General features: G+C 35.7%; 2 protein-coding genes across 10 annotated transcripts; one reads left to right on the forward strand and one right to left on the reverse strand.

Annotated features, from left to right (window-relative positions):
* Positions 1-22776: 22776 nt before the first annotated feature.
* LOC145660738 (uncharacterized) lies at positions 22777-59777 on the forward strand. Of its 9 annotated transcripts, none has more exons than XM_081726147.1 (5): positions 22777-23128; positions 28586-28706; positions 29787-29881; positions 32461-32647; positions 57020-59777. In XM_081726147.1, exons 1-5 carry the CDS (start codon positions 23120-23122, stop codon positions 57112-57114), a joined length of 507 nt encoding a protein of 168 aa, XP_081582273.1. In that variant the 5' UTR covers positions 22777-23119; the 3' UTR covers positions 57115-59777. The 9 variants fall into 9 exon arrangements, 4 of the variants coding, with proteins under 4 accessions (XP_081582273.1, XP_081582275.1, XP_081582272.1 ...); XM_081726149.1 differs by lacking the exon at positions 57020-59777 and adding an exon at positions 37936-38069; XR_014126871.1 differs by lacking the exons at positions 32461-32647; positions 57020-59777 and adding exons at positions 27702-27895; positions 30453-30608 and having other exon boundaries at positions 22788-23128.
* Positions 59778-59806: 29 nt separating this feature from the next.
* LOC145660740 (uncharacterized) lies at positions 59807-111536 on the reverse strand. Its single transcript, XM_081726150.1, has 2 exons — positions 105956-111536; positions 59807-62791 (listed from the first exon to the last, which is right to left on the reverse strand). The coding sequence occupies exon 1, from the start codon at positions 111343-111345 to the stop codon at positions 110326-110328; it is 1020 nt and encodes a 339-aa protein (XP_081582276.1). The 5' UTR covers positions 111346-111536; the 3' UTR covers positions 59807-62791; positions 105956-110325.
* Between the last annotated feature and the right edge of the window lie 32643 nt (positions 111537-144179).

Here is a 144179-nt window from a genome sequence, read left to right on the forward strand (position 1 = left end):
TCGAAAGACAAATTTAATATGAGGAAGAAGATATTCAATACGTAAAAAGACTGTTTTACAATTCTTTGGATCCTTCAGAGTATTTAGAAAATACCCTCGACGTCCTCCCAAAAAGAGGGAAGCCGCCGAAAAACATCGCCCTCACAGAAGAGAAGGGAAAAGACGATTGCTAGCCGACTACGATGCTGGGATCCCGACTCCTTATTGGTCACCGCAATGGATTGAACTTCTAGCAATTTTGATGTCCAATGAATTAGAGGACTTTCCATTCATCTTTATGGACTAAACAAGTGCCACCGAACAATTTCTACAAACTATGTAGTAGTAAAGTTTTTGTGTGAGTGTTGGTGCCAATTACGGCGAACTGGAATGGAAAACTTTAAGTCCGTAAGTAGTAAGCATTCATTGAAATAAATCTGAATCTATTGCGGTTTCTTTACAAATGCCTATAACTCTGCTCTCCCGTCTGAATATCTGATTTAGGCTAGGTGTTGTTTTCAGTCCGTCACTAATCAAAATTTTTCTAGAAACTAAATTCCAAATTAGATTCATTTTAGTAAACAAAGGTACTCGCATTGAGCCTCACACATTACCTTTGCTATTAATGAATGTTTCCTTTGGCTCACAATTTCCTCCACGAAATTTGTGTACCTTTCATTTACTCTAATAATCTGCCTCTTAAAATAAACATGAGGATACGTTCTAGATTTGTAGGTATGGAAACCTCATCTGGAAAAGAGCGTTTAGTGTGCGCTGTGCCACTGAGCCCAGGTAAGCCTCAGTAGCATAGGCACACAACGTGGTGCCGAAACCTAGTCTCACCCTAGTGGTCCTAAGCACACACAACGTGATACCGACCCCCTCTCCCCAGGCCCACATATCACGTGGTGTCGAAAACGTCGTACCGACTCGAACCAGTGGCCCTCCACACTTGATGTTACAACCCGATTCGTTCGACAGGAATCGAACACAGACCTTTAGGCGCGGTCTCTGTGATGGTGTCCATGAATACACACTCTGTTGACGTTCTAAGCTTTTATCACACGGTACCCTTACTCCTTTTTGTAGTGTACTCAACCTTTTTATTACCGCTTCATCTGGTCACTTAATGTTTAGCTCATTGTACATATGTTTTGTAATCACATTGTGATTATAGCAGCGGCGGATCTGTTTAAGGGGCACCCGGTCACGTGCCCTGCCATTCATGATCTAAATAGAACTGCAATTATTAAATCAGTACTAATACATTAACAGAAACTTTTTTCTTTCTTTCTTTTCCTTTTTTTCTTTTGTAATGTTTGGATTTGTTCCGCCACAGCCGTGTTTGCGAGTGAAGGAGGCTGTGGTTATGCGCTCTCGTAGGATAGACGAAACTTGGCAACACAGCGACGGTTGTTTTTTGGCTGCGGACTTACAATTCTATGCTTTGACAGTAGCCCTATCATCAGAGATGGCAGGGGATCTTATGGCTATGTCCATTGAAAATGGGCACAGTAATGTTGAGACCTGTCGCATGAGGCGCTATGCTCTGTCTCATGGAACATACAGCGGTAAGAAGGTTGCGACAAGGAAACTCAACTCTGTATAGAGTGGAACGAAAGGAGGGGAAGGGGAAGGTGGGTCAAGCCATTTTCAGAATTTGGTGATGAAAAGGGGGGTGTAGCGAATGACATATTAAGGGTTGCCACCATGGTGCAGTTAATTTACAATACATTGACCTAAAATTTACACGCATAAGTTACCAATCGGCATCTGCAATCGTATTTTCAAATAGTGAGCTACACTTTACGTATATAATGTTTCCCATAAAAGTAATTAAGAAATCACTCATAATTGAAGGAAATGGACATATAGTAGTTGAAACAAATTGTTGTTGAAAACAAACAAATGATTCGTTACCCAAAATATCAATCAGGGGCGTTTTTACATATGGGGCCAACATGGGTCTGGGACGGCGAGTTTTCTGAGATCATTTTTTTTTAGTACCAGCTTTGGAAATTTCAGGTATTTATTTATTATGCTTAGTTATGGTGATATGACACGGGATTATTTCATTTGTAAATATCAAAAAAAAGTAAATAAATAAATAAATAAATCTAATTGGTAAGAAGTAAGTAATTAACATTCTAGTTATTAATTTACATAAATTATTTCCGCTCTCGTATTGTTGACACCTTATTCTTTTATCGTAATTTTAAAACACTTCCATTGTTGATAAACTTCCAGAATTACCTACAGTTTTCAAACATCAACCGAGCCGCCAACGCAAGAAATTGAATGTTTCAATGTTGTATTATTATTCTTGAACTTGCCTGATCTCATGAACTTGGTTTCATAATCAGCAACTGTCTCAGAATTTCTATACTGCAAGGGCGCCCATCAGGGGGAGCAAGGTGGGGCGCTCGCCCCCAGAGGAAATTGTACTTCAAACTATTGAAAATCGAATAGAATTTTTACATTAGTTACAGCAAAATTTGAAACTATTTTTGAAATGTCGCTTAGACTTGCCCTCCCTTGGAAACCACAACATGGGCGCCCTTGCTATACTGGTATTTAATTTATTGTTATTGACGGGGCGGCATTTTTACAATGGCTCGAAGGCGGCAAAAATGTTAAATACGTCCCTGAATATCACTCTACTGATCTTCAACGATGGCAGGATTCAAAAGAATGGTCACTCTGTTTTCTGTTAAAAATTTAGTAGTCGTTTACTGTTGCAGTAGTTTTCTTCTTTTCTTTATCCCCCATCTTAAGGGGATGTCTACCCACTTGCAAGTGTTTCAGGATCCCTATAAGATAACACGTAGATATTTCTATGTGAATATTTAACAAGATATTGCACTTACCGTCTCAAAATTTTCCATGATATTTTCCAACAGCAATACCTATATGTTCATGGTTTCTGTTTTTGATTTAATGCCCCAGATCAATTTAGATTAATTATAATGTATACTTCCGTTTACACTTGGCAACGTAGAGGATAGAATTTCTCCAGGAATTGAGAGCTCTCTGCTGAACCTCTAGCCCCAATAGTCTTCGCGTCACGTGGTAGTGATTTATGAGCGCTTCTGGCTAAAAACAAATGTTGTCTCTGTTTCTTCCTTTTTTTTTTGTCAAAAACTTGTTTTGGGCAGCTTTGTCCTCAGTTTTGTCCACTGCCTCTATCGAGATAGCAGTTATAAATGGAAATCGTTTGCAGATCTCATAGCAGATAATGTAACATTCTTTGAAGAAACTCGAAGACTGACATACGAACCGCGTGACAATTTGGGTAGGGAATCTGGAGCGTTGCAATTTTGTGTTCTGAAGTCCGCCTTATCACACAAGACGAAATGACCATAAACAAGAGACTTGTGAAGGAAGAAGGAAAATGTTCTTAGTAATTGTATCCAATTGTTTCCACATTTTTCACCTTTCCCCCCGAAAGATCCCTTCGAAAAGGGAAAGAGGGGAGGGTGATTTTGTGACCCTTGAGTTTTAGAATAGTCTTGAAACGAACTGCAAAGTGCACTTACTGGAAATTCTACTGTCGTTGTGCTATAATATCTGTGTTGCAAGAAGTGTGACAAAATGAAGGAATCAAAGAGAAAAATAATTTGGTACTCTCTCCTTCCAAAAAAGAAGTCTCGCCAAGCTAATTCATATGTGTGGTCGATCTCAGAGTATGGAGTTCAGAGACTGGATAGTTAATATTTACCATTCAGGATTACCTTACAACCAATTAAATTCCATTTTCACCTAGCTTGGGCTGGGTTTGGGCAACTCCCTCTTGTGCAGTCGCCTGGACCCAGATCAGGCTCGTATTTATGGACATGTGTCTATTTCCGGATCACTTCGGAATTGATCCTTCGTTAATAACCATTCAAGTTCATTACTCTATTTCCTGAATTATCCAGTAATCCTTTCTCCTCCAATCCTTTATCTTTCTTCATTCTTTCTCTTTTTCCTTTCTTCTCTGCCTCCCTCTGCTACTCTTCTTTCTCACTCTTCTTTTTCCTAACACTAACAAAACTTAAAAACGGTGTCGTGACGGGGAGTAGTCGCTATCAGCACGGTCAATAAGTTGTTTCGATAGGTTTTTTTTTTCTTTCTTCGGGAGTCCGATATGGAATGATTAACTCGAAAATGAACATATACAGAAAGAATAATAATAATAAAATTTATTCATGATTTCAATTATCAGATAGGAGAGTATTGTATTTCTTCCTTACTTCGGGCGACTCCTCCTTCCACCCACGAATAAAATTACCCGTATACATGACAATAGGAAGGTATTTCGTTGAAAAATATGCTTTTTGTAGGATCATTTTAATTTCAGGCATATAGTCATTCTACTCCTTTTCATAATGTAATTAATATAGATGTATGCACAGTATAAATGTAATGTGTTAGAGATGTAATAAACTATTTCGTTGATAATTGTTTTTGGTAGAATCATTTGAATTTCAAGCATAACGTCATACTAAGGGGTTCCATAGTCTTGTGGTTAGAACTTTTGACTCCTGTTCGCGTGATTCTAGGTTCGATTCCCTACTAGAATACTCAAATCATTGGCGTTTGCTCATCGTTGTGAGGCAAGCTGGGGAGCCACGTGATTAAAAGACGTGACAGTCTATAGAATTAATATAAATGTATACACAGTACAAATGTTGTTTGACAGTAGTAAGGTATTTCGTTGATATGTATATACTATTTCTAGGATGTATACATTTCTTTGTATACGACTTTTATAATGTATAATGTATTCTTATAATCAAGAACGAAATTTTAAAATTCTTCTTCTTATTATTATTATTATTAAGTATTCTGCCTTTTGGCCGGTCCTGGGACTGATGAGATTTTTTTCGTTTCTTCTTAATTTTCAGTTTGGACCTTGAAATATTTCTTCCATGTTTCTCGATTTTCAGCTTCTTCTTAATAATAATTAATTATTAATGCTTAATAATAATTAGGCATAACAATGTTAGAAAACTGAAATATTTTAACAGAGCAGTTGATTTCCACGAATGTCTAATAACAAATTTTACCACCCAAGTGAGATTTATACCACTTGACACGATGGTTCGGAACTCATGACTATCATATTTGTGTTACAAGGTTATTTTCTAAAGACAGCTGTTTATTAGTCTAAAATCTAAACTCAGCAATACAGCCCATAGGGGCCTGGACATGCCAGCTGGTAAACATTCACAACCTAGAAGATCGTGATCAGTGCAATGACATCAAACAATCCTTTCGTCTTTCTTGGCCAGAGATCGCTACCACTTTATTCGGATAGTTCTCCATTTCTTTCACGATGTTGACTCAACTTCGGAAGTTGTGAGCTTACACTGGCAATCGAATCCTATTCTACGTACAATGGAGACACAATATAACGAGATTCAGCTAAGGAAAAACTCCTAAATAGTCATTAGTAGGAAAAGAAGCTGAGTACTATTCAGGAATGAATTGTTGATCATCTCTTAGGGGGAGGATATTTTCGAGAAAATGTACGCATGGAAAATAATAATAATAATAATAATAATAATAATAATAATAATAATAATAATAATAATAATAATAATAATAATAATAATAACACAGCTACACAAAAAGAATAAAAGTTCTGTGCACCAGACCCCAGGGTATGGATTCAAAATATTTTGGTACCCAGAATCCAAATTTCGAAACCCCAGGACGATTGACCGTGATATTTTTTTAAATGGGCGATAAACATAAGCAAACGTAAAACAGCACTTACGTTCTTCTCCCATAAAACAAAGTTGACACGGTCAAATCGTCCTGGAGTTTCGAAATTTGGGTTCTGGGTACCAAAATACATCGAATCAATACCCTGGGGTCCAGTGCACAGAACTTTTATTTATTTTGTGTGGTTGTGTAATAATAATAATACTGTATAAGGAAAAGGAATGAAGACGTACTAAAGGAAGCTAATGAAGGACGACAGATCATGAAGATAATAGAAAAAAAAGAAACACATGCTTGGACATCTTATTCGGCACTCCGATTGGATCACCATGTTGATAGGGGAAAAGGCAGAAGAAAAACCAGGAAGTGGAAGATCAAGGATAGAAAAATCTATAAGTTTTACGTCCCACAGTTATGCCTGGTAGGTTAAAGGAGCTCTAGTGATGATGTGAAAAGAAGGAAATGCTGGAATGCAGAAAGTGGAAGGAAACGGGAGAACCCCGAGAAAACCTCCACACATGGTGTTTGTCCTCCACAAAGTTCACTTGGTGCGAGCTGAGATCGAACTAAGGACGCCATGCATTAGAGGTGAACGCTCTACCACTGACCCACCGCGGCCCGATCAGGGATAGATGCAGTTACGAAGAAGAGACCTTATCAAATTATAAAACAGCTCTCCCAGGGGAGAGAAAAGTTTTAAAATTTCCTTCTTGCGCATCAACCTATGATTGAAGTGAGAAAGATTATTATTATTATTATTATTATTATTATTATTATTATTATTATTATTATTATTATTATTATTATTATTATTATATCGAGAATGTACTTCTGGGTTTCCTCCTTAAAAAATACACACACTATTTCCAATTATGGTTATCCTACTTTTTACAAATTTGTCTTTTTTTTCCTCTGTCTTTCATTCCCATCATGCGATGGGTGGGCCATAGAAGGTGACGCCTTTTCTGTGGCCAGAGTGATCAAATTTGTCTAATTCAATATTGGTTTAAATAGTATTAGTTTTCAAGCTACATATATGAGTTCTTTGACTAACTGAATAGTGCACACCCCTTCTGGCTCAATCGCCACTATTTAACATTAAATTTCAGATGCCTCGATATACTTGCATAAGTTTATTATTTCTAAAATAAACATTACGTAAAAGGTTAATCAAATTGATATCAAGTTTTTCTGACATTTGTATATTACGCATATCTTTCTTAATTTGCATTACTCACATTACCCCAGAGAACGAACAAATTTTAGAGTTCTGGTTTGAACTTCTCTTACAATAATAAGCAAATATACGAGGAACAAATTTACCATTATTGACGATGCGGAGGGGAGGAGATTTTCTGGACTAGGAAGGAATGTGTGCGGGTGCAGAGCAGAGGTCTGCACGGGCCGGAATTTTCAGCCCGGGCCCGGCCTGTGAATTTACAATGTGAGGCCCGACCCGAGTCCAAAATATGTCTTAGCATTTAGGCCCTAGCCCGGATTGCAGAATCTGGCTCTGTGATAATCAAATGAGCCCGAAATAAGCCCGGATTGCAGAAACTTAATTATTAATGCAAAATTTTATTTTTATTTACAGTAATTCGAGGTTTGATTTTGCAGTTTTGTTTTAAAAGTCCTCCAGAAAGAACGATGCAATTTGTATCGTTTTACACTATATTTACAAAGTTAGGCCCGAAAACGTCCGAGAAATATGGTTGTATATTTAAAAATTCACAGCCCGAACCCAGGGGCGTCATTTAGGAGGACAGGGAGAGGCATTTGCCCCCCTCCCGAGTTTGAGATTTATATAATTTTATCAATAGCATAGTAGTAAATCAGTGAAAAACGCGAAATTTTACATATATCAAGGGGTCTTGACCCCCCAAGCCAAATCTGAAATGACGCTACTGCCCGAACCCCTCCCAGGCCCGAAGTGATACATTCTTTGTAGGCCCGAGCACGTGCAGACCTCTAGTGCAGAGGCGTTTCAAGTGGTGGGCGACTGCCCACGGCCTTGCATCTTGAGGGACCTCGCAAAGACCAACGAGCCTAAATCGATTTAGCACTCACTTTTGTCGATGCAACAATAGAAACAAATATGAATTCGGACTTAATTACAGAAAAACAATACGCTTCAAACTAACTTTTCATCTATTCGTATATATTAGATCGCTAGCATACGCGACAGGCGGCGAGTTTATTTTAAAATTGCAATAATGAATGTGTATAAATCTTTATCGTTGAGATAAATTGTTTTCGATAAATTTTATTATAATTAGCAATTTTTAAAAAAGGGGGCAGGAAGGACTCGTAAACCTTATTCGCCTTCTGTGCAGATGGTATGGTAAAAATCAATACTGGATAATGAAAGTGTAAGTGTAAAGGCTAATATGGAACAGAGAAACAAAAGAGAACTTCTTCAGAAGGGAATTGGGAGGGGAGGGGATGAGAGTACAATGCTGTGACACTTAAAATGCGTCTTGATTTGTATACTTCAACAAACTTTTCTTATTAGATTACGCAATTTCTAGTTTCTTACTCCGATTATTCAAAGTATTCAAATGTTCTCGGAGGGAGTGACCGCCCCTCCCTTTAATCCGTCCGTGGTGTCATTCAGTTTGGCTTTTCGCTACTAATTCAAAGTGCTTTCCGAAACAAGTTGTCTTCTTGTGACAGCAGGGGGTGGAAGAAACAAACAAACCGTGAAAGGAAGAAAGAAGAGGTTTTGGGCTCTTCCAGTCCAGACCATTCTAACCACTGAGAAGTGAGAATCACAACGTGATTTTTCTGGTAAGAGCGTCCTTTTAAAAGCAGCTAACAAGCAAACAGATGGTCAGCCCTCTCCCCTCTGCAGCATACTTTTTATTCTCTGTTGCCAAACTTACTGAAGAATATATTGCAATTAATCTAACGCATGTAACGTAAATTGGAGACCGTGGTTGGATTTATATGGGTCTTGTGTATTTGTATTAAAAATTTCAAGCTATTACCTGCAATACTTTGTTAGAAATTACCATATTAAATTTTACATGTTATCAAATGGAGAGTTAGAAACCTAAGCGGAGATGGTAGGAGATCCCCTTAACAATTGTTCATAACATGGCAACCCTTAACCTGCCTTGAAATGTGTTCGCGATGGCTTGCACCCGACCGAATGAAACTGCCACCCCCTTAACAATGAAATAGACAGCGCGGACACTGGCGAGCAGGCTTAAAAAAAAAGAGAAAAAGAAAAAAACTCTATGGTCTTATTAGCGCTTATTCCGGCCTAGTCAGTGTGAGTAGTGTGCTTAGTTTGTGTAGTGTCATAATTCGTGTGAGATGAATCAGGTAAGATACTTACAAACTAAAAACCTAGATTATCAAGATCGTCTTTCAGCAAAAGAATTAGGCCCATCAAGACCAGAGCTATCCATAAACCAAGTGTTCAAAGATAAAAATAGAACGTACAATAGACGTTTCAGTAAAAGCGTGTACGAAAAGTGGGAATGGATGTGTGGGTGTCCTGTAACTATTTTGCTTTCCGTGCATTTTGTTCGGTAGAGAAGATATGTGGACTAAAATTGGTGTACGGGACTTGAAACATTTGCCTGAAAAAAGCAAAAAAACATAGCTTGTCAAAATGTCATTTGGATAACGAAATGAGTTTCGCTGTGTTGGGGAAGACGGATATCAGGGTACAGCTTGATGATGGTTACAGGGTGTCTGTACGCAGACATAACGAACTTGTTAGTAAAAATAGATACATTTTGTCACGCATTATTGATGCAATTAAATTTTGTGGGGAATTTGAATTGGCTTTGCGTGGACATGATGAAACAGAGAACTCAAATAACTTATTCTGTGTTTCACCTTATCAGCGTTGCCAGACTCACAGCTCGGAATTATTCCAAAACCTGATCGAAATTATGCTAGATTCGGTCAAATTATGCTAGATCCTCATAATTACTAATTCAGAAGTTTATAAAGAAAAGAAAACCAAAGTTGAGATGCAATAACGTACCTTAAAATACGCAGAGTACAAAAATACGAGGATAGAACTCAATACTTCACGCACCAAATCTTTGTAACTCAACTAAACTAGTGCAGTCATAGCCAGACTCACAGATTTTGGCTTCTAAGAAGAATAAAGAAAGAAAAATATGTCGTATAAATGAGTGTTTATTTACATACTTTAAAAAAAATGACCTCGCAGTCAAAGGATTAGAAAACCCTCGGTGGAGCTACCAAAAAAAATGCATCTCTGGAGTGGACTGGGTCAAAAACGTGCCGAAAGGCATTTGGGTCACCTGCATTTGTGTGCTATATGTTTCATCAAGAAGCTACCGTCTGCAATAAATCTCATTTTCAGAAACACTAAATTGTTTTTATTCCCACGCCCCTTCTCCAAAGGTATCGGTAAAGGGATTACCTCCCGCCGTTTCGAACTTCCTTCGAACAATAAGGCTGCCTGTATGGTTTACCGATTGTATGAATCAATAGGACAGCATGACATCTCCATGTTTTTCGACTTTTTGATAAACTTGCTGAAATTATGCTAGATTTGGCCAGGATGCTAAAAGTAAGATGCTAGATGCTAAAGACATGAAATTATGCTAGATCTGGCATCATTATGCTAGATCTGGCAACGCTGCACCTTATGAAGAATATAAAACGGAAATACGTAAGACGCATCAAACCAGTGTAGCCAGTAGCAAAAAGTGCACTTTTCTGTCAGAAAAGGTTAAAAACATGTGCATATAGTCTCGTACAACAAGGTTACGGTTGCCTCTATTCGTGGAACAAGTGGGAAGTGAATGACACAAGTCACTTTATGTAGATATTTATAACATCGGTTTGTATTAGACCTCAATGCCAATTGAGATTATTATCATATTACTTTGATTATGACACTATACCAAGAAAAAAAGAGTATTTCACTAGCCACTCAACTTAGAAAGCTGAAATTCGCCTTTTCTTTTCTTTTTTCTTTTAATAAGCAGATAGCCTTGCAATTTTAGTTGTTTATAATTCCCTTCAGATTCAACACCCTTCTAACATTCAATTTTCTTACACCCTCCTTGATTAGGGATGGGGCTTGGGCATTTACCCACTGGGTAGGTAAATAAAAATTGGGTAAATACCCGGTAAATACCGAAATTTTATTTACCTACCCAAAAAATGGGTATTTATAACAAAATGCAAGATTACATAATAAGAAGACATAGTGAATTCTAAAATAGCAGTATAATATCTTCCAGACCAAATGTGGTTAAAGAAAGATGCAAACTTTCAACACTGGAAACTCAATTTATATCTGGTAACAGTTTCAATCAACTCCGTTGCTAATTTAGTTCAGTACTGATGTTAGCTTGAGATTTGTTGAGAGTAAACGTGCCTCTTACCTAGGGTGACCAACCGTCCCGTAAAAACGGGATTGTCTCGTTTTTTCAGTACCATTCCCAGTGTCGCGAAAAATTCTCCTGGGACGCCAAAATGTCCCGTATTTACGTACATTCGGTACAAAAAACATTTCGAATCGCTAAAACTTCCTAATTTATATTATTTTTTCTAAGCTATGTGATTATATTGGAGTATGTCGAATTACTGAGCAACTTCATTACGACGTTTGCGATATTGGATGTGGTGGCTGCACTGTTTTCCCTCCTAGGCCTCCCCAATCCGCAGACGACAATGCAAGGTGCTGAAAGTCTTATGAAGAACAATGTAACCTGTTTTTACACTCTGTTTGGGCGCATTGAGGCGCTGTCATCAGTGTTTCCGTGATTTGACTAAGATGTAACATACTACGAAAGGGTAACAAAGGTATAGAACTATAAAAGTAAAAGTAAAAAGAAAATCAATTGTAAGTGAAATAATCTTAAAAATAACAAAATGCAAATAAAATGAGTTGGAATCCGATGCTGAGAGTAATGTAAATCCTATCGGTGGCAGATTTGAGCGCTCATATATTTTTAGTAATGTTTTTCAAATATTTCACTTTTTAGTTGCTGATAGTTACTTGTTATTAAATTCATTCCAGAACATTTTAAATAGGTTTTAAAATTAAAAAGTGTAAACTTACTCTTTTTTTGTGGGGGATACAGAGAGAAAAAGAGAGATAGGGAACGGAAAGGCAAAAATATATATTTAGGGGAGCAATCCATCCAGAAATAAAAGGTGTCCCGTTTTTGCTAGTTGACGATTTGGTCACCCTACTCTTACCTGAATTTATATCTGAAAATGGGTAGAAGGAAAAGTAATGTTTGGAGCGCATACAATGTACGTAGCGACAAATCAGCAAACTGCAAGTACTGTGGTAAAAACTATAAACACGCAAACGTAAATAAAATGTCAGATCATGTGAATAAGTGTTTCAAGTGACTTGAAGGTTTGAGGAAAACAATTTCAAAAGCTTTACAAGGAAAAGGTTTGTCTGATTGTTGGCTAAATACTGGGACGAAACAAGTGAATGAAAGTGAACCACCTACGCCAAGTTGTAGTACCAATAAGAGCATTGATGACTCTTTAGTGGCGAGTGTGACTGATAAAACTTTGATGCCAGTTTTATATAAGAGGAGCTCCTCCACGAATGGATACAACGACAGCTGATGAAAACGTAAGTATATATGCATAGCGTAGTTAATGGGTTAATGAGCCACGTTATCACGTATCAAATTCCGTTTTGGGTTGAGCCAGAAGGGAGTAGTTTGGTCGCCAGAAGTGTCTATAACGTGTCTAGAAATTCAGAAAAAAATTGCAAATGGCAAAGAACACTTAACTACTTGTGTAACTAATGTAACGGCTTTACTTTAGCCATTTCAATCTTTTTTTCGATTCTGTGATTTCTTCTTTCAATTCCAATGCTCCAGCTGCGCATCGAAAGGTAAGACAGGTCAAAAGAGATTGGTCAAACACGTTCCAAATATTCTCAAACAATTTATATTTTGTAAATAATGGCCAAATGGTTAAGTCAAGTAATGGTCGAGAGTTAAGAACATTATGCAAGAAAATATTGACGTTTTACTTAAGAAATGTATGGTACTCGTAATTTAAGACATGCATCTAAATTCCCAACGATTCAAGTTAATCACTACGTAAGTAATTTTTATTAGAAATTTTCTTACTATTGTTTCCATCGAAATTAAACGAATGAATTACTTAAAAGAATAGCATTTTCTACGCGCTTCGTTCAGAATTAAAATGGAAGGACATTTTTAATGTGTGAATTGATTCGAGAACTATTCATCTTTACTTTTTTCACCTTTTATTCACTAGTTTGTTACCTGGGTTATTACCCCTAGCAGAGAAACTTTTAAACATTGATCTTTTTACTTTCATTACCTGTGTACAATGAACTTTGTTATTAACAAAAATTTGTGCAATATTCACTAACTTCTCACGTTAAAACTCATGCTTTCACTTTGGTCCAGCAAAATGTCTCATATACCGCAAATATGTGTGTATTGGGTTATTCTCCAGCGTATCAGCAATTTATGTTGGAAGCTAGGATATACCAGCAGAGTTTTCAGGGGAAACAAGTGCATATTCCTGCTAGTACGTTTTTAGAAAATGATTGTTGCGTGGGGTAAACGACAATTGTCAAATGTGACGTCATTTTCTAACACTTAAAAGAAAATCTATGAAATATAGAATTGTTAAGCACAAGGGCATAATTTCAAATATTATTTCGTTTTTAATAATATTATCTTTCAAAAACCAATTCCAACCAAACGCACAATCTACACACAAATGGTTGAATTGTACTTGGCTAAGATAAGAAACAGTTTTCTATTTCTAGATTTCTAGGTTAACAAATTTCCGTAAAGGGAACACATAGATATAGCTGTAGCTGATTTTTTCCATGTGATAAATTTGTACCCACAGTGAAAATTGAATGCATTCTGGTTATGGGTGCAAATAATCATGTATTTACTAGTGGAATAGGTTAAGATACGTGTTCAACCTAAGATGGCTTATTTCACAACATATTTTTATATTTTATGTTTTAGGCAATGTTAAACAGAATGCTAGCGAAAGCTGCCTACGTAACTGGAGCGCCATTGTCCATGGTGGAACATCCTCTCTGTATAGATTTCTTCAAGCGTCTAAGACCTTCATTCAAAATTCCAGATAGAAAGTCGTTGTCAACTTGGCAACTTGATGCCCAGTTTCATGAAATGCAAACACAGCTGCGTGTAGAGCTACAAGAATCGAAGTACCTAAATCTTCTATGTGATGGTTGGAATAATGTTCGCAATGAGGGAATAATCAATTTCATTATTACAAACCTTCATCCAATATTTGTTCACTTTATAAGCACGAATTATAACCGTCACACTGCTGAGTACATTAGAGATCAAGCATTTAAAGTCATTGAAAAATACGTCCCAAGTGAGTTCTTTATTCTCATTGCCGATAATGCAACAAATATGCACAAGGCTTTTTCTCTTAACGAAAAAAAAAGTATCCCCATTTGCAACCATTGTCATGTATAGCACATACGTTGAACCTTGTCTGCAGTGATATTTTGAAGTGTATTTCAATTTCATCATTTATGGCAAATGTTATATACATAATTGAAACAGAAATACTCAGGTCTTGAATAAACTTTTTCGTGCAATTAACAATGAGAAAAACATACACACTTCCCTTACTTTTCCATGTAAAACCCGTTGGGGAAGCTACTTAAAATCTCTTGAAAGTTTGAAAGCTACAAAAGTCACCCTACAGAACTTAGCTGTTCATGAAACCACTGCAAGATATACAGCATTTATCAAAGACCACAAAGCAAGGTTACTTGACGATGAAGGTTTCTGGGTGACAGTTGAAAAGCTAATATACGTTCTCAAACCAATAGTGTCCTGGATAAATATATTAGAATCTGATGAATGTAACATACACCGAGTTTTTCCTGCTGTCAAAGAAATCGAAGAGCAATTAAGAAGATCTGTTCCCGAATTCCCATTGTCCAAAGCAGAAGAAACAAATATTCTTCATAATTTCGAAAGCAGAAAAGTTAAAGCACTACAACCGTTTCACTATGCCGCAGCATTGCTAGATCCATCATCACAGGGGTTTGACTTGACTCCAGAACAACATGTTGATGGACTGGAGTTCATACACAAGGTTGCAGAAAACATGAAAGCAAATCTTGTAAATGTGATGAAGGATTTTGCACACTACAAGGCAAAAGAAGGTTTGTGGGGCAAGAAGTTTATTTGGCCAAGTTCTGGTGAAATGAACCCAGTAGTTCGGTGGCAAGGTTTGTGTGGAAGTACCGACTTATCTGAAGTTGCACAGCGGATATTAACAGCGCCGGTATCATCAGCCGCCACAGAAAGATCCTTTAGTGCATTCTCAAAAATTCACACTAAGTCAAGGAATAGACTGAATACTTCCAGAGCCGGAAAAATTACGTATATTGCTTTTAACTGGAAATTGCTTCACTGGAAACAGAAACCGAAAGTATCAACACACCGTAAAGAGACAGAGAAGATTGTTGAGTCAGAGCAGCAGAAGGACTTAGAAAATACGTTATCGCAAGATACAAGTTCATCACATTTGAAATGCACTATAGTACCAAGGAAAACCATTGAAGAAGACACTAACAGTGACATTTATTCCGTGTGTGAGATAGATGAAGACATCGGCAGCGATAGATAGATGAAGACAATATTTGGAGAATGTTGCTAAATCTTGAATGTTCTGTAGTTCATTTGTTATTTTATTAGGTTTATGATAGAAATGGCGTGGATGATGTTGCCAATTGAGATGTCTGAAATCAGAGTGAACTAACTGCATTTTGCCGAATTCTGAATTAAAGCATAAAATCATTTCAATTAGGCGTATGGATATAATGCCATCGTAACAGAAACTAATTAAGGAAACTGACGTAACCGTCATTTGAAGTCCATTTTCCAATGGCCCTTTATCTGCTTGTATCCAAGAATGCTAATTTCCCGCAAAATATGAAAATACAGTTACTTTATTTTGGCTTCAGACAGCTCAGTTTTTATCACAGTTTGATGTTTAGCTATACCCGGCTGCACTGTACGACCCTTCTGAATCGTGTTTCCCGCTCATCCAGCGATACAGTGTAACGTTGCCACAAGGTCATTCATTGCAGTCTCCCTCCTTACTTTTTTTTCTCGTAGCGTAACCACAACTAGCTATTGATGAAATAATAATAATAATACTAATAATAATAATAATGCTCTCAGGGTTCCACAGGGTCCGATCTCAGTCTACTTTTATTTTAAATATTGGTGTTATTGGTGACAGAGAGCAATTTAGTAGACCTAACTTCAAAATTAAGTATAACGCAAGCAAGTAAAATTAGTGTACTCACCAGTTCAGGCATCTCCAAAAACATCCATTTCAAATTCAATCGTTTCATCTGCAGTGTCCGTGTCGCTGTTACTTTCCTGATTGGCCCTGGGATTTCGCAAAGTACCTATTTCCATTTCACCAGTTTCATCTGCAGTGTCCGTTTCACTACTACTTTTCGAATTAGCAGAATAATATACTACATCGTCATTTCCATCTACCATTTCAATGTCACTGTCATTCTGAGAATCTTCCACCAGACGCACACCTAAATCGTTACTTTCATCGGTGTCACTATCGCTTTCCAAGTTGATGACAACGGGATCATGTTCATGATCAATTCATCCTTCAATCTCCCACATGCAATTTTCTAACTTAGTTCGCGACAATTAACTTAGTCCCTTAGTTCGCACACTGCATAAACCAGATTTAGAGAGTGAAGCGAGTTAATTGTAAGACCATCAGAAGCTACCTAAAAACTAGAAGCTCTCTAGTCACATAATAATAATAATAATAATAATAATAATAATAATAATAATAATAATAATAATAATAATAATAATAATAATAATACTAATAATAATAGTAATGGGTTGCCATGTAGCTCAGTCGGTAGAGTGACCGACTGTCAATCTTCATCTTTTAGTTTCATTTTCAGGGGCTATGAGCTATGCAGACACGGGACCCATAGTTTAAATTGGGATCCGAACCACTTCGGTTTTTGAATCCCAACTATTGACCTGACAGCGGGAAACGAATCCGCGACCACTCGCGCCCAAGGCGAGCGCTCTAGCGATGAGGCTACAGGGAAGCAATTAATGTGTCGAATAAGGGGTACAAGAAAGTGAAGGGAGTCGGGACACTGCAGGTCACCACGTGATATCTCAGTTCAATGGTAGGCAAATGCCCCTAAGAGCTGCTTAACCACCAATGTATTATTATTATTATTATTATTATTATTATTATTATTATTATTATTATTATTATTATTATTATTATTATTATTATTATTATTATTATGTCAGGGTAATCAAGTGAATGTATAAGTGTCATTTCCCAATAATCAATCCTATAACGCGGGTATGTTGATAAGTGCATTTGGATTAGAACGTTTCATAGATATTGGTATATACAATTACACTTCCTTATTGCAAGATTACATTAAAAAATATACTGCCCTTCAATTCGGTACTTGTGGGCATTGTCAATGCATAATAATTAAATTTCACAGACGGTGAATCGACGCGTAATAGCTTGTCAGCCGTTGCCTACATTGACAAATGTTTTATTGACAAAATTCGAAAATTCATGGTGACCGATGAAAAACCAAAGATGAAAGTGTGAAACTCGACTACACAACCATTTCCGTACATATAAGAGTATTTGGATACACTGGCTGAAAGAAGCACGCTTCCTCGGCTCATTTCGTTGTTGTTTTCCGAGAACAGCCGATCCACTATGATCAGGAACACCAAAACGGTATAGCAAGTGTAGTTAAGTGTGAAAGTCCCCGCATATATATTCCTACGGTTTCATTTCTAGTTAATAAAGCATGCATGATGCACGAGAAAAATATTTCAAATCAATATTCAATATGCGAATTTTAATAAATGTTCCCCATAGTCACTTTTATAATGTTCATCGAAAGAAAAGTACTTACCTACGTTCCACGTATTATTTTAGTTTCTTTATTTGTAGAAAAATAAATACTGTCTTTTTAGTCATCAGTTTTTAAAATATGATTTCTGGAGAAACACACTTGTTTTATCCCTTTTTGGACTACCGGGACTTTTAAGTCCCATTTTCTTTGCTCATATATTATTTCTCCTGTGTGCGTTATAGTGTCGAAGCCTATTCGCCTGACGGGACTCTTAAGTCCCCTTTCCCGCCAGCATTGTTGAGCAACAATAGAAACAAAAATTACTTTTATATACTCTAATGTACCATCAATTTACTATAATTTACCATATCAAATTATAGTAAGGAAAATATAATTCAGTCGGAAAAGGGTTATGTTACTATTATCAAAACAGGAACGACAACATAAATCATTTATATTAATGAAAATAATATATTTACTGCCTTTTAATACTTGTTCTAGTTTCTATTGGATCTACTCTTATTTTTTCATTAGTTTTACGTACTGCGAAAAAACGTCTGTTCCACATATAGTATTGAAAATGAAAAATATCCGTATATTTACCCAATTTGGGTAAATACCCGTATATTTACCCAATTTGGGTAAATACCTGGGTATTTACCCAAGGTATAGGGCCTATACCCGAAAAATATTTACCGGTAAAAACCCCATCACTATCCTTGATAGAAAAGGAATGCAATTCTATCTTCAAATCCAATTCTAAGAATCAGTATCATACAGCGCCGTAACTTAGATTTTTTCTGGGGGGAGGGGCAATCATTAATACGCGTATTTGGGCCAACTAGAAAAATTGTTTTTCTAATTCTTGGGACCCCTCTTTCCATCTTTATCTTACACTTTATGGCCCCCCCGGAGCCTGAGGGTACTCCCGCACCGCAAGGTCTGCTGGGCCGTTAGTACGCCCCTGGCTCCATTCCATACATGACAATTTAATTAAGGGGACAATATTGACAAACCTCAAAGCTATACGAATAAATATTATTTCTAGGACACCCAATAGTAGACATTTTTTTTTTTTTTTTACTGAAATGAGCCCACGACTTATCTTTTGTGTGCTGTTTTATTTATGTAATGTAGTGAACTTGTTTGATGCTTCATTTATAATTTCATGTTCATATCGTATATCTAGTAAGAGAATTTTGTCTTAAAATGGACCCCCTTCAAACGGCGGGGAGCTTCTCTGGGAGGGCAGTTGCCCCTCCTGCCCCCCTTCACAAGTTACGGCCCTGGTATCGTATGTTTATTAAAAGTGTTAGGTTCGTTGATTTGTTATTAGAAAAACGAGCCAGTTTAAAACCAAAAATGGTTTTGGCGAATTCAGTTAGTGACAGAATTTAAAATGTTTTCCAAGATTGTGGTAAAAACAAATTAAACTGTAGAGTTGACTCGCGTGGCAGTTTATAAATTGTTCGAGTGTCCAGCGTAGCTAGTACGTTCAGCTAGCACAATAATATAAGTACTTGCAACCCTAACTGTAGCCGATGACAAAATAAAAAGCATGACGCAAGTAAGATTGTCAAATTTACTCTCACTTAAATATCAGAGTATCGAAAAACTTTTTAAAATGTAGAAACTTTTGCAGCAGATAAACAAAGAAAGTAAGACTGATTGTTAGAATAACAATAGAGGTATGCAAACTCATTCTTTATCAGTTAAACTTCGTACGATAGGGTAAGTTTGGCAACATGAGCTCAGTTGTTGCCACGTCGTTGGTCGTCGAAAGCGCTACGCATGACAGTTTTCATTCAGTTTGATCTGTGCTAGTTCAGTGTATTTTTGGTGCGGGTATCTTCTGTTTTGTTTTATTTTGTATATTTTACTTGTTATAGTTACTTCCTGTGTTATCTATTTTATAATTAGTGTTGTTATTAGTTAATTTTGTGTTTAACTTTTATAGTGTTGATTTTTGAGAGAATGACTGAAAATTCCTCATATTGTTATAAGAAACAAAGAAAGAAAGGGAAACCTCTTTCTACTGGTGAGAAAACAATGTTATTAAACGTGTATTCATATTTTCGAAACCAGGCAGTGAAGGGGGATATTGAAACTGTTTCAGAAGCAATGAGGAAGACCTCTGAAGCAACATTAGTGGGAATCACAACTATATCGAAAGTACGTCAGGAATTCCATCGCACTAAAGGAAAAGTTTCTACTCCACGCAAGAAAAGACCAAGCGACAATAAAAATACAAGGCTGGAGAAATATGACTCTTTTACCCAAGCAGCAATACGCCGCAAAATTCATAAAATGTATAGGGACAATGAGCTTCCTTCTTTGCGGAAAATTCATCGTATTATTGCAGACGACGACGACCTGCCTACTTTATCATTATCGACGTTGCATCACCTTCTACTTGACATGGGATTCAGCTTTATGTCTCGTAAGCGCCGATCTCTGTTGATTGAGAGAGAGGACATTATCGCATGGAGGCATCGATATTTGAAGAATATTAAGGAACGGAGGCAAGAAGGTAAGTGCATTGTTTATACTGATGAAACCTGGGTCAACGCTGGTCACACAAAGTCAAAGGCATGGCATGATACTACTATCAAAACAGCTAACCAAACTTGGAGAGAAGGTTTGTCCTCAGGCGTCAAAGCACCTTCTGGAAACGGGGGGAGGGTGAGGGTAATAGTTATTCATGCAATGACTGAGAGTGGGTTAATTCCTGAAACTGACTTCGTTTTTCGCGGCACAAAAACAGGTGATTATCACGGAGAATTATTCAGCAAAATATGAACAATATTTCCAAGAAAAACTTCCGAATGTACCACCAAATTCCGTGATTGTAATTGACAATGCTCCCACACACTCAGTAAAGGACGAAAAAAATCCCAACGAAATCATGTGGTAAAAAAGAAATTGTGGAGTGGTTAAAAACTAAAGGTGTTGAATGTGATTCAAACTGGAACAAATTCGAAGTAATAGAAATGTTAAATAAGGTTGCTTCTAATATAGAAGTCTCCTATAGAATAGACCGTATTGCAAAGGAAGCCGGACATGAAGTACTTCGTCTGCCCCCTTATCATTGTGAACTCTCTCCTATTGAACTTGTGTGGAGTAAAGTTAAGGGCCATGTTGCTTCAGAAAATAAAACATTTAAATTGTCTGACGTTCAGATTTTGCTCGAGAAATGGATAAAAAAAATAGTTCAGAAGACTAAAAACTATTTTGAACTATTTTGAAGCTTTGGCTTTTAATGTTATCCTAGTGTGTAGCAGTAGATTATTTCAGCTTATGGAAGGGGGGCGGGAGGCAAGACTATCCACCGACATAATTAAAATTTTTAATTAGTATTTTACTATAGTAGATTATTATTATTATTAATAATATATATATATATATGACGCCCTAGTATGTAGATATTTTGGATGTGCCCCACCACTTTAAAATTCCACGAGCCGCCACTGGATTATAGGAAGAGATCTTACTGACCTACTCGCCTCATACACTGTAATCGGCCTACTTACTTCCTTGTTGTTATTGATGACACGACTACGAAGATAAACATCGTATGCCAGTCTCTTGATGGGTCATTGTCTGCATGTCGGCAGACTCCAAGCAATCCTTCGGTGGTTTACTGGATGATATCCATTTGCTAGCGATAAGAAATCGTAAGCAACTAAAGAAAAACGCCAAGGAGCTCAGAGAGGCATTTGCTCTTCGTTTGCGCACTAAAACAATTTGTAGGCAGCCTTTTTCTTCCTCATCGTCATCCGACATGACAGTCCAAAATAATGGTGTAAATACTGGGAACGTGTTGAACCAGAATGTGGTTCCCCCAAATAATCAACAAACCCCTCCAAACCCACCTTCACCCCCATCGGTCGTACTCGTACATGTTCACAATGCAGCTTTTCGCTATCCGACTTTTGATGCGGATAAAGATGATATTCAGGAATTTTTTAAAGAAATGGACGATGTTATTTTACTCAATAACATTACCCCGAACCAGGCAAAACATGTAGTAGTATCATGTTTTACAGGTAAAGGTAGACGTCAACTTCGCGTTCTCCTTAAGCGCAATTACTTGGAAAACCCTACTTATACTGAATTCAAAGATGCTGTCATAGAAGCTTTCAAACGCGCTAAGGACAAACTTTCAATCTTTGAACAACTACATGATAGAGTACAAGGTGAAACAGAATCAGTCCGTAACTATGTTTACGAGAAAATGATTCTTTTGGATAAATGCGATAATTTATCTGATGAAGAACAATGTTCATTCATTGAAAACGGCCTTTTGCCTTACTATTTGGACAGGACTGGTTTTCATGCCTTTGACGACCCAGACAAGCTTTTGGTGGTTCTCACACAAATTGAACTAGACAAAAATCGTCTAGAACGCAGACAGGCCAAAACAGTAGAAGATAAAGCCAAAGCGGCAGTGCAAAAAGAACTTGCGTCCTTAAAAACAAACTCTTTTACGGAGTCTATTGAGACTTTTGTAGACACGAACCCCGCACCCACCAATATAACTAATCCTCCACTAAACAAGAACAATCGTAAAAATAAATTTAAATACAAAGGCAAGCTACCCATGTTATTCCATCTTCAAACGCTTCACAGCACGCACCACCCTCCAATCAGGGAAAAACGGAGGACCTAACGGCCAAAATTGATGAATTGCAAAAAGACTTAGAAGGCTTAACTCTGTCAGTAGCCTCAACCACAGCTTCCAATAAAACTACACCTTCTGTGAAAAATGCAGGACAGGAAGGTCAATTTAGAGGTAAACCTAGGAAATTTGGTAAAGGTAGAGGAGACAAAGAGTATCCTTCTTATCCCATCACCCCTTTCCTTCCAGGTTATTACCCTATCCGTAGATGCCTTATCTTCCGCAATCTATGGGTATGGGATCATCATCCCAACCTATGACGATGCAACCCACCACACAACCAAGTGGTAGTGGACAATTGAATCCCGATGCTCAGGGTTTCTACCCCCACCCACCTTTGACTTACTCGCCGGCTTTAAACTAACTACGGGTAAGACAGTTGAGGGCAGTCTTACCCCGAGCTCCCCTCCCCTTCCACCTTCGAACAACGGTCCACAGGTGTACAAGGTACACCACATGCCCCTCAAGGGAATCGAACCAATACCACTTGTTCTGAAAATAGAAATCCACGTGGTCGATTCGGACGCAAACCCTTTGCTCAAACCCTTCACATACCACTTATAGCAAATGATGAGGTTATGCCCACTACAATTTGGTAGAAATGACGTTCATAGTGTAATAAATAGCGCGTCATCTATCTCTATCATTGATAAACGTCTTGTCCTCAAGTCAGCCAAGCGTTATCAAATTCAAACCACTGTAGTAGGTATCTCTCCAGCCCCGGTACAGCTTAACGAAGTTGCTGTTTTACGCCTTAGAATTCATGGTTACACCTTCCACCATCGCTTTCATCTCGTCGACCGCTTAACTGTACGTCTGTTCCTTTGTGTTGATTTTTACGACCATATATGACACAGGTAAATATGGAATCGAACACCTTCACTGAAAAAACAGGTTGGGTTGCACGTACAATAAAAATATAGTTGAAAATTGGATTGTAATAAGAACAAGAATAAAGAATCATATTTTTTTGTTGTAACTATTAGCGTATACTGAATTTTGCATTGTAACCATAATCAGAACGAGATAGTTGTGAAAAACATAAAATATAGTTAATTATTTTATTAATAATTAACTATAAGTGAATTAATTAGTGAATTAATTAGGCGGTCGTCCGCCTAGGTTTTGGCTAGAAGCCTAACAATTAATTGCACTCGAGCAGACGGTCCTACCAAATTTTGACCTCTTTCTTACATTTTCATGTCAGATTAGAGCATTCTATTTACTTTAGCAGAGCATGCACTAAATGAGGAGCTCCATTACTATTTGCAGGTTCACTTCAGGAGTGCTCAGTATAAATACAGTGAGGAAGTATGGCATAAAAACTACAGTGCGTAAAACACAAAAGCATGAATTGTATCTAAGTGAGTCAGGGCAGGGGGGCCGAGAGGTAGCGAGGTGGTTCATCCGAGTAAGCAGGCGTGTCAGCGACATAAGCTGGGACAGTGGAAGAGTACACTTACACATACAATACTTTCACAATCACTCAAAATCCATTTCAATATGCTGTGTGCTGATAGTAATTACTTGTATTCAGATTCTCATTTCTTCACGAAAAATGTTTTGCATCGTACTTTTACTATACATTTTCTATTTGGTAGAACCGTCTGCTCGAAGGTGGGTTAGAGCCCCCGAAAACCCACTGGACGACCAACTTCGAAATAAATGCCAAGTGTAGTTGCCTGAGCCACGTTAGAGCATTTATTCCGAAATTGGTCGGCCGCCTAGTTATTGGCTAAAAGCGTAATTATAGATTATACCGCATTAAAGCGGGTTAGAGCCCCGCAGGGCTCGTTGTTTTCTGTCTTTATTATAGCTAAATGGGAAGGGGGACATGTGTTCTAGAACCTTGCTGCCATGTTCCTTATGTTACCGTTACATTGAAAAGTATAACTTCCTCCAAATTTCTTTACAGTTATTTGCTTACCGCATTTTCTACATTTTATTTTAGATTTATTAAGCCATGACTTTTACTTACTTTTGATAATTTTTTCTGATTATCGCCGGCCATGTTTTCAATACAAATGCTGATTACATTCGCATAATGCTACCATGAAGTAACCATGCGCCAAGTAGTTCTCTCTGCTTGTTAAATAGTTCCATGTTTATAACCGTTTATATAAGAAAATAAATACAACTCTCCCTCTCCTTATACATTATCAAGCACACAAATTAGCATATTATTGATTTCTTCCCGGTAAACTTTCAAAATTTTGCTAGGAACGGACGACCAACTTTGGAACTTAACATCTCATTAGTTAATTCTGAGGTTAAAAAAAAAAAAAGTATTCTTCCATACAAGGCATACCTACGAAAGTTCTTCCGTGGTATGCAAGTTTTCGCAGGGTCCTTGGCCCCCATCTCCATTGAGTTGTAATGAATATAGATAACAGCGTGCCGGCACGGTTCTAGAACGTTGATCCTTTTTCCTATTGACTTGTTATAAAGCTAGAAAACAACATGTCCTGAGAGGCTATTTAACCACCTTCATTCGCTGTCGCCTGCTCGGCAACACTGTAGAATTAAACATTGAGCTGTGGTACAAAAACGGACAAACTTAGCTACTAACTATATGTGGAGGCTTCCCGTTCTAGAACCTTCCCAGGGGCTTTTCTTTCCCCCATGTCGAAAATGATATAGATCTCTAGCTTCCGGATAACTTTCAGCGGTTAAACAGAGTGAAGTAATAGGGTTGTATTGCTATTTACTCAACGTGTTGGTAAGATTTAGAATGCGGTTGTTCACGTACCTCGCTGAATGCACTATTGTTTATGTTTTCGCGTTATTACGCCTCTTGATTTTTGTAACGTTTTTCTTTTGTTTTTTTTTTACTTCACGTTTGATGGCGTTTTTGTATTGTTTCAGATGTGTGTTGCTTGACATTAATGATAAAGGAACGTTTTTTTAAATGAATGTGTCGATTGTATTAAATATAAATTTTAACGTGGAAATTTATCAAATGAAATGAAATTTCTAGTGTAACAATTCACTTTTTGTTTTACCGAAGTTAAGAGAGATGGTAATGATGAGTAACGAATGAAATGTTGAAACGAAGGAAGTAGAATTGGAAGCGTGAGTCACTACGACCTCGTGGAATGTATTGGTTATAATATTAACAATATAATGTTTGAGTGTATTTCTCGAAGTTCATGAGTGGAAATGGAAGCAGGATGCATTATGTAATTGGCTTGACACAACTTTTTTAGCTCTTTATTTTTTGACTTGCAATTCGTTTTTGGTTTTATTATATGTGTCTATTTTGCTTTTAGGTTCATAAGTATTCCTGTAGAATCAGCATTAAATAATCATAATCGTACTAAATATTTTTTTTTTTTAATTTTCATTGATTTCAGGGGTTTGTCTTCTTCGAAACTTTATCCCAAAAACTATACAGTAATAAGTACCGAGGGAAGGAAGATTAAGTTAGTTTCTTTTAGCATTACTTGTTTTGAATAACAGGAACAAAGGGGCCGCGGTGGCTCAGTGGTAGAGCGTTCACCTCTGGTGCGTGGGGTCCTTATTTCAATCACAGCCCGTGTAAAGTGGGCCGTGTATAGGATAAACCCATATGTGTGGGTTTTCTCTAGGTTATCCCGTTTCCTCCCGCTTTCTTCATTCCACCATTTAATTCATCATAATCGCTACTTTCTTTAGCCTCGGTGCATAATCGTGGAACATTAACTAAATATTTCGTTTAAAAAAAAATTGTGGCAAACAATAACGTCGGTCTAGTATACCGTTAGAACAGCATTCAATATTGTGCTACTTGTTTAAAGGAAACATTAATTCTGATGCGTAGAACGTGTAATAAAGTTTGTTGATTTTCTTTGAGTTTTCTCCTACCTACTTCAAAAGCAGTAGCTCGAAATGTAGCTCACGCTAGTGAGCTAAAAGTGTAGAACAGGGATAGCATTACTGATATTAACGTAACTTCTTATACATTAATATATCGTTTTCGTTACAAAACAATACATTACAAAGCTTTTTTTTTTTTGTTAGGTAAGGACAAGCTAGCACTAGGTTGTCCAATATTTTCATGTGACGACACTGCTGCAAGAACCACTTCCGTCCAAGTGTGCACCAATCCAATTGTTATGCACATACATTCCTTCCCATACATTTCCTAAAACGCAATAGTGATACCTGTAATAATAAAATGTATATTTTGTATTTTAAAAAGGAGTGTTTTATGCGGTTGTTGGATTGGTTTGTTGCGGTTTAACGTCGCACGCTTATACCTTGGCGGCCACAGCAGACGTAGTCCTACTGATAATAGTAGAATGCAAACAACTTTTACCGTTCAACTGCATCCCATCGGGAATCGAATTCAGGATCACGTGCCCAAAAAGGAAACGTGCTAACTACTAGACCAAGCGACCAAGCCCTGCGGTTGTTAGAATGAAGTATATCAAAATAAGAAACGGCATAACCCGAGTTTCAGAAACATAATCCATTCATTTAATTGTTAAAGAAATTGTCGGTTTTACATAGTGGTCTCCATGGACACTGGATGAAGTGAATCACATGCGAATGTTGGCAAGGAATAAATACCATACTTTAGCACTAGACTGGGTTCTGCCTGTTAAGATGAACGATTGTATTATTTAATACTGTTCACAAAGAACGAGAATGGGAGAAAATTTGTCACTTTCTGTAACGAATATCTGTTAGATTAGCCGATATACAGGATGCTCTATTTGTCTTCTTACGCCCTTGCAACTTTGAAATTAATAGACAGAAACAGCTGATTTTGCACTCTTGAAATATCGGCAGAGGGGTATTCTTTGACATATATCTAATACCACCAGTGTAGCAGTCATTATTAACATTTAAATGGTTTTTACAAACGGCATTATGATCTTTATATCTTTTGGAAAAAAATCTACTTAATTAGATGTGATACCTACCTCAACACTTTTTCGAAATAAAGCCCTTTGAAAAAAATCCAAATTTTGAATTCATTGTAACTTTGTTTGTGTTTATTAGAAATACGTTATATCCTGACCGGAGTATTCTACACTAAGGCACTTTCTATGTGCATTGCCCTATCCGCCTGACTTGCGTTGTTGCTGTTGTAGAGACCTCCAAAATTGGTTCGTATTTGGATTTTGTGAAAGTGTAGCATCCTTAGTTTGAAATTTGTAACAACCTGACGTTGTGTTACTTGAAAAATCTTAAGATTATGTGGGGTTGGCAACACTGTTATTCTGGTGGTACTAGCTAGTATGCCAAACGATATTCCCCTGCCAATGTTTGAATGGTGAAAAAGTTCAGCGGTTTTTGTCTATTAGTTTAAAAGTTACAAGGGCCTAAGAAGAGAAATGGAGCACTCTGAATATCACAATATAAGTGAAGTTCAATACAGATTTTTTAATGGATGGTATTTTAGTTCGCTTATGTGAACAATGTTCCCTTTTCCTTTCTTATCAGAGGAAGAAATAGATGATGAATCATTTGCATATTTAACTGACGACATTGTCAAGGAGATTATACCAAAAATTGGCCCTAGAGTGAATTTTTTTAAAAAATACCAAGAATATAAGGAACAGCAGGACAGAGAGTTCTCTCCAACGTTCTCATCACCTACATCGTCTGTAGCAAGTTGTAACATTAATTCACCTGAGGTAAGATACAGTTTTTTAGGATCTCCAGTCCCTTCTCACTTTGCTTTTTGAGTGATAGCGTCCGCAATTGTGATCGAAATCATGCTCTGTTTACTTCTAAATGTATTTTAATCGTAAGAACTAAAAAAAAAAAAAAAAAAACTTGTAAGTGAACGGTTTTAAAAAAAACTTTAGCAAAATATACTTTATCTAAGCTATAAAGCCATTATTTTTCCCGTTCATTCATGCAATGTCATACAACGGTAGGTGGTCCAATAGTTCCTTAAATACATGGAATTTCACATCGAAGGTTACATAATTGTATAAAATTATATAACAAATTACCAACAAAGTATAAGGACATTAACGAAAAACGGATATTCAGAAACACTCTGTTAGAATTATTGTTAGAAAAAAGCTATTACTCTGTTGAAACTTATCTTACTGATAATATATAGAGAATGTAAACCATATCTGACAACTGTAATGCTTAATTGAGGATTGTCCTCATTTGTAAGCTATGAACAGGCAAATAAATATGAATATGAATATGAATATGAATATGAATATGATGGCATACGCCACCAATATCTTCTTTACTTTTGTGTGTAATAGTTTTTTTTTTTTTTAATAGAGAGATTAATAACACATATTGAACGCTTACAATATGACTGTAAACTTCTCTCACGATCTTATACTTTTTACTTTTAGGTTGTAATGAGTGAAATTATAATCTTTGAGCCGGATACTTTAATAGACAACTTAACAGCCAGTAGTAGTAGCAGCTTAACCAGTAAAAACACTAACATTTCTAACGTTGTGGCAGAATCATGTAAGAATTATTTTCTACTTTTTTCAGCATTATTGTAGAAGTGAAGTTTTTTTTTAATGTTGAATATGATTTCATTAGGATGTAAAATGAAATGAAACGAAATATTTAGTTTAATGACCCACACATGCCGGTTAGGCTGAAGGAGACGATGATGATGAGAAATGAATGAAATGGTGGAATGAAAATGGAGGAAACTGGAGAACTCCGATAAAACTCACGAGCACGGTGTTTGTCCACCACGAAGTCCATACAGCGCAAGCTGGGACCGAACCAGGGGACCCCAAGCATCGGAGGTGAACACTCTACCACTGAGCCACCGCGCCCCCACGTTAGGATGTAATAAGTTGGTTACTTGAGTACTCAAACTGAACGTTTATCTTCCGATGTAGTTTGTAAGGCGTTCAAAAGAATTAAACAAATAGCTTATGTTCACGCCTCCAAAGTTTGAATATTTGTAAGTCCGTTAAAAAGTACAAGTTGGTAACATAGCTTTCAGAGGAAAAAGTAACCAAACATTCTAAACACTGCTCACACTTCGATGTTTGAAATATTCAATCCCTATTTGGTACTCAATGTTACATTATTTTCAGATCGAAAATGGTGCTTGAACAAAACAGAAAACTTGTGGTTGTGCTTTTAAGATAGAGTTGTAGTTTATAAACAGTTTCTCTTCGAACATGAAAATTTGAAAATAATAATGGATAATAGAGGCTTCTGCGAAGTTTAATATTTAGTGAAACTAATTTCTTCAGTTGTCTTCCCTTTTATTATTTTTTAATGATTTTGAACTTGATTCGAATCCCAGATCTCCGACTGGGTGATTTTCTTTTCTATTTCAAACGGGTTTTTACAATTCTACTATAGTGTGATCAAAAATTTGTAACCTAGAAGAAAATATTTCGTTTCGAAACACACAACGACCTTTTTCTTGAGTAGGGCCAACTCTAAGGTTATGAGTGTTTGTCTTCTTATATGTCTATATTATTCAAGTCTCAGCTGCTAAAATGTTAATTATTAAAGTATATTACATAAGTGAAATAAGTATTGTATGCATATACTTTCACTAGGAACTACTTGCAGGTGATTATGATGATGTAGTAGTACAAGGGATATCACAAGAAACATGTGATGAAGTACGCAGTAAGGAAGTGAAAACGAACTTCGTAGAGGACTTCGTAAGTATGATTTTTCGAATGTATTACTTTATTTGAAAATACGGTTAACGAAAAATGTATGATACGTTTTGTCACTTCTGTGTGCCTACTTCTCGCACATGTACAAGATGTGCTTTAATTTTTCTAAATTCCGATCGCAGTCTTCGAAACGTTTTTAGATGTGTAGGTTGTAAAGTTTGATATATTATTGCTATAAATGATTACTTTTCACTTGTGTTTTATTTTTCTGCATCTTTAGGATTAGCATAATATTTTCAGATTGACAGACTGTCATAGAGCATGCTCCTGTTTCAGAGAAACATCATACTTGATATGTTCGACTTCAAAACATTCGGAGAACTAACATGTGTGTCCGACACATTATTGTTTTTGTTCGATTTCGTGTACATATGCCATAACATGAGCACTTTGAGTGTTTTAATGTTTCTTATATAAGATAGATGTAATTTTTGGGGGGATTTCACTCTGCCCATCTCTTTATCCTACAGGGAATTGTACAATGTTATATGCGAACTGTATTCCTTAGCAGGTGTAATGCTGTTTTGGTAAACACTACATTTATTTCTTACAGAACTTGTCCTGCATATTGAACTCTTACCTAGAAGGAAGAGAAGTATTGAATATATACAAGACAAAAGGATGTTTAAATCAAAGAACACGACAGTTACTCACTGATGTTATAATTCGCCACGTTGGTCCGAATACAAGGAATATTCATTTCTCTTGCCTCTTTCGGTATATATATATATATAACTTCCAGTTGTGTACCTCTGACAATTTTCAGGTCCTGAGCTCCTTCGTGGCTAAACGGTTAGCTTACGCGCCTTTGGCGTGGCACACCCGGGTTCGATTTCCGGCTGGAACTCGTGTGGTTCGGATTCTACGTTAATCAGTAGGTCCCGTCTCATATACCCTCGTTGCTGAAAGAGACGTTAAACTCAAAATCAACTCAACTGAATTTTCAGGTCCTGTACTGTGAAAGCACTCTCTTGAATAAAAAACTCTTAATGAAATATGTTTCAATTATTTACCTTTGTAATTAATCAACTGAAGTTCTTTTCATTTACAGGGATACAATTTACTGGTGGAACACACGTAAACGTTCATAAACTTGTGTACATAAAAGTAGTTGTTTAGAGGTTCATTTGTTAGAATTACTGTTGCTGTACTCACACTGTACTTACGATTATCCATCCTGTGTTTGTAGAGAAAGCACTTGAACTCCAAGATGATATGTAAGTTATAGGTTTTAGGCTACTTCTTTCCCCGGGACTAATTTGATTCTTTTAAAGGAGTGACAGTAAGGCGTATTCCGTATCAAATAAACACAATATAAAGATTTTTTTTCTTATTACGACAAGTACATATTTGTTCCGGGAAGAGTTCTGCTTATTATAAATTTTAAATTTTACTGTTGATATTGTATTCGGTATCATTATTGTCCCTTATCAAATAGCACACCATAAAACACAAGTAAAAGTTTACACTGTGCAGCCACTGTGTGATGATAATGTTATTTCGTTATAATTGTTATAAAAGGTCTCTCATTTAATCGAATATTTGGTTACTGCTCTTGTATTTTTCAATTCTTCTTTCTTTGGGGCATGAAGTGTAATAAGTGAAGCTATTGTTGACCTTTTTCCAACAGAAAATAAGGTTTGTAAAAAAAAAAAAGTAATCATACGTGCAAGGCATAAGTCAGTTGTTTGTACTGTTACAAATGCGTATTTTCAATAAGTAAGCATTATCCTTCCTCTCTCTCTCCGCCAATTCTTCTGTATATATTGCAGCATTGAAAACTGCCTGATCTCAGTGATGAAACAATTCTTCTTACAATATAGTACAAATCGATAAACAAATTCACGCTTTCTACTGTAATTTCTCATATTACAATAGTGGTACAGTAATACTGAAAGATTAAATGTGAAAGAGGCATATATTCATCAAGCAGGGCAATGCCAGGCATTAACTTTTATGTTTGTGTATTCCTTGACGGGCTCCGCGCAGTATAAGAATTAATGATGTAACCTTCGTTGCAGGCGGTACTGGCTTTCATTTTCAGTGGGAATGTTTAATGCGTTATGCTTTTAAATAGTTTTTTTGGGGGGAGGGGGGATTTTCCTTAGTCATAGAAGGCAAGTAAGATATTTTTATCGAAACATATATGGCCATGATGTGACTTCTTTCCGCAGTCATTTGTCTCAGGTGTGACGAACTCAGGAAATAGCTCACAGAAAATGCCAGAAAAGTAAGAGAAAAGGGTGTGTCAAATTTGTTTCATTTCACATGTCCTTCCTTCACTTTTCTTTCTTTATTTGCTTGTGTTTTTAACTGAATTCTTTTTCTTTAGAGTATCAGCTGTTCGAATTTCAGATAAAACTAATTTCTTTTATTTCGTTAAATGATGGTAGGAATAGTTATCATATATTTAATAATAATATGTATATGTGGTTTCTGTCATCACAGAAAGATGTATTTCTGCATGTTTCTGGTAAATGCTTATATGTTAACTACATGTATCATTCAGTATTAAAATAAATGACTGAAATGAAGTTCCTATTTTCATTTGTGTTTTACAGCATACATATTACATTCCCTACTCTTTGGCCCAAGTGAGGAAAATTTTAGCAAAGGGGAAACTATGGGATAAATATAACAACAGGAAAAGATCACTCCGTGAAAGCGGTATTCTGAGTCGAAAAAGGCGAAGCAGTCAAGGAAATTGTAGCAATCAATTAAGTTCAGACGATATTCCAATAGTTCAAGGTAAGTTAGTATTCACTTTAAATGTTTCTATTATTCTCACTGTTTCTCAGGATTTTAATTGTTGCTTGTCGAATACATTTCTTGTTTATATCATATATAAAGGAGCATTTTTTAAATTGTAATTTTTATATAACTTTATTTTAGCCGTCCCGGATGTTGCACTTAACCGACTTTAATTCTTTTTATCGAAGAGTACTTTTTTGTTGATATAATTTTACATATTACGCATCTAATAATCATGTTTTGCTAGAAACCAATATAATGCATTGACTCAGGGACGTATCCAGCGTGAGGTAATGCAAGCTGTGCCTTTCTAAACCTCAAACACGTGTTAATAAAACTATTTTTTTTTCCTTTTGAGGTTCTTTTATATCAGATTACTTTGAGTCAGTGTCCAAACTGTGGGCAATGCGTTGTTGTTATAATTCTAACAAGTAACACTTTCCAAGTGTAACACTCTGATTTTGATCAAATTTGCCAGGTAGATACTACACATAAAATAAACAAATATTTTTTATTTTTTTTGCGAAAAAACGGCTTTAGGGGGCAAAAGCCCCATCCAAAATTTTGAAAGTTGACGCCCGAAAGGCAAAAACAAATGAACTAAAGTCAATGAAATTGTACACAGATATTGCAGACGTAAAATTAGGGAATACCTGTTTTGTATTTTGTTGGAAAGAAACGGTTAGTTAGGGCGCAGACCCTCCAAACCTTAGATCATGAAATATCAAAACTGCTAGTAACAATATGTCAGATGTGTGTAAAGGACATGAAGAACTGCAACGACACTTTGTGTATGAACAATACGCAAAAAATGAACGAATGCGGATTTTTATTTTCTGCAGAAAAACGGTTCTAGGGGGGAAAAGTCCCAACAGAATATTTTGAAAGTTGACACCTGAAAGGCAAGAAAAAGGGAACCGAAGTGAATGAAATTGTGCATAGATATTGTAGACGAAAAATGAGGGAATTCGGGCTTCGTATTTTCCTGGAAAAAACGGTTAGGTGGGGTACGGACTCCTCCAAACCTTTGATCATGAAATATCAAAAGTGCTAATAACAGTAAGTCAGAAATGCCTAAATTTACATGAAGAATTGGAACAAAACTTTGTGTTAGGACAATAAGCAAAAAATAAACAAATACGGCTTTTTTATTTCCTTCGAAAAAACGGTTTTAGGGAGCAAAAGGTCCCACCCAAAATTTTGAAATTTGACGCCCGAAAGGCAAGAAGAAATGGATCGAAGTGAATGAAATTGTTCTCAAATGTTGTAGAGGTAAGATGAGGGAATACGTGTTTCGTATTTTTCTGAAAAGAAAGAAAACTGTTGAGTGGACCAAGGCGTTGAGTGTCGGAAGGAGTGGACCGAAGCGAATGAAATTGTCTGTAGATATTGGATATGAAAATTAAGCCTCTCGTGTTTCGCAAGTGTCTCCATCAGATTTCTTCAAATTTGGCAGTTCAACAACAAGCACAAACAGTATAGCGTATTTTATAGTATTTCACGAAGCAACTTTAACCCTTACAATGTTTTCCCGCATAAACAAAAACACGTGCCGATTAATTTCCTGTTTGCTGTTGATGTGCCAAAATTGATAGGGACATCTTAAAAACACGAAAGTCCTTATTTTACATACAGTCTATACGATATCTACACACGATTTTATTTGCTTCGGTCCACTCCTTCCTGCACTTTTACGGTAATATTTACTTTTTTTCGGAGGGGTTCTAGGCCCCAACACTGATTTTCAGTACAAATTAAAACTCATTTCATTTATTGTTTTGCAAATTGTACCTATACGAAGTTTCGTTGCAATTCTCCGTACTCTTTAGGAACTTCTGACGTAAGGTCCGTGCCCCACTCAACGGCTTTTCTTTTTTCAGGAAAATACGAAACCCGTATTCCCTCATTTTATGTCTACAATACAGGGTTTGTCCGGGAAGTAATAGGACTGATTTTATTCCGCCATGACTGTACTTCGGAGCGTGCGCGCACCGACTGGATCCTGTAGAGGGCGTTCCTAGCTAACGAACGAGCGGCTGGTCATTTGTCTCCGAGCACACGGAGAGTCAGGACAGGCTTTTTCGCGCGATGTGTTTCTGTGAGTGGTGCAAGCCGAAAATGCAGCGTTCGTTAGAGCAGAGGTAAGCGATTAAATTCTGTATTAAACTCGGTAAATCTGCGACAGAGACGTTTGATATGATCAAGCAGGCTTACCCAGATGATGCTTTAGCAAGAAGTGGTGTGTTTCGGTGGCACAAGGCCTTTTCGGAGGGCCGGGAAGATGTCACCGATGAAGACCGTGCTGGAAGACCTTCGACTTCGACGAACACCGACGATGTGACTCGTGTGCGCGAAGTTTTGAACTCAGACCGTCGACTAAGTATTCGTTTAATTGCCCAGATGTTAAATTTACCAAAAACTGTGGTTCATGACATTGTGACGGAGCATTTGAACATGCGCAAGGTGTGCGCGAAGATTGTCCCAAAAGTGCTCACTGACGACCAGAAATTGTGGCGAGTGGAATTATGCCAAGAAAATTTGAACATGTGTGAAAGTGACCCCCAATTTTTGAATAACGTAATCACAGGTGACGAATCATGGATCTTTCAGTATGATCCCGAGACAAAGAGGCAATCTTCCGAGTGGCACACGTCGGCATCTCCTCGCCCAAAAAACGGAATACTGAGCAAATCCAAAGTGAAAACGATGCTCATTGTCTTTTTTGACATCAAAGGCATCGTCCACCATGAATTTGTTCCTCCTGGACAAACTGTCAACACCAAGTTTTACGTGGAAGTGCTCAAGAGACTCAAACGAAGGGTCAATCGGGTCCGACTAGACATCGGAGCCGACTGGAAGCTGCACTACGACAACGCCCCGGCTCACACCGCCTTTCTTGTGAACAGCTACCTGACCAAGGCCGGCATCCCAACGCTTCCGCAGCCGCCCTACAGCCCAGATGTGGCCCCCCGGACTTCTTTTTGTTTCCTCGCCTGAAACGCCCGATGAAAGGCAAGCATTTTGAGACGACAGAGGGGATCCAAGCAGCTTACACCGCGGCTCTCAAGGCTATTCCGGAGAATGACTTCCGTGACGCCTTCAATGCTTGGAAATCGCGCTGGCAGCGCTGCATCGACGAAGAAGGAGCCTATTTTGAAAGTTTTTAAAGAATTGTAACGATTGGCTCAATATTTTTTTTTAAAAAAAATCGACTCAGTCCTATTACTTTCCGGACAAACCCTGTATCTGTGCACAATTGCATTCATTTCAGTTCACTTCCTCTTGCCTTTCAGGCGTCAACTTTTAAAATTTTGACTAGGGGTTTTTGCCTCCTAGAACCGTTTTTCTGCAGAAAATAAAAAACCGCATTCGTTCATTTTTTGCGTATTGTTCTAACACAAAGTGTCGTTGCAATTCTTCATGTCCTTTACACACATCTGACATATTGTTACTAGTACTTTTGATGTTTCATGATCAAAGGTTTGGAGGGGTCTGTGTCCCACTTAACCGTTTTTCCAGGAAAATACAAATCACGTATTCCTTCATTTTACGTCTGCCATATCTGTGCACAATTTCGTTCACTTTGGTCCACTTGTTTTTGTCTTTCGGGCGTAAACTTTCAAAATTTTGGGTGGGGCTTTTGCCCCCTAAAACCATTTTTCCACAGAAAATAAAAACAATTGTTAGTTTATTTTATGTGTAGTGTCTACCTGTCAAATTTTATCAAAATCGGAGTGTTACACTTGGGAAATGTTACTTGTAAGAATATACCGTAATGCCATTGATACCAGGTGGAATTAAAGAACACTTTTAAATGGGATTACAATTTCGTTTCCGTTTTGTTTATAACATTACTGTATTAGAACGATACACTCATTGCCATTTGCTATTTTTGTTATGTGATATACGTAGCAGACAGTTTTCCTTACATGTCTCTAGAAAATCGTTTTTGATTTCGTTTGTGTTACAATGCAGTTTGATCTGTTCATAAATGAAAAGTAAGAAACGTTTAAGAGAAATACAGAACTGTTGCATTATTATTATTATTATTATTATTATTATTATTATTATTATTATTATTATTATTATTATTATTGATATTTTTGAAACATTAGAATTACGTGCTTACAAGGATTCGTGTGGGCCCCCTCCGAAAAAAAAAAGTTGGATACGTGCCTGCACTGAATGATAGACGTAGGAGTCATGGTATAGACGGGCGTGCTAGATTTTGTCAGTAACCATCATTGGCCGATTTCATGTTGATTGCAAACCCCCACCCCTTTGAATGCGCTTATGGGCCGATATATTTAAATTACGTGTCGCTCTTTTTCTATGTCCTCTATGTCTGTGCAATCTTATCACAATTGGCGTGTTACACCGTGGTGCCCTGCCTGGAGAGTAAAGTTATCCCGGAGAAAACATTTTCACAAGTAAAAACAATATAAATTCCGTAATGAGTGTAATAATACTCGTAGCACGCACAAACTTAAAATAACAATAGGTGCTCACCCAGAAATTTTGGTTGGAAGGTGTCCAACGTACGGCGGAAGGAGGGGGGGTCAAATACAACATCTATGTAATATTAAACCGTTGATATGATGCACCCTAAAAGACAATAAATAATGTAAATGCTGCCACTGTATTCTACTGTTGTATTATTTTCTGTGTGTTTCGGATTCCACGTTAATCAGTAGGTCCAAGTTTCATATAGCCTCGCTGCTGAACGGGACGTTAAACTGAAACTCAACTCAACTCTATATTGTTTTATAAGAAAAGAATGAAAAGAGATAAAGTAAAATTATATATATGTTCATATGATCAAGACAGTAATTCGTGTGAGGTTGTGGAAAAATCTGCTAATACTCATCCCCTTTAGCCTTGAAGAATCCTGGGCATCAGGTAATTATGGTCAAGGGCGCGGATCTTGGGGAGGCCCTTCCATGGCTGGCATTGGGGCCAGCTTTCATGAAAAAATTTTGTGGCCCCAATGCTCATGTTGGCCACAAAATTTTTTTATGAAAATATATTTTTATTCTTATATGTATTTTTTATGAATAGCTTCCCCCCAAAGTTACAGAGTAACCGGCTCCCTTGATTATGGTGAGCGGAAATACGAATCTTGCGCCTACATAATTTAAATCCACAATATCAATTGTATTTGTATTATTATCATGCCTACTTTTGAGAACTGGCGTCTAATTTGAGCACGGTTCTTGTTCATGATGCTCTTTCAGCTACCTAACCATCTGTACTAGTAGTAAGCCTCTATTTTCATTTTTTTTTAGGAATGCATTTTCTATGTGGAAATGTAGTAAAACAGTAAAGACGCTATTTAATAGATTTCCAATGGGATAAGACCCTATGACACCCCGGAGGAGTGGGAAAGGTGACATAAAAATGATGTTACACTCTCGTAGCAAGCATGAGGGCAGATTTGTTGTTACGAATTTGTTAAGCAGCGCCGTGCTGTGTAAATAAGCAGAACAATATTGAGGAGAGATTTGTTTCGAGTGAATAAGCACAACAATGCCTTGTGATTGAGGAAAATTAAGTATCACTAAAATAACAAATAAAATGAAATAAGAATAATTGTAATACATTCTAGATATTATTATTATTATTATTATTATTATTATTATTATTATTATTATTATTATTATTATTATTATTATTATTATTAACTTGTTTCGTTCTTTGTTACGGGACGTGTCATTCATGCTAATGTTTCGTGAAAGCAGAGAAGTGAACTTGTTTTTCCGATTGCCTTTGTAAATAGCTGTTGTAAAGAATTCTCCCTATTATTCCCCTACCGTCTCTTTCTTATGACAAACAACCGCACAAAAGTAATATTGTTCTTTCCACTGTATACTGCCTACTATAAAAAAAGGGAAAGAATGAAAAAGTATTCGGTTGTAGAAGGTCTAAACCTCTGTAGAGCCCTTGGACCCGTTTGGTGGTAACTTTCAATTTGCAGCACTGAACAATAAACTACACGTGTCGAATTTCTGTTGAATGTGTAAAAACGTTAGCCTACAAAGTAGATTAAAGATTATTTCCGGCCGTAAAATATATATTCAGGACCGGAAAATTAGCGACCAACTCGGTAACATCTTTCCCGACTCAGCAAGGACAGCACTTAATTTCAGAAAAATATGTTATTTAAAACTGGGAAGAAAGCGATACTTCATTGTCGTCCCATTTCTAGTATTATAAATTATGATATTTGAAATTATCAGAAGAAGGTAGACCACATTCGAACATTTTTTTTTTAAAAAATGGAAATTTATCATGGAATTTGTATTTAAATTTTTTGAGAAAGGCGATGGGACAGGTTAAGTAAGTTATAGACTAATAGGCCTATGTGATTGATCTTAACTGCAAGAATTAGGATTACATGAAAAAACTTGATAAACACACATATTATACCCTACGAATATGTCGTTGAGGTTGCAGAGTCCACCAATATTTCAGCGTCATTTTCATGTATGTATTTATACGAAACTACTTTACTGGCTTTATAAAAAAACGATACTAAGATGCGTTTCAATTTAGGGAAAGTATCTTCTTTTCTTAATTAAATAGTAAAGGACGTTGTTTCTCTATTTTATTCCATTTATTTATTTTTGTTTTTATTTTTTTGGAAAGATTTTCTTCTATTTTTCTTGTTCTTAGTTTAATTTGATTACTGATGACTATTGAGAAATGTCCACATGCTAATAAGAAAATTATAAGTACTCCATTGGTTATCGTTCAGAAAGATTATGTTCAATATTTATTATCGTCCTGGCGTTCTAGTACTCAGTAGTCTTAACAAAAGAATGACATTCAGAGGCATTGATTTCGGGGTTGCTACGGTGCATCTCCTTCCCGTAAAATTTTTGGGAGGTTATTCAACACTCACACAAAAAAGAGAGAAGAATAACAAGAAAATAGGATAGGATAGAAAAAGTAATAGAAGAGAAAGAAATAATGAAAGAATGATCACTACGAGTTATTTTTTTATGTATTCCATTGACATATGCTTCCATGAAATACTTCCAATATGAAGGAATTTATCGGGATCATTCCTACATCAACTACTTGTATCGCCAGGATAGTCTCACTCTCTCTCTCTCTTACTATTGCTGCTAGTAGATAGTGAGAGTGGCGAAGCGAGAGGGGCAAGGGGGCAAGCGCCCTCTAGTGGCTACTCTTGCCCTAATGATTGCCAACCAGACTTCCCTCCATTGACTCTACAATCTTAAAACATTCTACATATTGTATTGTATACGTAAGTATATTAAGCAATATTAATGTCTAATTGTAAAATCCATGCATTTAGTACGTATTGAAGCTATATTATTTGAGCGTATGGGTATGCACGTATATTTCTGTTTTCTATTGTAGCGCTTCTTCCGGTAAATTTTAGTTATCATTCTTTATTCTTATTATTATCTTTATCATTATTATAACAATTTTTAATTTCCAACAGTGAGAATAGGCAACATTGTAGATCCAATTCAACTGAAAATATAAATTTCATTGTGTCTAGCAAACAACAATAATAGAGTTGCTCGACTTGGAAATGCTGAGGTGGCACCTAACTTACAGGTCCCAGGTCGCTCCCTTCCTTTCACAATCCTTTCTCCCTTCCTTTTTCCCGGAGTATACTCGCCAAGGGACGTCATCCCTCAAAACATGACGGGCTAAATGGTCTTAGATGCCGAGAGCCAAAAAATCTAAATCCTAATTCTGATCCTTGTTTTCTTCACATTGGATCAATTTTGATTACAGCAAAAAAAGATAAAACCATTAATTATATTATATGCATTGAATAACTCTTGTGTATTAATTTATCTTTGAAGTTTTAATTTACACATTTCGTTTAAATGTTCTATTTTTTTTATGAAACATTATTCTCTGCATTCAATATTCATAGGCTTAAAAAAGGTTAATTTTTAGAGAAGATTTTTCCTATTCCTTATTGCAAATGATAATAATAATAAATATATGGAATTAAACTTATTACCTCTCAATAACGCGTACAGTGTTGAATTCAGACATTTTCACCCGGGGGGAAATGTGAACTCGAGGGGAGGGTTGTTTTTCTGTATTTTTACAAGAAAGCAGAATATTTAACAATTCCATTCACATGTACATAGCTAATATTGAGACTAATTGCTGATAAATATTCAATGTGAGATTATATTAAAAAAAAAAACAATCGCTTAATTTTATCTAAAACATTGAATAAAGACTGGAAAAAATATTTTAGACTAAATTTTGACTGCTATTTACAGTAGCTATTTTAGTTATTTTTTCTTATATTCAGTAGTTACTGTTTGTTACTGATGTAGAAGTTTTTAAAAAGATTTAAATGAACTCAAATATTTTTTGTCCTAAAACAAACATACATAGGAATATTTTAACAAAAAGTAATCATTTTTTCTCACACTTCTGATTCTAAATCAAGTAGGCTATATTAGCTTTGGTTTCTTCACTGCATACACATCAATATTTTAGTTTACGAAATCTTCAGTACGATTAGTGCCGTGTCGTGGAAAATCAGCGCTTGGGGTGAGAGTATACGACGGCACCCCCGAACATATGAGTGAGGTCCACAGACCAGCTGCGAAAGGTGAGAAAATTTAAAAAATAAACCCTGCTTTTCCTTGATTTTGAGCATTTTTTATTACTTTTTTCCTTTCATTTTATATATGTGTACATGCCCACATGTGCACATGTGTTTCATTCCTCTCGTTTTTCTTTCCTTCTTTTCTTTTCTTTTTCCCTCCCAATCATGTGCCCCTTACTTCGGTGTCCGGGCCGTCGCCCCGCTTGCCCCTCCTTCGTCACCTTCATTAGCAATCATTCACTTATATACTACTATTATATTGATAAATTCTTTATAAATCTCTAACCCAGGAGGGATAACTGTTCCTCCCTGATCCCTCTAAATGACGCCCTCTGAATCTCACCCTTTAACTGACTTATTTTTAGTTAAAGAAAGGTGTGTTTACTTTAACTATCGTAAAGTACATTTACGTCTGTTACTTTCGATGCGAGAAATGGGATTTAGGCGCTCTATTTCAAATAATGCAAGAACTGTACATTTTCAAGAACTGAAGTCTGCTGACATCAGAGATCATATGGAATGATCGAAAGATCTTCCCTATCTTTCCTTTCCTATCTCAATCTGTGCTAGTGCTACTTACTAATATATAATATAGGGCGAGAGTATAGTACCTACTAAAACACAAACCTTTCTTCAACAGTTGACAATTTCATGTTCTACCAAACTCGGTCATAGCGTTAAGAAATACAGGTCTTATTGACTATTTTGGTATTCTATCTTAGATGTTACATTTTTAATATTTATATAGAATAGGACCACGTCATTTATATGTATATTGAGAGATCGGATTTCGTCTGCATGTGCACGGAAAGAAAAACAAATAATTGGGTGAAGTAATTTCTACATTTTGTGACTGAAGTTTGAGAGTTTCTCCGGGGGGAAAGAATTTTCTTCGGGGGGAGATTCCCCCCGGGCTACCCCCTGAATTCATCCCTGAACGCGTATTGTCAGAATGCTGTTGTTTAGTTGGTGAGCCGCGATGGCTAAGTGGTATAGTTAATCCCAATGACATTTAAACCCGAGCATAGGCCAGAACGGTCATGCCAGGTGGCTCGGGAACTAACAGAGGCAACGCGTTTAGAGTTGGCTGTTATTATTTATTATACAATGTATTTTACTTTATGATAGGAACAACGAGGAAGGCGTTACTTGTTGTTATTTATTCTACTGAGATTCCTATGTTGTGTGTATATTTATTCTACTCATTTCTTTATTTCCTTGAGTAAAAGACTCCTAGTAACCTCTGAATGGGGTCGAGAAAAAAATCGAAAACGACACATTAACTCCTCCACCTCACCTTGTCTAAAACAGTGAGAGTGACATATTTCACTCTTTACATTCAGCTGGAAAAGAAACAGGAATCAAGTTTACAACGTTAAAACTGTAAAACAGTCTTTTCCATTCGTTTGATCTGAAATATTTTTAAGAGACTAATTTAAAAATAGATATGGGCGTTGATGGAATCGGAGAGGAGTGGACGATGAGGATTAAGCGTTCCGGACGTATTTGAGGCAAAGTTTTTCTACATGGAACCAAATGTATGGAAAAGTCACGCTAGCATAGAGCTTTTGAGTTTGATGTGGTATAGAATTCTGAGTGTGTGATGTTCGAGAACCTTAAGTTTTTGATAAAAAGGGGTAGCTGCCGAGACCTAATGGTATGGCCGTAACTAAGCACAGGTTTAAGCAGAAATACTCTAGGTTGTGCCAGTAAGTTGTTTTAATAGATTGAGTCGATTATATGCCTTTCTGTTGATGTACTGAAGATAAGTCTTCCATCTGAGGTGTGTCTTAAGTATTAACGGTTTTGGAGATTCTACAACGGTTCTCGTTAAGAGTGATGGAAGTAAGTGGGAATTACTGTGAAATCTGGAGCGTCTGTTAGTAGGTAGAAATACTGTAGTTTGGGTTTTAGCAGCAGTTGATTTCAGTTGCCCTTTATTGCACTAGAGAACAAAAGTGTGTATTATTAATTGTAAGGCGTTGTTTACTTAGTGTATAGTACGGCAAATTGCAAGAAAAGTTGTATCATCAGCGTATGGAAATAACTGAATATTTTGTGGGGGAAGAGGCATGTCAACAACATAAAGTAGATATAATAAGGGTGAAAGTAAAGAGCCTTAGATACGCCTGAGTGCATAAATATGGTTTGATATGACTGTTGATTAATGTATTCGAAAGTACGGTGGCCAAACAAGAAATTGTAAATAAAACGGATATATGCGATAAGAAGGCGAAAATATAGCAGTTTTGAAAGCAAACCCTAACACTACACGTCATTAAATGCCGTCTCTACATTAAAGAGTACCAGACAGGATGGCTTGATGGTATTATACTGCTTATGGATGCAGTTGAGGAGACGCAGAAGCTGATCGTTGATGCTAATTTTTGGGCAGGAGCCTGCTTGATGGTGTGGTAAAGATGGTAATAAGAAAGATAAAGATGAGAGGTGTGGTAAAGATGGTGATATATATGCGGTTTGAGGGATGAACTCCTCAATTGCGAGTTGAATGTTTGGTGGTAAAGATTAGAGTGGATTATCCCTTAGAGTACCAAGCCTACATTGTTAGGTAAAATACTAAGCGTGGGTTATTTTGACCAATTCCTGCTTCTTGTAAAATATATATAACAATGTATATATATAACAAGTTTCATTCAGGGAGTTATAATTTCTAACGTACAATGAAAAGGGCAATGTAACTGATCGTTCTTTATATTGCAGTGAAGTTTATACGCTGTATACACTGTCAGTGGCGGCTCGTGATCCTTTCAAACAATACTTGAATTATAGTACTGTAACATTAGAAATTTGTACATAGAAATACATTGTCTTTGTTAGGAATAAATTCTATGACACATTGTATTTTGATTACACCTGACAGTTCTTGCAGAGCGGTTTGCTGGTGCAATGCGCTTTGCAGACAAGCTTCTGACAGATTACATACTTTTGAGGAGTGAAGATTCACGTGACTTGCGAAATGGTTAATGGAGGAATACCTAAAATATTAGCCCACTACGTCTCTTTGATATTGTAGCATTTCTTTATAAAAGATCATCTGGGCCAAATTAACCCAGTCTTGGTATTCGAAGGGTTAAATTCATTTTCAGTAAAAGGAGGATAGGTCGCTTGACAGTGTATGAGTTTAGTAAGTTTAGTAGCGAAGTATTAGCCGAGTGGGTGCTGAGACGGAGGAGGAAGTAGTGGAAACTTTTTGAGTGAGTGTAATGGGCACATGTTCACAACCCAGACGATCTAGAATGTAGATGAAAATAATGTGGGCGAGAGATCATGTGATCACTATGTCAGGAGTAGTGTTAGATCAGGAACGGATTGGTTTTCGTAATGGGTGAATGAAGCCTGTAGTGGAGGCAGTGATAAAATTGTTAAAAGCTGTTTCTCTCGGTCTGAGCGGCTATGGATGTTAATATTGGAAGAGATCAGGTAATGTCGGAAATTATTAGAAATATATTGGAATGGGAGGGGAATAGGACGACCTGGTCGAACATAGATGACTGTCATTGTGACACAAAGATTTGCAATAAATAATTATGATTAAATGTTCTGGAATATTAGATGGAGAGTCAATACTATACCATGTGTAAGGATAAAATACTATTGTCACGCCACTGGTGGCTCGTCGAGCCAGAAGATTTTTATCGTGTCGAATGAGTTGAGAGCCGGTAAATTTGCAATTAAGTTTGGGAGTGAGATGCGTTTTACTGATAAGTAATGTGTGAAATTGTTCCTCGTGTAAAAGTTGTTCAAATATGAGTTTATGAGGTAAGTACAAGAGAATGTTGAGATATAGAAATAAAAGTCATAGTCAAATACCTAGGTACATGATCACTATGAAGTTAAATAGTTGTTTCGAGTGGAGATACATGAAAGTACATGTACGAACCATTGTAAGTGGTATGAAAATCGAATAATGAAATGAAATCTTTGAGCAAGCCGAGACTTACACTTCTAGCTGTATGTCGGAGGCGGGAATTGATACCAAGTGTTGTAGATTGGAACTTGTTGCAGATTCGGATAGCTTTACATAGGAAGAGGAAAAGCGTGCACCTCTTCGTAGGATAACAGCTTCATAGGATGCACCTGTTAGTAGAATGTTATTTGTATTCTTGACAGCGTTTACCTTGGAGAGGAATTGGTTGTAATGAGCAGGATTGTTCAAATCGCCGTCTCTTCTTGAAAATGAAGACTTGTTTATGCAAAAGGTCGTTGATAGTATCCTGTGATGTTCTAAGAATTAGAACTATGTAAGTTGGTCCCTGATTCTTCCGAATACGGATGCATTTTTAAAGGTGTATCCCACTTCAGACGTTTAGCTTATATATCGTCAGTGTTATAGATAGAGGGACCCGTCGTACTACTATTGACATGGTGTGTGGCTGAGGTTGCTAGTGTCGGATGTTGTTGAGAGAAGTTGCAGTTTTTCTGAACATTTCAAAACTGGATTGTCACGAATTATTTTGCGAAGTCTGCTGATTGTGATTTAATGATGAATCCATTTTTTGTTTCTACCATTTGCGAAATATCTTTGCGTTGCCGATACTGGAGAAGTTACAGAAGTAAAACCTTCGAACTAAAGTACTTTGGATTGTAGTTTTGCTGTAGCAAGCTGTAGACAGGCTGCAGAGGAGGATAAGCAGGTTGGAGTCAGAGTCGGTGCTCGAGATGCTATGTGCATTTGTATGCTTCTTAAATGGATTTGAACTCGTTGATGCTTGGTGGTAGCCACTGATTGGAGAACGAGAACTCTGAGAACTCGTTTCAGTGTATGCTCTGTCTCCTCGATTTCTCCGGATCTCGTTTATCTTCAAACGAATAAATGAAATGAAATTTTGAGTTTTACGTCCCACGGATATTCCGGCTAGGCTAAGGGAGACAGTGATGATGAGCAATGAATAAAATTGTAGAATGAAGAAAGTGGGACGAAACTGGAGAACCCTGAGGAAATCCACGCACACGGTGTTTGTCCACAATCAAGTTCACTTGGCGGGAGAAGAGTTTGAACCCGTGACCCCATCCATCAGAGGTGAACGCTTTACAACTGAGTCACCCCGGCAATTTTATCTTCAAAGGATGTATGAAAGACTTTCCCTCGTCAATTATGATATGCGATAAAATAACTGAACTGAAACAGTATCCAAAACTATGCGATGAGATCAGCATAAGAGTGAAAATGATCATAATGATGATGAAAAAGTATACTACTTGTGTACTCCAGCCTGCTTCCGCTCGTGAAATATCTCAATTTCTTGCAACCTGTTGCCTGTTAATGAATTAGCATCACTGTGCGCCCACACGAGTGCAATAAACATAGTCTAGACTTGGCACCTACGCCTCACTACATGTGCGCCAGCTGGGAAAGTATGCGAATGCACTACTTTTTACCGGCCAGCCAAAGTGGCTAGCAACCTATGAAAAGGTTACGCCCTCTGTAACGTGAGTGATGAAAATGAATTTACGTACAAAATGTAAGTGGTGGTCTGTGCTCTATCGAAATTTTACAATTATACGGTATAACAACTAACAAAAAATCAAAAAGAAAAAGAAAAAATGGTCGTATGGAACTTTGATCCTTAGCATTATGAAGTAGGTAAACATATATACACACAACTTAATATAGACAGATTGATTCAATAGAAATGCAATACAATTAGAGAAAATGAAAAATTTGTAAAGTGATAGCGAGGATGGAGAATGAGGGGAGGTGCGAAGCACAAGTTAACATATGGGTATTGTTAATCAGACAAATGAATGCGTCTTCTGGGTATGGTCATCTCTATGTGATGATAGGAACCGGGGAAGCCAAACCGAGCAGAAAGTGATTACTGTGCAGGATATGATGGATGAAAGAGTGGAAGATGCTAATGAATAACATAGTCAGATATAACCTTCAGCCCCAGATTAGCCCCAATTCGTGACTTTTTTTTAACTATTTGTAAACAACTGCAACAAGAGTTTCCTTAATTGGTATGTTAGCAACTTTGGATGAGAGACTTGTCGGTTTCCGGGGAAGATGTGGATTTCGTATGTATATGCCCAAAAGACCTCCAAAATATGGAATTAAAAATTTTAGTCTTGTTGGGGAAGCATTATACTACACAACAAATATGGAAGTATACGTGGGGACCCAACCAGAAGGTCCGTTCCAGATAGATAACAAACCTGAGGAAGTAGTAAAGAGATTGTGTCAACCGATTTATGGTTCATCTCGCAAAGTGACCTTTGACAATAATCGGTTTACAAGCTGCAGTTTGGTTAAATCAATGGAATAGGACAATAAGTTAACAATTTTAGGGACAAATCGTAAAAACAAGAAAGAGTTGCCCCCGCGTTTGCGAATGCCGAAAGGAGGAAAGATACAGTAGTGTATTTGGTTTTCGTTAGAACTGTACCATTGTCTCCTGCGCATCTAGGAAAAATCGGTGTTTAGTGCTGATCTCAAGTATGTACAATCACATCAAATTAGATGAGAATACCGGAGATAACATGAAGCCAGAGATCGTCACATTTTACAATGATACTAAAGGTGGGGTGGACACAGTAGACCAGATACGTACTGAATATGGCGAAGACAGAAACAGTACACGATGGCCAATGACGTTTTTTTATCACTTCTAAAATGTAGAACCGATCAATGGTAATGATATACATTCAGCGAACACAGCGACTAAATTCCAACAGCGAATATACGTAAAGCAACTGGGAAAAGTTGACTGAAACAGAGAGCACTGAACAAACGAAATCCCACAGAACTTCGAAAATCGGAGGCAAAGTTGTTTGGATTGACTCTAGAAGAACATGCTCCTGTACCTCCTCAAGTAGGAAAACGAGAACGATGTTACATGTATAAACAGTGGCGGCGATTGGACGTTAAAAGTGGGGGGCAAGACATGATTTGAATATTTGTATATCAATGTTAGTTTACCTTGTTGATACTAACACTTTGTTTGACGAAAGGTTGCATAACTAATAGGATATTACCTTTTTCAGTTAAAATACTGTATATTATATTTTATTAAGTAAATTGACAAGAGCAACGGAAGTAGATATTAGCTCCTTTTATTTTTAAACAACGAAAGCGTAAGAAAAGATTTGATTATTTGCTCATGAACATCTTAAAATTCTGTCTGGAAAATTGTGCTATCAGAATATTTAATAACAGACTTGCAAAACAAATAAATAGAAAGGGTAATACAGGGTTAACCTAAAAGAAATAGACAAGTTGTACTATGTATAAAATGTTTTTTTAGCAAAAAGATTTTACCTGTGGTACATGCATACATACTTGAAGTTTTGCGGCTGACAGTTTTTCCTTTGTTTCAATGATGGGTGTGTGACGTAAGCGGCCCTGCCCTCGAACTTGACATTGACGTGGCTAGGAGGAATATGGCGAGTCAAGTTGAGAAAGCTGTGTTCTGGAATATGCCAAGACAAATTCAGTTACTGTAGTGCAACGTCATTTTAGGACAAAGTATGAGAAAGAACCACCCACACGACAGTTCATTTATGACTGGGTGCATAAATGCGAAGAAACAGGTTGTCTGTGTAAGAAGAAATCCACGGGAAGACCTCCAGTGTCAAATGAAATAGTTGAACGCGTTCGTGCGAGCTACGCTCGAAGCCCAAGGAAATCAACGACACGTGCAGAAAAAGAACTTGATATCCCTCAAAAGACTGTCTGAAACATTCTATGCAAACGTCTCAAGTTCTATCCATATCGACTGCAAAGTCTCAGTGAAAGTGACAAACAACAACGTTTAGAGTTTTGCGTGTTCATGCAAAATCTTTGTGAAGAAAAAGATGACCTCATTCAACTGCTTACATGTGGAGACGAATCAACTTTTCACATTAGTGATTTCGTAAACAGAGCAGATTAGGGACTCCCCAAAGGTTGTGTTTTGTGCTGTATCGCTCAAACAGGTGTATGGCTCAAGAAGAAATTGTTACTGAAAGAACGTACCTGCACATGTTGCAACTTTGGTTGATGCCACAACTTGAAGAAGATAGTGACAATTTCTTATTTGTGCAGGATGGAAGCCCACTTCGATTCCGATGTAAAGGGTTACCATGACGAAGTTCTTCCTAGGCGGTGAATTGGCCGTTCAACTGATGAGAACATGGCTATTACTCAATGGCCACCACGAAGTCCAGACCTCATACCGTGTGATTACTTTCTGTGGTTTTTCAGAAAAGATAATGTGTATGTTATCCCCCTCCCTCAGTCTGACGCAACTGAACGAACCAGAGATGCTGTTGCATTGGTGGACAGTCAGACTTTGATGCCTGTTTGGGAAGAATTGGACTACAGACTAGATGTTTCCCGTGTAACCAAAGGATCATACATAGAACATCTGTAGTTGTACCGCAAACACTTCCAGATGTACCCTACAACTCACGTAAGTTATGTTACCATGTCATTAAAATTCTTCATTTGGGGGACCACTAAAGTTGTCTATTTCTTTTAGGCTAACCCTGTATTACTCATAGTAATGAATAATGAGGCTTGTTTTGCAAAAGTTAATGTAAACTTTAATGAATTAGGGATTAATGAACAACTTATATTTTTAATTCTACACAAAGGTATTAAATGTATGTTATTACTCTAGAAAGACAGTAAGCTTCCCGAAACATGTCGTTTCCATTAGGTGCAGTTTTCACTTTCTTGGAATACATCTAAACTCAACAATACTTACAATCAATCCACACTCCAGTTATACAAAATAATAATGAAACCTAGAATTATGTTGAATTCAGTAAATTTAATTGTATACACACTCGTACACCCCTAAACACACCACTTCACTCGTATATTACACTGCAAAGGTAGTTCTTTCCTATTACTCTCTTTTTAATCAATATTCCTTACTATTAGAAAAAAGAAAATATATTTTAGTCAATTTTTATGCAATTAAAGAATAATTTGTGTTTTTTTAAAGAGTTATCACAATTAGTTTCAAAGCGGCTGACTAACATTGTAAGAAGAAATGAAAGTACGCTGGAATTATTGCGCTCCAATACGTTAAATTTTGGACTATTTTCCGTGGCAATTGAAACGCAATTCCTGTAGTTTTCGTAACACAACGGGAAGAGAAATAACCGTACTCACGCAACGGCAAATATATGGCATCATTCTTTTCGATGAGCCAGTAATATATATACAATAATTTTACATTTCCAAATGAAACTATATACATCAATGGGTCACTTGAGAAAAGTGGGGGGGCAACTGCCCCCCTAATCGCCGCCCATGTGTATAAACACAGTAAGACCAGATATTTTGGATTTGCCTAAGTCACGCAAAAATGATGTGTGGAGACTGCTGCAGAATTGAAACGTGAATTTCCCTATGTGTAATATACGGCTATTAGGAGAAATCCTGGTTTACTTCTTTCTAGTTGATAAATATTTTGTTTTGAGTGCCGGTTTTTAACCAATAAAATAGTCACATAGGTTATAACATTAAAGGATAACTCATTTATTATTAGTTAAATATTTTTTTTAGCTTCCTAAGTAAACCTCGCACAAAGGCAGCTCTGAGAAATTTCACTTCGCCAACAGACAAAAGTGTATATGTATGTGTGCGTCTTTGCGACGCAGAAACTCCTTTCGCTTCTACAAATATGGTTATAAAATTTACTCCCTCTGCATTCTTGACCACAGTGCTACATGGTTATTTATAACTATTTCGTTAACCATTGCGTAGCGTTGGTGGCAGAGAGCATCGGAGTGAGAAGGGACTGGCAACAGTGAATGGAGTCGGAGATGGACGACGGTGAAAGAAGTTTGTAAAGATATCGTAAATGTCTCGATAAAAGAAGTTCTTAAGAATATTATTTCTAACGAACAGTGAATTCAAAGTAAAATTCATCAAATACAATGAAGGTTATTAACAGTGCAGCATTTCTTACCTGAAAACAGGTTGGACACGGACAATTGGACAGATAAGCAAAGCTTAAAGGGTTTTTTCCTCTAAGAAGATGTTTACGTAAACGTATTTCGTGTATAAAACAGGGCCTTAGATAAAAATAAAATCGTATGATTAGAATACAAATAATTACACAAGTGTTAACAATATTTAGTTGAATTATATATATCTAAATTTCTAGATATGTATGATATCTTTGCGTTTTCTTTGATTTCCTGTGTGCATTAAAATGAGGCGTTTTAAGTAAACTAGCAACTCCTAGTTCCGTTCATAAGTGTAATTAAATACATAGTGTTAACGTTGTAAATACAACTTAATATTGTGCCCTTACACGGGTTACACGAACACATTCTAGTCTCCGAATTCTGGGATAGTAGGTTGGAAGTGATGGTTGTGACAGGTTAATTTTGTGGGTGCCACTAGGTGTATCTGTGCACGGGTCCGGCATGCAATAAAGACGGTACTATTGCATTGTGGTTCCGGCGGGGTGTAGCTGGGGAACCCGCAAATTAAACAATAGTGCAAGGCTATTATGACGGTAAGGTTCCCAATTATTGAAGTTAAAATAAGTACCAAAACAAAAGCATTGCATTATCATTTACCCATCCGCCTACATTTTAATAGTAAAGTAGCAGAATGCATCAAAGTGTAATAATCGAAATACCGCCACAAAATGGCTTTCCCGAACAGGGACGAGCAAGCATTGAACCCAGGACCGCCACAAAATGGCGCCCGTTAACGGAACTGATGTAACCTTTAGTTACATATTTTGTTTATGTGTAGCTTCGTGTGGGTTAAATATTGAGTTGGTTTAGTATACACTAACGGTATTTTCAGTATTAGTATTATTTTCCCATAATTGTGTGTATTTAAATTGTCAACATGTCTGAGAGTGAAAATCTTAATTTACAAACATTCCTTCAGGCAACTAAAGAATTGTCAGTGAATGTAAATCAAAAATTTGAAAAATCAAACGCAGATTTGACAGAAAAATTTCAAAAATCAAACGCAGAATTACATGATAGGTTAGATAGAATTACAGAAGAAAATAAAGTCGGTTTTATTTCTATTAATAAGAAAGTTACGGAAGAGATAGAGAATTTACATTCCGACTTTCAGGAAAAGTTGCCAATTGAGGGAGGTAAAGTAAAACGTTCTTGCGAAGAAAGTTTTGCGAAATACACAGAACAAATACAATCCGAAATCAATAAATGTAACGTAGAATTAGAGTCTGTTGTCGAAAACTTAAACGTTACGGAAAAACAAAACGAAGAATTTTCAATATGTATAAACGCTTTGGATTACTCTTTAATTGCGTTTAATCAAAGAGAAAATAAGTGTGAAATCAGAATAGGTACATTGAATGGTCAACTAGAATCTTTAGAAAGTCAGGTAGACCGTGTGCATAGGGAACTAGTAGAAAAGACAGATAAATGTGAAAATTGGATGGCAAAACTTCAGGAGGTAGTTGAATCTAGTATTATTGCATGCGAAACTACGGTAATATCGCAAAAATCAGTGGAAGAAACACAGGCTGATATTAGTAGCAGAGTTGAGGCTATTGTTAACGATGTAGAACAAATAAAACAATCTCTTGTAGACAGTCAGGTAAAGAAAAAATCCTTTCACATTCTAATTACGTTTTTCCGAATGTTCGAGTTAAAAAAGAAAGAATAGACGTCACATTGATAAAGATAAGCGTAGAGGTACTTCAGTGTATTCAGACTCTGGTAGTAGTACTCTTGAATCTAGTAGTTCTTATGAGGAAGATAAATCACGTTCTTTCCAAAACCGCCGGAAAAAAAAATAGAATTAGATAGGAAAGTTTCTGTGAATCTTAGAGATTTAGAAAGATTTGAAAAGATTTCCGGTCATGAGAACGAACTTACCGCGACTGCATTTTTGAAAAAGTTTAAAGATCAGGCTTCAATTATGAATATTCCAAGTAGCCAATACTTAGTTTTTACTTACGGGATCCGCGTACAATTGGTATATTAACAATTGTTCCTCTTTTGATACGTTCAAAAACTTCAAGAAGAAATTTAAGGCTGAATTTGAAAACGAACAAGTGGAAGCAATTAAGTTAATGGTGCTTCAAAATAAACCGTATGATCCGAAAACAGATGGAAGTGTGTACAACTTTGTCTCTTATAGATGCAATAAAATACAGGAAATCAACCCTGATATTAGAGAACCACTTGCTATCAGTATGGTGCTGAATTTAATTCCACCTTATTTCAGACCTCAACTCACTACTCTTACCACTTTAACTTTGTCGACCGTGTTACAAGGTGTTCAGAAACTCGAAGCCATTCCTAGATCTGATGCTAGAGGGAGATCTAACTATAAGTTCGCGAAAATTAATCACGTGACATCCATTAATAATAATTTCAATGAGAATCAAAAGAAACGTAAGAATATTGGAAACGGTAATAAAATGAAATGAAATCAAATCTTTGAGTTTTACGTCCCACGGTTATGCCGGTTAGGCTAAAGGAGACGGTGATTATGAGAGATGAGTAAAATGGTGGAATGAAGAAAGTGGGAGGAAACGGGAGAACCTCGAGAAAACCCACGAGCACGGTGTTTGTCCACCACAAAGTTCACTTGGCGGGGGCTGGGATCGAACCCGGGACCCCAAGCACCAGAGGTGAACGCTCTGCCACTGAGCCACCGCGCCCCCGAAACGGTAATAAATTTTCACACGAAAATACTCAGCAAAACAAAAATAACAAGTGTGGACGTGGATTTAAGAAAAACAAACGGAACAACAGTAATAATAATAACGATGAAGTGCATTCTGATGCACATTCTTGCAGTTGTAGTCAGTAAATCCTACCTAGAGTGAATTCCCCAGTGGGTAATCAGTTTTATCAGTCCTCAAATGGAAATAATCAATCTGTAAATACGAATGGTAATGTTAGAATGCATTCTTCTAACGGCCAAATGCCTGGAAATTCACTGTTTTCCAAATTTTGTAAATCAAGGAAATTTTAGGTCTCCAAGACCTTTCTTTGTAAATTCTACTCCTTTTAATTCAAACGGACAAGTTCGTTTTTCGCACCCAAACTAAATTCTCCCTGTGTGGAGGGTGCTCATCACAGGGATGTCAGTAAAAGTTTTGGTAATAACGTAAATGCACTCACTAATGGTTATCATACTGTGTATGTTACTATTGAAAGGAAACTTTTAAATGTTGTATAATGGGACAGTGATGAAAGTTCATTCGAGGATGAAGGGGAAAGTAATAGAATTGTAAACAAATTGTTTCGTCACAGGCTACTGCAGACATAAAGGTAAAAATATTCAATGAAGAATTTTACGCTTTGTGCGACTCTGGAGCTTCTGCTAGCCTGCTCAGCTTTAAATTGTGGAAATCTATTTCTGCCATTGTTTCTAATGCTAAATTTGTAATGCCAAACCTCTTTCCGCATTGTACTTGCTGATTATTCTGGTAAAAGAATGAAATCAGTAAAAGGTGAAATTATCCTCTGTTTAGAAATAGGGCCTTTGATGTATGACGTAAGGTTTCCGGTTGTAAATGATTCAAATTGTTCTTGTTTGTTAGGCAGAGATTTTCTTACTTTAGCAAATGCAAAGATAGATTTTGCTGAGGAAATAATTTTGTTAGGCCACTGCCAGAATGTCGTTAGGGTACCTATGAAAAAGGGAATTGACAGAGTCGATTGTAATTAGCCTTCTTTTGGGAATAGCAACCAAGTTAAATTTTGACAAGGCAAAAGGAAGATGGGCAGGAGTTTGAGTTAGTAAACAATGTAAAAATCACTAATTTTGATGATTCAGAAATGTCTTGTGAAAGTGAGTCTGAAGATGTTAGCCACACCTTAGAAAGTAAATGTCCCGTAATAAAGAATTTGCTTAAGCAAAAACAACAATGTGTGACTGAATGGTTAAACGAAATTAATGAAAGAGATAAAATATATGAGCATTTACGTGAAAGATACCAAAATCCAGTTGTAAATAATGAATCTTTGAAACAGTTAAATTTCGATTTAGTACAGGAACCAAAATTTTTGTATGAGTTGTATGGAAAACATATTAGCGATATTGAAAATGAAATAAAAGAATTTCATGGTATGTACAAAATCAATTTTCTAAATCAAACCAATCCAGGAACTGTAGTAGAAAATAATAGTCCAGAAACTGAACATTTTCCTTCTGTAGGTGACATTAAAGAAAAATTAAATGAAATTGTTGATCTTGATGACCAACAAAAACAACTTTATAATTTGTTAATTAAACATAGATGTGTGTTCAGTGATGTGCCAGGTAAATGTAATCGCTTCGAATACACTATCGAAGTTGGCACTGACAAACCTATTGTTAAGAGACAATATCCCTTACCATTTAAATTTAAAGATAACATAGAAAAAAATAAAAGAATGGCTTGAAAACAGAATCGTAGAAGAGTGTGTGTCTATTCACGCTCATCCATTGTTATGCGTAGCAAAAAAGAATACATCAAAACTACGTACTGTAGTCGATCTGACTTCTTTGAATAAGCATGTAAAATAGTTAAAAGTAAATAAAATTGATGACCTATTGTTAAAATTCAAAGGTGTTCAATTTGTTAGTTGTCTTGATTTTGTTGGATCTTACTTGCAAGTCAGTTTGTCTGATGAATGTAAACCTTACACAGCCTTCTACTGGAACGTCAAAATGTATCAATTTACACGTGTTCCTTTTGGATACTTAAATGGGTCTGTAGCTTTTATGAGTTGTTTACAAACAACATTAGGTTCTGGAATGTATGATCAACTGGTCTGTTATGTCGATGACGTCTCAGTACCGACAATGTCTTTCGAAGAACAAATTTGTTTATTAGATTATATATTTACTAAAGTACATGAAGCAGGAATGACGTTGAATCTTAAAAGATGTTCATTTTGCAACACAAAATTTAATTTTTGGGTTTTAATGTAAATTCTCAAGACATAACGAAAGATTCATCGTACGTACAATGTATAAAGGATCTTCCACGACCTAGAAATCTGAAAGAATTACAACGAATACTTGGTTTGTTTCAATGGTGTTCTAAATTTGTTAGTAACTTTGCACATAAAGCTGAACCTTTGTTTGTTCTTTTAAGAAAGAAAAAAATGGATATGGGATGATGAGTAAGAAAGTAGTTTTGAACAATTGAAACATGATTTAGCTCAAGAATTGTTATTAGCTCATCCTCGTTTAGATCATGATTTTTGTATCATCACAGATTGTAGTTCAGTGGCTTCAGGGAATAATTTGTTTCAGGAAATTAATGGCGAACGCCATATTCTTGGGTTTCATAGTAAAACTTTAAAACAAGCTGAAAAAAAATACACAACGACTGAAAAAGAGGTTTTATCAATTGTGGTCGCTTTAAGAAAATGGGGTCAATTGTTGTATGGTAGACATAAAAATTTCCACCGATCACCATTCTTTTGTATACCTCCATAACATAAGAAATATGAATTCACGCTTAGCGAGATAGAGTATTGAAATTCAAGGATTCGAGGTAGAAATAATTTATATTAAGGTTAAAGATAATCAGGCGAGTGATGCTCTCTCACGGGTAATATTACAAACAAAAGTTGAACAACATGAAATTAATAAATTTGAGGTTTTGCCGTTATGTTTTGGAAATCTTACTGTTAAAGAATTAAGAATCAAACAACAAGAATATTCAGAGTATAAAAAAATATTTCAGTTTTGCGAAATCCCAATGACCCGTATGTAAAAGTGAAAAACAGAAACATTGAAAGTTTTTCTAAGTTAAGTAATGCTGTTTTGTTGAATAGAAATTATCATTTTCCAGAATCTTGGAAAATTTGTATACCTCCTTCCATGGTTCCCGAAATTAAGTACTTCCATGAACAAGGTCATTTTGGTCCTAAAAAGCAATTGCATTAATTAAAGAAGTGTGTTATTGGAAGTCATTAAGAAGACACGTTATTGATTTCATAAGCGACTGTATGGATTGTTAATTGACAAAAGCTGAAACATCACCTCCGGCTAAACCTTTGGAGACTGTAGCAGTAAAAACATACGAGATATGCTTTCTATTGATATTTTAGGGCCGTATCCAGCTTCTCAGAATGGAAATAAGTTTGCTTTGTCAGTGTTAGATGTTTTAGTAGATATTATGTAATGTTTCCTATGAGGAATGCAACTACGAGATGTGTTTTAAAATGTCTGCAACAATATTATTTTCCATTTTTGGGTTTTCCGTTGTCTATCTTACTAGATAATGGTAGTTGTTTTGTTTCTAGTAAATTCAAAGAAAAAATGAAAGAACATGGGATTAAAGTCCATTATGTTAGTCCGTATCATCCAAAGAGTTCTGTTGTGGAGAGAATTCATAGGGAAACTAATCGTTTGTTTAAATTGTTGTGCAATGATAGCCATGTAACATGGGAGAAGTATATTCCCCAAATTGTTATTTTACTAAACTATTCTGTGTATAGCAGTTTAGAAGTAAGTCCAGCAAGTCTTCGTTTCAATGCAAAACCGCAATATTCTGTATTTCGGCATTTTGGAATAGTTATAAATGATGAAAATGAACCTCTAAATTGGGAAAATACTTATAATGGCTGATTTTCGCGGAAAAGAAAACATTAGAAAAATAAATGAAAAATATAATAAAACACAAGAAGGTAAATATGTTATAAAAGAAAACGATTTTTTTTTGCTTCAAAGTCATCTTAGTTCAGCTGTAGATAAGAAAATTAGCAAGTTTTTTCATCTGTACAAGGGGCCTTTACTTTGTAAACAAAAGGTTACAGATAAGGTGTTTGAACTGATGGACCCACTTACTAGTGAATCCTTAGGAACTCATTCAATAGATCGTATGAAAGTTTGGAAACCCAGTTCAAAAACTAAACAACTTTGGTTAGAACTTGCCAAAAAACATGTACACGAAAAGGAATTAGAGTCCATAACTTCAAATTGTGTAAATGTAGAATCGTGTGAACCAGAAACAACAATTCATGTGAATTTTAATGATGTTGTGAATGTAGATTTATCTGTATTTAACCGTAGCAAGAGTCGAAACGAAAACGTCGAAAAGTTAGTGAAAAGATTGATAGAATGTGATAAATATTTGAAATATTTAAGATGAACTTAATTGTTCCAGTTATGTTTTGTCGTTTACACTAAACCATCTTGTAAATCCTAAACTTAGTAAGTTGGGATAAAAAAAGTATATACACTTCGAAATGTTTATATATCGTTTTGGCGTTAGTAGGCGTCCGTCACCTACTATGTGACTTCCGGACGGCCGAAGCCTTTTATTAAATAAGGAATAATATGCCAAGTGGCTTGCCAACGCATGAGATGAGGTTTCCTCCCATTTTGGGTAACTTTATATTTGTTTAAAGCCCGGAGTAGGCTATTTTCGTATTATACCCTTCTATATTCTTTTTAACGTTAACCTTTTATTCTATCTTTTAAACCTCGTCTCGGGGACGGGAAATAGATAACAATAACAATTATGTGGGTGGTATCTTCCAAATTTATTAGGGCAGGCACTATAAAAGTGTAATGGTATGACAAACCATCCACTGCTCAGTCCATTCCAGGTTAACGTCTAACCGGAATGTAATAAATGTAGAGTATTATAATTAATTAGTATTGTTGTAGTTGTGTGATGATGCATTTATTATTATGAAAATGTTTACTTGTTTTTTTATTGCAATTTGATTTGTATATGATATTTTCATGTTGTATTAGTACCATTCTATTGAATTTATATTGATTAAATTTAATTGCGAATATTTTGAAATATGATATTGTTTCATTGATAAAAGTTTCATTCAGTTACGAAATAGTGAAATATATACATGTAGTTATGCAATTTTATTGGTTCAAATGGTGTATTGAAGTAATTTCGTTACATGAATATTATAGACAAGTATTATTCAGTGTGTAATGAAAAAAACTAATTACAATTGACTTAGATGTTATATAAGTAATTGTGTTATGTAATGGTGTTAAGTATCTTGTAATGCATTAATAATTATTTGAAGTGTTTGAGTTAGTGCATACTAAATAATAATACTTAATCTTAAATAATACTAAATATTATTGAATAGAATTAAACAAAATTAATAGTATATTAAATTTATGATATCATGCTGTGTAGGAAATAATGTGAATGAAAATAATTAGTGAATATTGATTTGTTTACCATTACACTTAAAAAAAAAGGACATTGAGACTTTATGGCCCTCGTAAGTACCGAAAATCCTTCCAAAATGGCCCTTGTGTTTTAATCGTATTTCCGAGTGAACTTTAAAAACTTGTGTACGTCACCGGAAGTAGAAGACTATGGGTTAACCCTTTGAAAACCAATGAATAAATGATTTTTAATTGTTCAACTATTTCGTACACTAGTGCGGTGGTGATCAGTGTTGCAGGGTTTTGTTTATGTTTCAGTTTCTTCGAAACAAACGTCTTGTTATCCTATATAACATTAAATGATAACAACCCCGCGGGTTAACAACTTTTCTTATAAAACGAGTAAAAAGTTGGTAAGTCGGTATACTGAACAACTTCTGAGCACAGAATAAAGAATAAGTAAGGAATACAAAACATAAGTATGAACTTTATTTTTAACAACCCACATGCACATTCACTTTACATCATCATCCCGCGCTTCAAAAACGACTGTGAGCGAGAAGGAATAGAAGATACTATGTAACAAACTTTAGGTACAAACCCTCTTTCCGAACATACAGCACGAATTCCGGTGAAGTTATTACAACTTTGAATAAGAGTGAAATTAATGTCGCTTTGAAATCAGACGTCAACAACTGGAGTGTAATCATGTTCCCTATTATTAGTGAGTCATTTTTTGACACACCCTTAATACAATTTTAACCTAAAGTCTGTCTGATCAGTTTAGCCGATTTGGAAGGGACGAGGACTTGATTTTTTGATCGCTTCTTTTCTTCAATTTGTCCACAGTTTCTGTGAGTGAGCATGAAAGAATGTCCTGAAAACGGGTAATATAAATATATGCGGTGAAAACGGAACTCCTCAACCATGTATCGCCCAGCAAGATGCAGCCAAAACGCAGATGGTCCAGAAAGTCCTAGTGTTGGAACAGACATGGAACATGCTTTTCCACTGGATCTACACTTGTAGCTGATGAGGAAAGTGCACCCTCATTTTCGGTGTCCCTAACTCCGGTGTCCGTGTCCGGTGTAAGGATGGGGTATATTTGGAGATTTTATTTTTAAACATTCACTTGTGAAATCATGACTCGAATATTTCTCGGCGTCAGCCATCTTTTCACAATGAAACAATCCCTGTGGCGGCAAAGCAGAAGCGCCGTTCGTAGAGTACATGCGGAACCAATTCCCCGTAACATCTGCCCCCAAAACCCGGACTTAAGAACTTGTCTTCCAAAACTGACATTCCATTACAAAGAGCAGGTAGGACATTTCAAGGGCTTAATGTGGTCTGATTCCTTTAACATTCCTTTCAAAAATTGACTTAACAACTTGTGACTGCGTCAAATTCTTTTCTACATACTATGCCTAGTTACGTGTCTTACCAAAGCTGAATCGAAACTATCCTTTTGAACACCTTACGCTTGTCTTTGGTTAGTGAACTGTGTGCTTTAGCATGCGATTTGCCAAATGTGAACTGCCAGTAAATGTCTTTCTACACTCTCCGCGCGTGTGAGATTTTTGTTCTGTGTGGATTAGCATTTAATTTGCTATATGTGAACTTTGAGCAAATGCCATGCTACGCTCTTTGCATGTCTTTCGTTTTACATTGTGTACTGAAATACCTTGCAAGGTTCGAGCGTAGACTATATTCTTTGCCGCATCATTCACGAGTCAGGTTTTGGTCCTGTGTGGCTCAACACGTATTAACGTTGAATCAATTCCATTCCAGGATCTTTGCACATGTTAGATTGTGCTCCTGTGTGGATGTGTCCAAGCAAATTTGAACGTCGATTAACCGCCTAACCACAGTCTTGGCAGGTGCGATGTTTTTCACCTGTATGGATTAACATGTGTCTAGCCAAATTTGAACGTTGATTATATGCCTTACCACACTCTTAACACGTGTGAGTTTTCTCTCCTGTGTGGATTAAAATGTGTGTAGCCAAATGTGAACGGTGATTAAATGCCTTACCACACTCGTCGCAAATGTGAGCTTTTTGTCCTGTGTGGATTAACATGTGTCTAGCCAAATATGAAAGTGAACTAAATCACTTACCACACTCTTGGCACTTGTGACGTTTCACTTTTGAGTGGATTAACACGTGTCTAGTAAAACTTGAACGTCGTTAAATTTTCTAACCACACTCCTTGCATTTGTAACTTTTTTCTCCTGTGTGGATTAACATGTGTCTAGTCAAAGTTGAACGTTGATTAAATGCCTTACCACACTCTTGGCAAATGAAATAATTTTCTCTTGTATAGATTAACATGTGTGTAGGCACATGTGAACGTTGATTAAATGCCCTACCACACTCTTGGCACGTGTGAGTTCTCTCTCCTGTGTGGATTAAAATGTGTGTAGGCACATGCGAACGTTGATTAAATGCCTTACCACACCCTTGGCACGTGTGAGTTCTCTCTCCTGTGTGGATTAAAATGTGTGTACCCAAAGTTGAACGTTGATTAAATGCCTTACCACACACGTGGCAAATGTGAGCTTTTTCTCCTATGGATTAACATGTGTAGCCAAATTTGAACGTTGAATAAATGCCTTACCACACTCTTGACACGTGTGAGTTTTCTGTCCTGTGTGGATTAACATGTGTCTAGCCAAATTTGATCGTAGACTAAATACCTCACCACACTCTTGGCACTTGTGACGTTTCTCTTGTGAGTGGATTGACGTGCGTTTAGTCAAATTCGAACGTTGATTAAATGCCCAACCACACTCTTGGCACTTGTGACGTTTCTCTTGAGAGTGGATTGACATGTGTTTAGTCAAATTCCAACGTTGATTAAATGCCTTACCACACTCTTGGCACGAGTGAGCTTTTTCTCCTGAGTGGATTAAGGTGTGTGTAGCCAAATGAGAACGTTAATTAAAAGCCTTACCACACTCTTGGCATATGTAACTTTTTTCCCCTGTGTGGATTAAGATGTGTGTAGCCAAAGTTGAACGGAGATTAAATGTCTTACCACGCTCTTGGCATGTGTAACTTTTTTCTCCTGTGTGGAATAAAATATGTCTAGCCAAAGTTGAACTTCGATTAAATGCCTTACCACACTCTTGGCATGTGTGTAGTTTTCCTCCGGTATGAATTAACATGTGCGTAGCCAAACTTGAAAATACACTAAATTCCATTCCACATACTCCGCAGATGTGGGATTTTTCACCTATATGCATTAACTTACCGCTTGACAAAGTTGAACTTTGACTAAAGCGTTTATCACTCTTTTGGTACGTATCACGCTTTTCACTTTCCTGTGGCAGCATATGTCTTGACAAACGTGATGGGTGAAATCCTTTGCCAAACTGCATCGAAGTATGTGATTCCACATCAGAATGAGAAATTGCTTCCTTTAATGTAATAGACGTATCCTCTTCTCCGTGGAAAGCTAATACGTTATCGCGCCTGTAACAAATTCAAGAAACAAGGAAATGTGAATGGAGATAATATTAAGTAGCAACAAAAAATATCATCATTCGCTATATTTCATGATAACATTATGCTTAATTTGTATTATTACATGAAATATTTTTAAAATATGGAACGGTGTACCACAGAGAAGTTTCCATATCTCTATTCTCAAAATAAGAGGCTGCAGTTTGTTTCACTATATCAAATTGAACCATCATTTATATCGTGGCGGTCATAAGTCTTTGACTAAGTAATGGCGCCTGCTTTGAAACAAATGCACAGTATGATAATTAAATCTCTCTTATCTGTAGTTTCGTGTCGAGAAAAAACAAACCTGCGATCCAAAGGTTTAAGAGCAAGTCAACTTACTAATATAAAGTATACCGAAGATCTTTCACTTATATCATCGTAAGAGGAACATGAAAGGCTTTTTGAAACGAAGAAAAAAATAACATACTACATCCCAAGCTAAGGCAGAGAAACTTAACCAAGAAACGTAACCAGACTAAAGACGAATCGGTTATAGCGTAGTGATCGTGTTTCAGTGGTCTAGGCGGTTGACCAGTAATCTGGAGATTTTTCGATCGAATACACGTCGAGATTTTTTTTTTTTTACTTTAGGAATTTTGATGGTGATTAGTCATAGATAACACACGCTTTATTACATTCAAATATTTGAATACTCGTTTGCTTCAACACTTGAAGTATCAAATTTTCATGAATAATACTAGTAATAATAACAATTATCTCGAAGAATTAAAAATTTATTATCGTTCAGGTAATACCATTAAAAGCAGAAACATGATATTGGGCAAAAAAAAGATTTCGGTTTATTGTAATATTGCCCATGAAAAGACGATTTTCTCATCTCGATTGTAAAATATACAAAACAAATCGGGATGAGACTTAATATTTTAATGCTAGACGGGATAAGGTTAACTCACACTATCGTCATGCTTTGGAGATGAGAATCGAGACGAGACGAAAAGTATCGTAAACACTTCTCGTCTTATCTCGAGTCTCGAAATTGTGCTTCTTTAAGCAACAATTGCTCTGTATGCAGAATCTTATATATTATTTTGTTACTTTGAATTTCAGAGCTCACTGAATTATGGTCTGTGTATATATTTTTCTTAGCAAAGCTTTTATAATTACATTTGGAAACTGTACAAGTTAGTTTATTACTAGCTTTAGTGTTCAATTATATTCAATTCTTTTATTACGGTTATTTTCCTGAAAACTTACAGTAGAATATTTTCTACACGAAATATTAGCGGAAAGTTTTCGTTTAAATTTGAGTAGCTGTAGAGGTGTCCCATGAAGGTACGGAACCCCTTCCCCGAAAACCCTACGTTTAAGCAAGTTTTGCCAAATTTTAGGGCAGCTTAAAAACTTTTATTATTATTATTATTATTAATGAAGTGTTGTAAATTTAATGGTACAACATGTTCCACCCAGCTAACCTAATCTAGTGGACAATGTGCTGAACAAAAAACGTGTTCATAGGTTTTCTCCATGTTCTGCCTCCTCCCGCTTTCTTTATTCCAATATTTCTATCATTCTCATCATCGACATCTTCTGTAGCTTAGCCGGCATAACCATTACTTAAAAACAAATTTTCTTACGGCTCTTGCGAGTTCAGAATCCGTACTTTCTACACGAAATTTGCCTCGAAATGTTCAGTTATAACATTTAACTAGTTGTAGGGAAAATTTCCGTTATAGCATTTAGCTAGTTGTAGGGAAAAATTTCCGTCATAACATTTAGCTAGTTGTACGAACATATGGAGAGGGTATGTGCCTTTGGTCCTGACACTCCTCTCCAATCCCGATTATTTTGTAACTTCTGGCTTACGCTACGGGCGATTTTTCAGGCATTAATACAATGTGTCCTCATACGGAATTTGTTATCTATATTATTATTATTATTGTTATTACTGAATATTTGAGACCTCAATATTACGTCCTACTGCAATGCAACAAACATACTGATGTTATGAAAATGAAAATAAATTCTTTGTACCCTATATAAGGATGGATTGAGTTATGAGAGATACTTTGCAAAGAAAAGATAGGAAAAAGGTGTCAGCTACTCGATAATGTGAAAATCGAACCTTCGGATACCTTAACAGAAGGTAAGTAGGATTTGTCTTCATCACAATACCCTTTCGAAGTAACACCCCTTCTTTAGTAAAAGACATTGGACTATGTATGCGTTATATTGATATATTCCCAAAATATAAAAAAAAGAATAACTACTATTTATCAATAATTCTTGAACGAATATATGGAACGTGTTGTAAGTGCCGAACGAAAACACTATTATTATTTCTAGTAAGAGTGGAAGAACACTTAGTAACAATTACACAATGACGTTTCAGGCAAATTTATGGCTCATACTAGGCCTAAAGAATGACCCGTTTGTATTCATGAATTGTTTGCGAAACAAGCGAAGTTTACAGACAGTAGAAATCGAGATTGTAGATTGTGAAGTCATGTAATTACTTTTTGAAGGAAGTCGTTTCAACTCTAACTTCTAAGAACGAGAAAAATTGACAATTCTTCATTTTATTATACACCAGAAATATGAGAATTCTAAATTATAATTTTTTTCTGAATATCCTAGGAGAATCGAGACGCGAACCCCTAACACACGAAGCGAAGGCTCAAGCCACTACCCTAAGACCGCTCTAGTCAAGAATCACTCGTCTATATAGGAAATTGCAAACGTTTACGATTCCAATGTTTTATTAACCATGAATCACTGAGTTTAGTCATAATAAAATAGTGCAGTCCACAGATTTTAAGATTAAATTTTAAAGAGACGGAAAGTATCTCTGTAACTTATCTCTATTAAATTTGGTTATTCTCGTTTTACAGGTAATTTAAATAACCTTCAACAACAGGGACACGAACAAAGATTTATCGAGGGCATTTTATATTTCAAAGGCTTTCCCATCGGGAATCGAAAGTGAGACCCCGCCTACTAAATAATCTGATGGGTGGGGTGCCTGGTTCGTTCCCAAGGCAACTAAGGTTGAGACGGACAACATAGTGCTCGTGGGTTTTCTCAGGACACTTCCAATTCCTCATTCCACCAATTCGTCCATCAAAATTCACTTGCTTCAATCATAGTTTTCCTTAACCTAACAGGTATAATCGTTGGACATTAAGCGATTTCATTTTCAAGCTGTTAACCCAAACCAATCCGAATCGAAAAACAGTTGTATTTTCTATTGCTCATTAACGTTTTCTCACAAAAACAATATGTTGAAAAAGTCATGGCCAATCGTAATTGCATTCAGAAATGAAACAGCAGACTAGCAATACCTTAACCTAAAACGTAACCATTACATATCGTTTGGTACTTCCCAAAATCTGTACGGATATTCTGTAAAGTGCCAAAATTGGATTCAGTCATTGAGTCGGTGGGTCAGTCGATCGTTAGTCAACAGCACGCAACCCACTGCGACCCACAACCACCATGACCCAGTACGACCCACCACTCACCATGACCCACTGCGATCATGACCCAGAAGTATGTATCTTCTGCACACGCATCTACATATATGACAGATTTAATTATCATACTCTGCATTTGTTTCAAAGCAGTCGCAATTACCTGGTCAAAGACTTATGTCCGTCACGATAAATACGATATCAGAATTAACTCAGGTACATAAAAAATACTTATATTGTGCTATGTGGAAAAAACATTTCATTATTATAAGTGAAAATAGAGATCCGTTGTCACTAACATTATTTATATATCGTTACTTTTTGTGTCAGAAAATTTAAAAGTCGGAAGAGCATTTTGCAACTGCAGCTAGAAGAAACTGTCACCATGATTACAAAGAAACAAAGGGATGATATAACAGCTTTTAAAATTTTGCACAAGATACGTGATTCAATTAAGTATACCAATTTCTAGTTGCGTCTTTATATAGTCTGATACCTTGAGATAGTAAAATTTGCGTATATTGATATGCAGCAACGTAGTTACATCTGATACATTCTAATAAAATAAATACTTTTGAGAAGCATAGAGTTTTCAATTTCTTGTGATCTTTATGTACTTATTTGAAATACATGATATAATGATTCCAGAATTTCACGTTAAGGTAATATGGACAACCACTAGCACCTTCGTTACTCTTAGATTATTACTAACGCTTTTATATTTGTGCTCTCAACATAGAATTTATCATAACCTACTGTAATGCTCTTCGCAGAAATCGACATATATACTAGGTTTGGAATCCTGCTATTACAGGATTTTTGCAAACAATGCCCCACGAGTGTTATTAGCACCGTGAAACGCTCTAGACATTATTGTTTTTTTACGCTAAAAGTAAAAAGGGCAGGCGAAGATAAATGCTACACTCTGAATACCGAAAATACAGGGAGCTGAACTATTTGAAATATATAATTTAATATGTTGAAAGTGTTCATTTAAGTGGCATTTTATTACGTTACGTTCATTCAAATGGGTATCATAAAGACGGGAAGAGGATTAAAATTCTACGTCAAATATTATAATCTGAGTGGTCTCTCTTGTTAGAGAAAGGAGGCACACTAGTTTTTTTACTTTTAAAAACGTCGCGTACAGCAGAGTTTTCGGAAATAAACATTCAAGGGAGAGAAAACGAACAATCTGCATACAATACCTCAGTATAAAAAATTAGACATCAACCTAATCTGGTATTAGCTACAGAAAAAGCTGAAACGATTGAAAATAAATTTTACCTTTCTGCAATAGGCCAGGCATGTATCTCATTTAGAAAACTTTTTATCTTTTATTACGTTACTGTCCCTAGAATGAAGATCCTACGAGTAAGAGAACAGATTTAAATTTTACGCTAAAAGTTGTGAGTGGATTATCCTTAGCAGGTGTCTTTACGCTATACCAGTGAGCAAGTGATCTACGACTTACGAGATGAAAACGGGCAAATTTTGCAGATTGCATAATACATAAATTTACCATATGATATAAAATTAATAGGCAATGTACAGAACTTCATCACGCATTGCCTGATGCATTCAAGTGTTCACAATTTTGCTTCATAAAAGAATTATAGAAAAACTACGTTTTCAAGGGGATATTGTAAAATTAAGCTGTAAACTTCAAATCAACTTATAGACTTCTTTAGAAGGTCAAAAACGAAACGAGGGATGGGTACAAATATTCCAGTAGAAAATGCTATAGCAGAACGATCTTGCGTAAGCTGTGTACAAACAAAACAGGAAGTTTCTTCTCTACAAGAAATAATAAATATTTTGATGAATGATGTAGAGTCGTTGAAAGGCAAATTAAACGAACTTCGAAAACAACGAGATGATAAAAGTGCTGAAGTGCAAGGTCAAATTCATAGAAGTGGCCAGTGGTCAGAAGTAGTAAGAAATAATCGACTTTCTGCATGTGTATCAAATGTAGAAACTAGAAATAGGTTTGCTATTCTCGATGAAGAACAATGCATAAACAGAAACAGTGACGTAATTGAAACAGTAAATTATGGCAAGTGTGAACATTCAAAGAAGTGCAAGTGTTATCAGCAGTCTAACTTACATACGAATTGTAAAACAGCAGTAGCTCCACTAAGTTCATCACCAAAGAACATGCAATGTAAAGTAAAGAAAAACAGTGAAAGAAAGTTTAACTCAGTTACAAGGGTACAGGAGAACATTAAGGGAGCACATGTGAAATCCGTTAGCAATATTAGTGCATCCAATAGAACACAACAAAACATTCTTTCACAGAGTGACAGTCAAGAACAATGTACCGGTACTAGAAGTTTCAATAAGTCAACAGGAATCTCTTCTCGATCAGAAGAAAAGAACAGGCGAAAAATGCTACTATTGGGGGACAGTCATTTAAGAAACTGTGCATCTATTATCCAAGATTGTGCAAATACTGGCCTTAGTGTGAGCAGCATTGTGAAACCAAGTGCACCCTACGAATCTATCGTTGAGAACGTTCATAAACTAACTAGTAATCTCAATGAAGACGATTGTGTTGTGTTGACTGGTGGAACTAATAATAACCTAAGCCATCCACTAGAAACCCAGAATGTGTTAGTATCTTTAGAAAGAGCACTTGAAAGCACAGGTAAAAGAAATATTAGAACAGTAGTATTGTCAACACCCTATAGGTATGATTTTCCGCATAGGCCGAATGGTAGTGTAAACAGATCAATATTTGAATTTAATATGCAGGTGAAAGAAATAATCTCTAGAAAGTACAGCCATGTTAAATTTGTTAGTTTAGGTGCATTGCGTAGACAGGATTACACTAGTCACGGCTTACATCTAAATGTAAAAGGAAAGAAAAGGGTCTGTGATTGGATTATTGAGGCAGCAAATGCTTTTTTATAGGTTACGAGTTCTGCAGAAAAACGAAATTTATGACGTGTACTTCACTTCCTCAAAATAAACATAGAGAAGTTTCCTGTAATTGTTATGACAAAAAAAGTAATATAGGTTATGTGTGTTGTGGTATGTCATCTTGTATCTCGGATCTAAATGTTGTAGATAATGTAAGTTGCCAAAGTAATACTCCCCTACTAAAAGCAGTAGATATAACTACCGGTAATGTTCCTAATCAAAAAGTAGAAGACGTAAGTGAGTCAAAAAATACCAGTCTCCGAATCCTGCACCACAACGTCCAAGGATTAGGAAATAAAATAATCGAATTAAAAATTATTTTGGAAAATGAATTAAGTAAAATTGATGTCTTGTGTATATCGGAGCACTGGCTGAATAAAGAAGAAATAGAAACAATTTCACTCACAGGTTTTAAACTATCTGCGTACTATTGTAGGAAAAATATATCCCATGGCGGTATTGCCATATTCGTCAAAGAGGACTTTCGTATCAAAATTCTAAGGTATACCCTTACATTGAACGTTGAGAAAACTTTCGAATCTGTAGCACTTGAATTTTGCGATCATAATTTAATACTTATCTGTCTCTATCGCACGCCAGACAGTAATGTCAATGAGTTTTTGAATAAATTAGAAAGGCTTATATCGGAATTCTCGTCCTCTAAAAAGTCGTTAGTAATTTGTGGTGATATTAATATTGATTTTTTACTAAATAATAGCAAAGAAAAAGATGATCTCATTTCGCTCTGCACATCATTTAATCTGAAACCTATCGTCAATACTCCTACCAGAATAGGCAAAACAAGAATCTCTGCTCTTGACCAAATTATAATTCCACGTGATGATTTCGTATCTCATGTTGATGTACTAAACCTAGGCTATTCTGATCATAATGCTCAACTTCTCTATTTTTACACAGAAATAATTAATAAGAATACAAACGTGGGCGTGGAATGGTCTGAACGGCGTTCATTTACACCCACTAACGTAGCATATTTCAGATACTTGTTGAAAACTGAGTTGTGGCAGGATGTTTATATTGAATGTAATGTTAACGACCAATTTAATTCCTTTTTATGTATATTTACTCATTATTTTAATATTGCTTTTCCTAAACAAAAATTTAAGATAAATAAATCGGTAAATGTCAGTTCGAAGTGGAAGACTTTTGGAATAAAGGTTTCTCTAGAAAAAATGCGCTATTTACATCAACTATCCCGACGGTGCCGTACTCCCGTGTTTAAACGATACCACAAAATGTACAGACGAGTTTTACATAAGGTCATAAAACAGGCAAAAATGTTAGAGAATGATACTTACATTGGGAAAGCTTCCAATAAAATGAAAGCTACATGGCAAATTATTCGGAAAGAATCTGGGGAACGAAAACCCTCCTCTAAGATAACTAGCGTTTCTTGTCAAAATAAAATTATTAAAAATCCGACTGAAATTGCAAATGCTTTTAACGATTACTTCACGAATGAAGTGGAAAAGCTTATCACTAATAACGTGAACAATAAACTACCTAGCAAACAATACGTTAGTAGACACAACGATATTTTCGAAAAATCATTGTTCTTGCACCCAGTAACTAGTCAGGAAATCTTAAATACTACACTGAAAATGAAAAATAAGAGTTCTTCAGGATATGATGAAGTTCCTGATAAAATTCTAAAGCAATGCTCCTATGAAATTGCTGATATCTTATGCTTCATAGTAAATAACTCTTTTAGTAGTGGCGTTTTTCCTGAGGCATTGAAGCTAGCAGTTGTTAAGCCCTTATATAAAAGTGGCAAGAAAGATCTTACATCGAACTATAGACCAATATCATGTCTGTCTACCTTCTCTAAACTTTTTGAAAAACTTATGTATATAAGACTAGTTAGCTTTCTAAATAATTTTAACTTAATATTTCCTGCTCAAAATGGATTTAGATCAAATAAGTCTACTGAAACTGCTCTTTACTCCTTTCTCTATTCTGCTTTAAATTCAATAAACGCTAAGAAATATACAACCGGCATATTTCTTGATCTTAGCAAAGCTTTCGATACAATTGATCATCAAATTTTACTTAAAAAATTGCAAGATTATGGTATTAGGGGAAATGCTTATGACTGGTTTAAATCGTATATTTCCAACAGAAGGCAAACTGTTGAAATTAACTGTCAAACTCAGGGAGTAAGCAAATGTTATTCAGATACAAAAGAGTTAAAATTTGGAGTTCCTCAAGGTTCCATCTTAGGCCCTATTCTATTTTTAATATATATAAATGATTTGCCACAATGTTTAGACTCTGCTAAAATTGTTCTGTATGCTGACGATACAAATATTTTAGTAACTGGAGAAACTTACGTTGAGTTATGTAATGCAGTAGATTCCACCATGTCTGCCGTCAGTGACTGGATGGATAGAAATAAACTAATACTAAACACAACAAAGTCTTCGTGCATGTGCTTTCACGTAGTAAAAAACGAGATAAGAAAACGCCCTTGTGTAACAATTAACGGCAAAACGTTGAATTACGTCTCGGATATAAAATTTCTTGGTCTTTGGGTGTCAGATACATTAGATTGGAAAATTCACATTCAAAAATTATCTAGTAAATTGGCTCAAACCTGTTACATGTTAAAGCTTTTACGAAATAGTGTCAGTCAGCATATTCTGCTCACAACTTATTTTGGACTTTTTCATTCTAAATTGAAATATGGTATTATATTCTGGGGATCTACTGCACTGCTAAATTCCATATTCGTTTTACAAAAGAGAGCTTTAAGGTTTATGACCGGAAGTAAACCTCGAACTTCTTGTAAACCTCTATTTAAATTTCTTGAAATCTTACCTCTTCCATGTTTATATATATATGAACTTCTAAAATTTGTAAGAAAAGATATACAGACAGATACAAGCAGCTTCCGGTTGAACTCAGATATTCATATGCATAATACAAGACAAGCGTCTGATCTTCATGTAGAGTCCTCACGTTTAAAAGTACATAAGAATAGTACATTTCCTATGGCAGTGAATATTTATAACAAGCTTCCTTCCACTTTAAAAAACAAAACATCTGGTTTCAATAAAGCAGTCAAGTCCTACCTACTCGAGTACTGTTTCTATTCTGTAGAAGAATATCTCGCCTGTAGTAAATAAGGTTTAAAGTATATATATTTTGTATATCTATAATGTAAGGTTTTATTAACTGTTATGTTGTTTTATATCGATGTATGTAAATTAGAATAATGAAAAATTGTACTTTTTTTTGTACATAAATTCATACTATTTTAATATTGCATGTAGATCTAAATGTATACATATGTACACATTCAGTGTTCTTATGACGTGTCCAACTCATACGTTCACGTTGTGAACAATTTGTATGAAAAAGGATGAAAATAAATACAATACAATACGATGTTTTATCAATAGCTACGTCAAAAACAGCAATAGGCTTCTAGCATACGACTTAAAAAATTATTTGCTGGGAAACAAAGTATTTTCATCATTTCACTTTCAAACAACGTCTTTATCCGTTCCGAACGTGCTTCTACTTATATGGAGAAGTATATCTACGTACTTCTTGGGAAAAATATCGAAGAATCACTTTTTTCGTCCGTAGTTCACATTAATATTACCTATTTCATTCCGAGATACAATAATATACGCACGGAAGAACACTTACGGACACTCTTCACGTAGTATGTCCACCTTTAATGGAGGAATAAAATCACGTAATATTATGTCTAATGTTGTAATGAACACTGGACACTTTTAAACACTTACAACGTAAAAGCTACAAAATAATAATAATAATAATAATAATAATAATAATAATTAACATTTGAAATAAATTTTCAATAAAATCTTTTTTCGATTTTACCATCGCATTTCGAAGAAAGGATACATTTTATTTATACTATTTCAGACAAAGTGCATTTTCTTCGTATAATTGCGTCTTGAAACTAGTCCACATCTCACTAAAGTACGATCAACATCCTGCACAAATTCTGAACCAGGGACAATAAGCATAAGCTTCGTCCTGGTTTTATTTACTGTACCATCTGTGAAATTTTAAAAGTTGAAGTTAAGCATTGGTTTTCTGAACATTCCTTTGCACAGGTAGCACCCTTGTGATCAGATATTTGTTTCGCTGGTTACAAGGAAGCACAACATACTGAGCATACGTTCGCGAAATTGTGAACGAAGGCCGAAAAAATCAATTAATTGCAACAAACGTAACATTCATTTGAAGTTTTCATAGTAATTTTCACTGTGTAATTTTAGCAGCAAATATTAAAAGCTTAAAAAGTAAAATATATACTTCACTTTAAACCTTAGTATACATTCAAGAATATACGAAGCTCATTCACCCAGTGATTAACAAAACACAAAGTCCCACACCTCATAAATTTTACTTCTCAACTAGATATCATCCTACACTAAACCATGCCAACTTGGATTATTATAGCCCATTTTTAGAGTATTGTATAATATTATTTTATCGCTTTTGACATATCAACCTCTCACAAAAGTTTTACACTTCACATGCATATTACTGACGCAAGCGACGTGACCAGCCTATGGTAGACATATCGATTTCATTATTTGTGTAAAAATATGTGATGTCTTCCTACCGAAAATGTTAACTCTATATATATAGAACATAAACTTTCTTTCGTTCATCTCACGCTAAGTAAGTTATTCAAAAAATAACGTCTTTTTGCTGATTGTTAAGCATTTTAACACTTTTAGCACCCTTTCAGCCCTGACTTAAAAAATTGTGCACATAGATAGAATCACCAATTATGACAAATCCATATAGACGTATCTTGTCCTCCGTCATTCGTTTATCCGAACAGCAAGAGAGCAGAAACTTTTGGTAACATGTAATTGAAGAAGAAGAAGAAGAAACAGTGAGGGTATTGGCAGAAAATGGCATTGGAGGAGATATGGTGACAGAAATTCTGCATTCAGTTGAAGATGCTTCAAAATTATTAGTCGCCGTTCAAAACTCATAAAAATATCAGCGAAAATAAAGACGCCAAAGATATATAAAAAAATCATAAAGTCGGACACAGGAGTACATCTGCATTACTAAAGTGTAAAGTGACAAGTATATAAAAGTGCGCACTAATCCAAACGTTCGGTACCATAACCATAAAAATTATTTTTATTTAATATATTTACGGCAAGGGCATAGTAAACTCATATATATACATATTAAATATATAAGGAAAAGTGCACTGATAAAAGGGTTATTTAATATAGTTGTTTGTATTTTTATCTTTTTTATACGTATAACTAATGTAATAAATTGATTTGTTACTGCAAGTACACCTTCGTATTCTGTATTGCACGGATAAAACAACAGGTAATTATGATTAAGCACAATTGTATTGGGGATGACCGGTAGTCATTAATATAATTATTGTATGTCTTCTGAAAAACGTTGCAATATGGTACTACACTACGGTTTAGAGACACGACACGTTTCTCTTAGAAACGTGGGTGGAGGTAACTAACCAAATAGCGAATTTGTTTATGATTTCCATACCGTACGGCAAGTCATCCATCTTCGGAACATTCCTACAAACCCAGCTTCGCACTACCCTTGACCCAATCAAATCTGGCGCCCGAACAGGGACCGTGGTGTGAGTATTGTAGTGCACGGACAATTGTGCAACAGATATTTTTAATCACAAAGTGCCTTAAGTATTTTCACATATAGAAATAAATCAGAAATTAATAATCATGGCAGAAGGTAAGGTGACAATGGAGCAATTGTTAGAAGCAATAAACAAGTGTAATCAAAATATTGAAGAAACCAAAAACGAAGTAAATAGCAAAATTGATAAATGTAACCAAGAATTAAAACTGAAATTGCTGAAACTAAAGCTGAATGTAAACAAGCACAAGAAAATGTGTGTGAACAGTTAGAGAATATGCAAGCTAAAATAGAGGTAATTGATAATAAAATAAGCGATACTGAAAGTAAGATAGGTATTAATACCGGACAGGTTCGTAGCTGCTGTGACGAAATTAACCCTTTACTGTTCACTATGACTTACAGTTGACCAAAAAATCTCAAACTTGTACAGGATGATATATAGGCACTCTATATCATCTCTACTGATTTTGAAAATTTTCCCGCCAAAACTCTTTGAGTTATGAATTGTTACCATATGGTTACATTGTCCAATATGCCTGTATTCATAGTTGTAACCATATGGTAACATTGGCCAATATGGTGTGCTTGTTATGTAAAAACCATTTCTACTAGAGCAGTACGATAGTAAATTGATATAAGAGTCCAGTTGCAAAATACTGAATATATTTTAAACCGTGTTCAATTACAAACAATACTTTTGTGTTACAGCTCCTAAATAGTCATGTTATCAAATATCTGGGGCATATAATTACAACTTACAGCCACTTGTCAAGAAATGATGGTGATTTTTTTGCGTGAAAGTTAGTATAAAAATGACAGTGTATTTATTTTGACTAAATAAATTACAAATAATTGTTGTGGTATTGGATGTTTTCTTGCACTGTAATGTAGTGCTTATGGACATATTTCTTTACCATATAATAACATTTTTAGAGCAGTATAGTTAGTTTCTACGAATGGAATACCAGAAAGCAGTTTTTGTTTTTATTTCAGTAAAAGACAACCTTGCATCACATTTCATGCACGTAATTTGACTAGTACCATATTTCTAAACCGGCACCTTCTTTTAGACGTATGGATAGGCCAGTGGGGTATATTATCTGTTGTAGTATCATCACTCGGGCGAAGTTTTCAGTGGTTGACCTGTCTTTCCTTGCGGTTCTATTGTCGATTCTACAGAGGACCATCCTCTCTTTGGTTTCCCACACGTAGCAAGTGCGTAGGTAATATCAGAACGATATACCTTCAACCGTATATGTAATTCTCTAACCATTTTACGGTCTCTCCTGCATATCAGTCAGCTGTTTACTACAGCCAAGTCTAGGATGTAGCCGAAGATTTTGAGGTACCAATGTTTGGCTTCATTGTACGATAAATTATAGTTAGCATATTTGATTTATCCACTGCCCCTATATGTTTGTTTTATCGTTTGATAATGGCTAGGCACTAAACATGCATTTTTTCTTTGAAACTTCAGAGTCAGCATCAGAATCGGTTATGTCATCCGGTAGAGATGTAAGACCTTTTGGAATGCTATTATTCTGAAAAAAAGAAACAAAGGTAAAATTATTCTAAATCAGATATTTTTCGATGTTTTTTTATGAAGTAAAACCTTTAAACATGAAATAGATTTTGGTGAATATCTGGATTCAAAGAACGTGATTTAAAATTGTATTATGTTACATAGAATTTACTGAAAATACCAGTAGCAAGTTAAAGATATTATGCCAAAGGACGAGAATAGTGAAAATGTAGGAAACAAAAAGGGAAGGGTTTTTATCCACTTTCTTTCTACTAGTAGTTTTGAAATGTATATTCAATATCAAGCATATAATATGCTAAAATTTAGCAGCAACACAAAGAAAATTTGCAACAGCAGAATACTTCTACGAGATGCATAAACATATATAGGTGCTAAATGATTCAACATACCTCACTGTCAGGTACATAATCTTGATCTTGAGGAACTTAGGTCTTCATCGGATTCGGACGAATCAATGTCAGGCAACTGCGATGAATCGGATATGACAGCTGTTGCTCCTTAAGACTTTTTCGTAAAACACATTGACCGAGATACCATCCCCATCCATTTTGAGCGACGACGAACTGAACTCTGATATGAACAAACTAAAAAATATAATAAGTCAGTAAGCTATAAATTTATTTCTCATAGATCAGCGTTCAGGATAGATCTGGGTAAAAGAAAAAGGGGTACACAAATTGTACCTAAAACACATTTACATTTAACGATATCCTATATAAAAGTATTATTAGAAATGGTGTAATACCAACAAAACATTTACTGACAACGCCCCTGATTACAGTTCACTAGATTTACGAAAGCCGAAAATGAAAATGGACACGCCTTAATGAAACAAATTGATGAACCAAACTGTAATATGGAAAATTTCACAGAGTAAAGACACATAAAGCATTTCTTTCATGTATGAATATAAACAATTCAGTAAATACACTTGTACATAAAATCGCGAAGAATAAAGTTCAATAAATAATATAATTTTATTCCCTTATTGAACAATGTAACCATATGGTTACACGAGGTTTAACAACCCTAAACGTACTCATAAATTGATATAAATGATAAAATTAAATTTAAAATCTTTCAATTAGGCCTTATAAACAACTAGAAGTCAACAAAACAAAATTACTGTTACTTACCTAACAACCAGGAATATTTCCTCTTCACCCTCTGTGAATTCTGGCTTCTACTAACAAACACAACACATCTTTCCCACATAAAGTTACCCGAACCCACTTCAAGGTGTCAGAACGAGTCAGCGTACGAAGCGGAAAGGTGCAGCCATATGGTAACAATGACCAACAACGGAATATTGAATTAGCGTTCACGTTAGACAAGTTCGATTATATTGTAACCATATGGTAACAAAAAACAGTAAAGGGTTAATGAAGTAAACAAAAAGACCGAAATAAATACAGTACAGATACAGACGTTAGCACAAGAAATCGATAGAATGAATTTAAGTGCCACTATGTTAGCCAATAGAGTGGAAGTAAATACGGATAATGTAAGTAAACTAGGTCAAAAGTGCGATGAAATTAATGGTAAGTTAAGGGAAGTTCAAGACGAAACTAGAAAATCTATTAATAAGAGTTATGAAAATACATGTGTTATACATAGGGTAAATGAACATTTTGAAAGAGAACTTCAACAAACAAAAAATGAAATTAAAGAAATAAATGAGTCTATTGCACAGATTAAGAATGAGCAAACAGGTGTAGTAAGTAAACAAGAACCCGACGGTAGTAGACTGAATCTTTACGGTTCAGATAAAGATAGTAGGGACCATAAGCTTTACTCATATAGTAACACTTCTGAAAGTAGTGATAGTGAGAGAGAGATGAAATTAAAGAAATATTTAGGTAACGAACGTTTTAAGTACAGAAAGAAACAAAATAAGGTGAGAGGTAAGGTTAGGTTAGCCGACCTAGATAAGTTTGCAAAATTTGATGGACTAGAAAATGATGTTACTGCTTCAATGTTTCTGAGTAAATTTGAACATACAGCTGACCTTAGTGATTTACCAAAAGATAGGTATGTTGATGTCCTAGGATTTTTATTACAAGGTACAGCTGAAGAATGGTACAATATTAACAGAAGTAAATTTGAAAGCTATGAAGATTTCAAATATCATTTCAAAAAGCAGTTCGAATCTGATCAGGTTATTGCAGCTAAGTTGGCCAGGTTACAATCCAAGCCTTACGATGCAAAGTCAGACGGTACTGTGTACCAATTTGTGTCAAATAGGTACTATAAAATTAGAAAATTAAATCCTGAAGCGACTGAACCTTTTGTCCTGAATACTGTTAAGATATTATTACCACCATATTACCAAAAACAGTTAGTTACTTTACCTATGAATAATTTGTCGTTATTGTTAAATGCTGTACAAGATTTAGAGTCTGTCGAACAGCTACAACCGTAATGATCAGTATAGAAAAGGATTTTCAACAAGCCAGTACGTGTAAATAAGTTTGAAGAAGGAAAAGTAAACCAGGTAAATGAAAATAGTAAACGGAGTAAACACAATAACCAAGTTAAAAGGAAAAGATTTTTCAAACGTAACCAAACTCGATCACATTCTGATGGCGAACATGATGTGAGTGTAGGGAGTGAGGATAACTGTTACGAAGGTAGAAATGATTCAGGTTTTCAGCAAGTAAATAGGTCCAACAGTAATGAAAATATTAGTCGTAATGCAAGTAGTATCAGTACTCAAAGGCAATATTTCAACCAAAATCAAAAACTCAGTGGTAAGAGTAGTCAGTCAAATTATCCATTCCAAACGCCACCTAACCTAGGCAATGGGAATTTTGTAAAACCACCAACACATAACACTTCTAACGGTTACTTGCAAGCCAATGGTAATGTTCGGTTTCAAAACCCAAACTAACACCGCTCTCAAAAATGAGTGCGTTTTTGGGAGCATCTAATATTGTGAAAGATAATGGTATAAATGATAATGCACTCAACGTTCAGTACCCCATAGAGGTTATTACGGTTAGTAAAAATTTTGTAAATGTTATTAAATGGGATAATGAATATTTCTCTGATAGTGAACATGAATCTGAGGATGAGGTGAGACAAATGGTACCGACAGCAGAAATTTATATGAATATTGTTGGCAATAAAATCAAAGCTCTCTGTGACAGTGGTGCGTCAGTATCTCTGGTTAATTGTAATACGTGGAAACGAGTGTCTAGTATAATTTCGCACCCACAGTTGAAACCCGCACCTCACGTGTTGTTGGTTGATTATTCAGGCAAGCGTATAAAGCAGGTTAAAGGCGAAATTAATTTATGCATTGAATTGGGTGAATTATCATTTGATGTGAGGGTCTTAGTGGTTCCAGACCTCAGTACAGAATGCCTTTTAGGGAGAAACTTTTTGTCTCTTGCTGACGCAAAATTAGATTTTCGTCATGGTACCGTAAGCGTAGAGAAAAATGGAAAAGTTGTTGTACTCCCAATGTTAGGTCCTAATGACAATAATTCTGGTTCTAATGCTAGCAAGCCTGTAAAAATTATGTCACGTAGAGAAGCTGTACATGAAAAGCAAAATGTATGTAAAGTTTCTGCAGTATCTAATTCTGTTATTGAAATTTTTGAAGACGATTATGATTATTTATCAGATTTTTCATCTTCAGATAGAGTATGTCCCATCATTCACAACTTAGATTGTGAACGTAATTCTCTTTAACGCGAATGGTTAAAAGAACTTTCAATTAGGGAAGAGATGTATGATAATTTGAGAAAAAAAGCATATCAGTTAAATTTTGCCCAAGATATTAGAAAATCTAAATTTAGACCAAGCTGGTGAGGAACAATTTCTGTTTGACTTTTATGGTAAGCAACTAAATGAAATTGATGATGAAACATCTCATTCCCATTGTAAAATTAAAGTAAAAGAAAACCCGGTTAGGCACATACAGGTGGAAGACAGCTTCACTAATAAAAGTCACTACGCTTCAGTGCAGGAAATTCGTGAAAAGGTTCGTTCTACGGAAAACTTGTCTGGGGAACAAAAACCGTTACTTTTCGATTTGTTGATTAAACACCGTGAAATATTTCAAGACCGACCCGGTAGGTGTAACCAGTTCGAATATACAATGCAGGTGGAATCAACCGAACCTATAGTCAAACGACAGTATTCTTTGCCGTTTAAGTTTAAACAAGCCATTGATGATCAAATTGAAGAATAGTTAGAATGTGGTGCCATTGAACCTTGTGTGTCCATCCACAACCACCCCATCTTTTGTGTCCCGAAGATAAATACTGATAAAATGCGCATAGTAGTGGATCTGACTATGTTAAATAAACACGTGAAACTTAAGCAATTAAAAGTGATTAAAATCGACAATTTATTGTTAAAATTTCAAGGCGCCAAGTACACTTCTAATATTGATCTCGTGTCAAGTTATACCCATGTACCACTTTCTAAGGACTCCAGGCCATACACGGCCTTCTCTTGGAACGGGAAGATGTATTCCTTTACTGCGATTCCGTTTGGATATAAGAATGGAGGGTGTAGCCTCATGGTGTGCCTCCAGAAGGTTTTAGGATTTGGTTTGTACGACAAATTAGTCCCGTATATAGATAATCTCTCCCTACCTACAACCACATTGGAAGAACAATTGAACATTTTGGATGAACTGTTTACTAAATTAAGGCAAGCAAACATGACTGTAAACCTCAAGAAGTCTTCGTTTTGCAATAGTACTTTTAATTTCCTTGGTTTCATTGTGACTCCAGAAGGGATTTCAAAACACCCCGCGTATATTGAGACGATAAAAACATTACCACGACCGAAAACAACGAAAGAAGTGAGACGATGTTTGGGTCTTTTTGAATGGTGCAGCAAGTTTGTGTACGAGTTCGCCGAAAAAGCTAAACCTCTTTTCGATTTGTTGAACAAAGGCAAAAAATGGGTATGGTCTGAAGAATGTGAAAGGTGTTTCCAAAGTTTGAAAGATAGTTTATGTGAAGAAGTGGTATTATCCCCGGCTGGACAAAGATTTCAACGTAGTGACAGATAGCTCCCTAACCGCGGAGGGAAATATTTTGTATCAAGAGTATGATGGCGAACGCCATATCATAGTAAAGGGTTTTATAGTAAAGTTCTGTCACCAGCACAACGAAATTACACTATTTCAGAGCTTGAAGCTCTTGCTGTGGTACCAGCTATTAGACGTTGGGGACATATACTTTATGGTAGACATGTGAAAGTGTTTACTGACCATCATGCTTTACTATATTTGGATAAAATTCGTCACTGGAACTCTAGACTTGCTAGATGGAGTCTGGAATTACAATGTTTTGACCTTGAATTTGTTCACATAGCAGGTAAAAATAACCAAGCCAGTGATACTCTTTCCAGAGTTGTATTGTCACCTAAAGAGGAGTTACATGTTATTAATAATTTAGAAGTTTTGCCAACTTTGTTCAAAAATATGATGGTTTCTGAACTTATTGATAGACAAAGGGAACATCCTGAGTATGACCGAATTGCTAAATGGTTAGAAAATTCTAATGATCCTTACACAAAATTGAAAAATCGAAATTTAGATAAATTCTATAAACTTGAAAATGGTGTTTTAATGAATAAAAGTTTCCACTTTCCAAACTCTTGGAGGATCTGTATTCCTCCCTCATTAACACTAGAACTACCGGGAAATTAATTATACAAGAACTACCAAAGGGGTCATTTTGACCCCTTGAGTTTTAGAGGTTTTTTAGGTTGAAATTTAGCGTTCATTTGGCAGCCAAGATTTGATGTGACTTGATATAAAAATTAATATGCTTAATAATCCACACTAGCTTTAACCAGGTATCTAACCATGGTCTCCCACATCCAAAATGTTGGACAGTATGTGAATAAATGTACACTTGAAATCTTTCCAAAGATAAACTCAGGAATATTTATTGTACCAATAGGTTACGCAATTATTTAAAAATATAAGATGTGAGCATATAAACGAGTACAAGTTTCAAGAGTAAATCAAAATTTGATAATTGTATTATGGTGAGGCATATAGGTATAAATTTCAATGCACTGATTCCGCTGCATGTCCTTATTTGGCACTTCTTCCTTTTTCCGTTAGAAGTTATTGATGCTGCTAGCAAATCTTTCGAAACACGCTTTTGTCTCACTTTCTCAAAATGTTCCTTTGCCAACTTGAAAAGGCAGAACCTCTCCAATTTTCTGTCTACTAATATGCCTATTTGTAATACACTTGTGTAAGATATGAGGGTTTACGGGCGGCCAAACCAAGTAGGTTATAAAAGAGCTATACCAGCCATTTTCTTTTAACAGCCTTCACAGAATATTTACTATCCATCTGGTCTACAATGTATACACCAATTTTCTGCTGATTGAAAACAAAACTGTCAGTTTTCTTATTTTCGTGACCACTGATTACATGTACGTTAGTGTGAAGGGTGCTCAATATCAGTACAATGTTTTTCTTGCATTGATATGTGGTGAGTGTGATAGCGTCCACGGTTTTGAGTAGTCTATCTTTATACAAATCTTTATTATGGAAACGTACGGAAGCTGAAACTTTTATCCTGTTGCTTCGGATAGTACCAAGCAAATTATTCCGTTCAGTTTTAGTTCCCTTGCGAGGTGCAGAGACGTAAAAATGTTGTCTCAAGTTACATGCAAACCCGAGTTTCAAAAGATGTAAAACTACATGTTCAGCAATAGGGATGTTCGTTCGCCTCTTTTTATCTTTTCCTAGATATGGAAAACTACTTATTATATATTTGTTCTTCACTTCAACAAGCATCCAAAATTTGTCGCCATATTTATCCGGCTTGCTACCCGTGAACTAAATAAATGGACCGCGAGATTTCATTGGAAAGAGCCGCTCACCAATAGTGCAATAAGTTCGGGGATTGTGGAATCTTCGGTAATTTTCAATCAACTGGTACCAAATATAAGAAAATAAGAAAACCCTGTCAGTTTTACGTCTTTCTCTCCTCATAGATTTGAGATAAACCTTATAAATCTAATTATTTCTTCAAACCTGTTTCTGGGCATTACATTCCGAGAGAAGCTGCAGCCCAAGCTTTACAGACCAGAAACACTACACTTTCGCTATTCATCCTCATTGCTCCACGGAAATACAACAAGGCAATAATTGCATCAAACTCATCGAGAGAAACTGACCAGTTAGGAAGAAGACTCGACGGTCCTCAACTTCTGTACACTTCTTTATATTTCGCAGTAGATTATTGGTTGCAATCAGTCTGAATGCACTTGCACAAGCATCATCCATATTACATGTAAACAGTGATTACGTGTAAACATGGGTTCTAGTTTGATACGAACTATACAATGATTTTGTAATCTTCCGCATGTCTTGTTGTTTACATCCACTGTCGTCCACATAGTTTGATCCGGAGTTCACTAGGCCTACCAGTAATTTCAGTAAAATTTCCTTGCTCAGATTCTTCACTTGAATCATTATTACTAGAATCAGAATCAGTATATTAGACTTCTTTGTCATAACTACTGGAAAAATCTTAATTTCAAGGTCTGTAACATCTTCCTTTTCAATCCAGCTGTTACTATCCTCATCACCAGAAGCACTATCGTCAATATCCTGTAACTTTGCTAGAAACTCTGCTGCTGTATGTCGTTTACTACCTGAAGACTCTATTATTCGCAAACAGTGAAACACGTTCTTCAAAACAACCACCTCAAATCAATGGTTGTTCACAATTGTTTCGGAGGCATCAACACCTTGATAAAAAGTATAAACAAGAATCAAAAAAGACATTTTTTTATCCGGGGTAAGATGAATAGGAGGTGGACTTTGTGGTCGACAAACACCGTCTGCGTGGGTTTTCTTGAGGTTCGTCCGTTTCCTCCCACTTTGTTTATTGAACCATTCCATTCATTTCTCATCATCACCGTCTCCTTTAGCCTAGCCGGCATAACCGTTGGACGTAAAATTCAAAGATTTCATTTTCATTTTCGAAGTAAACACGTAGGTGTCAAAATGACCCCCGTGGTAGTTCTAGGTAAATAATCATTTTTAAAGAAAACCAAAAATAATTGAAATATGCTATTTAAGATATAGTCACAGTGGTTACAGAGAAGAAAAGTGGTGCAATATGTTTTGCATATTTTAATTAATGTTCAAATTAGAGGATGGTGAATAACGGTGAGGGGTCAAAATTACCCCTTTGGTAGTTCGTGTGTTAACTCAAGAAGTAATTAGACATATGCATTGTGAACGTCGCAATTTTGGTTTAGAAAAGACATTTGTTTTTTTCAATGATGTATGTTACTGGAAATCTATGAGGAGGGATATTAGTGATTTTATTTCTAATTGTATAGAGTGTAAGAAAACAAAGGTTGAAACCTCCCCTCCAGCAAAACCGTTACAAACTGTTTCGGTAGATTCTCCACGCAGTCTTGTATCCATTGATGTTCTAGGGCCTTACCCTGAATCATCCACAAAATGTAAATATGCATTATCCATACTTGATGCTTTTACCAGGTATTATATGCTATATCCAATTAGAAATGCAACTACAAAATGTGTTTTGAAATGTTTAGAGTCATATTATTTTACTCATTTGGGTTTGCCCAATGCTGTATTGGTAGATAATGGAAGTTGCTTTAGCTCACAAAAGTTCAAAGATAAAATGGCCGAATATGGCATCACTATACATTATGTAAGCCCGTACCATCCTTCATCATCAATTGTTGAACGCATGGATCGAGAAACAAATCGTTTATTTAAATTGTGTAAGAGTGATCACACAACATGGGAAAAATAGATTCCCCAAATTGTAGTTCTGTTGAATTACTCCATATCAAGTAACCTTGGAGTAAGCCCGGCTAGCTTACATCTCAATGTGAAACAAGAAAAGTCAATTTTTCGGCATTTTGGTATTGTATCTGATGAAAATGAAAATGATGAACAATCTCTTTGGGATAGTAAATTGTTAATGGCTGACATGAAAAGAAAGGAAATTATTCGGATACGAAATGAAAAATATAATATGAAACAGGAAGGTAGGTACAAAATTAAACCTAATGATTTAGTATTTCTTCGTCAAAGTCATGTAAGTTCTGCAATTGATAAGAAAGTGGCAAAATGTTTCGAATTGTATCGTGGTCCTTTAGTATGTAAAGGTACTCATAATGAAAAGGTTTTTGAACTAATTGACCCTTTAACGGGAAATTCGGTTGGTAAACATTCGGTAGATCGTATGAAGGTATGGAGACCTACAAGGGAAACAAAGAAAATATGGCTTGACCTTGCATTGAAACATTGTGGTCCTGAAATTGAAAACGAGTTGAAGAATCAGTATAAAGTTGATGAAATTCAGAGTCATATGAGTGAAATCATCTGTAATATTCATGAATCAGTCCAGGTTAACCTTGCCAAAGTAGGCAAAGCTCTTTTTGACACTAAATGTGTCAACGAAATTGTTGAATCAATATTAGAATATGATCCGTATTTACAAGATTTATGTGATCTAAAATTGTGCCCCAAAAATCTGTTAACGATAGTTGTAAGTACTGTTTCAAACCCGTTGGTAAATCATTTGAAAATGTAACGGCTAATGAAGAAATGTTCTTATATATATACAAATAGATAGTAAGTAGCACGAACTTTTGTCTTTAATATTATCATTTTTGATTCCTCTACGAGGAGATACAAGGCTTCATATTTTTAAAAAGTTTTGTGTTCTGCCATGTTAATAATAGTATGTTATTCTTTGTAGAATTAAAGGTTTAATCTTTGCTTCAATGAGGCTATGGTTATATTTTGTTACCGCATTACTGTAATTGTTCTAGATATTTAATGCTTGTAAAAGGCACTTTAACAGGTAAAAAAAGTATGTGAGTTTTTGTTTAAACAGAAAAGAGAAGTGCTAATGATGTTTCTTTAATCGTTTAAGTGAGTAGAATGTTACGTGAGCAAAGAAAGTATATATACTTCAATGTGAACACAGAATAATTCCTAAAAAACGAATTATATAAACTTTAGTGTTTCAAATGCCCTTGTAATTGGTTCGATGTTGTGGTATGCCCTTTGCGTACGCGGTGAACCTAACAGTGTTTAAATATCAAACCATATCAATATAACAGTGAAAGCAAGTGTACTAAGGATAAGTATACTGTGTGATTTGATAGCTATATAAATTGTGATAGTGTTCCAGGGTTCTGGAAAGATTTTTAATGTCTGAAAATCTCTCCGTCCTTGTCGGACGCCATTATATGACAAATCCATATAGACGTATCTTGTCCTCCGTCATTCGTTTATCCGAACAGCAAGAGAGCAGAAACTTTTGGTAACATGTAATTGAAGAAGAAGAAGAAACAGTGAGGGTATTGGCAGAAAATGGCATTGGAGGAGATATGGTGACAGAAATTCTGCATTCAGTTGAAGATGCTTCAAAATTATTAGTCGCCGTTCAAAACTCATAAAAATATCAGCGAAAATAAAGACGCCAAAGATATATAAAAAAAATCATAAAGTCGGACACAGGAGTACATCTGCATTACTAAAGTGTAAAGTGACAAGTATATAAAAGTGCGCACTAATCCAAACGTTCGGTACCATAACCATAAAAATTATTTTTATTTAATATATTTACGGCAAGGGCATAGTAAACTCATATATATACATATTAAATATATAAGGAAAAGTGCACTGATATAAGGGTTATTTAATATAGTTGTTTGTATTTTTATCTTTTTTTATACGTATAAGTAATGTAATAAATTGATTTGTTACTGCAAGTACACCTTCGTATTCTGTATTGCACGGATAAAACAACAAGTAATTATGATTAAGCACAATTGTATTGGGGATGACCGGTAGTCATTAATATAATTATTGTATGTCTTCTGAAAAACGTTGCAATATGGTACTACACTACGGTTTAGAGACACGACACGTTTCTCTTAGAAACGTGGGTGGAGGTAACTAACCAAATAGCGAATTTGTTTATGATTTCCATACCGTATGGCAAGTCATCCATCTTCGGAACATTCCTACAAACCCAGCTTCGCACCAACCTTGACCCAATCAAACAATATATACAAAACAGGCCGAACATGCACAGATCTGGAGGTTATTTTTTTCCGAAAACTAATAGTTAAAAAGAAAATTAAATCATGTTTATGAGGATTAGTACATCAAACTAGATTATGGAAACCACTATTCTTCCTTTCTATTTTTTGAGATACAAGAGATGATCATCCTTTTCTCAATCTGGTCTTTCTGTAGAATTGTTCGTAGTTCAGATGAGATTTTGTAAAGCCGGTCAACAGATATTTTCTCCTTCCTGATCGATTACAAGTAATACTGTATCTGCGTGATACGTCTATTCTAACCACTATATTTATTCCACTGATTAGAGCAACAACCAGCAATTACAAAACTATACATCCAAAGCAAATTTCTCCGGCAAAGTGATATTACTGGTATTAACCTTTAGAATTTTACAAACTAGTAAACTTTGGGGACACGCGTATCAACTGAAGTCTGCTGAACAGGACGAAACTTCACTCACACAATTTTTGATGCACTAACGTATATATCATTATATACCAAAAAATTAAATCAAACGGAAATCAAACTTATCAACTTAAGGTTTTGTAGTAAGTCCTGGGTTTTACCAGAGAGCTAATATCTTGAGCTTTTATTTATATGCTAGCTAGTAGTCGGAAAGAAGCGTGATAATATTGCATACAAATGGAAAAAGAAAATAAAGAAATGTTTAAAAATCTCTCAGAAATATTCCTTTTACACTAAGAGAACTATAATGAACAAGTTCAAAAAGTTAGAAAATTCGTAAAATATTTGCGTTTATGAACAACTGACACGGTGTTAGCGGAATGTGCGAAATACCAACGTAAATGTTGGAATGATAAAATCTTGTATTGCTTAAAACATACATCATTGGCTGCAAGACGAACAAAATAACAGCATTGCCTAGCACTAAAATAATATTTCAAATCTGGATAATGGTTAAAATTGATGGCAGTGAAAAAGAAAGTGTGAAGGCGGCGCATTTTTTTAATAACCATTCACATAACTTCTGCTAAACATCTGTTACATAGGTACAACTTTTTTATGCACGACTAAAAGTTTCAACATGGTGGGGTGTATTAAACATGTTATATAATACCCAAATTAAACAAGTGAATATCGTTTCACAGTGTGAATTTAAGACTTCCAAAATATGCGAATTCAATTTTGAAACTTGAGGTAGTACATCTGCAACAATTTGTTCCCATATAGTAAGAAGATCAAAGAAGGAATCTGTTCCTTGGACACTGGATCTATCTCAAAAATCTATTACTAGTTATCCGTTACTCTTTTACCTCTATAGAGATAAATGTTGAAAAAATTGTTAATTTGAAGCATTTCTAATTTGAATAGAAAGTTAAGGAAGAAGGTGGAAGGTATCGTTGGGACGCTGATCCGATCGCAGAAGAGCTGCTCGACATCTTATACACTTTTTCTCTATGAAAATTAAATAGTAGGATTACTAATCACTTACTAAACAAAAGCTGCTACATACTTGTTACCATTTTCGTTTTGTAGCGATAAATGTTGAAACCGGAGACGGATAATTTTAACCACGTGCACTTTGAATTAAATTTCAACGGAAAAAATAAACATACTATTTGAATGCAGAATCGATTACAGGAAACTACGACGTGATAGATTTTAGCATTCTACCTCTACGAAAATAAGTATTGAAGTTGGATGTAATAGTAAATTTGAAGTACTTCCGTATTTGACGGTGTCGTGAATAGTCATTATATATTGTATACAGACGCTCAGTCGCTTGCAGAAAACTGATTCTGGTTATCTGCTTGTTCTATGGCAACGAAAGTTGAAAACCATATCGAATCGGATGTAACAGTAAATTTGAAAACCGTTCGTTTTTGGGAGAGCTCTGTGGTAATCACGATATGTATAATTTAAAAATTGAAATGTTTCCAGAAAGCCGCACTTCGCTGTCTGTTACCTTTTCAGTTCTGTAGAGATAAATGCTGAAATCAGAAATGGCTAATTTGAAACGCTCACGGTTTGAATAGAGGGTGGACGGAAGAGATGGACGTATTATTGAGAAGCTGAATCGATTGTACGAAACCGTATCTCGATATCTCTAATCTTCTTTACTCTACAGAAATCAGTATTGAAATTACCAGTTTAGAAAATTTCAGTAACTTCCGATTTCGTAACGTACTGTTGGTTATGATATGCCCACTACAGACCCACAATCAGTTGCACAAACCGTTTGTTAATGTCTGTTACGGTTTCCATCCTACAATGACAAATATCAACACCACAAATGGTTAATTTAAATCGCTCCGCCTTGAATAGGGCTTAGTGGAAAATGTGGAACCTTATCTTAGAACGCTCAGCTGATTGTAAAATCGCACCTCCATAATTCTTAACGCGATTGTCATACAGAAATAATTATTGAAACCTAAATTAATATTGAATTTGAACCATTTCTTCTTTTGGTAGTGTTGTAGTCATTTTATGTTCGAATCACAATTGTTTTTAGAAAGACGTCGCCTTGCTATGTTTCCGTACTCTGGCGATAAAACTTAAAATTGGAAGTGACTAGTATAACCTGGTTTGGTTTTATTAAGATTTCAACACAGAAGATGGAACCTATGCTAATGATGCATCGTCCCATGCAAAAAGTCGCTTCCTGATACCTTTTACAGTGTTCTTTCTACGGAGATCAATTTTGAAACCAGTAGTACTAGTAATATCAGGATAGTGACGATATGTTGTTTTGAGACGCTGAATTCTTGGCAGCAAACCGCTTTCACTTTCCTGTTAGCGTCTTCGTTCTGCAGCAATAAACGATGTAATCGGTACTAAAACTGGCAGCAATACAGAATCTGGAAAAGAGCCCATTTTGGCAGAGGGTCTACTCAGTCATTATGTGTTGTGTATAGAAACAGGATCATTTGGAAGAATCACTTTTCGTTTTCGTTTACCGTTCCGTTCTACGGTTTCATTAGCTAAGTATGAAACTAATGGCTAGTCTGAAGAAAATTCGGTTTGAGTATACGGTTAACCGAGGAAATTCAATCTACTCGAGGGACGCTGAAATAATTATAAGAAACAGCATCATGAAAGCATTTACCGTTTATTCTACACAAAAATTACCTTTGAGATTGGATGCAATAATAAATTTGCACAATGCTCGTTTTCGAAAAGGTGCATTGGATAGTAGTGAAATTGTGTTAAGACGCCGAATCGTTTGCAAACAAATTCTTCTCGCTATTTTACAATATTCACTGTACAACGATAAACGTTGAAATTCGAAATGGTTAACTTGAACCAATTTAGGTTTGAATAGAGTTAAGTAAGAAGGAACCTATTCTTTGGAGGCTGAACCAATAGCAAGAAACGTTTCTCTATATTTTCTAACCATCTTGCTCTGATATTCGTTGAAAGACGCATGGACGAGCGAATTCGTTCTAGAAGACTGCCGTCACACAGCATAGTTTCAGTCTAAAAACCATTGTTTGTATTCATGTACATTATGAACAATAGCACACAACTGAGATTACGCCAGACTCGACACCAGTTTTGGAATGAATGTTCTAAAAGGTAGTGTAAAAATGTGTGCGTGTTCAAATAAAACCAATACAATTTTAACACATATACTTTATATTTTTTTATCAGAATAATAATCTATGGGTCACTTTTGAAGAAAAAGAACTATTTGACAATGTGTGTACGTCCGGAAAATTAATGCCACCGGCACTAACAGTGAATGGAAGGTTTAGCTGCATAGCACACACACGCAGTAACTTTCTGAATAATGGAAAAATAACGCATAGTTGTGTAAAAAATGTGCTTTGGCATCGTTCTATATTTTCTGCAAACATATCCAAACCTAATCACCGCTAACCTATGGACACTAAAATTGAAATATATAAATAATTATTAACAAATGTGAACATATAGAAATCCATTTTGAAGAAAAGATAGGAAACTGTAAGTGTATATAACGAAACCTGGTTTAAACAACCCTAATCCATGAACACATGACCTAAGATAACATACGTGAAAAGCAAGAAAAGAAATATTAATATTATATGTGAACATATACAAACATATTTAGAATGAAAAATGTTAAAACTACTCTGACTTGAACCCACGACCATTTACTCCAGACCAACGCATTAACCATCTTACCACCGAATCAAACTTGGAAGTATTGGTTTGTCCGTTTTATCTACTATGCAAAAATGCGAAATTAAATCAAAATGTAAATTGTTTCGTACAAAATTTAAGTACCATACACAGCATATCCTCTTAAAGACAACGTTTTGGCTATCACCGACCTGAGGCTCGTTTTTTGGAATTTAAAAAAAATAGGACAATTTTAAACTTTATTAACCAAGCCTCGTATAGGGAGAAGCAATCTTGAATCGTTTTACCAGCACTTTGTTTTTTTTGTACATTTGTGTTAGTAAGCATAGCTGCGGTCTTACGGTCAAGAAACAGGAACCCTGATCACTTGACTCCTGCATTTCTGGTGACTGTTTCTTTATATCTGACTTTCGGAAGTTTGTTCTTGTAGAGGTATTGAAAGCAGTCACTGTAAAGGCTGATAAAATTTGAAAGATATCATCGATAAGAATTTGCATCAAAGTTAAGTTAGTTTCGTAGAATACTATCATGTATAATGGGACTTTGAGGCAGGAGCTAAAATTGAAATGTGTAACGTTTTAAAGTCATAAAAAACGTAAAACTGGGAGAAGGCATTTCAGCCTCTACTCGCGGTTACTTTGCACCGGTCCAAGACAACACTTAGATAGGAAATTATCATCACTGGAGCCTCGTGTGTTTTAAATTTAGGTAAATTTCCTATTTACGTAGACGACGGAATGAATTTGTTGTTAGAAAATAAATTATGAACAGTAGCGTATCCAGAAAAGTAGTTTGACAGAGGCTTGATTCAAAAAGATTTTCGGGGGGGGGAGTGGGCTTGCAGCTTATACATGTAGGAATCACAAACAATAGATTTTAGGCAAATCTTTACTTTCAGTCAAACAGTGTCTGCAACCGATTAATCTGATCCGGTTACCGGAGCAGTTTACGAATCATTCCTAAACTGCTCCTGGAACTGGATCAGATGAATCGGTAACAGTTACTGTCCGAGTCAAAGTAATGTACAATGTTAAGAATTATCCTACAAGGGCCAAAATGTTACTAAACACTATACCTAATCAATCCAGGTGAAGCGGTGGCTATCAATATTGATATCTAAATGGGGGCTACCGCTTCCCGACCCCCCTCAAGTACCATAAAAACATCCCAATAAACAATATTTAGTCAAACCAGTACTATAAAGCTAACGTAAGAAGGAAAAATTTAAAAAAAATACTCATTACTAATTATAAATCAGTGCAGCATGACGAGGAAAAATAAATTACATCTCACCAATATAATGGAACCACCAAGAACGAAACAAATACTTTGCCAAATACTCAAATTCAAAGCAAATCAAGAATAAAAATAATATCAACTAAAAATGGAAAGCACTCACCGTTTCCTTATACCAGAACACTCATGAATAATGAACTCATAATTGATGATTCACGAAAAAATAAGATAGTAAGAACACAAGCGCAATACTCAAGTTCACATTACTGAAAAATGTTCCTTTCCGCACAGACGTCGATTTATTAAAGCGAGCACACTTGTTATTATTACAAACAAGACTAACAAATAAACGCCCACTTTTACCATACGTCGGAAATATTTTCAGCCTTCGGCCATAACCATGACAGGTTTTCTCTAACTCAAATAAACCACACAATGCTGCAAAGCGATATGAGTTAATATCCGAATCTAATACAAACTAATTGAAAAACGACAAGTTCAAATTAAATTCATGTTACGGTTTCTCAATCGCACTTGCTAACTCGATCGTCATCATGAAACGAAAATTCAATTACCCGCTCACTGCATTCCACACATACAAGCAGACAGAACATGAGACGTCATAGTAACACACTACTATATGACTGTAGAGAGACACCTAGTGAGAAAAAATGAACTACCACTGTAACAAGATGGATTGGCATGAACTTTTAAATCAACCCTCGTATTTCCCCAGCGTCAATTCTTAGAAATATAACGCAATCAGCTAACATTTGGAGGTGAACAATGCTCAGGAATTTGTTACCCAAAAGGTGCCTCACTTTTCCAGACAGCACTGCTTCCTCCCGTCAGCCCATATGAGGAAGAGGAATTTTGCTACTCTCGTGCTGAACGCCCACGCACCAAGCCCTCATGACGATGACAGATTTTTACGTGACAATGTGAAATCTATCAATAATCGTCAATCCTACGACTTATTGGAACAATCAGTGTTTTTAATGTGATTTCTATTAACCTATGAACCATTCATTATATATAATTAGCAATATTATGAAGCAAAAACAATGTTTTCTACGAACTATATTTTAATTTGTTAGTGTATTCTTGTGCCGCTAACTGGCAACTATGCGACGCAGGAAGAGGACCGGAGAGAGGACATTCAGTCTTTCAAGATGTGATGGTGCAAGTGTATATACCTTGAGAACAAGCAAAATGTTCTAAGAACTCTCAAAAGAGAGAGTATTTCTCACTCACCATGTAGGAGTCAACGTATGAGAGTTAGTATCCTTTGCACAAACGAAAATGTTCTATACATACTCTCAAACTAGAGAGAGAGTATCATTCGTCGTAATGTAAAAGAGAGCGTGTAGGGCCCCAGAGCGCCCTAATCCCTGGAAGGCTACGGCTAAGCTTGACGCCCAGTGCCGGAGTACCGAGTTAATAGTTATACGAAAGGGGTCGCCACCTGTGAACCATTGGGAACACAGGAATTATGTTAAACACAACACACAAAAGCGAGTACAGGACAAACCTGCATCTAAGAAGTCCTAAGAAAGAAAGAAAAAAATACAAAATGCAACAATACAACAGTAAACGAATCCAACCTATGCGAGACTGCCGCCTGCACACTCTATGAGTGCACAGAGAGCAGCCTTTTCTTGTGTCATGATTTCCTTACCTGATAATAGACCAAGAAAAACTTAATCACCAAAGATACACCTGTGAGGTTTGGTTTCTCTAAATACAAAAATTGGGATTATATGGATTGTAGTATTTATTTGACTAAATATATTTCCACACGTAAAATTATTCAACAAGTATTATGCACGTAAAAATGGAACAATATCTTTTTCTTACATTGAGACCAGAATCAAATAAAATAAAATGTCTGTGACTTTTGAACTAGCGCAGTTATGCAACAAAATAGACTTATAATGCATATTAAAAAAATAAATGAAACACACTGCATGGATAAACGAATACACAAAGAACACACACACACCCAAAATAATAGAACATTATATTAATAAGTTCACCATGGCTTTAGTACATACTTCAACAAAATAGCTCGAGCAATTTAACTTTCAGAACCACGACTAGTCAGGTGGACATAAAATTGGATAAGACATAATTATAAATAAACATTATATACGACTAACTTAATACTAAAACACGAATGAACCCTTTCTAAAAGAAACATCATGCCATTCTGATGCTACTCACAATAAACGTGTGGTTCTCTACGGCGGACAAAGTTTAGGCAAATATGACTATAACGACATTGTGACATGTTATAAAAATTGACATTGTAACATACCATAATATTTGACCCATGTGATCAATCTACCGTGGACCACGAATGCAGCGAAGATATATTCAGGCAGAGATTAAGGAAAAAAGAACTCGAGAGAGAGCAATACGAACCTGCAGAGAACTGAATTGGCTGTAACACCGCCAGGATAACCAAAGAGGACAACACTCTGAACCAACTTGTGCTAAGTGGCCAAGCAAACTTTAGACGGTGGAGTCACGCTCGTGGCTTAACAATAACGATCTCAAACGACAACTATTAATCATGCACCTCATCTTGCTCATGAGATGTCTATAACACATCTAAGATTTCTGATAATTGCAAATAATTACCTGCAAAGCCAATATTTAAATAAGGTACGTGCAAATCCACAAATGGGTGCAATGTGTACTCATTGTAAAAATAAATCACTAGAAATGACGATAGATTCTGTACGAAGCAGAAACACTGGCCAGCTGCGAGGGCAGGCGCTTATTCTGTGGGGTACTTACCCTAATTGCAGACATTAGATAAATATATTTCATTTACTTTCTTAGATGCACTTGCTACACAAATGACCAAAACTTTAGAAGAGAAGAATAATCACACAAGACACACGAACTACTGCATCACTCCCACACATAATATACTGATTTTGGGCAAATTGACGAATCACTATCACGATGTTGGTCCTCTTGACTATCCAGAACTGGAGTCTGTTTGCAGGAAGATGTCCTCATTGCAAATAACCTTTCCCGGGCAGGGAGGAGCCGGTGGAGCATCCACTTCCTGAATGGTACTGGGCAATCCCGATGATATGGTGACTGCACACTGATTTAAGATCATACGCGTGAGAAAAATATGTGGAAAGTACAAAACATTGGGTCATCACAACAAAATTAAGACTGGCTACTTTAACTAACACATTGAAGAAACGCCAGAGAAAAACGTGTCCAATTAAATTCTATGGCATGGAGCTATATACATCCAAGGCGCAAGACCCTATCTCACTTAAATGACATGTTGCTTCATCTTCACTTTTACACGAGGTAAATGAATGGAACTGTTCAGATTGATTATAAGGCTACATGAGCTTAAGCTCATGTGAGATAAATTCATGGTTTTCATGATGATATGAAGAGAACACAACAATGCTGAAAGGTCACTCGACATGTTGCGTTGACTACTTCCTAAAACACATTCACAAAAGTTAGTTTGTCCCTGTTGTGTTGACAATAAGATCCGTGGACTTCCATAGTAGAGCACAGAATTGAAGTAGGCTAATAATGCAAGCAGATGGGATACTCAACCGTTGTGTTACTTCATTGACGACGTGGATGGGTTGGGGGGCCCGCTAACAAGAAATTAGCTGTACATGTTGAAGCTCAATTTATGCTGCAAACTAAATTTGGGTGCGACTGCTGACATAATGACAAATTCAATTCGCAAATAGCACATCAGATGCGAAAAGATGCTTCTACGAAGCCACTGTACAAGATATGAAATATTCTCACACAATGCCGACTCACGTGGTGGAATGAAGCGAAGGCCTACGTCCCAACACCATTTAAATGCTGCTTCAATTTATGCTGATCGCACAGACCAACTAGAATAAAATATTCTACATAACACAATGTGAGTTAAACCCACTCTAGAGACTCAGATGAGCAATATTAACCAAGATATACTGAAACTGGGTCGACAGGTGAAATTACTACAACCTGTTACGTTTCCATCTTCTTCCAGAGTACCCAAAAGTCTTTGCGCGCGCCCGCGAACATGATGTTTCTACAGGGTTGCAAACTAAAATTTTGTTACAAGAAGTATTTTGTGAGTTACACTAGTATTACAATTCTAGTCAGATTATATAGGGGCGTTACAAGCGTCGCCAACTATTAAGCAAATTGAAAGTATTCAACTTACGCTCTCAAACGCATCAAGAGACATAGGAACAGTGCTACCAGAATAAATGCTGTTTCGATAGCAAGAAGAAAGCATGCGTATGTGTTAATAAGAATTATTCTTACGTATTTTTCTCGCCAATACAAAGAATTCATGGAAGAACCCTGTTGTCGGTCAAGGACTGGGACATCAAACTCATCTTTACTCAACAGTGCACTAGTGAATTTTATTCCGTATGTCCGCCGGAATAGTCGTGCGCGCTTACATATCGTCTCGAAATCTTTTACAGGGCCAGTTTATCTTAAAGAGAAATAATAATCATAATGTGCAAATGTTATTATTGTTAAATCATATGTAGTTCGCACAGTGAAAGTGAATATTAATATAGTGTTTATTTACAATTATTGTTATATTTCTTAACAACGAATATAATGATAGTGAGATGCGTTTCATAAGTAATCTTTCCTTTTAGTGGTTACAATGTGTATAAGATAAAGCGTATGTCACCAGGTAAGGTACTTCTAAGCAGTGGAGGGCAAACATTGCTTTCGTCTCCCACTATCCATCTGGCGTAAATCTCGCATGGCTGTCCCACCTTGTATTCTTTTACAGGTATTGACCAATATATCTTGGAGCTGACGCAACAGCGACGGTGGGTATACGGCTAATGTCTCTAGTTGGTGTAACGCCCGAATCCTAGGACTGTGGAGGAATGAAAACACTTGTTTTGTTACCGGTTTTTTTACTTTAATTTATTAATTTGTGCAATTGAATGATGTTTTAAAGAAGATTCCAAGAGATCCAAGGTTCGGACCCCGATGACATTATAAATTGGTCTTCTCAAACTGGAACAAACGAGTATCGAATCCCAAAGACAGATGGTTTAGTGGGGAGAAAGCGAATTTTTGAACTCCACTGTTTCATATTCAATGCCATCCTGTGTTGTGTTTTGTGGTATAATATTTTACAATGTCAACGCTTAGTGAAATGGAAACACTGCTCGAAGCGGTGAAAAAGTTGTCCGCAGATTTGGCTGCAACTAACCAAATATTAAAATCAAATCAAAAAGAGTTGACCAAACAATTTGAGAATTTAAGAGCAGATGTGGTTGAATTACGCGAAAAGTATGAAACGCACAAAAAGATTGAAAAAAATTCTCAGGAGCTGCTAAACCAGCCAAACACTGCTGTACAAACTCAGGTAGGTCCTAGTTTATGCATATAAGAATGCGAAACAATCGCTGAAATTTAAAATGTAAATCTAGCAATTCATATTGTGCGAACGAAATATATCTATGCATTCTTTTACATGTAGTGTTACTTACATTTTTATATTTTTGTGTTCATTTTAGAATATATAATTCATAAACCCACGTACAAAATGCTAGCGCTGAATTTAATGAATGTAAGAGCACAGATAGAGTTAGACTACGCTAACGCAATAAATGAATATAAATATAGTACTGTTCCATTTTGCTTAGAAGAGTTTCAAAATGTTTTAGGTCTCAGTGTAGAAACTCATAGTTTCAATAGAGTAGCGAAACTTGCAATTTGTGAACATGTGTTTAATTTTAATTGTGAATATAGGAAAAACGTAGAAAAGGAGATCAATCTCCGCGTACGTGGTATTAGAAAAACTGCTCAGTACGAGAAGCTAAAAGAGAAATGTGCTCGCGGCAAAAATATAGATTTTAACTATGTAGCTAGAAAGTTGAAACTTCAATGTGATGACGTTGATGTCAAGAATAAAGTTATTGAAATAATAGTTCAACGGCTACAGAAAAAGTATTCTAATGATGTCAGTTCTTTTAGTGACCAAGATAGTATTTTTAATGGAGAGGAGAAAGAATTATTTTCAAGTAATGTTGAAAGTTCTCCTAAAAATACTCTTGGTGGTATCAAATCTATCCTCAAAAAACGTAGCAAGGATGTCAGTATACATACTATGTCAGATAATGTGGGTCAAACCGAAAAGGAAAATAAAATTCCGAAAAAAGTTAAATTTTCAGATGAGTTTATAACAAGATGGATTGGCATGAATTTTTAAATCAACCCTCGTATTATTCCAACATCAATTCTTGGAAATGAAATGCAACTAGTCAACAGTTGGAGGAGAGCAATGCTCAGGAATTTCTCACCCAAAAGGTACCTCACTTATCCAGACAGCTCTGCTTCCTCCCGTCAGCCCATATATGGTTGAGGCATTTAGCTACTCTCGAGAGAAACGCCCACGCACAAGCCCTCACGACGATGACAGATTTTTACGTGACAATGTGAAAATTATCAATAATCGTCAATTCCATAACTCAGTGGAACAATCAGTGTTTTTAATGTGATTTCTATTAACTTATGAGCCATTCTTTATATATTATTAGCAATATAATAACGCAAAAATTTAATGTTCTCTACGAACTATATTTTAGTTTAGTCAGTGTATTCTTGCACTGTGAACTGGCAACGATGTGACGCGCGAAGAAGCGGGGAGAGCGTCAACTACTACTAAGCAAGACAAACGCAAAAATACCAGCTCTCTAACATGGAAATCGTATTAGCAAACATATAAAGTGAAGCATTCAGTATATTTTATAAATTTTGTGATTTTAAGTTCCCTTATAAGTTTCACGGAATATTTACAATGGCACAACTACCAGAATTAGTAATTCGTAACTTTGTTGTGTAAGGGATGCATTTTCGTCTCATATTTATGGTTGACTTTTGAATGAACAAACGCAGAGAGGAGTGTCACTGTGAGCCGTACCATGAAAACATCAAATAAACTTATCTTCATATAGTGATGAAGTGAAGTGCCGGTAGTAAACTGCGTAGCCACTAACCGATTCATCATTTTCGTTCGGTCGATAATTTCGCGTATTATTTCGCTTACGTATCGGTTCGTTTATCGCAGTGATTGGGCCATCTTTTCGTCTGAGTGAAATATTGTGTCTTGTGCTGTCATACGTTTGTAAATGTTTTATATTCATTGAAGTTTAAAGTCAAATATAAATGTTTCGCAAATATCTTCTTTTTCAATATGCAGTGAAAATATTTAATAATCTCAAAGTGTGTGATCCATATTGTCTCTTTCTCAGTAAATGGAGGATATTTCCTTCTAATAGTGTACATGACTTAAAGTAGAACCAAACAGGTAAGGTACTTCTAAACAGTGGAGAACAAACATTACTTTCGTCTCTCACTATCCATCTGGCGTCAATCATGCATTGCTGTCCAACTTTGTATTCTTTTACAGGCAGCGAGCACCATATCTTGGAGCTGACGCGACAGCAATGGTGGGTATACGGCTTATGCCTCTGATATATAACGCCCGAATCCTAGGACCGTGGGAGTGAGACTATTTGTTTACTTGCCAGTTCCTTGTTGGGTCTATTAGTCTTTTACAAATGAATGATGCTCTTAAGAAGACTCCAAAAAGATCCAAGGTTCGAATCCCAATAGTATCATATCTAGCTTTCGTTACGTAAACAAACTCCATCATAAATGGCGCCCGAACAGGGACAGATGTTTTAGTGGGAAGAAAGTAGATTATTGAACTTCACTGTTTCGTATTCAATGCCAATTTTGTAGTAAAATATTTTACAATGTCAACGCTTAGTGAAATGGAAACACTGCTCGAAGCGGTGAAACAATTGTCCGCAGACTTGGCTGCAACTAACCAAATATTAAAATCAAATCAAAAAGAGTTGACCGAACAATTTGAGAATTTAAGAGCAGATGTTGTTGAATTACGCGAAAGGTACGAAACGCACAAAAAAGTTCAAAGTAATTCTCAGGAGCTGTTAAATCAGCCAAACACTGCTGTACAAAAGCAGGTAGGTCCTAGTTTATGCATGCGAAACAATTACTGAAAAGGTAAATTGTGAAACTAACAATTAATGTTCTGCGAAAGAAATAGTTCCTTGCATTCTTTTACATGTAGTGTTACTTACATTTTCATATTTTTGTGTTCGTTTTAGAATATATAATTCATAAATCCACGTACAAAATGTTAGCATTGAATTTAGTGAATGTAAGAGCACAGATACTGTTAGAGTACGCTAACGTAAAAAATGAATATAAATATAGTACTGTTCCATTTTGTTTAGAAGAGTTTCAAAACGTTTTAGGTCTCAATGTAGAAACTCATAGATTCAGTAGAGCAGCGAAACTTGCGATTAGTGAGCATGTGTTCAATTTTAATTGTGAATATAGAAAAAATGTAGAAAAGGAGGTTATTCTCCGTGTACGTGGTGTACGTAGAAGTAAGGAATACGAGAAATTGAAAGAGAAATGTGCTCGCGGCAAAAATGTATATTTTAAGTATGTAGCTAAAAAGTTGAAACTTCAATGTGATGACGTCAATGTCAAGAATAAGGTTATTGAAATAATAGTTCAACGGCTCCAGAAAAAGTACCGTACTCTGATGTTAGTTCTTTTAGTGATCATGATAGTACGTTCAATGAAGAGGAGAAAGAATTATTTTCAAGTAATGTTGAAAATCCTCCTCAAAATGCTCTTGGTGGTATCAAATCTATCCTCAAAAAACGTAGCAAGGATGTTAATTTACATACTATGTCAGGTAATGTGGGTCAAACCGAAAAGGAAAATAAAATTCCTAAAAGGGTTAGATTTATAGATAAATTTAACGTGTACCCGTTAGCACATGTTCGCCATAGTTGTCCTTCTGAGGGTAGAACTAAAATTTGTAAAAGGAAATTGGAAAATGTTGCCGATGATATTGATTTATATCCAAACCCTGTTAAGAAAGGTAGGTTATCTGAAGTCCAAGAGTCGCATTTTGTCCAAATTAACGGAAGTGAAAATAGGTGGAATGAATTGTTTCAGTTGTTGGATAATAATACTGTACAATTACAAAGCATTACAACCAAGCTGGAAAATATTTTTGTTCTACAGAGTAATAATGTCTTCGCTCAGGGAAATGAAGTAAGTAATGAAAATGTCAGTGTAAATGTAAACACCGTGCAGGTTGACTTCATGGAGGCTACCTCCAATATTAGTAGGAGTGTGGTTAACGTAACCACCACTAGGGAAATAAAAAGTGATACTGTTGTAGTATTTTTAGACGAGATTAAAGTCTGCACTTGTCCCTTATGTGAAAGGAAGTGGGTGGATCAGCTGTTTCCCCCCTCCGGCTCAATGCTACTTGTTCACAAAAAATGTTCGTCTGTAAGTCCTGTAATTTTTGTGGTGTATACACGGCATGTTACGAGTTTTCCCACAGTAAGATTCATTAGGCAACCAATTCAGATTGGCGAGTTGCATTATTTTTCCAGTGGTAATATATCTTTAGTGTTGCTAGAAGGTACAGTATGTACACTTGTAATTGTGTGTCTTAATAGAAATGAAACCATTCCACGTTCGCTTGGCATACATCGTGCAACTTTTAAATCCGTAAAATTTAGATTCAGAAAAGGTAAGAAAAAGTGTATTAAATTAAATCAAAACGTTCAGATTTATTATCCACCAACCAATACTTTGTACTCAACTCGAAATGTTACTGAGAAATTTAGAAACAGAAATTTTTGCTTGGAAAGTAAAAAGGTTAAGCAACGGTTTTTCCACCGTGCGAAAATGAAAAATAACCTAAAAACTTGCAAAGATGTGCGTAAATTAGGTAAGGTATTACGTTTACGTACAAAGTGTAAATTCTTCGCTGCCAATATTCGCAATGACACCCAAATAGTAAATGCTCCGAGAGTACAAATCAATCGTAAGGTAACTGCTAATTCTCATGTTAAGGTAGCACATAAAGTTAGTGCTTGTAAAATGTTGCGTTTTCATATTAACAAAAATAAGTGGATGCCAAGTATGGAAGTTAAAAGTAAAATTCTTGAATGCATGAAAATTTTACTTTACGATGTTGTAATAAATCCAATACGAAAAGGAATTGGGTAAACGACATTAACACATAGCCGGATTGCCCATTTTCCATATTTTTGACCTGGCAATGAAAATAAATGTTGGTTACATTGCAGAAAATTTCATACAAAATTTCTTTTGTTGTTAGTAATTATTTTTCATACTATAAATATTTTTCAACACTGTTAGTGTTTTACAAAATTTCGCATGTTTGAATAAAAGTAATAATATTTTATTGTGTGTATCACGTTAATGGCTATAGCCGATAGATTCAGGAAAAATTTAAAATATTAATTTTTTCATTTCATATATTGTTGCACCTCATAAGATATTCAAAATGTTGAATGAGAGATACCAGTTTTAAAGTCTTGATATTTCAAACATACGTAATACGAAAGTATTTGTAATAGTATATTTTTTCGTTAATGCATTCACAACGAATCTTTATTTTTCGAATTATTGAAAATATAGATTTTCTTTCCGAAGTGCAAGAGTGAAATTCCGCAGTGAAAATTTCCAAATATAGTGAAAGGAATTTAAATTGTGAAGATGTGGAAAATCTATATTGAATATTCCATCACAGTGTTGCAATTTTACAAAATTAAAAATGTTTTGAATCACAAATTTAAATATTCTGGTGAGAAACCATTCACTAATAAACCTGAATAAGCACATTTTAAATTAATGAATTAAAGATTTCAATTTTAAACAACAACCATGCGTCAATTAATAGTAACGTATACTTTCGATGTGTTATGTTAAGATATTTGTTTTAACCAATCAGTATGCCTCTGGGATTAGTAATCAGCTGAGGATACTTGGAGTTTGATGTGGTAAGTTATTGTAGTAGTGTTTTACACATGTACCCATCATCATGGCGCGTTGTCAGTTGAAAAGAATATATGATGAGACATCTTACTATAAATAAGTATCAAGTAAGTTGTGTACATGTTAATTGTTAGCAACCATTGTTGCATTCACTTTGCATTAATCTTTTCGTTGAATACAAAAAATATTTCAAGCAGTAGTTGAAGACATTGAAGCAAAGGTTCCTCCAATATTTTGGGTTATTCATGTTATGTAATGCCCGGAGTAGGCAATTTTCTTATTAGTCCCCTCTGTATTATTTTTAAATTTTAACCAAGCATTCTATTTTTTCACTTTGCTTCGGGGATGGAAAGATATTAATAAATAATTGAGGTAGGGTCTTGCAAATTTAATGCAGGCAGTATATTTTTATATACTTTGAGCGTCACGAGCTCACATGTGCCCAGTCTTTCATTTCATAGTAAATGAAATATTTTTAGTGTTATATTTACACATATGCTTTTAATATGTAATCTTAATAAAGTATAAATCAATCGTGTGCATTATATCATATGTTTTAGTTATGTTGAATTATTTTGAATATTCTTAGTGAATAGTTTGCGTTAATATGTCAATGAAAGTGCACTTTTGAACTTTATGAGTAATATTGATGTTTCAAATATAATAAATTTTTATGCATTTATCCGTAAGGAATATTTTATTTTCATGAAAAGTAGAATCACGATAAGTTGAATTATTTGATGATATATGCTATTTTGAGTGATATTGTGTGTTCTATTTTAGAAATTAAGAAGCATTACTGCAAAATCCTTCATAGAGGCAACCTCCAATAGTAGTACGAGTGTGGTTAACGTAACCACCACTAGGGAAATAAAAAGTGATACTGTGGTAGTATCTTTAGACGAAATTAAAGTCTGCACTTGTCCCTTATGTGAAAGGAAGTGGGTGGATCAGCTGTTTCCCCCCTCCGGCTCAATGCTACTTGTTCATAAGAAATGTTTGTATATATGTCCTGTTTTTTTCGTGGTGTTTACACGGCATATTGAAAGTCACTCTAGAGTAAAATTCATTAGGCAACCAGTTCAGATTGATGAGTTGCGTTATTTTTCCATTGGTAATGTATGTTTAGTGTTGTTAGAAGGTACAGTATGTACACTTGTAATTGTATGTTTTAGTAAAAATGAAACCATTCCATGTGCGCTTGGAATACATCGTGCAACTCGTAAATCCATGAAATTTAAATTTAGAAAAGGTAAGGAAAAGTGTAGTGAATTAAATCAAAACGTTCAGATTGATTATCCACCAACCAATACTTTGTACTCAACTCGAAATGTTATTAAGAAATTTAGAAACAGGAATTTTTGTTTAAAAAGCAAAAAAGGTAAGCAAAGGTTTTTCCATCGTGCGAAAATGAAAAATAACCTGAAAACTTGCAAAGATGTGCGTAAATTAGGTAAGGTATTACGCCTACGTAGAAAGTGTAAATTCTTCGCTGCCAACATTTGCAATGACACTCAAATAGTAAATGTTCCGAGTGTACAAACAATTCGTAAGGTAACTGCTAATTCTCATGTTAAGGTAGCACATAAAGTTTGTGCTTGTAGAATGTTGCGTTCTTGTACTAACAAAAACCAGCGGATGCCCATTATGGAAGTTAAAAGCAAAATTATTGAATGCATGACAATTTTACTTTACGATGTTGTAATACATCCAATACGAAAAGGAACTGGGTAAACGACATTAACACATAGCCGGATTTCCCATTTTCCATATTTTTAACCTGGCAATGAAAAAATAAATGTTGGATACATTGCAGAAATTTTGTACAAGATTCTCTGGTGTCAGTAATTATTTTTCATATTATAAATATTTTCAACATTTAGTATGTCAGAAAATTTTGAATGTTCAAACAAAATGAATAATATATTATCGTATGTATCATGTAATGGCTATAGCCGATACTCAGAAAATTTTTGAATATTAATTTTTTTCGCTTCATACATTGTTGCACCTCATAAGATATTCAAAATGTTGAATCAGAGATACCATTTTTAAAATTTTGATATCTTAAACATACGTAATATGAAATCACTTGTAATAGCATATTTTTTCGTTAATGCATTCACAACGAAATTTAATTTTTCGAACCATAGAAAATATAGTGTTTCTTTATTACGGTATCCGGGCTCGATCCGTGTACCTTCCTGATTGAGACTTTTGTCCCCGTGAAGTGCTTAGCCATTCTATTACGGTACAGCATAGCGCTGCCCGGTACTCACCATCCCTAACCGGCCTCCGTGAAGAACTCCCTACTCTTCGCCCTCAAATAATATAATTTTGCACTATTTTATTTGTGGGTTCAGAAAGTTTGTCCCGACGACGATCGTTCAAGGAAGGCGCGATACACCTCACCGTAACGGTCCAGATTCGGACGGATCACCTGGGCGAAGATCTAAGGCGTGTTATGAAAAATAGATGATAACATCACCTACTTTCGTAGATTACTTACAAGCGACATAACAACCATAATCTCAATTCGTCATGCGATCTAGAAAAACAGAAAACAAACAAATCTAAACATTATAGTGCCATTTATCCACTAGATAAACATACCTGTCACATACTAATTTGTTTGATACTTTGCCCCAATTTCGTAGTAAATTCGTGAATATGTTTAGAGATCGTTCACAAAATAGTATAGTTCGTCGTGGCGCCCGTCGCTGAAATCACATTTTGGTAAACTCACTACGTATCCAAAATAATCTTCTAATAGAAATTGTCTTTTCTTCCAATTCCAAAGTTTATGTAACAGTCGTTCCTGGTCAACTTAATAACAGCATTATGTAGCAGCTACCGTTGGATGAAACAAGTTATTCAGACATTTTTGGTTTAGTCTGTAATTATATGTCCATTACCTTCAAGAGCAACCTGCGAAGTCCTTTGTTTCATTCGTAATCTCGATCACACCCCCTTGTCGTTATAAAATATTACTTGGGGCTGATTTAGTTTAATAATGACTTACGTAAAAATCACCAGAATATTCAGATTAGCAATACTATTTTCACTAACTGTTTATGCATATTCGAAGATAACGATGGATTTTCCAAATCACATGACAATTAATACTCCTTTTTAAATAACGTCTGGTAACAAGATCATAACATGATCAGCAAAAGAAAATAGCTGAATCATGCTTCACACACACACCAACACACATTGAAATCCAACTAAAAACTCCATTCTTTCCTTTTCCTTTTCTCCTACCCTGTCTTTTAGCACCACCTGGCGGCAGCACATTCAATGAGAAAAATACACCGCACAAAGTATACAAATTCAGATGAACGTCACATAATGCACTAACGCAGAATTTGCGTTTATACGGAAAATATTTTAAGCAAAATTTTGGTACAGTTACATTGGCGGTCGAAAGGAATATACGTGCACCATTGGATAATGGTAAACGTTCAAGAACCCTGACTGTAGTTCCACTTCAATAATCATCACTGTTCCGAAGTGAAGTTGAACAGTAGTTTACAAGGTATTGTATAAGAACTTTCGTCGAGTTACACTTCATTAGAAGAAAAAGTTTCATTTAACGTAGTAAAACTACAAACGCGAGGGGCATTTATACGCTTACATAAAAGTTTCATGGGGCTTTCGTATGTAAAGTCTTTAAAGTTCTTTTCTTTCCTTTTTTTTACATTCGGCACTGTCACTAAGTTAAACATTTATACATGCATGACTCACAATTGATATACAAATAATTCTCATGATATACTTTTGATATTTGTATTACAATATTACTATATGCGCTCTTATTATTAAAAATAACACAAACATTATACGAAATCATGGCATTATTTAGACGTAAAATAATAACATTACTTACTTTACGATATTATACGAAAAACTATAGAACATGAACAAATAATTATTATGAATAACTCAACTTTTCAACAAATAGATAAAACAAAAATTATTTGAATAATATATTTCAATATTCCACAAAAGGAGATGAACAAGCTTATTCTACACACATTATACTTAAATTGCATAAATGACGAAGCATACTTGCACTTCTCATGCTATTCTGACAAAGAAGTTACGAAAACATAATTGTTATTCACAAATACAAGAATTACACATCATTTAAACATAATAACTACATGAAATAAATTTATTACCACTCTTTTGTATTGTAACAATAAGAGTGAGGCCGGATAGAAGTAAGTCTGCCACACTTTTACGCTAATAAGCGCCTATCCACTTAAATTTTTAAGTCTCCCTTCCCCATTATACATTTATATTTTCATCCCACCCCTTTGGAATGGCAACAAGACCTTCTAGTGAGGTAGGAATATAAAACAACATAGAAAAATGAACCCAAAGGTTAAAAATAAATGAGGGCGGGAGTTGCCATTCATAATTCAATACTCGTGTCACAGTGTTCCACTGACACATAAAAACTTACTCTCACATTTGTAATAATACATGAATGCTATACAATTCACCGCGTACAATTGGTGGTTTAAGATCTTACAGTTAGTCTTGATAACATATCGCAAAGCATCAACAAGACAATACGATAATTTATGTAAACGAGTTTCTATCTCATATTTCCTTTACATACAGAAACTAATAAACATTATCATACATATTAGCATTTAGAAAATAACCATGTCCGTGACTTTTTTTTTTACACGTCACGTCTGTTTAGCTTAGGATTCAGCAAATGATTTAAAGCTAACATAAGAATGCGATACTGACAATCTAGCTTATCATTTAAATATTGCAAATATGTGTCACATTTTAACAGCTCTTTCAACAACAACTGAACATTAAACTTATTACTTTCGCTCTCGTTGAAAACAGACAAACTAACTTCCGTTATATTCAAAGAATTCACATTTACTAAAGCTTCTGGTTCACAAGAATCGTTTTTTTCACTATTTTCTTTTACAGAATCAAATTCTTTTTCATGTATATGTTTCTTAGCTAATTCTAACCAAATGTTCCTAGTTTTCTGAGTGGGTCTCCACACTCTCATACGATCAATAGAATGTACGCCACAAGATTCTCCAGTTAAAGGATCTACAAGTTCAAAGACTTTGTCTGAAATTTTATTTTTACAAAACAGGGGACCTTTGTAAAGCATGAAAAACTTGCGAATCTTTTTGTCTACTGCTGAACTCAAATGTGATTGCAACAAAAATACCAAATCATTTTCTTTTATTTTATATTTTCTTTCTTGGGATTCATTATACTTCTCGTTTCTTTTTCTAACTTTTTGACTTCTGCGGTAGTCAGCCATTATGAGTTTATTTTCCCAATTTACAGGTTCATTTTCATCATAGCTTTCGTTTGTTACAATGTCAAAATGCTTCAACACAGAATAATTTGCTTTTACATTTAAATGAAGACTAGCAGGGCTGACACCTAAACTACTACACACAGAATAGTTCAACAAAATGACAATTTGTGGTATGTATCTCTATATGACGACGATTACAAAAGAATTTTAAATTTTCTACAATTCCAAAATCATTGCAAATATCACATATTCCAAACAATCAATCCAGCGGAAGGTAATAATTTACTTAACCTATGCCTACTTTCGGTTTTTCTAACTCAGGAGTAATTTTGTACGGCTTCATTTGCCAAAACATCATGTACGTAAAATCACAAATGATTAAGTGGTTTCTAATTACAGCTTTACTTTTAGAACACACCACATTTATACATGCACTTTGTTTTTCAACACTGGAGATGGCAACATTGCATAAAATATTGCTCTTCCTTTTGCATTTTAACGCACTAAACAGCTTGACTTTCACTTTATTAGCATTAAATTTAGCATCTTTTAACTTTTCATTCATTATGGCAACACTGCGTCGATACTTGGATCGCATACCAAGTTGTGAAGTAAAACACTGATTCACGTTAGAAGATTGATTCACTAACTTTTGAACTGTACCACAATCTTCACATTTTTTCTATTTTTTCGAAGACTTTCAACACGCTTTACTAGCATTTTTCGAAATTTTGATCGATCACTAATTTTACTTTTCATTTTAGATCGGTTTTTTGACGCACCTGCATGTTTGGGTTTTTTCATTGTACTGACGCGATTAACATACAGTTTTTCATTGACAAGCATTTTTGACCTACATTTCGTTTTGCATTTATTTTTACTTTTGGTTCTTACCAGTGCGTGTGATTTACTCAATAGCCTGATGGACTTTTCTGAAAAACTTTACAATTTTTACCGTTTACAAATGATCTGCGGTTTGCACCTAATTCAACAGCTGATTCAATACTTAATGATTTACTATGATCGCTAGATTTCAAATTACTGTCATTCGTACCACAACTTTCGGAAGACAATTCAGAAACATAAGCAGAATCATTTTTGCGTGTACCATGTTCTATCATTACACTACGATGGTATTCAAATCTACTTTTAAGATTGGAACGAAGGACCTTGTTTGAAAATTTATGAAAGTTATGTAATAAGCGGAATATTTTTTTCACTTTCTTACGGACTTTATGCAAATTTCGTTTGTTTTTCTTACTCTTTTTACTGTAAGCTAATAAATGAGTGCGCTTTTCGACAAGTTTACTGCACATATGCTTTACGCTACTGAAAATTTCACAACAAACTAGGCTTTTTTTCTTTCCATGAGACAAAATTGTTACTACAATTGGGAAGCTTACTGAACTCAGAACTATTATCTTTGATTTTTGAATGTACAGACATCATGCATACGAGTACAAAGAAAGTTATTCGTTTAAGTGGCTTAACTTGTACTTGACTGACTACTAACTCACAACAGTGCAGATTACTTTCAACATGACCTAGTTTGACCATCGTTACATTAACAAAGTAAAAGCAACTAGTGCGGATGGGGATACATTCTAATTTACTAAGCGGTACACTACCTAACACACTTTCAAGTGTTTGCGATAACAAGCTACCAACGCGCATTGAGGTCTCTTTGCCTCGAATTTCATTACAATAAACGACGACATTAGTGCTGTTCTTCGCCAAACGGTATGCACACAGCTCGTGAATGTTATTCAACCCTTCACACAATACACAATTTTCTCTTACCTGTCGCTTTTCAACTATTTTCAGACTAGGTGTGTCTGCTACAGCAATCTGACAACAAGAACTTTCGTCAATAGCTAGACTAGGAGTGTTCGCATATTCTTTACCTGTGCAAGTACTAGTAACTTCAACACTATTTACTTGATTACTTTCTTTCTCTTGTGACTCAAACTTATCATTTAACTGCGTCGAGAGTCGTGTTACACTATCAGACCCTGCACGACTAATTTTGTCTACACTTCTTTCTAAGCTCTTTTTCAATTCAACAGAGGATTCCCGTAATGTTGATACTCCAATTGTAATACCGTCAAAACATTTTTCTAACTGTTGGTTAATTTTGTTATAACATTTTTCTACTTGTTGGTGGATTTCACTGTTTGTCTCATTAAGTTGCTGTTTGATATCATTATAAACACCATTAAAAGATTGCATTTGTTCTTTAGTATCGCTAACAGTACCATTAAGTGATTGTATTAGTTGTTTGGTGTCATTAACAGTATCATGAACTTTATTAATAGCTTCAAGCAAAGTTTGCAAACTTAAGTTTTCACTTTCTGCCATGATTACAAGTTACAAATTCACAAACACAATAAATACCAATAATATCTTCAAGTTAGCGCATATAGCATATCATGAGAAATAAAACCTGTCAAATATTACAACACCCAGATCCTCTCCCAGATACTACATCCGTTACGAATCAAATAATAAAAACGTGAATTATTATTAATTGATCCGTCCCTGGAGGGAAACGCCATTCTATTACGGTATCCGGGCTCGATCAATGTATTATTTGTCAGGAAAGTAAATGTACACCTATTTTTCGAATCTGGCATTCCTGCGCTCCATCCGTGGAGAGTATGAGAATTAAATCAATCAAATGTTTACTGAGGGGCAAATTGAAAAGATTAATCTGAATAAGACGTTGCAGAGGGACACAAGCTGTGAATACGAATAGTGCATAATGTAAATAAAAGAAGACACCGAAAGAGAAAGCCAGAAACAGTGTTAAACTTAGAAAAAAAGAGTAAAAATTGTCGAAGTGGGAACATAAAACACAAATACAACAAATACGTCGACAACTAAACGTTCACCATGTCATGATCTTGGTGTAGTGGTTAAAGTGCTGGCTTACAAATACGAAGGAAGTCAGTTCGAATCCCCGGCAAGGACTTTTTAAAAAAAAATTTTTTGTTAATAATACATACAGCTCATGAGAGATGGTAAAAGAGGTCGTATTTAGTTTTTCGTAGCAATTATTATTCGTAATGTTTAGTACTGATAATACTTTTTGTCTTTGCGTATTGCTTTTATTCTTTTCTTCATTTCAAAAGAGAAGAATATCCGAATAAATGCCACTAAAATTCCTCATATTTTGAATGTAAACGCCAATTGCAATTAGTAAAGAATAAAAATTGAACGTTCCGTGTAGCTGCAAAAAGTAAAAAGAAAAACATGGAATTGGAGTGTTCGAATCCATACTCATGGTTATTAAAAATACAATTTCTACATTTCGTACACCTCCCGACCACGTTTCTACGTTAGCAAGTAAGAGATTTGTGTTTACGTTAGGCTGGTCAATACATTTTGCAAAGGGGCCCGGTTTAGCTCTGACGCACCACAGGTGTGAGAAGGGAGCAAAACACTTTTTCTCTCTCCCTCTGTGCGTCTATTATTCTATCTATCTGTATATATATAACGCTTTTTGCGAATGCCATAACCACCCTAATTTTCAGCGGATTGAGACGAAACTTGGCACAAACATTAATAGTTGAAATATCTTGAAGAGGTCGTTAACCAGAATAATCAGACGAAAATGTTCAAAATGGCAGCCCTTCACACTCTTAAAAATTTCCAAGGGAACCAAATTTCGCCCATAAATAGGTATTCAGAAAGTTTGAATAACTTTTCCTCTTTTACTGAAATATTTGTGTGCAGAGACTTATTGAAATATTGGACCCGATTAATCGCTTAAAGAAGGTTCACGCCCTTTCGCTACGGTCAGGCTTTTTTTTTTTTTTTTTTTTTTTGCAGGAGGGGGTTACTTTCGTATCGGAACAAGATGATTGTTAGTGATGATATGAAATTACACATTGAAAAAGAAGTAACTTGTGAAACGTGTTATTTGAAAGAATAATATAATAAATGTGATTTCCTCTAACACAGAGAACTGTAAATCATGTGTTTCGAATTCGGGAGCGTGTATGGTGAGGATTGTTATTTGATTTGCTTTTTAGTAACACATTGCATTGCAAATAAAGGTAGGCAACATTAGTGGTAAGTAAAACAACAATAATAATAATAATAATAATAATAATAATAATAATAATAATAATAATAATAATAATAATAATAATAATAATAATAATAATATGAAATATTACAAGCTAACTCGTGTGTGTATTTCGACAATATAATTTTATATTATTATGTGGAAATAAGTAAAACTGGCTGGCGCCCGCCCCCCTAATTTTTTCGATCCGCTTTATGGGTCGACGGTGTCCAACGTTGGTCCAATCTCACATACACCTCTTGTTCTCTCGATATAAGTTATCGACATTTTGCCTAAAGAGGGCTGTGCCGTGGTTCCATGACTACCCATGACAATGACTCTTCGTTCATTTTTCATTGAAATCGCTTATTTTTCTGAGTACTATGAGTGCATACTTTTTCTCAAATGGATAAGAAATCAAGCCGAGATAGATTCGAACTCGCATGGACGGCGCGAACAGCCAGTTCATTGTCCACTATTATTTTTAACTGACTCACCGAACGTGTTTTAGTAATTTACTTATTGCTAATTTTACTTGCTTCACTCGTTTAACTTGCTTTTTCTAATAACTTATAACAACAGGGACACGAATGCAGAAACATCGAAGACAGTTAAAAATCATAGATGCTCTCCCGCCGGGAATCGAACCCGGGACACCATACACTCAAGGCGCACGTGCTAGCCACTAGACCAGCGGGGAGGGCACCGCTCACTCTCTGTGTCGTTAGGGATTACGACCACTGTATTGCCAGCTATCACTTCTGTGGGTTGTATACTATGATCACATGTTTTTTCTTTGCTGGAAGAGTTAAACCTACATTCTATGTAATACATGAGGTATTTAGACTTACATGCTCTTCATATAATGTAATAAAAGGGTCATGCTGGGAATAAGAAAAAGAACTTTCCTTGGACAAAACGGAAACTATTGGCATCAGAAATATTTATCTAGGAGGCATGCGCAGTAGTATATTTCAGAATAGTTACTGTTTAGTTCAGTAAACGAAGAAAGGGGTATAAAAAAGCAAATATGTCGCGTCAACGAGATCGACCACAGTTGATAGAGGCGGAAACAGATGTGTGGTAATACAACAACTTGGTTAAATTGATAATTGGTTCTTTATTCTGTAGTAGATCGTATCACAACTTTACAGGAGAGCAGAGAAAAACTTACTAACGCTGTCATATTGTAAGCTTTAGTAACACGATCATATAGACACAAATGGATGTAACTGTGAGTACTACAACTTGGATTTAACGAAAGCCGTTTAGATAATCAGTGGTTTGCGGGGTTCTATAAGACACGAAAAGTTAAGACACAATACAATTCTTCATACCTCAGCTTCCAGTAACTAGATACATACAATTTCTGGATAGATACTGAAACTGCTGTCGGATTTTAATACATGACGTATTGCAGGATACAAAATGCTTTGCATTACTTGTTTGTTTGTAGACAGCTACTAGCTTAGTGTTCTGAAAGGTTGTGTATAAACTAGAGATAGCCAATTCCGAAATTATTTTTATTTTTCGGACTCCCGAAGATAAAACCGGACAAATTCCGGAATTCGGAAAATTCCGATTTTGGAATAATTCCGGAATTCGGAAAAATTCGGAACTTAGAAATTTCTGATTTCGTTAACATTCCGGAATTCAGAACAATCAGATTTTTTCGAAATCCAGAGCTTTTCTCAATTCCGGAATTTTCTGAATTCCGGATACTTCCCGAGTTCCGGAGTTCTTCTAAATTAGGGAGTTGAACTGAATTCCATAATTTTCCGAAATCCGGAAAGTGAAAGTTCCGCTTCCAAAAAATGAATTTATTTTGGTTAATATGAATCGTGGCGGAAATAAGTATTTGACCAGGTAATGGCGACTACTTTGAAAGAAATGGGGTGTATGAGAATTCAATGTCATATTTGTAGTTTCGTGTGGAGAAAAAACAAACTTGTGAACCATGTTTTAAGAAAAACTCAAGTTATTAATGTAAACTTTGCCGACATCATAAAAGAAATACGAAAGACATTTTGAATCGAAGAAATATAACATACAAGTTTGCAAGCGGAGACAAAGAAACCGAACGTAACCAGACTAAAGACGAATCGTTTACCGCGTAGCGATCAATGTCAAGCTGTTTTCGAGGGCGAGTTTCGAGTTGAGTCGAGTTTTGTAATGGCTCGCTCGCTCGTTCAGCTCGTTTTAACTCGTTTTGACATAATGGCCTGATTAGACTGGAAAGCGAAAGCCATGAGAAATGTAAGCAGTAATGTGGAATGCTTTTAGTGTTGCTCACGACAGCGGTGCGTCTCGTCTCGTAATTTTAGTGCATCTCGTGGGGCAATTTTAGTGTATCTCGTCTCGTCTAGATAACGAGAAGACAAGATTTTTTTTATTATTACGAGACAGCCTCAAATGTCGTAATCACCAATAGAAGTATATACTGTGGTTCTTAAAATCAAGGCTGAGACCTGCACTGTCGAATTCTTGAGCCCAAGCAGAAGACCAACTCGGGTAGTGATATCAACCGGCTCGGCTCGTATCAACTGAGCGAACAGCTCGAGTCGGCTCGGTTGGGATGAGCCGATGACCCGAACCGGCTCAGTTGGAACGAGCCATCGACTCAGCTCAATTGAGCCGATGATTCGAGCTTTCTCGGTTGGGATGGGTCCCCTACTCGGCTCATGTGAACCGGTTCAAGCCAGCTAAGTTGAAACTAGTCCATTGGCACGTTTTGATTCAGCTCAACTAAGCCGATGGCTCAAATCGGCTCGGTTGGGTGAGCTGTTGGCTCAGCTCAGTTATCGGTTCGGTTCGATAGTGAATGAGCTGTAAGCCGAGCCGCTCGAGCCGTTGAGAAGCCTAAACCCGGTCCCAGCTGTTTTGAACATGTTTGGCTGAAGCCTATATGGCTCAAGCCCAAATACTTGTCCGTTCGGAACTCAAACCAAGAACGTGAAAGATGTCTTTCCCTCCTGAAGACTTCTCGACGACCGAGATCGACAGTCAATTAGCTTTTACTATTCAGATACAAACCGTATATATTTTAAAGATTATACACGGTGTTGATATAATAATAATAATAATAATAATAATAATAATAATAATAATAATAATAATAATAATAAAAGTTTTAACCTTGCCGTTGAAATTTGGCAAAACTTACTTAAAAGTAGAGATTTCGGGGAAAGGGTTCCGTACCTTCAAGACACATCTCTGCAACTACCAAAATTTTAAACTAGAGCGTTCCAATGAAGTTTCATGTAGAAAGTATTCTACTGTATGTTTTAACGAAAATAACTGTTATAAAAATAACTGAATATCACGCAACAGTAAGGCATATAATAAACTAATTTTTAGGATATGCAGAGGTAAATATAAAAGCTTTGCTACAAAATACCCACACAGAGCATAATTCAATGAGCTATGAAATATAATGTAAGGAAATAGCCTATGAGATTCAGTCTACAGAGCAATTGTTACTTAAAGAATGGACATACACTATTTCGAGAATCGAGAGAAGACAGGAAATGTTTACCATACTTTTCGTCTCGTCTCGATTCTCATCTCCAAAGAGAGACGAAAATTTTGAGTTAGCCTTGAACCGTCTCGAAAGTAAAATGTTAATTCTCATGTTATTTTATTTGTTTTAGAAACGAGATGAGAAACTCCTCTTCACGTGAGCAACATTAAACCAAACCGAAATATTCTTTCCAAATGTCACGTTTCTGCTTGTAATAGTATGACCTGAGCGATAATTAGCTTCTAGCTTTTAATCTTCTACGAGATAATAATTATTATTATTAGTTTATTATTATTACTATTATTATTCCTGAAGATTTGATAGTTTAAGTATTGAAACATCCGAGTACTCAAATATCTGAATATAATAAAACGTATGTTATCGCCGATCAATCGCCATCAAAAATCCTAAAGTAAAAAAAAAAAATTACAATATGCATTCGCACAAGCACCTTGACCACTGAACCGCGATCGCTACGCGGTAAAAGATTCGATTTTAGTCTGGTTACGTTAGGTTTCTTTGTGTCCGTTTGCAAACTTGTATATTTCTTCGATTCAAAATGTCTTTCGTATTTCTCTTATGATGTCGGCAAAGTTTACATTGATAACTTGAGTTTTTCTTAAAACATGGTTCACAAGTTTGTTTTTTCTCCACACGAAACTACAAACATGATAGATTGAATTCTCATACACCCCATTTCTTTCAAAGCAGTCGCCAATGCCTGATCAAAGACTTATTTCCACCACGATTCATATTAACCAAAATAAATTCATTTTTCGGAAGCGGAACTTTCACTTTCCGGATTTCGGAAAATTATGGAATTCAGTTAAACTCCGGAATTCACAAGAATTTCGGAACTCGGAAACAATCCGGAATTTAGAAAATTCCGGATTTCGAAAAAATCGGATTTTTTCGAATTCCGGAATGTTAACGAAATCGGAAATTTTGAAATTCCGGATTTTTCCGAATTCCGGAATTATTCCAAAATCGGAATTTTCCGAATTCCGGAATTTGTCCACTTTTACTTTCGGGAGTCCGAAAAGTAATAATTCCGGAATTGACTATCCCTAGTTTATACACAATCTTTCAGAACGCTAAGCTAGTAGCTGTCTACAAACAAACAAGTAATGCAAAGCATTTTTATCCTTCAATACGTCATGTATTAAAATCCGACAGCAGTTTCAGTGTCTATCCAGAAATTGTATGTATCTAGTTACTGGAAGCTGAGGTATGAAGAATTGTATTGTGTCTTATCTTTTTGTGTCTTATACAACCCTGCAAACCACTGAATATCTAAACGGCTTTCGTTAAATCCAAGTTGTAGTACTCACAGTTACATCCATTTGTGTCTATATGATCGTGTTACTAAAGCTTACAATATGACAGCGTTAATAAGTCTTTCTCTGTTCTCCCGTAAAGTTGTGATACGATCTACTACAGAATAAAGAACCAATTATCAATTTAACCAAGTTGTTGTATTACTACACATCTGTTTCCGCCTCTGTCAACTGTGGTCGATCTCGTTGACGCGACATATTTGCTTTTTTATACCCCTTTCTTCGTTTACTGAACTAAACAGTAACTATTCTGAAATATACTACTGCGCATGCCTCCTAGATAAATATTTCTGATGCCAATAGTTTCCGTTTTGTCCAAGGAAAGTTCTTTTTCTTATTCCCAGCATGACCCTTTTATTACATTATATGAAGAGCATGTAGGTCTAAATACTTCATGTATTACATAGAATGTAGGTTTAACTCTTCCAGCAAAGAAGAAACATGTGATCATAGTATACAACCCACAGAAGTGATAGCTGGCAATACAGTGGTCGTAATCCCTATCGACACAGAAAGTGAGCGGTGCCCTCCCCGCTGGTCTAGTGGCTAGCCAGTGCGCCTTTAGTATATGGTGTCCCGGGTTCGATTCCCGGCTTGAGAGCATCTATGATTTTTAACTGTCCTCGATGTTTGTGCGTTCGTGTCCCTGTTGTTATAAGTTATTAGAAAAAGCAAGTTAAACGAGTGAAGCAAGTAAAATTAGCAATAAGAAAGTTATTAAAACACGTTCGGTGAGTCAGTTTAAAAAAAAAGTGGACAAAGCACTGACTTTTCGCGCCGTTCATGCGAGTTCGAATCTATCTAGTCTTTAAAGTAACTGACAATTCTTATTCTTTCTACGAATGATAGATCTTCTCTTTGGCTTCATGTCAAACATGCACACGTAATGAAAAGACGCTGTCGATAATAATAAAAATTAAAATAATAATAATATGAAATATTACTAGCTAACTCGTGTATTTCGACAATATAATTTTATTTTATTATGAGGAAATAAGTAAGGCTGGCTGGCGCCCGCCCCCTAATTTTTTCGATGCGCCTTATGGGTCCACGGTGTCCAACGTTGGTCCCATCTCACTAACACCTCCTGTTCTCTCGATATAAGTTATCTACATTTTGCCTAAAGAGGGCTCTGCCGTGGTTCCATGACTACACATGACAATGACTCTTCGTTCATTTTGCATTGAAATCGCTTATTTTTCTGAGTACTATGAGTGCATACTGTGCAACGTTGCTCCCATCACTCAACAGTTTCCCGTTCTTTCGATATAAATTGCTAATATTTTGTTTGTAAGGGAGATATGGCGTTACAATTATTACGTTTGAAGAAGAATTGAGGAAGATATTGCCTTGCCACAAACAACACCTATTATTATTATTATTATTATTATTATTATTATTATTATTATTATTATTATTATTATTATTATTATTATTATTATTATTTTATTATTATTATTAACAACTAATGTTGCCTACCTTTATTTGCAATGCAATATGTTACTAAAAGCAAATCAAAAACCACTCCTCGCAATTCACGCTCCCGAACATGAAATACATGGTTTACAGTTCTCTGTGTTAGGGGTAAGCACATTTATTATATTATTCTTTCAAATAACACGTTTCACAAGTTACTTCACTTTCAATGTGTAATTTCATATCATCACTAACAATCATCTTGTTCCGATAGGAAAATAACTCCCCTCCTGCAAACAAAAAGAAGAAAAACCTGACCGTAGCGAAAGGGCGTGAACCTTCTTTATGCGATTAATCGAGTCCAATATTTCAATAAGTCCCTGCACACAAATATTTCAGTAAAAGAGGAAAGTTATTCAAACTTTTTGAATACCTATTTATGGGCGAAATTTGGATCCCTTGGAAGTTTTTAAGAGTTTGAAGGGCTGCCATTTTGAACATTTTCGTCTGATTATTCTGGTTAACGACCTCTTCAAGATATTTCAACTATTAATGTTTGTGCCAAGTTTCGTCTCAATCCGCTGAAAATTAGGGTGGTTATGGCATTCGCAAAAAGCGTTATATATATACAGATAGATAGAATAATAGACGCACAGAGGGAGAGAGAAAAAGTGTTTTGCTCCCTTCTCACACCTGTGGTGCGTCAGAGCTAAACCGGGCCCCTTTGCAAAATGTATTGACCAGCCTAACGTAAACACAAATCTCTTACTTGCTAACGTAAAACGTGGTCGGGATGTGTACGGCATGTAGAAATTGTATTTTTAATAACCATGAGTATGGATTCGAACACTCCAATTCCATGTTTTTCTTTTTACTTTTTGCAGCTACACGGAACGTTCAATTTTTATTCTTTACTAATTGCAATTGGCGTTTACATTCAAAATATGAGGAATTTTAGTGGCATTTATTCGGATATTCTTCTCTTTTGAAATGAAGAAAAGAATAAAAGCAATACGCAAAGACAAAAAGTATTATCAGTACTAAACATTACGAATTGCTACGAAAAACTAAATACGACCTCTTTTACCATCTCTCATGAGCTGTATGTATTATTAACAAAAAAATTTTTTTTAAAAAGTCCTTGCCGGGGATTCGAACTGACTTCCTTCGTATTTGTAAGCCAGCACTTTAACCACTACACCAAGATCATGGCATGGTGAACGTTTAGTTGTCGACGTATTTGTTGTATTTGTGTTTTATGTTCCCACTTCGACAATTTTTACTCTTTTTTTCTAAGTTTAACACTGTTTCTGGCTTTCTCTTTCGGTCTCTTATTTTATTTACATTATGCACTATTCGTATTCACAGCTTGTGTCCCTCTGCAATGTCTTATTCAGATTAATCTTTTCAATTTGCCCCTCAGTAAACATTTGATTGATTTAATTCTCATACTCTCCACGGATGGAGCGCAGGAATGCCAGATTCGAAAAATAGGTGTACATTTACTTTCCTGACAAATAATACCTTCCTGATTGAGACTTTTGTCCCTGTGAAGTGCTTAGCCATTCTATTACGGTACAGCATAGCGCTGCCCGGTACTTACCATCCCTAACCGGCCTCCGTGGAGAACTCCCTACTCTTCGCCCTCAAATAATATAGTTTTGCACTATTTTATTTGTGGGTTGAGAAAGTTTGTTCCCACGACGATCGTTCAAGGAAGGCGCGATACACCTCACCGTAACGGTCCAGATTCGGACGGATCACCTGGGCGAAGATCTAAGGCGTGTTATGAAAAATAGATGATAACATCACCTACCTTCGTAGATTACTTACAAGCGACATAACAACCATAATCTCAATTCGTCATGCGATCTAGAAAAAAAGAAAACAAACAAATCTAAACATTATAGTGCCATTTATTCACTAGATAAACATACCTGTCACATACTAATTTGTTTGATACTTTGCCCCAATTTCGTAGTAAATTCGTGAATATGTTTTGAGATCGTTCACAAAATAGTATAGTTCTTCGTGGCGCCCGTCGCTGAAATCACATTTTGGTAAACTCACTACGTATCCAAAATAATCTTCTAATAGAAATTGTCTTTTCTTCCAATTCCAAAGTTTATGTAACAGTCGTTCCTGGTCGACTTAATAACAGCGTTATGTAGCAGCTACCGTTGGATGAAACAAGTTATTCAGACATTTTTGGTTTAGTCTGTAATTATATGTCCATTACCTTCAAGAGCAACCTGCGAAGTCCTTTGTTTCATTCGTAATCTCGATCACACCCCCTTGTCGTTATAAAATATTACTTGGGGCTGATTTAGTTTAATAATGACTTACGTAAAAATCACCAGAATATTCAGATTAGCAATACTATTTTCACTAACTGTTTATGCATATTCGAAGATAACGATGGATTTTCCAAATCACATGACAATTAATACTCCTTTTTAAATAACGTCTGGTAACAAGATCATAACATGATCAGCAAAAGAAAATAGCTGAATCATGCTTCACACACACACCAACACACATTGAAATCCAACTAAAAACTCCATTCTTTCCTTTTCCTTTTCTCCTACCCTGTCTTTTAGCACCACCTGGCGGCAGCACATTCAATGAGAAACATACACCGCACAAAGTGTACAAATTCAGATGAACGTCACATAATCCACTAACGCAGAATTTGCGTTTATACGGAAAATATTTTAAGCAAAATTTTAGTACAGTCACATCTTTTCGAAGTGCAAGAGTGAATTTGCGCAGTGAAAATGTTCAAATATAGTGAAAGGAAATAAATTTAAATTGAATATGTGGAAAATCTATATAAAATATTCCATCACAGTGTTTCAATTTTACAAAATTAGAAATGTTTCGAATCACAAATTTAGATATTCTGGTGAGAAACCGTTTGGTAATAAACCTGAATGATTATATTTTAAATCAACAAGTCAAATTTCTTAATTTCTAAATAACAATCATGCGTCAATTAATAGTAATGTATACTTACGATGTGTTATGTCAAGATATTTGCTTTACCCAATCAGTATGCCTCTGGGATACACACATACGATATAATGCACACAATTGATTCGTTTTTCGTATTGCGTATTGATTCATATCGTATGATTAATAATCAGCTGAGGATACTTGAATTTTGGTGTGGTAAGTTTTTGTAGTAGTGTTTTACACATGTACCCACCATTATGGCGCGTTGTTTAGTTGAAAAGAAAATACGAGACATCTTATTATAAATCAGTACCAAGTAAGTTGTGTACATGCTAATTGTTAGCAACTATTGTTGCATTCACTTTGTATTAATATTTCAAGTATTAATATATTGTACGAAAATATTTCAAGTAGCACTTGAAGACATTGAAGCAAAGGTTCCTCCAATATTATGGGTTATTCATATTATGTAAAGCCCGAAGTAGGCAATTTTCTTATTAGTCCCCTCTATATTATTTTTAAATCTTAACCAAACATTCTATTTTTTCACTTTGCTTCGGGGATGGAAATATATTAACTAATAATTGGGGTAGGGTCTTGCTAATTTAATGCAGGTAGTATATCTTTATATACTTTGTGACGAGCTCACATGTGCCCAGTCTTTCATTTCATAGTAAATGAAATATTTCTAGTGTTATATTTACATGTGTTTTTAATATGCCATTTCGATAAAAACGAATCAATTGTGTGCATTATATCGTATGTTTTATTTGTGTTGAATTATTTTGAATATTCTTAGTGAATACTTTGTGTCGATACGTCAATGAAAGTACACATTTGAATTTCATGAATAATGTTGATGTTTCAAATATAATAAATTTATGCATTTAGCAGTAAAGAATATTTTATTATCATGAAAAATAGAATCATGATAAGTTGAATTATTTGATGATATAAGATTACTTTTGAAAGGTATTGTGTGTTTTATTTTAGAATTAAGAAGTATCATTGCAGAATTTTAAATTAATTTTACCATTTTAAATTTATTGCTATATGTTTAGTTTGCACATTACCTATATTTTACTGTGCATTCATAAATATGGCATTGAATACAACATCTGATTGAATACAATACCTCGTTGAATACGATACCTTACCAAGTGTAATTGAATATGATGTTTTATTGAATACATTATTGTCTTGAATATATTAATATATTTGTGTAATTTAGTTTGAATTTTGAAAAACAATATGAAGTACAATGCTGAATAATATTTTGAATTACAAATAACTATTGATTCATATTCAAACATTGAAATTATATTTGTGTTTACATTCAAAGGATGATTAAAATAAAAGGACTTAAAAGACATTTACGAAATGGCCCTCGCGTTATCGTAAATGGCCCTCGCGTTCGTTATTTTTCGAATTTCGCAATCATGTGCGTCCGAGTGAACCTATAAACTGTTATTCTTCAATACGAATGAACTTAAAATAACATTAACCCTTTATGGACTAATGGAGTGTTGTGATTGTTGTTGTGTTGCAGTGTGTTCATGAAGATTTGGATTCCAGGGTTCTTGCCCACTTCTGTGGTACCATTAGTGGACAGTCCGTTTGCCGCCATTTGTAACAAGATGGATTGGCGTGAACTTTTAAATCAACCCTCGTATTTCCCCAGCGTCAATTCTTAGAAATATAACGCAATCAGCTAACATTTGGAGGAGAACAATGCTCAGGAATGTGTTACCCAAAAGGTGCCTCACTTTTCCAGACAGCTCTGCTTCCTCCCGTCAGCCCATATTAGGAAGAGGAATTTTGCTACTCTCGTGCTGAACGCCCACGCACCAAGCCCTCATGACGATGACAGATTTTTACGCGACAATGTGAAATCTATCAATAATCGTCAATCCTACGACTTATTGGAACAATCAGTGTTTTTAATGTGATTTCTATTAACCTATGAACCATTCATTATATATAATTAGCAATATTATGAAGCAAAAACTTAATGTTTCCTACGAACTATATTTTAATTTGTTAGTGTATTCTTGTGCCGCTAACTGGCAACTATGCGACGCAGGAAGAGGACCGGAGAGAGGACATTCAGTCTTTCAAGATGTGATGGTGCAAGTGTATATACCTTGAGAACAAGCAAAATGTTCTAAGAACTCTCAAAAGGGAGAGTATTTCTCACTCACCATGTAGGAGTCAACGTATGAGTGTTAGTATCCTTTGCACAAACGAAAATGTTCTATACATACTCTCAAACAAGAGAGATTATCATTCGTCGTAATGTAAAAGAGAGCGTCGACAACTATTAAGCAAATTGAACGTATTCAACTTACGCTCTCAAACGCATCAAGAGACATAGGAACAGTGCTACCAGAATAAATGCTGTTTCGATAGCAAGAAGAAAGCATGCGTGTGTGTTAATAAGAATTATTCTTACGTATTTTTCTCGCCAATACAATGAATTCATGGAAGAACCCTGTTGTCGGTCAAGGACTGGGACATCAAACTCATCTTTACTCAACAGTGCACTAGTGAATTTTATTCCGTATGTCCGCCGGAATAGTCGTGCGCGCTTACATATCGTCTCGAAATCTTTTACAAGGGCCAGTTTATCTTAAAGAGAAATAATAATCATAATGTGCAAATGTTATTATTGTTAAATCATATGTAGTTCGCACAGTGAAAGTGAATATTAATATAGTGTTTATTTACAATTCTTGTTATTTTTCTTAACAACGAATATAATGATAGTGAGATGCGTTTCATAAGTAATCTTTCCTTTTAGTGGTTACAATGTGTATAAGTTAAAGCGTATGTCACCAGGTAAGGTACTTCTAAGCAGTGGAGGGCAAACATTACTTTCGTCTCCCACTATCCGTCTGGCGTAAATCTCGCATGGCTGTCCCACCTTGTATTCTTTTACAGGTATTGACCAATATATCTTGGAGCTGACGCAACAGCGACGGTGGGTATACGGCTAATGTCTCTAGTTGGTGTAACGCCCGAATCCTAGGACCGTGGAGGAATGAAGACACTTGTTTTGTTACCGTTTTTTTTACTTTAATTTATTAATTTGTGCAATTGAATGATGTTTAAAAGAAGATTCCAAAAGAGATCCAAGGTTCGGATCCCGATGACATTATAAATTGGTCTTCTCGAACTGGAACAAACGAGTATCGAATCCCATTCCCCTTATACCACCAATTTTTCAAAAAGGATGTCACACAAAAGGCACGAACTGTTCCAACAAGTGACTCAGGCAGAAACCGTTCCAGCAAGTGACTGAACCGATAAGAACCGATTAAAGTCACTGTTTGAGTCAAATTAAGTATTTGCCTTTTTAAAAAAAAATCATGCAATCATGCAGCCTAAAAGTTAGGAACCCCGTAAATCTTCCACTGATTACGGTTCAAGTAATAAACTTGGACAAAAGGAATAACCAAATCAAATCAGTTCACGAGGATGAATTTTTCTGTTCGTGAGTTGGCACTTTTGTGGGACATATGCTAAACTATTAGAATGTGGGTCCTGAATCGGTACCACAAACCCACACAGCAATGAAATATTTTCAAAACGTTTCTAAAACGTACCATCATGTTCCTTCAGAAAATGTATCCTACTTCCCTTAAGGAAATATATTCCATATGTTGTTGAAAACATTTTCCAAATAATACTGAAAATATTTTCGCAATATACTTAAAAACGTTGTAGAAATATTTTATACGCCGTTAGAAAAGTTTTCCAAAGAATGTTTTCTGTACCATTTCCACACATTACTGAAAATGTATTTGAAACGTTTTATACAATGTTAACGGAATGGTTTTTAAAATGTTTCGCATGGAATATTTTAAAATCATTTGCCAATAACACTGAAAATCATTTATCTAAAATAAAGACATTTTTTCTAAATATTTTTACAATGTATTGGGTACTTAGTTGAAATGTTTTCTGAAGATTTCTAATCTATTTTTAACAAAAAATTAATGTTCTGTAAAATAATAATTTTAAAATATTTTTTATACATGACAAAAAAATATTCAGTGAATATTTTCTGTACATCACAGAAAATATTTAGATAACATTTTCTGTACATGACAAAATATTTAGAGAATATTTTCTGTACAAGACAGAAAATATTTAGAGAATATTAGGTAGACATATAAAAAAACATTTTCAAATTAGTTTCCTTGGTGTTTTGTAACAGTAGAAAATGTTTAGAAAGTATTAAACTAGTTTCAGATATGAATTTGTGCTAAGAAAGAAAATATTTACGATTAATTTTTCAAATAGCAATTGATATGTTTTTGACTTGTTATTGTATGTAGTTTGAGAACGTACTTAAAATACTTTCTAACGAATTCTGGTTTTCACATAGAATATTTTAAATTCTTTCTGAATATTTTTTCGTCATTACCACGATAACACCTACAGTTTGAAATACATTTCTTTCTTCAGAACTGAAGGAAATGCATACTGTACAGTTTTCCAACTCTTGTGAGTTAAAATATCTGGATTTCATTTTTACAAATTGATGGGGTGGTAGAAGTTATGTGTATGATGGAACCGGTTTAGAACACACGGAAACTTCTATCATCACATAAATTTGTGGAAATAAATTCTAGTATTCTAACTTATAGATTGAACAAAGAAATGTATTTCAAACTGTAGGTGTTATGGTGGTAATGAAGGAAAAATATTGAGAAAGAATTTAAAATATTTCTCTGCGAAAAGCAGAATATGTTAAAAAATATTATAAGTACGTTCTGAAACTACATACAATAACAAATCAAAAACATATCAATTTTTGAAAAATAAATCGTAAATATTTTCTTTGTTAGCACAAATTCGTCTGAAACAAGTTTAATATTTTCTTAACATTTGCTACTGCTACAAAACACCAAGAAAAATAATTTGAAAATGTTTTTGATATGTCTACCTTATATTCTCTGAATATTTTCTATCATGTACAGAAAATATTTTCTAAATATTTTGTCATGTATCCGGGATCCCTTAATATTACAAGACGACACCACAGGGAGCACTGTGCAGTATAAGTGGAGAAAAATAAATTATCTCGGACACACTACATTATATCAATGCCAATATTCATTGAAAAATGATATGGAGGAACAATAACAATCGGAACAAATCACATGCATTTTGTGAAAAGTATTCTTAATGGAACTCCTAAAAAAATGCTATAGTACAGTTTCTTACAAAAGTATTAAAAATATACGAAACTTACAAACACGTATATATAGTGAGTTTTTCTTATAAAGAATCACTGTAAAAGGTGATCATATCACCATGAAACCATTTTATTGCACAATCACTCTTAACACAACGACGACGTGGACCACTCAGATGTTCACAGTCGAGGTGTCGTAATTGTGCTCTTCGTTGTATGTTTTACACAACACTAAAACAGCTATCGTAGTGCGTAGAATAAATGACAGAGGACAAGAAAGACATCCCAGGCATCAACATGTAAGTGGTTCATGTCGTTCTTGTGTTAAACGTCATGATGAAATAACTCGAGTATAAAGAAATCAGGTGTACTAAGCTAAAGTACATAATTACAAAAGGAAAGAAACTGCAAGAATGGACTAAGATTTGAACCTGTAATTTCAACTTACCGTGTCGATGCATTAACCACTAAGCTACTCACTGTTTCCGAATAGTCATTCATTCTACCACTCCTGAAGTCAGTGCTCAAGCAACCAGACCGCATTGACTATACCGCAACTTGTGAAGTACTTGGGCAACCAGTGTCTATACTACAGAACCCCACTGGTGGTAAGATTTATACATGATAAATGGGGAAAATAACTTATTTTATATCATGTAAATATTTAATGCGATATACAATCGATTATTTCCTTGAGTTATCGTATATAATAAAGAAATTATCCTTAAAATAATCAAAATTCCACCATCCTACATTACTTATGTTTACATTACAAACCGAAAGCCAAATAAAGGAATGAACCTTTAAAAGAGAATACATAAAATAAAATCCTGTAGATTTATTGAGAATAATTACAGTAATAATTAATTAATTTTACATTAAGTATACATTTGTAGTACACAATATATTTAATGTGAATACATAAACAAATAGTCTATATTAAGTCTACTAATTGCATACCGTACATTATAATAGTGTGGCAGAGCCCGTACTTTATTTATCAGAATTCTTAATTTAACGATTAACTTTATTTAATTTTTGAGGATATTGGCTTTTTGTAAAGTATTAAAATTGTTTGGTGAAGGAAAACAACTGTCACAATTGAGGTTAATGCAAGTTCGTAAAATTGTATTATTTTTGCCGTCAGCAGATAAAATAAACAAAACACATAATTGGTAGTCTGCGAATGCAGGAAAGAAATTCATGAAATGCGTTGGCTATAACATTCTGTAAAAATTACGAGTTGCAGTTGTAACATGTTTGTGAACATCAGACAAATTCACGGATATGTAGAAATTGCCTAGAATCGGGAAATCAGAGCATGCCGAGAGTTGCAGTTTTTGTTCTTGAAACAAGGAAAGAATTTGTTTTTCCGAAAGAAAGGAGGACACACGTGCCTGACGTCAGACGACGCCGCAGAATTCCAAGAGTCGAGATTGAAACAAAACCAGGGGACAGGAGGTCTTTGGATGGAGAAGTTCCACGTCGTTTGATAGAGAAGTTCTACGTCGTTTGAGAGAGAAGTCACGAGTAGTTTGATAGAGAAGTTCCATGTCTTTTAAGAGAGAAGGACGGAGCCTTTCGTTAAATTAGTTCTGAGTTCGTCGCTGTTAAGTTTCTAATGTGATTTATAGTACCAAAGTCAATCACCACATCGGTAATCCGATCTTCAAACAACTAACAGTTAACGTTAGTTAATCCGGAGCATTGGTTCAAGACGCCATTTCCAATGCGGACGATCTATTGATCAGAGACGCCTGTCTGTTTCGATATCAACCTGGCGATATCGATATCTACGAAGCAACCCCGGAGATCATCAACAGAGAACGTCAACTGAAGACATCAGTAAAAGGTATGTGTGACTTCAAATTCAGAGTACAAATCCTCAATGCTCGATATGCACTGCTCGTCTGGCAAAGATTCTAAATATCCGATATAATCCACATTTTACATTAGCAACACGCTTTCTAATAATAAATATAATTGTTATTTAATAATTGAATTTATGAGTTATCATTACGATTTAATCCCCAATAGAAATGTGCTTTATTCAAAACCTCTCGCTTATAAAACAGATACTTGCCCACTCATTCTAGATGGTGAGTGGAAGGTGATCTGCTCAATTCAACTTTCGCATCCCCATTCAAGGCACGAATTGAGCGGGTTGTCATGTTGGAGACGCTGGTTTCGATTCCAGTATTCGGCCCCAGTTACAAGGTTATCAATAGTTTGAAAAGTATATACACCTCATCAGTGTATCAATTTTAACAAGTGTTATATAACATTTAAAAAAACACTTACTTTGTAAGAAAAGCTCGAACAGAGCTGCTCCTTACAAACTCTTCCCCACACCCTAGTATTGTAGCTCAGAAGATGACTGTACCAATCACCGAAAACCAAGCAGCAGAATCATGCGTTTACTTACGTCTCCCCTCCCCTCAACACATACAAAATAAGTTAAACTATTTCTTGAAAAGTTCTCTGTCACCTTCATCTAAGAATATATTTAACGATACGAAGTAGGTATATTATACATTGCTTTAGAGTCTGAAGTGTGACTTAACTGCCATAAATTAAAACTGAGCATAATATGCACGCAAATTAACTTAAATGAGTAACATACGCATCACACGAAGCATCACATGGGCTTCCTACACTAAATATCTCTATGCCAAACTCTCTATATATAAAACGTTTTTCGTCGAATCTGCAAATTGAGCAAGCCGCGCGCTAATGATGGGAGGCTGATGATAGTTCATCACACAGGAAGACACTTTGAAATGGTAGGTGAGTCACAACACTTTCTTCCTTTTTCTGGGATTCATCCTTACTTACAGTCAAATTTGGTACCGTCTATGTAGTACCTGTGTGCGGCGTACCTTGAAATCATCTCGGTTGATAGCCTCCAAACACAGTGGACTCCTAAAATAAAGCAATTGTTGTAAAATTACTATTTGTAGCATGTGTGACAAAATTTAAAAACGAAAGATATCTCACAAGAAAGGGTCACGCAGTGGCTCCGCTGAGATCCGAACGAGACAATTATGTTTACATTTGATATGTTATAGCTAGATGAATCCCAAAGTTATACGTGCCACCGGGCGGAATATCGTGAGTTACAACATATTTTGTAATGTAAGAACTACAAAAAATTACCTGGCAGAATAGTTTGAACCGAGTCATTTGTTCGGAAACGGTTGGGTAAGTGGAAAACTCGGACAATACGTATTCCATCATTTCCAAGTACGCACTTTTTTCGGATAAAAAAGTTTGCCCCAGGGTCCTTGCAGGGTCCCAGACGGGGTCCAACTCAAAATTTTCAAACGGCAAGGGGTGTTAAGTAGCACATCGTTTGAAAGCTGTTGTAAAATGAAAGAAAATGCAGCAAGTCTCGACTCTCTACGACAACCCTGTGCAAAATGGCGGAGGGTCAAAGTGTAAACAAAAACTTAATTGAAAAGTCCATAGTCACCCCTATAAATCTTAAACGGTAAGACAAATGTGAAAACAGGAAAGGAAGTGTGGCACTATTTTCAAAGTACAACAATTTAAGTGAAAACGTCTTGTCCCAGGGTCCCAGGTGGGGTCCAACTAAAAAGTTTCAAACGGTAAGAGAGGCAGAACATCGTTTGAAAGCTCTTGTTAAGTGAAAGAAGATGGAGGACATCTCGACTTTCTACAACAACCCTGTCCAAAATTGCGGCGGGTCAAAATGTAAATAAAAGCTTAATTGAAAATCTATGGCCACGTTGAATCCAAGATGGTTGCTTAAAACCTATATCGAAAGGATAAGCATACCAAACTGCTGAAGCTAGGGAAGCTAAATTTGGCATTAATGTTGATTAGTACGGTAGGTGACGAAAATGTTTAAAAACGCGACATCTTGAGTACAAAATGCCGCACTATGTATCGAACGCATGTCCAGCTCACACCACTAGTGTTGGAGAAGCGAAATGTGGTATTTGCGTTTATGGTTAACAGTAGGTATCCACAAAATATTAAAGAGTATAATCTGTAATCCAATATGGCTGTCAGTGTAAAAAATGAGTTCGTATATAAATATGTTATTTCTTGGAATACTGTGACCAAACCAACATAGTTTGACGCAGCTCGATATACTAAAGACTTACACATGATTTAGTACTACTCGCCAATCTTGTAAATATTTTTTTTTTTTTTTTGTATATTTGGTATTGCTTGAAGTATTGCGATCAAACCAACGTATGCCATGCAAATGTAACCATCACGAATACGTTGCAATAGAGCCCCAACCTACTGGTCCAGCAAGTCTTTATGCATGAACTATGTATGACAAAATTAGAAAAAATACTCGAAGGTATTCAATTTTTGTTTAGCAGTATGAGTAGGAAGTCAGAGTTGTGTGTTCATCGCATATTCGTTATATTCAAGTAAATGATGTCGAGAGAACCGTGACGAACGTGCATTAAGAACAAAACGTATGTGTTGTTACCGAATGAAATAATAGTTGCAGTGAATCAAAATTCAATTCTTCTTTACTCTTCCTATTGTTTCTAAATACATAATAGAGAAAAATAGAGATTCAGATTCGTACTGTTATGAATGACATACTTTAAGCGGCCATCTTGGATTCAAGGTGGCCATAGTTTTTTAATTAAGCTTTCGTTTACATTTTGACCCACCATAATTCTGGACAGTGTTGTCGTAAAAAGTCGAGACTTGCTCCATCTACTTTTACTTAACAAGATCTTGCAAACGATGAGATACTTTACCCCTCTTGCCATTTGAAACTTTTTAGTTGGACCCCACCTGGGACCCTGGAACAAGAGCTTAAATTGTTGTACTTTGAAAATAATACCACACTCTCTTTCCTATTTTCACATTTGTCTCACCGTTTAAGATTTATAGGGATGACCATGGACTTTTCAATTACGTTTTTGTTTACACTTTGATCCTCCGCCATTTTTCACAGGGTCGTCGTAGAGAGTCGAGACTTGCTGCATTTTCTTTCACTTTACAACAACTTTCAAACGATGTGCTACTTAACACTCCTTGCCATTTGAAAATTTTGAGTTGGACCCCGTCTGGGACCCTGGGGCAAACTTTTTTATCCGAAAAAAGTGCGTACTTGGAAATGATGGGATACGTATTGTCCGAGCTTTCCACTTACAAAACCGTTTCCGAACAAATGACTCGGTTCAAACTATTCTGCCAGGTAATTTTTTGTAGTTTTTACATTACAAAATATGTTGTAACTCACGATATTCCGCCCGGTGGCACGTATAACTTTGGGATTCATCTAGTTATAACATATCAAATGCAAACATAATTGTCTCGTTCGGATCTCAGCGGAGCCACTGCGTGACCCTTCCTTCTCAGAATCAAGATTAAGTCAAACGAAGCGTTTTATGCGTTTTTTTTAAATATATATATATATATATCTTACCTCAGGCTATACAAAACAATAAAACATTGTTTCCTATACTTTTGGAAGTAATATACTAAATATCTTGATAACTGTCACTCAAATTTGGTACGCTGAATAAAGCTATAGTGTAGATATAGAATTGAAACTGTGATCCAAACTTAAAATAATGATATTACAGAACACAATAAACTTAACTTAGGATGAAAATGGAAACTGTAGATGCATGAGTATTACTGAACGAAGGAAGAAAAGTAACTCAGCTGGGTTACGAGTTTGACAGAGTTCATACACAGAAATCATTCGGTGGTTTATATTTCCAGCTTCGACTTACGAGATAAAGAAGATAAACTCACTTTAAAAAGTTAAAAAGAAAAAAAAAAAACTTTTAAAAGATTTAATTTATTCTGAATTTTTGTTCAGTATTTGTAAATAAATAATGTAGAAAACCGACACAGAGCTTGCCCGCAGGACTCTGGCGCCCTAATCCCAACTCCGCTATTTGCATGCCTGCCATAAAATAATAGAGATATAAACTTTTCTTACAAAGTGCAGATTAAGGGTAGCTTAATATTTACATTTTTTTAACGATACTTACAGTATGGCGCTAAATTTGTCGTACAAAAGCAGAGGAATGTTTCCTGAGAGTAAAACAAACAAAAAAGTTCCAATAAACTTAGGGCGAAAAGTCCATCGTTCACGTGTTATAGGCTGCCGAAAACATGAAAAAAATCAATTCCAAAGGTCCACAGCTCCAAAACTATGGGACCTACCAAAGTCGGGTCAAGACTTCACTTAGGAACTAGTATGTGCTCTATCTAAAAATACATGTTTTAGAATCCTAAGGAATCACCCCTCTGCTTTTGTACACCGAATTTAGCACCATACTGTATAAATTAATAAGGTAGAACTATATGTGGTTTTTCTCACTATGCTCACTTATATATATATCTTAAAGGCTAGTGATAAATAACACCAGCCCTCTGCTCCTAGACCACCCTGTGATACCGGAGCAGAACGTTTGGACGCAAAGCCGTATATCTAAATAGGTTAATCTACTTAAACGGGTTTTAATGCATTTCAAAAATAGAAACCGGATGATTACGTACTAAAAGCCTTAAAAATAGGCACTAATATCACTAAAACTCTATATAAAAAAAAAAAGCTGCACAACCTAAAATTAAGAAGTTCGGAAAGGTTAAATTTGATGCAAATTTTCTTTAAAATGCCATCTTCAAAACTCTAAATTTTCGTTACGTTATAGTCCTATGGCAAACAGTCACTAAAAGTCTTAGTTGCAACAAATGCTTAATTTAGTTCTATTTTTGTATAATGCAGAAAAAATGGGTCTAATTATTTTGTTTTTAGAATGATATATCCTAATTTCAGGAAAATCGGAGACAATGACCTGCAGAACTTTTTTTCAGTATGAATCTATATTGGGCTAAAATAAATTTGCTGTAGGCATCCTACAACACCCCAAAGTAAACTTCTGTGAAGTTATCTTTACAATATCTCTAACGTAAAGGATATTCATAACTTCATAGCAATTCATAACACTGCATTACTGCTTATTACTACGTATTTGCAACACACATAATTGGAAACGAAACAACAGTGAAACAAGAAGTAAACAGTGAAATCTAATATACCTACTGAATAATTTCCTTTGTCTTATGTTACAATTACCATGACGGAATTATGGGCCAAATCCAGCATTATTCAGCAATGTCAACAGTTTCAAAATTCTGCACGGCGAATTCTTTCATCAGCTTGAACATATTTGCTTCTTTCAGTTCAGTTGATTTTGAGTTTAACGTCCCGTAAACAGCAAGGCTATACGAAACGTGAACCTACTGATTAACGTGGAATCCGAACCACGACGTGAGCTCTCGTCGGGAATTTTCTCCTTTTCTTGGGCGGATCGTCTTCCCGAAGCATTGCCTCGTGTCCTGCTTCTCTTTTTTCCTTCGAAATGCATCAATAAAGCGCCAAATCAACCAATGTCGTTCCTTTACGTTCGATATATTATAAAGAACAAAAGTTTGTTTATTTTGGGGTGTCATTGGCTGCCTACAGTAAATTTTATTTGACCCATTCTTCCTATTTAAATGTATAGTTAGTGCCTATTTCTATGAAAGTTTATTAATATTATAGTCTCAACTTTCTATTAATACAATACTCTCAACTATATGATTTAATGGGCATATCGAATAATAATAATAATAATAATAATAATAATAATAATAATAATAATAAAACAAGGATCATTCAATAAGTAAAGAGACAAAGTCTATATTTTTACACTATTTTTTTTTTTTTGTTTGTTTCAGGGGTGTTAGCTGGCAACCTTGGGATATGCTCTGATCTGCTGTTTCGTAATTTTATGTCAACATAACTTCAAAAATATCAATTCATCATGGCAAGTCCTCTAGAAGATTGCACCTTAGAAGAACAGCGCTCAGTCATTAGGTTTTTAGTCGCAGAAGGTGTAAAACCAAGTGAAATTTTTTCTCGAATGTTGAGACAGTACGGTAACAGTTGTATGAACCGTGCGAATGTGTACAAGTGGGTTGATCGGTTTAAAAGTGGCCGAACAAGTGTAGGTGATGAACCCCGATGTGGACGTCCAGTGGAAGTTTCTGGTTCTTTGTTGGAATCGAGGATTGACGGACTTATTCGTGATAACAGAAGAATTACTGTTGAAATGATAGCTGAGGAAGTTCAAGTAAGTGTTGGAACTGTTCACAATGTCATGAGGAAGTTAAGAAAGGAAAAAGTTAAGGAAGTTAAGGCAGCGGTGCAAAGGTGGCCTCGGGGTAAATCGAAAGATTTCTTCGCCAAGGGAATTAGGAAGCTGCAAGAAAGATGGGACAAATGTATAACTGTAAAGGGTGATTATATTGAAAAATAGCCTTAGTATTGAAAGATTGAAATAAATCTTTATTGAGCTATAGCAATTTGTCTCTTTACTTATTGAATGCCCCTCGTAATAATAAAACATTCAATAAATACTCACTTCCTGAACTACCCAATACATAGCATAAAGAACACCATTTTCATTCCAAAACCAGCTCGTATTCATTTTCTCTGATCTTTTGGAACAGGTCAATACTTAATAGTGTTTTAATAATCTATTATAGAAAAAGAAAATGCAAAAAATTATAATATGTACAGTATTTTACAAATTTTAAGTCACATCTTTATAGTAACTAAAAATTAGTGAGAAACTTAAGTTGTTAACAACTTAAATTAGATGTCCTTATTAGATATCTGGTGCCTTCCATTTCAATTCAGGCAAAAAAAATAAATAAATAAATAAAAAATAAAATTGTACCATCACCATCTCAGATATTGTTCAAACTTTTATTTATAGGAACTAGACATGTTTTAATTTTGGGACCTTTTTTTTTTTTGTCGAAAAAAAAATCCCGCCAAGTAATGGGCCATCAAGGACGGGGAGTACAATTTATGAATTGTAGAAAACATGGAAAATGGTCAAATTCGGAGCCTCACAATTCAGCTATGCAGACATGTAGAGTTATAATTCTTGTTGTGGTATGTATCCTCGTCGCCAGAAGTGCCTTTACATCGCAGAGACGGGTATGTGACCGCGCAGTACTCCAAGGAAGGGATGGTTGTATAAGAATTTTTGATTAATTTTGAAGAGTTTTTATTTTGACTAGGGAATTAACATAGATATAGGGAGTAAAGACACAGATTTGAAGCATCAGTGCACGAAAAGATTCGTATTCTCAGTTTTTCTATTTATTGTTTTATGTGTTAAGTTAAACACCACAATATGTATCACTGATATCGCAGATCGTATTATTTTGTAAAATCGTGTCTGTAACCTATTGTCAAAACATTCATCTCAAGACATGATGTAGAGAAAAGAGAAAGAGATAAGACATCTGTAATATATGTATAATTACTCACTAAGTAATTATAAGTAAATTAGACTCAATAAGTAATTGTAGAAATTAGTTAAAGGACACGTAAGAGAGCGAAAAGGAGGTCTGGAAGTCTGAACTTTTTAGAAACGTCCTAGATAGGTGAAAATATAGTTAAAAATTGCAAAAGGTATCATGTAATTTATCTTTCTTTTCTTATATCATAGTATACTTTTTTCTTTCACATCCAAAGATCTCTATTCAGAATTACGAGATGTTTGTGAAGAGAGGTGAAGAGAGAAACATTCCATCTCAAGAATTATATCAGAAAAAAATCTTTTGACTTAGGCTAGATTCGAACTCGTAACCCTTGAATCCATAAGTCTGCGCTCTACCGATTTTTTTTTAATACTTTATTGTACTGTTATCGATCGATTACATCAGAATCAATAAACAAACATAAGTTGTACTCTTAGCAGCCAATTACATCAGAAAGCATAAACAAACATACAATGAACACATTAATAAATTGCTGCAAGAAAATTAGCAAACTTTTGTTTACGAATTGGAAATGCAATAGTGTGCATGCGTAACAAAAGTTGGTGGATGTACAAAGTCACATTACCATTAAAATCATTACATAAAAGAATATCTATAGTATGGGACGTGATCCACAGAATTGCATTATGTTTATTACAGGGATAAAAGTGATAATCAGGAAATAACATTAGTGACGGACAAGTGATAGTAGAAGGAGTTGTTCGGGATATACGGGCAATGATTTTTTGATAGTGAGACCAAATTGTAACGTTCTTTGAACAACTATCGAGCCGGTGTTGTAAAGTATCGAGAGCATGACAGGTGCCGCAAAAAGAGAGGCTGCGGATACCCAATTCATGGAGTCTCCCGTTTGTAGGGTATATATTATGAACAACACTGTACCACAGAGATTGCAGGGCAGGGGACAATATCGGTGCATTAATGTTCGCCCAGATTTGCGTCCAGTTTTTCATTGGGTAATGTTCTGCTATACGGGGAACAGAAACTGTGATAGAGTGAAATTGATTATATAATTGCTTTACGGAAAGGTCTTCAAGGTGACTCCGTGCGATAAGCGAGTAACTAATATCAATAAATACGTCCTTGAGGTATGGCACAATGCTATCCCATGGTTGTGTATGCAGGGGAGCTTGTAGTTCAATATGACGTAATGTTACACACAAAGCCTTGCTGGAAAGGGAGTCGGAATATAAACATAATGTTTGACACACGCGATTCAGTAACAGCGAGTAGCTCTGAAGTTGAATATTTTTAAGACCGAGGCCGCCAGCACCTTTTGATAAACACACAGTCTCGTGACTTACTCTTAGGCAGTGATTATGCCACAGCAGTTGCCCTGTGTGTTTTCGTATCACACTGAGGTATTTCTTCGGCAAGGAAAATAATTGTGTCAAAAACCAAAGACGACTAAAAATAAAAACATTTAACAGGTAAACTCGGCCTGCAAGACTTACGTGCCGGGCTTTACTTTGGTGAATGAGTGCAACCAAAGTACATGTTGTGGTATGAAAATTGTATTCTATAGTGTCTGCTATGCGGCGTTGCCAAGTTACACCTAAGATTTTGATGCGATCAGTACAAGAAATCGTAGAAAAATACACGTGTTGGTCAGCCGGATTTATACACATCAGGCGTGACTTTTGTTTATTCAGAACAGCACCTGAAATGCGCTCATAGTTCGATATGAGATTTTCAACACGTGACAGTTCTTGTGGACTGTTAAGAAAACAATGTATATCATCGACGAATGCTTGTAATTTTAAGGTTGTTGCACCAATCTGTATACCTTGAATGTGTTGTTCCAGTTTTAAAAGAAAGGGCACGAGAACCAAGCTATACAGAATGGAAGACAGGGGGCAGCCTTGTGCAATGCCTCGACGTACATTGATGGGATTTGTAAGTGCATTATTGACTTTTAATTTTACATATCGTTGAGTATAAAGAAATTTAATCAAATTAAGAAAACTGTCTCCGAAACCATATTTTGCAAGTACTGTAAACATATAACCATGTGACAACCTATCAAATGCCTTATGGAAATCAAGAGCTAATATAGCTGCCTGTGGAGAACTAGTTTTCTGACACCAATGAATACCTTCTCGTATATTACTTAATGCTAAGTACATAGGTTTGGTATGCTTTAAGCCATACTGATCATTATGTAAGACCTGATTTAAAAACGGTTCTAAACGAGAGGCAAGACAACGTGACAAAATTTTCTGATCAACATTAAGGAGGGTAATCGGTCTAAAATTATCAAAATCATGCGCACCTGCATGTTTAGGTACAAGGACCATAATGCCAGCCGTAAAAGAAGAGCTCCACGTGGGTGTGACTCGGAGTTCGTTATACATTTCTGTGAGAAAAGGCGTGAGAATGCCGTGAAATTGGCGGTAAAATTCTAGTGTAAGACCATCAGGTCCCGGAGATTTGTTTAACTTCCCCGCAAAAATAGCTTGGCGAACTTCGCGTTCTGTAAAGGGTTCATTGAGGATGTTACGAGCCTCCGGGGTGATAGAACCGATCGGATGTTCGAAGCAAGGTTCAGAGGATTGGGTTGGAGCGGGGGAATATAGGTTCTGATATGCATCATACAGAGCTGAGAGTACGCGATCATGCTCGTGAACGTCACCGTTAGGAAAGGTGACCTTGGAAATAAGGTTTTGTTTACCTCTTCGCCTTTCACGGCTAACTGTGTGTAAAGAGGCAACTTCATGCTGAAGCATTGTCGTTTTGCCTCTCGTGAAAAAACCTTGATTTTTTTTACGATGTAAAGTTAGTAGGAGTGCCTTAATTTCCTTAATACGAGGAAGTACGTCTACTCCTTGAGCAAGTTCTTTATAATATTCACATAATAAGTTATAGTAGTAATTATATTGCTCTTTAAGAAGAGAGGACCTGTCTTTACTGTGCTGTTTACAGATAGATTGAAAAGAAGGCTTAAGTTGATATAACCACCATGAAAACAAACTTTTCTTGTGAGGTTTAAATTGCATTAAATAATTCCATCTATTGGTAATGAGCAACTGAAGATCCTCGTCAGTTAAAATGCTGTTATTGAGTGACCAAACAAAGGAGGACTTTAAGTACTTATGTATGGGTAAATCAATGGTGCAAACCACAGCACAGTGATCAGAAAAACATACTGGTTGAACGTTTATGGAGCGCACAAAATTAATTAAGGTGGTACTGACATAGATCCTATCCAAACGTGAGGATCCATTTTGTCGAAAGAAAGTGTGCCCTGGGGTGTTACCTTTATAATGACGCCATACGTCAACTAACTTAAAGTCTTGAACCAATTTACGCAGTGTAAGAGAAGTATTGTAACCAAAACTTGAGTCTATAGGATCTAACACTGCGTTGTAGTCTCCTACACAGATCAAATCTCGTGTTCCAGAATGTAACTCCGTGGGAACGTCAGTGAGATAGAAAGAGTTGCGCTCGGAACGATTATTATTGCCTGAAGGTGAATATAAGTTACAAAAATGTATATTTTCATAATTGGCTGTAATAATGCGACCTGACGGAAATTTAGAAAAGTCGGTTAAAGAAATATCTTTACGATATAAAATAGCTGTGCCAGAACCAGTTTCGGAAGGATTGATTTCCCACATGTGATTAAAGAGATAGGAGAAATGATCAATATTGCACTCTTGAATGAAAATTATGTCCAGATCTGATTTGGTGATGTAATCGGCTAATGCTTTTTGCTTAGTAAGACTAGAAATACCGTTGATATTAATGGTGGCTATACGCGTTGCGAACATAGTTAATGGCCACAAAAGAAGAAAAATACACCAAATAAACACTGCACCAAGAAATGGCATAATGCACTTGACACAACAAAGACGGGTAATATCTGTCGCACATATTCCCATCCTAAATTGGGAGGTGCTATGATCACTTGTCTGGAGGGGCAACAACATCGTTTACCTTAGTGCTTAGTTCACTTTGATGGGTATCTGCTCGTGACCTCGTGAAACCAGACACACAATTATGGTTCACAGTGAGAACACTTTTAGTTTTCTGATGTTTATTGGCTCGATCGGGTTTATCACGAGGTGAGGACTGAGATCGGCCTTTTCTACGCCTCTTTTCGGGTAGAGCGGAAAACTGGGAAGCTTCTATAGTTGAAGAATCCATCTCACATGAAGCACTCATTTCCTGGCGGGAGTCATCCGTGGTCGCTGACAACGGAGAATTTACGGCGGTTTCAGGTAACTGATCCTCTTCCGATTTTGGAAATGCCGGAGCAGGAGGAGTTTGTTGTGGACGATCCGGAGAAGTCGTCACAATGGTACTGGAGGTTGATGAGCCACTCGGAGATGTATTGGATTCTAGGTTTCTCTGGGAGACAGTAGCGGGAGTACTAGTGATAGGTGCATTGGTAAAACTCTTGGGGACATCGAGTTGACAAGTAGGTTCATTTATAGTGAGTGCACTTGGAAGAGTAGGATCACAAGTCATAGTTGGCGATTGAAGGTTTTCCTGTAAAGTCGGAGGACGTTTCTCACTTAATACGGGAAAGCTGGTAAATGAATGAACATCCGGTAAAGTATCCACTTTGTTCAAAGAACCGGGCATGGGCGGTGATCTGTATGTTGGAGCACTGGTGAGGGAAGCCGATACGGCTGGAGGGAGACGGCGCTTCGCACATTCCATCAAAAAATGATTCGGGGAGTCACAAATAGCACAGGTTTTAACTTGGCCTCCATACGTTAACCACAATCGTAAACCACATATAGTCACATATGAAGGTATAGGGCGCTTAATACACATACGTATTATCTTTCTACCAGTTCGGACTTCGTAGATATGGCCAGTAGAATACATTTCATCTGTAATGGATTTGATATCACCATACTGAGATAGGACACGGGTAATATGTTGATCTTCTAATTCGGTGGGTACCAAATGTAAACGAACTGTCACTACATTGGAACTTGCGGAATCTATTAAAATATTGTATGTACCAAGCTCATCTGAATAAGTGACTTTTCCATTCACACGAAAGAGAATTTGTTCACAAATCACTTGCGATATTAACTTTAGATATAACTGTTTACGACTATAATCGAACTCAATACTGACAACTTGATCTGGAAGCAAATTGAAAGTATTACGAATCCATTCATGTAACACTAATGTATTAGGCTTATTTGCTACATCTTGGAATGATAAACGTAAGGTATTCACTCGAATAACTAACATGGTTCACTGAGAATGGAAAACAGTACTGCACACTAGACTATATGATGAAATTAGCAAATGGCAAACACTAAGTACTTGATAGCAGAAAATACTCCACTTGACAATGCGGCGTGAGTTGAAAAAAAAACACTCAACACTGCCACTCGCACACCTACAGAGACAGCGGTGTGAACAGCACGGCGTCTGCCGAGCAACTAGACCACTCGGCTATGGTAACAACTAGTGATTACCGATTGATCTAACAATTGCTGTTGGAAAAGCCTGATTTCTACAACTACCGGTTGCTGAATGGTGTGTATTAACGAAATTGGCCGAGATAATTGCTTCTTATAGCTATTGCAATAATAATAATAATAATAATAATAATAATAATAATAATAATAATAATAATAATAATAATAATAAAGAAGATGATGAACAGAATTTAAAAAGTCGCATTGTTAAAAGTTTGGTGTGCGAAGTTAGTCCTAATATGAGATTTTATTAATTATATATAATAAATGTAAGCGTGGTTTATTCGTGCGTGCTACTCAAACTGCGCAACTCATAAGGGTTGTACGCGTATGGTACAGTAGCCTTCCGTCCTCCAACCGTGAAGAAAGATTCGGTTTGAACCTATGCGTGTCCTAAGAGGAAGGAGGAGATTCAAAGAAAGAGAAGTGGTTTAGAAATTATGCAAAAATAGAATATCTCACGAGGTGAGGTGATATAGAGTTCAGCGTGTCTTTCAGCTGTGACTCTATACAAGATATGCATCTACGACTTAACGTGGAACCCAAACCACACGACTCCTGCCGGGAATCGAAACCCATATCACCTTTAGCTCTATCATGGGTGACACAGATACATGTAAACATAATCGAAAATAAACGATATTAATGTTAAATCCATAGCTTTCGAGGTCCTAAAAATTCCTAATTGAAAGATATGAGTGTCTATTCAATAGTTTTCGGGGTCGCCGAAGTGAATAATGACACTCCCGATACCATAAAAGCCCAAGTTTTTATTCTTCGTTAGCGGCAAGTTAATTCATTTGCTCCTGCTGGAAATGGATTCGTACTATTTCATTCCGATTCAAATATGTATTCTACTGGGAAAACTAATCTCAAATATATCTTTGAAATATAAACCTATTCTTCCCATGCAACGCCGGGTATTTCAATTAGTAAATAAATAATTTAAGAAACAATGAGTATATTTAATGGAAACAGACATATGTATTTTTGAATGTTGTATATGAATTGCTAATTCATACTTTATCTAGTAGTATCTAGTAGTATTCTAGGTGCATCCATTATATATTCTGAAGCAATAGGGAGAACTATTGGAGGTGTATTTTATTTATCTACTTTCGAATTTAGTGTGGAATAATTTCAAATAATTTATTTCGAAACTATCGAGACGAGACTGAGACCGCTATTTGTCGGTTGAAAGGAGACTAATACTGTAAATAGTCTCGTATTGTCTCGTTTTGATACCAGTCCTACTTCGGGGTTTGTTCTCTAGTAACTGGTTGCGTAGTGCACCTACAGTATGTAAGACGTCGTATATTTAAATGTTTGAGAACTTACCCCACCTCCACCTGACGGATCGTTCTAACTAAAACTACCAGACCGTTTATGTAATTTTGCGTTTAAGTACAGGTCCTATCCTCATGTCAATTATTTTCTTGCAACAGAGAATGAAAAATGTAACAGTTATAATGTTGATCGCGCATAATCCTGTATAGATAAAAGGCACTTTGTAGAGTGTGGTGTAAATACAGTAGTTACTGGCTTGGTAAGTTCATCACTGAACGCGTTTCCGTCATATCGTGCAATGACGTCACCTTTGACACATGCTCAGGACAGGACTACAGGAGGAGTAACGCTGTTGTTTGCTTACTCGGTGCTGTTTATTCTCTTTGGAACCTGATGTGAAATTACTGCTTTCTCCTTACTTTCAGCTGTTTTTGCTATTTCTAATTTTGATGTCTATTATATTAATGGAATTTTATTCCATCATGGAAATATATTTTATTTCTTTTTAAATGTAAATAAAAAGAAAAGTCTATTAGGACAAGTTTCCCCACAACTCTAAAGGATTGTCTTGGGTGCGCTTTTCTTTTCTTTTCCTTTAAGG

The sequence above is a fragment of the Thermobia domestica genome, chromosome 9, assembly GCF_964235325.1.
Source record: "Thermobia domestica chromosome 9, izTheDome1.hap1.1, whole genome shotgun sequence".
Taxonomy (NCBI): Eukaryota; Metazoa; Arthropoda; class Insecta; order Zygentoma; family Lepismatidae; genus Thermobia; species Thermobia domestica.

Excerpts from the sequence above, each read along its gene's own strand:
- LOC145660738 (XM_081726145.1), top strand. Across the intron at positions 28,707-29,786 it reads TAACGTTGTGGCAGAATCAT|GTGATTATGATGATGTAGTA; the intron begins GTAAGAATTATT and ends AACTACTTGCAG. Across the intron at positions 29,882-30,452 it reads CGAACTTCGTAGAGGACTTC|AACTTGTCCTGCATATTGAA; the intron begins GTAAGTATGATT and ends TATTTCTTACAG.
- LOC145660740 (XM_081726150.1), bottom strand. The coding sequence starts at position 111,345 with ATGGCAGAAAGTGAAAACTTAAGTTTGCAAACTTTGCTTGAAGCTATT.